Raw genomic sequence first — 109,878 nt, 5'->3', positions numbered from 1 at the left:
CTCTATCCATCGGCAGTACAAAAATTAAAGAAGTCAAAGTGTTCTCGAAAATTGTCTCGAAAAGAAAATAGCTTCATTTCCTTGCAAAAAGGAACATGCAATCTTTTGGTTAGCAAGGACGTATACTGTAAAGATTCAGGTCACTTGGTTTATTTTACAGCTGAGAGCCATATTGCAGCTTTAGCCTGTTCCAGGAAGCAGCAGCTAGAGAAAAACAAGAGGGAAGGGGCAATAGCAGCTAGGAGCCTGCTAACTCCACTATACATGCAACTTGATCCCAGGGCTCAGGTTAACCCTTTCATGCACACAAATGTGAATCAGTAGCTGTATATCACAACAAATTTGAGTAAGAATATCTGACTAGCAAATAGTCACATCCCCACCATGTAAACAAATCTATTCCCAGCTTGGACCAAAATTCTACTGTTGCTTTCTTAATACCCATTGATTCCTTATGTCCTCCATCGTCATATATTTGACTTATAGGGTAGCCTGTAACCTTTTTATCTATACACCCATTCACTTGAGGCCAGTGTAAAATTTATCTGACTTTTTTCTTGCATTTCTCTATCTCAGTATGCTCTGTACTTTGTATTTGTGCCTACTGTGTTTTGGGTACTGCAAGTCTCCTTTAATACAACTCCATTAATTACCATGAACTCTACTGTATAATGATTGTATGAACTTGACGTTCTGTGTGCTAACAGGTGTCAATAGGCTGCCTGTATGACCACCTGAAGGGTATCATCTTTAGCCTCTCTCAGTTCAGTCCACACATTGGTAAGTTTTTAAAAGACTTTGTCCCAGGAGTCTAACACAAATAATCAAGGTATGTAAAAAAACCATCCTGTTTCAAAGCAACTTACTATATAACATTTAAAATACTTGTGTGAGATATGACTAGCTCAGTGTGTCCACCCCCCACTGTGTTCCTCCTGCTTCTGGCATTCTTTCCTCCCTTTTATGATATCTGAAGTAGATGCTTTCTGTTGCATTTGAATACTTGACAATCTGAATCCTGTATTTGATATGATCTGGAGGTTACTTTTTGTTAAGAGCCCTATGTGTCCATATGATACAATCATGCCTTTTTGATTGTCACCTTTGGGTGTAGTGGGATTTGTGCTTATAACCCTGTACTGAACGCCTTGTGTTAAATCAGAGTTAGAGTGTTCTGCACATTGTAGTCTAGTCCTGAGCTTTCTATTAAATAAGCGCTTAGCTAGTTATGTGACCCAATCATTTTGTAATACCAAATCAAGCTCAGTTTTGAGTCTAAGGCTTTTTACAGCAAATTCTTTATAATTTTTATTTTGCTTTCTGCCACCCCGCTAGTCTAGTGGCAGGCAGTGAAATTTCTCATAGGTGATAAGTTAGGGCCAGAGGCACTAGCTTGCAAAGGCATGCGGGGGTCGATGTTATGTGTGTGACGCTGTGATGTCCTGATGTCGGGCATGTGAGCATCGCACCTCGATGCCTAAGCTGTGCAGAAGCTTCCTGGGCTTTGGGAAGGAGGCACCAGGGGAACATTTAGGGGACTAGCCAAGTCCCCTAGTCCAATGGCTGCTCACCACTGCACTAGTCTGAGGCTATTTGTGAGTATAATGTCTCCTTTAAATACTACGCCATCAGTTACCATGCGTTTAACTGTAGGATGAGTGTATGGACTTGACATTCTGTGGGCTGACCCACCTGTAGAGATGGCCCATATAACCATCTGAAGAGTATTCTTTTTCCCTATCTCAGTTCAGTCCATGCACTTGTAGAGACTGGCTGTTTTTAAAAAACCTAGAACAAGGACAATTTTCCATTCTACACAATAGACTATAGTAGTATGGTGTGCATTTTGCTCTCCAAAAGCTATCCAGGTATCACTAATGCTATAAAAAATATAAACACCTTACTCTTTCCCTTTATAGAAAATAGATTTCCAGATGCAATTTCTTCATCACTTTAAGATGTTCTATATTTTTCTAGCCACTCATGGAACATTTTCTTCTAAATCTCTCCCTCCTTTTCTCCTGAGACAGTGAAAATGTTTGTATACACTTGCAGAATGATGCTTTACCATTGGGTGGAAATTATTATTTTTATTCTATTCATGTTCCTGGGAGTTTGATCTCAAGAGCCCCAAACAAATTAGCAATTGTGTTTCTGGATGCTTGGACTCAGGAGTCCTACACAAAACAACCATGGTGGGTTTTTAAAGACTTTGCCCTATGGGACAAACACAAATAATCAAGGTATGTAAATAAACCATCCTGCTTCAAAACAACTTACTATATAATATTTAAAATACTTGTATGAGATATGATAGCTCAGTCCCCCCCCCCCACACACACTGTGTTCCTCCTACTTCTGCCATTCTTTCCTCCCTTTTATAATATCTGAAGTAGATGCTTTCTGTGGCATTTGAATACTTGGCAATCTGAGTCCTGTATTTGATATGATCTGGGAGTTGCTTTTTTGTTAAGAGACCAATGTGTCATATGATACCATCATGCACTTTGACGGTCACCTTTGGTTGTAATGGGATTTGTGCTTATAACCCTGTGACATCACACATTTTTTAAAAAATATTTTTTTATTGATTTTACACATTACAAAACAATACATACAAAACAAAACAATACATACATAACATTCCCCACCTTCTTCCAACCTCCCCTCTACAGGCCCTCTCCTGCCACGAGAGTGTCCCGTGCAAGTAGACAGTCGAAGGTGGTCCATTTTATAGTTGGATACTTAAATATAGGAGGATTAGCTGCCCATATTATGCCCATATAATGCAGACTCAAATTCACTTTTTGTTTGTTAATGTCCAGTGCAATGGCCATCACAACTGGGGTCCAGGATACCTTAACAGCTTGATTCCTAATATCCCTGTTTGATCAGTGAGGTCTTTGACTGAGTCACTGGTAGTGGCTCCACATGACTCAGACACACAGTAGAGACTGGCCATTTTTAAACTATCATTTGCCACATACCACCTCACAGTCAGTCTCACTGCTTATCTCCACTGTGCTAAAAGCTCTGGGCAATGCATGAACCACCACTAAATTTCAACCAGGTGTAAACGCTGAGGAAATACCATAGATTTCACCCGGGGGGAAATCCTAAAAAGATATAGTCTTTAGCCAATGCCTAAGCCAATACCGCTCACATTTGTAATCAATAAAGTTGTGGCCAAAATTTGCCCAATAACCTTAAACTTAAATTCTGTGTCCGTTTGAAGTTCTTTCTTCCAACGGGGGGTTGGTTTGAGGGTCTTGACACGCTACTGGATAGCATGACCAATTTTCTCAGTGTTTAAAAGATACAACTCTCCTTAGTAACAACACTGGATACATCTGTTTACTTACACTCATTGTGTCTTCCAACTTAATGGTTACTCTTCAAAGGCACGACACTTCATTTTACTCATGCTTGTTCATGTAAGACACAATATGTAGTTTCAGGCAGACACTCTTTACACTGAACTTTAAAACCCCAGTCAGCACTTTTCTTCAAACCTCTTTGCAGGATAGATTATTTCCATTTATAATGGGCATTTGTTTCACTGCCCTAGCAACTATCTTACAACTTCTCCTAAACTTTTTAATTCCCCTTCAAGGAATTAAATTGGTCATCCATGTTTAGCTAGTTCCTAATCCCAATCAGAAAAAGTCCTTCTCTCTCCAGGTTGCTGTCTAACTGACAAATAGTCCCTCTATCTAGCTGACATACAATCCCACTCTGTTTGACAGCAAAGTTCTGTATTTTTTGACTCACCAGTTCTTCCAGATTGGTTGGTGTTTTAATAAACTCTGACTGCTGCTGACTCAAGATCTGACCATTGCAATCACCTTTATCTATGCTGCTTCTAAGGGAATGGTGAATACCTCTGGTACCTGTTCTGTTCTTATTTCAGTAGTGATGTAAAAATCTGCATTGTCCAGTGAGGAGGTTTCTCTTTTTTGTATTTTCTCCTGAGCTTCCTTTAGATGGCAACATATTTTCTCAGTGGTGGCCTTCTCGGTGGTGGCGCCCACCCTGTGGAACGCCCTCCCATCAGATGTCAAAGAGAAAAACAGGTACCAGGTTTTTAGAAGACATCTGAAGGCAGCCCTGTTTAGGGAGACTTTTAATGTTTAATAGATTATTTTATTTCTTTTTTCTGTTGGAAGCCATCCAGAGTGCCTGGGGAAAACCAGCCAGATGGGCGGGGTATAAATAAATTATTATTATTATTATTATTATTATTATTATTATTATTATTATTGCAAAGAAGTTGCATCCCCCCATGCATTCTGAAACTTCCCTACCACAGGGAAGTGTTTGTGTTTCTGACTGCCTCAAAGATGCATGTACTTTTTGCTGAGATGTTAATTCAGATATGTGTGCATGTGACATTCTAGTAATTCTGTGAATTCCTACTCCCCCCCCCCCAAAAAAAAATATTTTCATCTAAGTGCTATCACTACCTTGAAAACCTGAATACTAGGTTAAAATTGCTGTTTACATGCTGCAGGGTGTCAGAGCTGAAAGGAAACATGACCTGTTGCTATCCATATTTTAGAAGATTAAGGGTTGCTGAGATGTGTTCAGCCTTTTGTGTGGTCAGGCAGAGACCCCCAAAACCCCAGGCAGCCGCCAAGCAGAATAACACCACCAGACAATGTTCTATGGGATCAAAATTGGCCACAACTTTATTAAGATTTAGGGGTAGGGAGATCTTGGCACAGACATTGGGCGTTTATCCTTCCCAACCCCCCAGCCGGGGATCTGGGTAATTTCTGGGTTATCCAGCATATATGGGGGTTGGGCTAGCTCTGGAGAACATATGTTCAAGCAGATAGCCCGCCCCCTGCCAATGCAAGGAAAGTCATTTCCAGCCCTTCAACAGCGGCCTTGTCGTAGCAGCTCCTGCGTGCATATTCACCTGCGGAAGAAAAAAGGGGGTTAACCTGTAATGTAAGCATTAACTTTTGGGATTGGAGGGTGGGAAAGCTCTGGAGCCGCCTAATGCTTCCCAGGTATGTCTCACTTCTGCTCTGGGCACCGGATAGTTACCTCCTCCAACCTGGCCAATCCCCCACACCTGGCAACACCTCCCCCGGCTGGATTGGACGGCTGGCTGTGTGCGCGGAGATGACAGGTATCCAGCCTGGGAAGGTGGAACCAGCATCCAAACTGCCAGGGACTGCCTGAGGCTCCCAGGGGGCTACATGCAACTGTGCAAAATGTGCACCCCTTTTATATGGGGCACGGTCACTGTAGGCCACTTTAAGAATCATGCAAGTGAACAATGGGGTATGAATGTCAACATACATACGTAAATGTATTATCAACATGCCATGGGATCTGACAAGCAAAAGTGTGAAAGATACAGCTGAGCTGAAGGAATGCAAGATGTCCATTTAAAACAATACAGATGTTCAGTTTGTATATCTGAATCTATGAGGAAGATTTCACTTGAAATGATGCTCTGTTCCAGGAAATCTCTTTAATTATAACTTTTGAGAACAAGCTTGGAAGATATATCCAGAGAAGATTGCCTCAAACCCAACAGCTTTGATAAAGCATTTTTTATCTCCTTATTTCTCATGCTGTAAATTATTGGATTGAACAATGGTGGGAGAATGGTATACATCACAGTTAATGCAAAGTCCAGGTCAGATGGAGTTTTAGAGGGAAGCCTAACGTAAGCAAAACATGCCGTGAAACAAAACACAGAGAAGACAACAAGGTGGGGTATGCAAGTGGAGAAGGCCTTTTTCCTTCCCTTTACAGAAGGGAGTTTCAGAACTGCAGTAAAAATGTGTACATAAGTGACAACAATGAAGACAAAACATCCAAACACAAATACTATGCTCAGCAACATTGCTACAATTTCTCCTAGGTAGAGATTAGAGCAGGCAAGTGTGAGTAACTGTGGGATCTCACAGAAAAACTGATTGACAATGTTTGAGCAGAAAGGGGTTGCAAAAGTTGCACTCGTGTGCATGACAGCATTGAAAATTCCAGCAACCCACACACCAGCAATCATTTGTTTGCAGGCTGCCCTGTTCATCACCATTTCATATTGTAAGGGATTGCAAATCGCAACATGGCGATCGTATGCCATGACTGTAAGAAGGGCAACATCAGATGATAAAAAGAAAACAAATGAAAGCACTTGAGCAATGCATCCAGCATAAGATATGTGTCTGATACTCATGAGAGAATTGGCCATGGATTTGGGGATGGTGACTGAAACAGCCCCTATGTCCTGTATGGCCAGGTTCATCAGAAAGAAGTACATGGGAGTGTGAAGGTGGAGGTCAAAAGCTACAGCAGAGATGATGAGAAGATTCCCAAATACAATTGCCAGGTACAATACCAGGAACAGAGAGAAGTGTAGAATCTGCAGTTCCCGTACAGCTGAAAACTCCAGGAGTAGAAATTCAGAGACAGAGGATTCATTGCCTATCTTTGCATTCATCATTAAAATGATTGCTGCTTCTAGAAGAAAACAGGAAGACAAGCATAGATTTAAGTCCTCTTCTGATAACAAATATTTGCTATCCAATACTGCTTTGGGTGTGGTTTTTGTGGGATGTAGATTTAAAAGATAGAAATGAAAAAAAAAGGTTTAATAATAAATCTTCATCTAAAGGAGAACTTAGCTTTCAACTCCATATAGATAATGCACCATTATCTTAAAATAAGTTACTCCTAAGTATTCTTTTTTTTCCCCTCCTGGGAATTATAGGAGTACAACTCTTCCCAAACAGTATAGAAATTTGCTCATGTATGCTACTACAGTGCCAAAAATGGCAAGAAGAAGTCTCAGTGAAAGAATGGATACAAAAACTTGTGGACTATGCAGAAATGGTGAAATTTACTGGAAAAATAAGAAATCAAGATAAACTTTTTATAAAAGAAGGGAAATGGTTTATTGAATATTTACAAACAAATTGTAAACTGATAAAGACATTGGCAGGATTACTATAATAAACTGCAGTTTCATAAGAGTATACAATTAAGGTAGATGAATAAAAGAATAAGTTAAGGTAATTAGGAATATGCAGGAAATGATAAAAATAAATTCAAGGAAATGCAGAAAGGTTAAGTTTTGAATTGAAATGTATATAACTGAAAATCATCAATTAAAAAATAAAAATAAACTACTGCTGTTTCAAAACTAGTAGATGCTGCTAACCACAATCACTTGGAGATGAATGTTGCCACTGCTGCAGTTCAGCCTCCATCCTTGGCATATTTTCTGTCTATGTGGACGTCTGCAGAAAAAATGTGGAGAGGGCAGATGCCTCTTGCTATCATCTCCATATTTACAACACACATTTGGATAGTTATTACTTCGATTTTGATACTGAATTTCAGTAATCCTTAAAAATAGGAGGATTAGGTGCCCATATTATATGCCCATATAATGCAGACTCAAATTCACTTTTTGTTTGTTAATGTCCAGTGCAATGGCCATCACAACTTGGGTCCAGGATACCTTAACAGCTTGATTCCTAATTTCCCTGTTTGATCAGTGAGGTCTTTGACTGAGTCACTGGTAGTGGCTCCACATGGCTCAGACACATAGCTCCTACTTCCCAGGAGGCAGGCATTCAGTATTCTGGGTCTGATGCTTTGCAACTCCTTCCTATCTGAGATCACAGAGGTTTCAACTGTTTTAATATTTGTTGTATGTTTCTAACCATAATGTACACTGTGCACAAATGTATGTACAAATTGAATGTACAAATATGTAACCTCTTGTAGAGAAGTTTACAGCTGCTTAGCTGCTTCCCAGATCTTTTTGCTGCCACACTGAGAAGACAAGACAAGTGACGCGCTAAAGCCCTCTCTTCCCTCATTAGGAGCTGCAGTGAAGGTTTGTTCTTGGTTGCAGCTCATGGTGGGTTAGGAGAGAGGCTAACCACTAGTCCTGGTTTGGATTATATGCTAAGTCAAAACCTGGTATAGCTTCTGAGGGCTGTACAAAGGAGCATGGAGTAGCAAAGCAATTGTAATCCTCTCTCCATGAGGTGCACATTTATGCAGTCACACTGAGCTAAAATTTGGCTTACCTTGTCATGGAAACCAGGTCTCTGGTTTTTCTATGTGCAGTCGATATTAGGTTTCTGGAGAAACCTAGAACAAGGACAATTTCCCATTCTACACAATAGACTATAGTATAGTAGTATTGTCTGCATTTTGCTCTCCAAAAGCTATCCAGGTATCACTAATGCTCTTCGTGACCCCATGGACCATAGCACGCCAGGCACTATAAAAATATATATAAACACCTTACTCTTTGTGTTTTAAGAGTTGCTTTTTGTTAAGAGACCTATGTGTCAGATGATACATTCATGCATTTTGATGGTCACCTTGGAAACCAAGGTGCTACTAGAATCTCTCTCTCTCTCTCTCTCTCTCTCTCTCTCTTTCTCTCTCTCTCTCTCTCCCATTAGGCAATAGCCACTGATAATAGTTCACACACTTGGCACATACTCACCTGTCTTCTGTTTTCTGTATTGTGCACCTAATGCTTTTGAACTGCTTCCTACTTAAGATCACACAGGTTTCAACTGTTCTTAGCTTTGTTATATGTTTTTAACCTTAATGCATACTGTGTACAATCCACATTGTTATTCATGTATAATGTAGAGGGTCACAGCTGCTTTGCTCTTCCCCAGATCTTTTTGCTGACACATTATGCTAAGCCAAGACAAGGTGCTTCAGCTCCCTCCTCACTCACTTGGAGCTGCAATGAAGGTTTGTTCTTGGTTGAGGTTCATGGTTGGTGAGGAGAGAGGCTAACCACTAGCCTTAGCTTGGATGACATGCTAAAAAAAAACTTGGTGAAGCTTGAGCTGACCGTAAAAAGGATCATGGAGGATCAAAGCTACAGTATTCTTCTCTCCATGAGGTTCAACATTTTTGCAGTCTTCCTAAGATAAAATTTGCTTTAGCATGTCATGGAAACCAGGTCATTGGGTATTCTATGTGAGTCTCAGTAAGTTCCAGGAGACCGCAACAAGCAGGTTTCCCCATTCTACACAATCCACTATAGAAGTACTGTCTGCGTTTAGTCCTCTGAAAACTACTCAGGTATCACTAAAGTTATAAAAATATAAATATCTTACACTTTTCATTAATAGAAAGTAGATTTCCAGATGCAATTTCTTCATCACTTCATTTTCATCTGTATATTAAGAAACCACCCCTTCCTTTTCTTCTGTAACAGAGTACATATCTGTCTACTCCTCCAAAATGAATATTTTAACATGGAGTGGAAAATTATAGTGTGTGTGTGTGTGTGTGTGTTTCTATGCACTCCTCAGAGTTTGGTCTCAAGAGCCCACAAATGTGTCTCTGGAAGCTTGGACTCAGGAGATAAAAGTAGTGTTTCTAAATACTTGGCCCCAGTGTCTAATACAAATAATTAAGATGTGTAGAAAACAAAACCAAACAAAGCCTTCCCATTTCTAAACAGCACACTATATAATGCTTAAAATAATAATAATGCTACATAAGTCTGTCTGGATCCTTCTGGTTTCAACTTGACTTTCTCAGACTTGTTTCATTAATCTATTCTTTATAAATAATGCTTTTATTTATTTTCATGATACAGAGAGTCACTGGTGGAGGAAAGGGGGTAGTGCACAGACCCCACACCATCGGGGGGGGGGACCATCGTGGCCGCACCCCTGTACACATGCCACACACACCCCGTGGCGCAGGGCACCAGGCCCCCAGGACGTGGCCACGCCCTCGTGGGTGGCATGCCACGCCTACGGGACGTGTGCCACACCCCCGTGGGCAGCATGCCACGCCCCCAGAATGTGCACCAGCCATGCCCCCAACTGCTCTCCACCCCCGGTTTTGGAGCGTGCACCTTCGCCACTGCAGAGAGTTCTGTGAGGTGTTCCCCGCTCCATTCCCCCCCTTCCTGTGTTTTGGTCAGTGCTCTAAATTTCACCAAAGTGTTTATCTTGTGAACTGCCATGATAGCTTGTGATGAAGGGTGGTATTTAAATCCAACAAATAGTAAAATAATAATAATAACTTTAAGGAAATACCCTAGTGTTCCACCTGAAAAAAAAGTTGGTCGGGCATCCTACCGTGTTTCTCATATTATAAGACATGTCTTATATTTATTTTTTCCTCAAAAAAACACACTATGGCTTATTTTCAAGGGATGTCTTATTTTTTTCCTCCTCCTCCTGCCACGGCCGGCATTGCTGCTGTGCCTATCACTATGTCTTATTTTCGGGGTATGGCTTATATTCCTTGAATGCTTAAAAATCCTGCTATGGCTTATTTTATGGGTATGTCTTAAAATATGAGAAACAGGGTAGAAGCCACCATTTGCAATGCAGGCAAGGTATTTGTGATTTGCTTCTGCTAATACTGGTCTCCCATATATAAATGTGTGGATTTTTTTGACATTCAAATACAAGGACCAGCAGCTATTTTTCTATTTGTGTATGGTTACTTTTGGGGTTGATGAGAGGCCTTGTAGCACATACCACTTGTCTCCAGAGTTTCCATATCTATGTGGGATTTAACGTGCATCAATATTGTCTTGGGTTGCCCTGGGCAAAATATAGTGACTGACAATCTAATGAATAAATAACCAAATTAACAGGTGTTTGTTTGTTTGTTTTTTAAAAAACCTATATCAAAGCAGTTCCCATGCCTTCTCTGGAGACAACTATACGCAGTTCATAATCAGAATATTGTGTTCAAAACTTTAGAATATGTTAGGATACATGAAACTCCAGTCATATTTTTTGAAAGGATGTGATTTTGTTTTGCTTTTTAAGATTCTGAGAAATTGTGTCAGTGGCCCCCATGTCACATTCGCTCACTAAAGATGGGAGTTGGGTAACATGACCAATTTCCTGGGTTTTTAAAAGATGCAATGCTCCCTAGTGTCAACACTGGAAACATCTCTTAAGTAGAAAAGTCAGGTGTTCTACTTATGTGAAGTATGCCCTGTGTCCAATTATCTCCTACCAAAGGTTCAAAGTAATGAGGAGGCACTTCTGGAACAAAGATAGAATTTTATATATTTACATTCAAAAAGGATTCCAGATTAATATTCACTCTCTTAAAACACAACACCTCATTTTAGAAACTTTACTTATGTGGGGCACAATAGTTCCAGGCAAGAACTCTTTACAAAGAACTTTTAAACCACAGTCAACGCTCTTGTTTAAAACTAGTTTAGGATAGACTATTTTCGCCTAAAATGGGTATTAGTGTCACTGCCTAGCAAGAATCTCACAGCCCCATCTAGGGTGTTTTCCTTAGCCTTATGGAGGCAAAATGGGTTGCCCTCCAAAGGTAATCCCTAAATCCAATCAGAACAGGTCCTTCTCCACTGAAGTTCCTAAACAAGGGCTCATCCACACTTTTGCTTTTCCCATAGCTAGAAACAAAGGGTGTGAATGGTTTTGTTTCCTCCTTTCCCTGCTCCATTCCCCAGGAAAACCCACTATTTAGCTTTAAATAAAAAGAAATGACAATCAACAAAAAAGCTGATTGCCTGATGAAAGCAGTGGCACAAGAGAAAGAGTTAGACATGCACTAAATGATGGACAGTCCCTCTCTAAATGTATGATTTGTGATCAGAGATGCAAAATTATTAATGGTACATCTAAGGTGGAGGAACACAAGATGTCTTTGTGACACATGGCAGATTTTGAGTCTGCATATCAAAATTTATCTAGAAGCTGTAACTGGTCATGGTATCTTCACAGTTCCTTATGCTTAGACCTATGAACACAAATGTAACCTTTTCAGGATAAGTCTGGAAAAGATATTCATAGAAGCGCGCTTCACACCCAAGAGTTTTGATACAGCATTTTTAATCTCCTTATTCCTCATGCTGTAAATTATTGGATTGAACATGGGTGGTACAATGGTATACATCACAGTTAATGCAAAGTCCAGGTCAGATGGAGTTTTAGAGGGAGGCCTAAGGTAAGCAAAGCATGCTGTGAAACAAAATACGGAGAAGACAACAAGGTGAGGGATGCAAGTGGAGAAGGCCTTTTTCCTTCCCTGAACAGAAGGGAGTTTCAGAACCGCAGTAAAGATGTGCACATAAGAGAAAACAATGAAGACAAAACATCCAGGCACAAGTATTATACCCACCACTATAGCTCCAATTTCTGCAAGGTATAAATTAGAGCAGGCAAGTGTAAGTAACTGTGGGATCTCACAGAAAAACTGATTGACAATGTTTGAGCAGAAAGGGGTTGAAAAAGTTGCAGTCGTGTGCATGACTGCATTGAGAAGGCCAGCAAACCACACACCAGAGACCATTTGTTTGCAGGCTGCCCTGTTCATCACCTTTTCATATTGTAAGGGATTGCAAATGGCAACATAGCGATCATATGCCATGACTGTAAGAAGGGCGGTATCAGATGATAGAAAGAAAACAAATAAGAGGACCTGAACAACACATCCAGCATAAGAAATGTGTCTGGTATTCATGAGAGAATTGGCCATGGATTTGGGGAGGGTGACTGAAACAGCCCCTATGTCCTGGATAGCCAAGTTCATCAAAAAGAAGTACAGGGGAGTGTGAAGGTGGTGGTCAAAAGCTACTGCATAGATGATGAGAAGATTCCCAAATACAATTGCCAGGTACAATACCAGGAAGAGAGAGAAGTGTAAAATCTGCAGTTCCCGTACAGCTGAAAACTCCAGGAGTAGAAATTCAGAGACAGAGGATTCATTGCCTATCTTTGCATTCATCACTAAAATGATTGCTGCTTCTAGAAGAAAACAGGAAGACAAGCATAGGTTTAAGCCCTCTTCTGATAACTTATATTTGGTATCCAATACTGCTTTGGATGTGGTTTTTGTGGGATGCAGATTTAAAAGAAAGTAGTGAACAAAATGGTGTAATAATAAATATTCATCTAAAGGAGATGTTAGCTTTCAACTCCAGATTGATAATGCACCATTTTCGTAAGATAAACTACTGCTATGTACAGGTAGGTAGTCGTGTTGGTCTGACTGCTAAGTAGTCCTTTTTCTTCTGAGAATTATAGGGGCAAAACTACCCAAACAGTATAGAAATTCATTCATGTATGCTACTACAGTGGCAAGAAAGTTATTTGCCCAGAAATGGAAAGAAGAAGAAGAATTGACGAAAGAAGAATGGATTAAAAAACCGATGGACTATGCAGAAGTTTCGAAACTTACTGGGTGGGGGGAGAGAGAAATCAAGGTAACAAACATTTTATTTTAAAAAATGGAAACGCTTTATTGAATATTTACAAATAAATTTTAAACCGGATTATTGTCATAAACTGTAGTTTCATAAGTATATAATTAAAGTAGATGAATGAAGTAGATCATTTTTGGGGGTGTTAATTTATATTACAGGTAGGTAGCCGTGTTGGTCTGGGTCGAAGTAAAATAAAAAAATTCCTTCAGTAGCACCTTAAAGACCAACTAAGTTTTTATTTTGGTATGAGCTTTCGTGTGCATGCACACTTCTTCAGATACAGTGAAACAGGAGTCCACAGGCACTTATGTAGAGAAGGGGTGGGGAGGGCGTGGGGATGGGGAGGGGAGGGGAGGGGGGATCACTCAGAATGGTGGTGGAAATGGGTGATTGACTGACTGATAGCTGTTGATGACCGAAAACGACTGCAAATGGTTTTGCATGAAAAAGCAAGGGTTAAGATGGCTGAAGATCGCTTATCATGTATAATGAGATAAGAATCCGATATCTCTGTTCAAACCAGGTCCCTCCATGGTTTTGAGCTTGGTGATAAGTTGTAATTCAGCAACTTCTCTTTCCAGTCTATTTCTTAAATTCTTTTGTCTTAACTATTTTTTTTCTCCCTCCCTCCCTCCCTCCCTCTCCCCCTCTCTCCCTCTCTCTCCCTCTCTCTCTCTCTCTCTTTTATTGCTGTATTGGTGTTTGCACATGTTTTCAAAATATATCATCCCATTTTATACAATATAACAAACCTTTGGCTATCACAGCCTAGGACTTCCATCAGCCTCAACTAATTGTTTTCTAACTTTCTTTCTGATGCTGCATTTTTTTTGAATAGTTATTGCTATAAAATCCAAATCCTAAAAAAATTTCCTTTTTGGCCTTTTTTGGAATAATTCATGTAATTCTCCTTACAAAACTCAGGAATCCCACACAAAACAACAATGGTCTTTTTTAAAGACTTTGTCCCAGGAGTCTAACACAAATAATCAAGGTATGTAAATAAACCATCCTGTTTCAAAACAACTTACTATATAACATTTAAAATACTTGTGTGAGATATGACAGATCAGTGTGTCCCCCCCCCCCCGTGTTCCTCCTGCTTCTGCCATTCTTTCCTCCCTTTTATGATATCTGAAGTAGATGCCTTCTGTTGTATTTTAATTCTTTACAATCTGAGGTCTATATTTGATATGATCTGGATGTTACTTTTTTTTAAGAGCCCTATGTGTCCATATGATACAATCATGCCTTTTTGATTGTCACCTTTGGTTCTAGTGGGATTTGTGCTTATTTGTGTAGTGGGAATTGTGCTTGTGTTAAATCAGAGTTAGGGTGTTCTGCACATTGTAGTCTAGTCCTCAGTTTTCTATTAAATAAACGCTTAGCTAGTTATATGACCCAAACATTTTGTAATACCAAATCAAGCTCAGTTTTGAGTCTAAGGCTTTTTACAGCAAATCCTTTATAATTTTTATTTTGCTTTCTGCCACCCCGCTAGTCTAGTGTCGGGCAGTGAAATTTCTTATAGGTGATAAGTTAGGGCCAGAGGCACTAGCTTGCAAAGGCATGTGGGGGTCAATGTTATGTGTGTGACGCTGTGACGTCCTGATGTTGGGCATGTGAGCATCGCACCTCCATCCCTAAGCTGGGCAGAAGCTTCCTGGGCTTTGGGAAGGAGGCATTTAGGGGGACTAGCCTAGTCCCCTTAGTCCAATGGCTGCTCACCACTGCACTAGTCTGAAGCTATTTGGGACTATAATGTCTCCTTTAAATACTACGCCATCAGTTACTGTCAGGGGGTTGTTGCGGCTACTCTAGAGTAACGACACTCCGCATGCTTGTCTTTCAGCAGTTTTTATTTAGTGCAGCCTATTTACAGTGAGCTAGGTATGTACAACATGTCTGCTTAGTCCGACGCAGAATCCGGCACTGGACCGCCCTTGGACCTCCTCCAGCATAAGAGTCTTGGGACGGCAAATCTCTTTCCCCTCCTTCTCCTGCGTATTTCCGGAATCGGAGGAAAAAAGGGTCTACACTCCATGTTTTCCTTCTCCCCCCCTTCCCCCCCTCTCTCTTACTCCCTCCTGTGTAGCAGGGGCTCTCCCATGCTGCCAGAGCCCAGGCCCTCTCTCCCCACTTCCTGACTGGAATCCTGAGCTTCCTCGCTGCTATCGCTGCTTGGGGAGGAGCTGCTTCTGATGAGGGGAGGAGGATCCCTATATTCTCTTCCCCTTACATCCACCATGAGTTTAACTGTAGGATGAGTGTATTGGCTTAACATTCTGTGGCCTGACCCACCTGTAGAGATGGCCCATATAACCATCTGAAAAGTATTCTTTTGCCCTATCTCAGTTCGGTCCATGGCTTCCCAGTTGGGAACCACTGGACTATAGTATAGTAGTATTGTCTGCATTTTGCTCTCCAAAAGCTATCCAGGTATCACTAATGCTATAAAAAATATAAACATCTTACTCTTTCCCTTTATAGAAAAGATGCAAATTCTTCATCACTTTTCTGTATTCTTCTAGCCACTCATGGAACATTTTCTTTCTAAATCTCTCCCTCCTTTTCTTCTGAGACAGTCAAAATGTTTCTATACACTTGCAGAATGATGCTTTTACCATTGGGTGGGAAATTATTACTATTATTCTATTTATGTTCCTGGGAGTTTGATCTCAAGAGCCCCAAACAAATTAGCAATTGTGTTCCTGGATGCTTGGACTCAGGAGTCCCACACAAAACAACCATGGTGGTTTTTTAAAGACTTTGCCCTATGGGTCTAACACAGATAATCAAGGCATGTAAATAAACCATCCTGTTTCAAAACAACTTACTATATAACATTTAAAATACTTGTATGAGATATGTCTAGCTCAGTATCCCCCCCACTGTGTTCCTCCTACTTCTGCTATTCTTTCCTCCCTTTTATAATATCTGAAGTAGATGCTTTCTGTTGCATTGGAATACTTGACAATCTGAGCCCTGTATTTGATATGATCTGGGAATTGCTTTTTTGTTAAGAGAACCTATGTGTCCATATGATACCATCATGCATTTTGACGGTCACCTTTGGTTGTAATGGGATTTGTGCTTATAACCCTGTGACATCATACATTTTTTGTCTCCATCTCTTTTGTATCTGAGACTGAACGCCTTGTGTTAAGTCACATTTCAGGTATTCTGCACATTGTAGTCTGGTCCTGAGTTTTCTATTGAACAAGAGCTCAGCAGGGGATTTTCCTTTTTCTAGTTACATGGTCCAGTCATTTTGTGATGCCAAATAAAGATCTGTTTGGAGTCAATGGCGTTTTTCAGCAAATCCTTTATAATTTTTAATTTGCTTTCATCGAACCTACTATTCCAGTGGCATGCGGTGAAATTTCTCATAGGGGAACAGCTAGGGCCAGAGGCACTAACTGCCAAAGGGCATTGGGAGGGGGTCAATATCATGTGTGTGATGTTGTGATGTCCTGATGTCAGGCATGTGAGCATTGCACCTGCATCCCTAAGCTGGGCAGAAGCTTAAGTCACTATGTGAAGGTGGTGGTAGGGCTCTGACAAGCTGCTGGAGCCCTCCTGTCTCCTTCCAAAATCCAGATGGGCTTTGGGAAGATGGCAGGATGGATGTTGGACCCATTGGAGCCTCGTACCTCCTTCCCTAAGCTGGGGAGAAGCTTCCTGGGCTTTGGGTAGGAGGCACCAGGGGAACATTTAGAGGACTAGCCTAGTCCCCTTAGTCCAATGACTGCACACCACTGCACTAAAGGTAAAGGGACCCCTGACCATTAGGTCCAGTCGTGACCGACTCTGGGGTTGCGCGCTCATCTCGCATTATTGGCCGAGGGAGCCGGCGTATAGCTTCCAGGTCATGTGGCCAGCATGACAAAGCCACTTCTGGCGAACCAGAGCAGCACATGGAAACACCGTTTACCTTCCCGCTGTAGCGGTTCCTATTTATCTACTTGCATTTTGACGTGCTTTCGAACTGCTAGGTTGGCAGGAGCTGGGACCAAGCAACAGGAGCTCACCCCGTCACAGGGATTCGAACCGCCGACCTTCTGATCAGCAAGCCCTAGGCTCAGTGGTTTAACCACAGCGCCACCTGGGTCCCTTAGTCCAATGACTGCACACCACTGCACTAGTCTGAAGCTATTGGGGTCTAGAATTTCTCCTTTAAATATTACCCCATCAGTTACCATGAGTTTAACTGTAGGATCAGTGCTGCCCAGGACTCTTCCTGCTGTGAGTGCCCACAGGCCCTGTCCCTGCCTCCTTCCACCTGGTCTAGGGCGGGGCCTGGAAGGCCTCATAAAGGACTGCTGCCGCTGCTCTGCTGCTGGTGCTGCCCAGGACTCTCTCCTGCTGTGAGTGCCCACAGGCCCTGTCCCTGCCTCCTTCCACCTGGTCTAGGGCGGGGCCTGGAAGGCCTCATAAAGGACTGCTGCCGCTGCTCTGCTGCTGGTGCTGCCCAGGACTCTTCCTGCTGTGAGTGCCCACAGGCCCTGTCCCTGCCTCCTTCCACCTGGTCTAGGGCGGGGCCTGGAAGGCCTCATAAAGGACTGCTGCCGCTGCTCTGCTGCTGGTGCTGCCCAGGACTCTTCCTGCTGTGAGTGCCCACAGGCCCTGTCCCTACCTCTCTCCACCTGGTTTAGGGCGGGGCCTGGAAGGCCTCATAAAGGACTGCTGCCACTGCTCTGCTGCTGGTGCTGCCCAGGGGAACTTGAAACAGCACAGAGTTCTTTTTAAAATGCTTTTAAAATTTTTTTTTATGTTTTTATCTTCTTTGGGGTGGTAGGTGGGAGGGATTTTTAGTTGGGTGTGGGAATCTGTTAAATTTTAGTGTATTGGTAATTTTTATTGTTTTTGGTTTTATTGTTTTATTGTGTTTGGGGTGGTAGGTGGGAGGGATTTTTAGTTGGGTGCGGGAATCTGTTAAATTTTAGTGTATTGGTAATTTTTATTGTTTTTGGTTTTATTGTTTTATTGTCTTTTTTGTCTTCTTCTTTTGTTGCGTTCTTTGCTGTTTTTTACAGAGGTTTTATTTTGTTTTTAAGGGGAGGGGTCAGGGCTGCCCGGGAGGGGGTCCCAGCAAGCAAAATGGCTGGGGCAGATTCCACGGGGGGGGGGGGGGTGCACTGGAACAACCGATCTCAGTGGTCACGGGTAGGAGGAGGAGTTACGCTAAGACCAGACCTTGTCATTACCGAGGAGGCAGACTTAGTCGTTGTCTGAGGACTATCCCTGCCTCCAGGTCTGGTCCTGACCGGACGGATATTGGAATAGGCAAGGGATACCCACATGACCTGAAGGTGCTGCTGTGCAATGCCAGGTCAATGATGAATAAGACCACCGCCATTCACGACCTGATTGTGGATGGTGGATTTGACCTGGCATGTGTGACAGAGACCTGGTTGGAGGAAGCCGATGGGCCCGTTCTTGGCGCTGCTTGCCCACCAGGTTTCTCTTATGCACAGCAACCCAGGCCATCTGGGCGGGGAGGGGGGGTTGCAGTGATTTTTAGGAAGTCATTAGTTTGCACCAGGCGTCCTATTGGGAAGACCCAGTTCTCTGAGTGCATGTTCTGGAAGTTGGGCAATAGAGGCAGTACAGGATTCCTTTTGGTGTACCGACCTCCCCGCTGCACCAAGGATTCCCTGCCCGAGCTGCTTCAGGTCGTGTCGGATGTGCTCCTGGAGACACCTAGCTTGGTTGTCTTAGGGGATTTTAACATCCATGCCGACACGACCTTACAAGGAGCCGCTCGGGACTTCGTGGAAAGCATGGCCACCATGGGGCTGTCCCTGAATAAGTCTGGCCCAACTCATAGCCGCGGACATGCCTTGGACTTGGTGTTTACCTCTATGGATGTTGGTGATCTGACATTAAGTAAAAGCGAAACAAAAGAAGTGCCATGGTCAGATCACTTTCTGGTGCAACTGGACTTCTCCGCAACCCTTCCCCTCTGCAGGGAGGTGGGACCGATTCGGATGGTCCGCCCCCACTACTTAATGGATCCAATTGGCTTCCAAAGAGTGGTAGGGGATGTTTTATCCCATGTTGATGGCCTTTCAGCTGATTCCCTGGTGGCCCGCTGGAATGCGGAGTTAACCAGCGCTATTGACTGTCTGGCTCCGAAGCGCCCTCTCAGATTGCATGGAGCCCGGACAGCCCCGTGGTTTTCCCCGGCGCTGAGGGCAATGAAACAGTCGTTGAGACGGCTAGAGCGCCGGTGGCGAAAAACTCATTTTGAATCAGACCGGACACGGGCTAGAGCTCAACTTCGAGCCTACCAAGTGGCAATGGCGACGGCGAAGAGGACCTTCTTCACCGTCTCCATCGCATCTGCAGAAAACAGCAGCAGGAGACTCTTCCAGGTGGTTTGCAATTTAGCGGAACCACCTGCTCCATCCGGGCCCAGTACGGGCCACATGATCTCCTGCAATGATTTTGGAAAGTTTTTTGCAGATAAAGTCGCTCAGATTCGGGAAGAGGTAGACTCCACCGTGGGAGCAGGGCCGGGGCGGGGGAGTGCTAGAGTCCTGTCTAGTCAAGTTTTGTGGGATCAATTTCAATTTGTTACCTCCGAGGATGTGGACAGGCTGCTTAGACGAATGAAACCAACCACCTGTCTCCTTGATCCTTGCCCATCCTGGCTTATAAAAGCTAGCCAGGAAGGGCTGGGCGATGGGCTTCGCGGGTTGGTAAATGCTTCTCTCCATGAGGGAGCCTTCCCAGACCCGCTGAAAGAGGCGGTTATTAAACCGCTTCTTAAAAAACCATCTTTAGATCCGGCCAATATGGCCAACTATCGCCCAGTCTCAAATCTTCCATTCTTGGGCAAGGTGATTGAGCGAGTGGTTGTTGAACAACTCCAGGCACGCCTGGAAGAAGCAGACCATTTGGATCCCTTCCAGTCAGGATTCAGGCCTCATCATGGGGCTGAAACGGCCCTGGTCGCACTGGTTGATGATCTCCGGTGGGCTAGAGACAAAGGTGAAAGCTGCTTCCTAGTCCTGCTGGATCTCTCAGCGGCTTTTGATACCATCGACCATAACATCCTTCTGGACCATCTAGAGGGCTTGGGAGCTGGGGGCACTGTTATACGGTGGTTCCGCTCCTTCCTCCTGGGCCGTGTTCAGAAAGTGGTGGTGGGGGATGAGTGATCAGACCCCTGGGCTCTCACTTGTGGGGTGCCTCAGGGTTCTGTCCTCTCCCCCATGCTTTTTAACATCTACATGCAGCCGCTGGGAGAGATCATCAGGGGGTTTGGGCTGGGTGTTCATCAGTATGCGGATGATACCCAGCTCTACCTCTCTTTCTAATCAGAACCAGTGAAGGCAGTGAAGGTCCTGTGTGAGTGCCTGGAGGCGGTTGGAGGATGGATGGCGGCTAACAGATTGAGATTGAATCCTGACAAGACAGAAGTACTGTTCGTGGGGAACAGGAGGCGGGCAGGTGTTGAGGATTCCCTGGTTCTGAATGGGGTAACTGTGCCCCTGAAAGACCAGGTGTGCAGCCTGGGAGTCATCTTGGACTCACAGCTGTCCATGGAGGCGCAGGTCAATTCTGTGTCCAGGGCAGCTGTCTATCAGCTCCATCTGGTATGCAGGCTGAGACACTACCTGCCTGCAGACTGTCTAGCCAGAGTGGTGCATGCTCTAGTTATCTCCCGCTTGGACTACTGCAATGCGCTCTATGTGGGGCTACCTTTGAAGGTGACCCGGAAACTGCAACTAATCCAGAATGCGGCAGCTTGACTGGTGACTGGGAGCGGCCGCCGAGACCACATAACACCGGTCTTGAAAGATCGACATTGGTTCCCAGTACGTTTCCGAGCACAATTCAAAGTGTTGGTGCTGACCTTTAAAGCCCTAAATGGCCTTGGTCCAGTATACCTGAAGGAGCGTCTCCACCTCCATCGTTCTGCCCGGACACTGAGGTCCAGCACCGAGGGCCTTCTGGCGGTTCCCTCGTTGCGAGAAGCCAAGTTGCAGGGAACTAGGCAGAGGGCCTTCTCAGTGGTGGTGCCTACCCTGTGGAACGCCCTCCCAACAGATGTCAAAAAGGAAAACAACTACCAGACTTTTAGAAGACATCTGAAGGCAGCCCTGTTCAGGGAGGCTTTTAATGTTTAATAGATTATTGTGTTTTATTCTTCTGTTGGAAGCCGCCCAGAGTGGCTGGGAAGACCCGGCCAGATGGGCGGGGTATAAATAATAATAAATTATTATTATTATTATTATTATTATTATTATTATTATTATTATTAGTTTATTTGTGTGAAACTTCAGTCTTATATTTTGTTTCTAAAAGGAAGGACTGGGTTGTTGTTTTTTTAAAAAAAAGATTCTGATACTTCGTATCAGTGATCACAGTGTCAGACTCTCTCACTAAAGATGAGAACTGGATAGCATGACGAATTTTCTCAGTGTTAAAAAGATACAACTCTCCCTGGGATCCTTCTGTTCTTATTTCAGTAGTGATGCAAAAATCTGCATTGTCTCTCCTGAGCTTCCTTTAGATGGTAACATATTTTTGCAAAGAGGTTACATTATTTCCCATGCATTGTGAAACATCCCTATCGCAGGACAGTGTTTGTGTTTCTGACTGCCTCCAAGATGCATGCACTTTTTGCTGAGATGTTAATTCTGATATGTGTGCATGTGACATTCTAGTAATTCTGTGAATTCCTACTCCCCCCAAAGTATTTTCATCTAAGTGCTATCACTACTTTGAAAACCTAAATACTAGGTTAAAATTACTGTTTACATTCTGCGGGGTATCAGAGCTGAAAGGAAACATGACCTGTTACTATCCATATTTTAGAAGATTAAGGGTTGCTGAGATGTGTTCAGCCTACTGTAGGCCACTTTAAGAATCATGCAAGTGAACAATGGGGTATAAATGTCAACATACATATGTAAATGTATTATCAACATGCCATGGGATGTGACAAGGAAAAGTGTGAAAGATAGAGTTGAGCTGAAGGAATGCAAGGTGACCATTTAAAACAATGCAAATGTTGAGTTTGCATATCTGAATCTATCAGGAAGATTTCACTTGAAATGATGCTCTGTTCCAAGAAATCTCTTTAATTATACCTTTTCTGAACAAGCTTGGAAGGTATATCCAGAGAAGATTGCCTCAAACGCAACAGCTTTGATAAAGCATTTTTTATCTCCTTATTCCTCATACTGTAGATTATTGGATTTGACATGGGTGGTACAAGACTATACATCACAGTTAGTGCAAAGTCCAAGTCAGACGGAGTTTTAGAGGGAGGCCGAAGGTAAGCAAACCATGCGGTGAAACAAAATAAGGAGAAGACAACAAGGTGAGGTATGCAAGTGGAGAAGGCCTTCTTCCTTCCCTGAACAGAAGGGATTTTCAGAACTGCAGTAAAGATATGAACATAAGTGACAACAATGTAGACAAAACACCCAGACGCAACTGTTACACTCACTACTAAAGCTCCAATTTCCATTAGGTATAGGTTTGAGCAAGCAAGTGGAAGTATCTTTGGGATCTGGCAACATAGCGATCATATGCCATGGCTGTAAGAAGGGAGATATCAGATGCCAAGAAGAAAACAAAGAAAAGAACTTGAGCAACGCATCCAGTGTAAGAAATGCTTCTGGTATTAATGAGAGAATTCACAATGGATTTGGGGATGGTGACGGAAACAGCCCCCAGGTCCTGGATGGCCAAGTTCATCAGAAAGAAGTACATGGGAGTGTGAAGGTGGTGGTCAAAAGCTACAGCAGAGATGATGAGAAGATTCCCAAATACAGTTGCAAGGTACAATAACAGGAACATAAAGAAGTGTAGAATCTGCTGTTCTCATATTGCTGAGAACTCCAGGAGCAGAAATTCAGAGACAGAGGATTCATTACTTATTCTCTCCTTCATTACTAAAAATTTTCCTGCCTCTGGAAGAAAACAGCAAGATATATATTGGTTTAAGTCCTCTTGTTATAGCAAATATTTACTACTTTGGAAGAGGTTTTGTTGAAGGTAAAAGAAATAAGTGAACAAAAAGGGAGAAACAATAAATCTTTATGAAATAAGAACTTAGCTTTCAACTCCATATAGATTATATATAACTATTTTAAAATAAGCTACCACTGTTTCAAAACTAGTGGGTTGTGCTGTTCACAAGCTCTTGAAGTCGAATGCTGCCACTGCTAGAGGAGGAACACGGGAGTCCCACTGCCATCATTAGCATACTTGCTTAGTATGTGGAAATATGCAGAGGGTAGATGCACCTTGAGAGAATCCCCATATTGACAAAACATATTTTGATATTGTAATTCAGTATAAAAACTGAAGGAACTCTTTAATATAGCGGGATAACTTGCTGCCTTTATGATGCAAATTCAAAATCAAGTTTCTTCTATTAAATTCCAATGTCCATAACAATTTGGGTCATGGATATGTTAAAAGCTTGATTCCTAATATCCCTATTCACTCAGTGAGTCTTTGGCAAGATTCAGGTAGGTAGCTGTGTTGGTCTGACTCAGTAAAAATATATAAAATAAATAAATAAATTGTCTAGTAGCACTTAAGAGACCAACTAAGTTCGTTCTTGGTATGAGCTTTTGTGTGCATGCACAATTCTTCATGTTGGTCTCCAAGGTGCTACTATATACTGTATATATAAAATTTGGCAAGAGTCACTGATAATAGTTCACACACTTGGCACATACTCACCTGTCTTCTGTTTTCTGTATTGTGCGCCTAATGCTTTTGAACTTCCTACTTAAGATCACACAGGTTTCAACTGTTCTTAGCTTTGTTATATGTTTTTAACCTTAATGCATACTGTGTACAATCCACATTGTTATTCATGTATAATGTAGAGGGTCACAGCTGCTTTGCTCTTCCCCAGATCTTTTTGCTGACACATTATGCTAAGCCAAGACAAGGTGCTTCAGCTCCCTCCTCACTCACTTGGAGCTGCAATGAAGGTTTGTTCTTGGTTGAAGTTCATGGTTGGTGAGGAGAGAGGCTAACCACTAGCCTTAGCTTGGATGACATGCTAAAAAAAAACTTGGTGAAACTTGAACTGACCGTAAAAAGGATCATGGAGGAGCAAAGCTACAGTACTCTTCTCTCCATGAGGTTCAACATTTTTGCAGTCTTCCTAAGATAAAATTTGCTTTAGCATGTCATGGAAACCAGGTCATTGGGTATTCTATGTGAGTCTCAATAAGTTCCAGGAGAGATCACAACAAGCAGGTTTCCCCATTCTACACAATCCACTATACAGTAGAAGTATTGTCTGCGTAAAGTCCTCTGAAAACAACTCAGGTATCACTAAAGTCATAAAAATATAAATATCTTACGCTTTTCATTAATAGAAAGTAGATTTCCAGATGCAATTTCTTCATCACTTCATTTTCATCTGTATTTTAAGAAACCACCCCTTCCTTTTCTTCTGTAACAGTGTACATATCTGTCTACTCCTCCAGAACGAATCTTTTAACATGGAGTGGAAAATTATAGTGTGTGTGTGTGTGTTTCTATGCACTCCTCAGAGTTTGGTCTCAAGAGCCCAACACAAATTAGCCATTGTGTCTCTGGAAGCTTGGACTCAGGAGATAAAAGTAGTGTTTCTAAATACTTGGCCCCAGTAGTCTAATACAAATAATTAAGATGTGTAGAAAACAAAACAAAACAAAGCCTTCCCATTTCTAAACAGCACACTATATAATGCTTAAAATAATAATAATGCTACATAAGTCTGTCTGGAACCTTCTGGTTTCAACTTGACTTTCTCAGACATGTTTCATTCATTCATTCTTTTTAAATAATGCTTTTATTTATTTTCATGATACAGAGAGTCACTGGCGGAGGAAAGGGGGGAGTGCACTGACCCCGCACCATCGGGGAGGGGGGACCATCGTGGCCGCACCCCTGTACACATGCCACGCACCCCCCGTTGCGCAGGGCACCAGGACGTGGCCACGCCCTCGTGGGTGGCATGCCACGGCTACTGGGCGTGTGCCACACCCCTGTGGGCAACATGGCACGCCCCCAGAATGTATCTCTTGTGTCTTTGGAAGCTTGGACTCAGGTGATAAAATTAGTGTTTCTAAATACTTGGCCCCAGTAGTCTAATAAATAAGGTGTGTAGAAAACCAAACCAAACCAAACGTTCCTGTTTCTAAGCAATGCACTATATAATGTTTAAAATAATAATAATGCTACATAAGTCTGTCTAGAACCTTCTGGTTTCAACTTGACTTTCTCAGACTTGTTTCATTCATTCATTGTTTTTAATAATGCTTTTATTTATTTTCATGATACAGAGAGTCACTGGTGGAGGAAGGGGGGGAGCACACTGACCCCGCACCATCGGGGAGGGTGTAACATTGCAGCCGCACCCCTGTACACAAACCACACACACCCCATCATGCAGGGCACCAGGCCCCCAGGACGTGACCACTCGCTCGCAGGTGGCATGCCACACCTACTGGGTGTGTGCCACACCCCTGTGGGCAGCCTGCCACCCCCCCCCCCAGAATGTGCACCAGCCATGCCCCCACCTGCTCTCCACCCCCAGTTTTGGAGTGTGCACCTTCCCCACTGCAGAGAGTTGTGTGAGGTGTTCCCCGCTCCATTTCCCCCCTTCCTATGTTTTGGTCAGTGCTCTAAATTTCACCCAGGTATTTATCTTTTTTTAAATGATTTTTTATTAAATTTTATAAAAGAAAAAATAATAACATCCATATATTTATACATCACTATAACATCATAATTCAAAAATAGAAAAATAAAAATAAAAACAACAACATAAGCATTCCATTTTTCCTCATTTTACTATGGGACTTCCCTGGGTCCCCCTTCTAGTGGTTCATTGCATATCATTCTTGGCAAATTCTATATCTTATTTTCCAAACCTAAATGCATCATCCTTTTCTTAATTTTACATCTTGCTATAACATTCTGGCCTATTTTCAATTATATCTCACTTATTTTCTTAATCTGGAACTTCACAATTACTTATAATTCTCCTCACACTTCAATTCTACAATATTTTTTTTGTAATAGATTCTAAATTTCTTCCATTCCTCTTCTACCTTCTCCTCCCCCCGGTCGCGTAGTCTTTCAGTCAGATCAGCAAGTTCCATATAGTCCAGCATCTTCATTTGCCATTCTTCCACTGTTGGTATCTTCTGTGTCTTCCAGTACTTTGCTATCAATATTCTAGCTGCAGTTGTGGCGTATAAATTTTTTTTTTTACATCTTTCATAGGCAATTCTTTTCCTACTATGTGCAATAGAAAGGATTCTGGTTTCTTAATAAAAGTGCTTTTCAACTTTTTTTTTCAATTCATTATAAATCTTTTCCCAGAAATCCTTAACTAATGGGCATGTCCACCACATATGATAGAATGTTCCTTCCACCTTTTTACATTTCCAACACTTATTGTCTTGAATATGGTAAATTTTAGCAAGTTTTACTGGTGTTAAATACCATCTATACATCATTTTCATCATATTTTCTCTTAAAACAGTACATGCAGTAAATTTCATATTCTTCTTCCATAACCTTTCCAAATCCTCCATCATAATATTGTGTCCCACATCCTTCGCCCAATCTATCCTAACTTTCTTTGTTTGTTCATCTTTCATGTGCCACTGCAGCAATAAATTATACATTCTGAAAAGATTATACAATTCATTTATCTGATAGTATTGGAGCCAGTCATTTAAATTGCTCTTTAACTGTTCATATGTCTTTAATTTAAACTGGTCTCCTTCTTCCATCAGAATATCCCTATATTTTGGCCACCTGGTCTCCATGTTTAACTTCTTTTGGGTCTTTGCCTCTAACGGTGAGATCCAAAGGGGTGTTTTCCTTTCTAATAAATCTTTATACTTATTCCAAACATTGAACAAAGATTTTCTAATTACATGATTTTTGAATCCTTTATGACTTTTGACCTTGTCATACCATAAATACGCATGCCATCCAAATACATTATCATACCCTTCCAAATCCAACACATGATTTTCTAACAAACACCATTATTTTAACCAACAAAAGGTAGCTGCTTCATAGTAAATCCTTTCACCCAGGTATTTATCTTGTGAACTGCCATGATAGCTTGTGATGAATGGTGGTATTTAAGATCAGATCAGATATCTTTATTGTCATTGTCCCCTTGCGGGAACAACGAAAATGCTACATCCACTCAGATGGATGTAGAGGCCTAACTCTGCGTCCAAACCAATGCTTTCCAAAGGAAAATTCCAGGCAGGGGGAAGCCAAATGTCTTTTTTTCCCCCTCCCCTTTTTCTGAGCCAAACAAGGACAAATTCTGCGCTTCAAATTCCACGCTCTTTTTCGGAAGGGAGGAAATCGAAAGTTTCCCAAATCTGAACGTCGACAAACAATGGGAACCAGAATCGCACGGATCCAGCGGACGCGACGTCACCTGTCGATGCAGATCAGCCAGCGCTCGCCGGACACGGGAAAAGGGCTTCGAAACAAGGGGATCGCGGCGGTGGCCGGTTTCCCGGCGACATTTTTAATGTCAATGTAAGTTGGGTGCTTTTCCGGGAATTCGGAGGAAATGCGGCGGTCGTCTCTTTGAAACTCCCCGATCCAAGGACACGTTGGCAAAAGGATTTGTCGTCAAAAGGAAAACCCAGCAGACGTTGGCCAAAGGACGAAAAGGGAAACCCATTAAAAGGAGGCTTAAAAACGCCGGGCGACATTGCCGAGGGGTAAGGTTGACGTCGTGGGTGTTTCGCACCCGGCGCTCCTGATCCGGATGCCCTCGGGGATTTCATGCCGATGGTTTCTCCGTAGGCGGGCATAATAGCAAAAGGGCTGCAGGAGCAGACATCCAGGCCGGAGACAGGGCGAGTCACTTGGGGGAAAGTCCGTCCATCGAGGGGAATGGGGAAGCGGGTTTGGACTGTGTGGCCATTTACCATTTTTTTTATTTACCATTAAATAGTAAAATAATAATAACAACTCTAAGGAAATACCATAGTGTTCCACCTGAAAAAAGTAGTTGGAAGGGTATCCTTGAAGCCACCATTTGCAATGCAGGCAAGGGTTTTTGATTTGCTTCTGCTAATACTGGTCTCCCATATATAAATGTGTGTATTTTTTTGACATTCAAATACAAGGGCCAGCAGCTATTTTTCTATTGGTGTATGTTGCTTTTGGGGTTGATGAGAGGCCTTGTAGCATATACCACTTGTCTCCAGAGTTTCCATATCTATGTGGGATTTAACGTGCATCAATATTGACTTGGGTTGCCCTGGGCAAAATATAGTGACTGACAATCTAATGAATAAATTAACAAATTAGCAGGTGTTTGTTTGTTTGTTTTTTAAAAAAAACTTATATCAAAGCAGTTCCCATGCCTTCTCTGGAGACAACTATATGCAGTTCATAATCAGAATATTGTGTTCAAATCTTTATAATATGTTAGGATACATTTCCTACAGAACATGAAGTTTCTTTCATTTATTCATAAAGATTCCATACATTTGAGTACTTCAATATATTTTTTTTTCTGAGGGCCAAAGAAATATAACAAGGAACATGTGCCACTGGTCTTTTTGGCTATATTATTTAGATTTTATATACATCGTTCACTTTGCCCATTCCTCAAAAAACGTAAGAGTACATCTGTTCAATGTGAAGTTCTTTTGTTTGGCATATTGTGTGTCATCTTTTAATGAATTCCAGAGCATGACAAGTTTTTTCTCCAAGCAATGGTTCTGTATTCCCATACACTATAACAAATGGGATGAATACTTATCAGTTGTATGAAGCTGACCCATAATCCCTGTGTGGAATTACTTCCCCTCTGTGAAACTCCAGTCATATTTTTCGAAAGGATGTGATTTTGTTTTGCTTTTTAAGATTTTGAGAAATTGTGTCAGTGACCCCTGTTTCACATTCCCTCACTAAAGATGGGAGTTGAGTAACATGACCAATTTCCTGGGTTTTTTAAAGATGCAACGTTCCCTAGTAACAACACTGGAAACAACACTGGAAACATCTGATAAGTAGAAAAGCCAGGTGTTCCAAAAGATATCTTTTGGAGTAACATTATCAGGAAATCAATTTACAGAATATGGATAACCTATAGGGGGATATTGTAGCTGAAGACACCACAGTGGATATCACCTAAAGAAGTAATATCAGTTAAAAAATTAAACATGAGAGCAATTGGCTGATATATAACGAATTAAAAGAGGAGGTAGACGGAATTTTAAAATTAAAGGATTATAATGAAATTAGAAGATATTGTAATGTGTGGTTACAGTATTTTCAAATTAATGAAAATTTAAAAAAACAAGATAATTGGGTTCGAAAAAGATATGTCCAAATTCGGGAAAATAATATTGGAAGGGGGAAATAAATTTATTTTAAAAAATTGTACAATTTGATTTTGGAGTGGGAAACCAAAGATGAATTGACAAAAGATGTAATGGTTAAATGGGCGAAGGATATGGGTAAACCAATTATGTATGAAAGTTGGGGAAAATAATGGCTAAGGGACATTAAAATGATTACAAGCTATGATTTGAAGGAAAACATCTACAAAATGCAATTTAGGTGGTATCTAACCCCGGTGCGACTGGCAAAGATTTATAAGGGAAATAACAATACTGCTAGAGGTGCAAGGAAGAGACCGGAACATTTATACACATTTGGTGGTGGTGTAAAAAAATAAGAAACTTTTGGGATGAGGTATACAAGGAGTTAAAAAAGATAGTAAAAATATCATTTAAGAAAGAACCAGAGATTTTTATCTTGAGCATGTTAAATGAAGAAATCAAGGCCAAAGACAGGTGTATGGTAATGTATAGTGCTATAGCCGCCAGAGTTCTAATCGCACAAAATTGGAAAAGTGATAAAATTCTGAATATAAAAGATTGGCAGATGAAATTAGTGGGATATAAGAATTTGTCTATCCAAAATGGGATTTCAAAAGGATTGGGTAGGGAGAAAGCGGGTAAAAACTGGGAATCCTTTGAATCATATATGAAAAGTAGGGTAGGATAAGTGAATCTTGTGGCAGAGATATGAAGGGCAAGGAAACTAGAGAAAAGGAAAAAATTGAATTAAGTATGCATCAGAAGAAAGAACTATGATCAACATATAGAAATGACTGGAAGTCAACAGGGGTTGGGGGAGGGAAATCAAGCTTTTCTTTTAACAGAACAAATGGTTAAGGTGGATAAGATCAGAACTTGGAAAGAATAGTGGGTTAAGCATGAATGACTATTTGAATGAAGATTTGATTTGTTTATTTTTATTTGTCTTCATTATGAGTTTTTTCCTTTGTCTGATGATTAGGATTTTTCATGATATTTTTGTTATAATTATTATTTGGATATATAATTAATATTGTTTTGTTTACGTTATTGTCCTTGGTAATCAGTTTTTTTCTTTTTTCTTTTTCTTCTTTTCTTTCAGTGTTATATAATTTATATTTAAAATGTTGTGTATATTTATAATTTCTTTTAGCTTGTTTTTAAATAAAAATTAAGAAAAGAAAAGAAAAGAAAAAAGCCAGGTGTTCTACTTATGTGAAGGATGCCCTGTGTCCAATTATCTCCCACCAAAGGTTCAAAGTAATGAGGAGGCACTTCTGGAACAAAGATAGAATTTTATATATTTACATTCAATTAGGATTCCAGGTTAATATTCACTCTCTTAAAACAAAACACTTCATTTTAGAAACTTTACTTATTTGGGGCACAATAGTTTCAGGCAAAAACTCTTCACAAAGAACTTTTAAACCACAGTCAACGCTCTTGTTTAAAACTAGTTTAGGATAGACTATTTTCGCCTAAAATGGGAATTTGTGTCACTACCTAGCAAGAATCTAGGGCGAAGTTCCTAAACAAAGGCTCATCCACACTTTTGCTTTTCCCATAGCTAGAAACCAAGGATGTTGATGTCCCCCCCCCCTCTTTTCCTTGCTCCTTTCCCCAGGAAAACCCACTCTTTAGCTTTAAATAAAAAGAAATGACAATCCACCGAAAAGCTGATTGCCTGATGAAAGCAGTGGCATGAGAGAAAGAGTTAGACATGCACTAAATGACAAACAGTCCCTCTCTAAATGTATGATTTGTGATCAGAGATGCAAAATTATTATTGGTACATCTAAGGTGGAGGAAAACAAGATGTCCTTGTGACACCTGGCAGATTTTGTGTCTGCATATCAAAATTTATCTAGAAGCTGTAACTGGTCATGATCTCTCTCCAGTTCCCTATGCTTAGACCTATGAAGAGAAATGGAACCTTTTCAGGGTAAGTCTGGAAAAGATATTCATAGAAGCGCGCTTCACACCCAAGAGTTTTGATACAGCATTTTTAATCTCCTTATTCCTCATGCTGTAAATTATTGGATTGAACATGGGTGGGACAATGGTATACATCACAGTTAATGCAAAGTCCAGGTCAGATGGAGTCTTAGAGGGAGGCCTAATGTAAGCAAAACATCCTGTGAAACAAAATATGGAGAAGACAACAAGGTGAGGTATGCAAGTGGAGAAGGCCTTTTTCCTTCCCTGAACAGAAGGGAGTTTCCCAACTGCAGTAAAGATGTGCACATAAGTGAAAACAATGAAGACAAAACATCCAGACACAATTGTTGTAGTCGCCACTATAGCTCCAATTTCTGTAAGGTATAAATTAGAACAGGCAAGTGTAAGTAACTGTGGGATCTCACAGAAAAACTGATTGACAATGTTTGAGCAGAAAGGGGTTGCAAAAGTTGCACTAGTGTGCATGACTGCATTGAGAAGGCCAGCAACCCACACACCAGAGACCATTTGTTTGCAGGCTGCCCTGTTCATCACCATTTCATAGTGTAAGGGATTGCAAATGGCAACATAGCGATCATATGCCATGATTGTAAGAAGGGCGACATCAGATGATAAAAAGAATAAGAATGAAAGAACTTGAGCAATGCATCCAGCATAAGATATGTCTCTGATATTCATGAGAGAATTGGTGATGGATTTGGGGATGGTGACTGAAACAGCCCCTAGGTCCTGGATGGCCAGGTTCATCAGAAAGAAGTACATGGGAGTGTGAAGGTGGTGGTCAAAAGCTACGGCAGAGATGATGAGAAGATTCCCAAATACAATTGCCAGGTACAATACCAGGAAGAGAGAGAAGTGTAGAATCTGCAGTTCCCGTACAGCTGAAAACTCCAGGAGTAGAAATTCAGAGACAGAGGATTCATTGCCTATCTTTGCATTCATCATTAAAATGATTGCTGCTTCTAGAAGAAAACAGGAAGATAAGCATAGGTTTAAGTCCTTTTCTGATTTGGTATCCAATCCTGCTTTGGATGTGGTGTTTGTGGGATGTAGATTTAAAAGAAAGTAGTAAACAAAATTGTTTAATAATAAATATTCATCTAAAGGAGAAGTTAGCTTTCAACTCCAGATCGATAATGCAAAATTATCATAAGATAAACTACTGCTAAGGACAGGTAGGTAGTCGTGTTGATCTGACTGCTAAGTCGTCCTTTTTCTTCTGAGAATTATAGGGGTAAAACTACCCAAACATTATAGACATTTATTCATGTATGCTACTACAGTGGCAGGAAGGTTATGTGCCCAGAAACGGAAAGAAGCAGAAGAATCGACGAAAGAATAATGGATACAAAAACCTACAACTATGCAGGAGTTGCAAAACTTACTGGGGGGTGGGGAAATCAAGGTAACAAACATTTTATTTTAAAAAAATAGAAATGCTTTATTGAATATTTACAAACAAAGTGTAAACAGAATTATTGTCATAAACTGTAGTTTCATAAGTATATAATTAAAGTAGATGAATGAAGTAGATCATTTTGGGGGGTGTTAATTTATATTGCAATGCCCATCACAACTTGGGTCCAGGAGACCTTAACATCTTGATTCCTAATATCCCTGTTTTATCAGTGAGGTCTTTGACTGAGTCACTGGTAATGGTTCCACATGGCTGAGACAAATAGCTCATACTCACCAGCAGACATGCATTCAGTATTCTGGGCCCAATGCTTTGCAACTCCTTCCTAGTTGGGATCACGGAGGTTTCAACGGTTTTCATCTTTGCTGTATGCTTTCAACCTTAATGTACACTGTGCATAGACTTATGAATGTACAAATGCATAGGCTCTTGGCTGGTGAGGACAGAGGCTAACCATTAGTCCTGGTTTGGATGATGTGCTCAGTCAAATCCTGGTATAGCTTAAGATGACAGTAAAAAGGTGCATGGAGGAGCAAGGCGACTGTAATCTTCTTTCCAGGAGGTTGAACATTTATGCACTCTCACTGAGTTAAGCTTTGGCTTAGCTTGTTATGGAAACCAGGTCCTTGGGTTTTCTATGTGCAGTGTAGGTTTCAGGAGAGACCACATAACGAGCAGGATTTCACATTCTACACAATACACAATAGTAGTATTGTTTGTATTTAACCCTCCAAAATACATTTCCAGATGCAATTTCTTCATCACTTCTTCATCACTTTAAGATGTTTTGTAAAAATAAAAGATGATGATGATGATGATAAATCAATCACCTGCATTGTCTTCTGTGAAAGTAAGGATGTTTCTACACTCTTGCAGAATGAAGATTTTACCATGGGGTGGAAATTTATTACTATTGTTTTAGTTATGTTCCTGGGAGTTTGGTCTCAAGAGCCTCAAACAAATCAGCAATTGTGTTCCTTTGTTGCCTGCACTCAGGAGTCCCAAGAAAAGCAGCAATGGGGTTTGTTAAGCCTTGGTCCCAGGAGTCCAACACAAATCCATCAAAGGATGTGAACTTCCACCTTTAAACAAATTGCTCATGAAAATATTTAAACTAGAATAAACCACCGACACTTAGATTTGTTTATGTTCCTGTTTCTTTAAAAAAAAACCATATTATTTAATACTATTAATAGCATAGCTGCCTAGACTCCCTTATCCCCCAGGAAACCCCCATTTTTCCAGCTGTTCCAAGCTGAAAAAACGGATTTTTTTGTTTTTTCCCGGTTTACTTACCGGCCGGGGGAGGCTCCTTCTGCGAATGTGTAGAGTCTCTGGACATGCGCATAGACGTTTTCTGGCACGGTGGCCATTTTGGAACTGGGTGGAGCATGCTCAGAAGCAACTTTTGATGCTGCTCTGCCCAGTTCACAAATGGCTGCAGCGTGGCGGCCATTTTGGAGCTGGGCAGAGCAGCATCAAAAGTCGCTTCTGAGCATGCTCCGCCCAGTTCCAAAATGGCGGCAGCGCTACTTCCTGTCTGCTACTTCCGGACCGATCCCTTATTTTTCTGGCAGGAACTTGGCAGGTATGATTAATAGTGATGCTGTTGATGCCATATAAATCTTTCTGGAACCTTCTTGTTTCAACTGGACCTTCTCAGACTTATTTCTGATAGTTGTGTGAGATATAACTAGCTCAGTGTTCCCCACTGTGTTCTCCCATTTAGAATATCTGGAGGTGATGCTGTTTATTGCATTGTTCATCTGAGGTCTGTATTTTATATGGTCTGAGAGCTAGTTCTTCATTAACAACATCCCTATGTGTCCCTGAGACACCTTCATTTATCCAACCCTCGCCTTTGGCTGCAGAGGAATCTACGTTCATAACCCTGTGCCACAATATCACTTTTGTCTCAGTAGCTGATGTATCTGGGACTGGACACCTTGTGTTAATTCAGAGTTAAGGTGTTAACACACATGGTATCCTGGTCCTGAGTTTTCTATGAAACAAGAGCTCATCAGGGGAGCTTCCCTGCTCTATGGATGTGGCCCTGTAACTTTGTAATGCCAAATAAGGATCTGTTTTGAGTCCCCCCAGCAAATACCTTATAATTTTCACTTCACTTTCTGCCAGCCCACTAGGGGGACTTTTTGAGACTAGAAGTAACATGAACAATTTTTTCTCAAGTACCTGGGATGTAAACTTACGGTCCATGCCAGGGGAAAAAGTAGCTCTCAAGTGTGACTATTTCAGGATACTTTTGATTGAGTTAGCACAGTGACCCCAAACTAAGGCCCGGGGGCCAGATGCGGCCCAATCACCTTCTAAATCAAGCCCGCAGACGGTCCAGGAATCAGCATGTTTTTACATGAGTAGAATGTGTCTTTTTATTTAAAATGCATATCAGGGTTATTTGTGGGGCCTGCCTCATGCTTTTACATGAGTAGAATGTGTCATTTTATTTAAAATGCATCTCTGGGTTATTTGTGGGGCCTGCCTCATGCTTTTACATGAGTAGAATGTGTCCTTTTATTTAAAATGCATCTCTGGGTTATTTGTGGGGCATAGGAATTTGTTTATATTTCTTTTCAAAATATAGTCCGCCCCCCCCCCCCACAAGGTCTGAAGGACAGTGGACTGGCCCCCTGCTGAAAAAGTTTGCTGACCCCTGAGTTAGCAGAATGGTTATTTCTCCAAGCACATTAAAACTTAGCTGGATTCCCTGTGAAAATACTTCAGCTAGAATAAATCATAGACACTTAGTTTTGCAAATATGTGAAGATACTTACTCACAGAGTTTCAAACCTTACAGCAACAAGTCTCTATCCATCGGCAGTACAAAAATTAAAGAAGTAAAAGTGTTCTCGAAAATTGACTCAAAAAGAAAATAGCTTCATTTCCTTGCAAAAAGGAAAATGCAATCTTTTGGTTAGCAAGGACGTATACTGTAAAGATTCAGGTCACTTGGTGTTTTTTTTTACAGCTGAGAGCCATATTGCAGCTTTAGCCTGTTCCGGGAAGCAGCAGCTAGAGAAAAACAAGAGGAAAGGGACAATAGCAGCTAGGAGCCTGCTAACTCCACTATACTTGTAACTTGATCTCAGGGCTCATGTTAACCCTTTCATGCACACAAGTGTGAATCAGTAGCTGTATATCAAAACAAATTTGAGTAAGAATATCTGACTAGCAAGTAGTCACATCCCCACCATGTAAACAAATCTATTCCCAGCTTGGACCAAAATTCTACTGTTGCTTTCTTAATACCCATTGATTCCTTATGTCCTCCAGCATCATATATTTGACTTACAGGGTAGCCTGTAACCTTTTTATCTATACCCCCATTCACTTGAGGCCAGTGTAAAATTTATCTGACTTTTTTTCTTGCATTTCTCTATCTCAGTTTGCTCTGTACTTTGTATTTGTACTGTGTTTTGGGTACTGCAAGTCTCCTTTAATACAACTCCATTAATTACCATGAACTCTACTGTATAATGATTGTATGAACTTGACATTCTGTGTGCTAACAGGTGTCAAGAGGTTGCCTGTATGACCACCTGAAGGGTATCAACTTTACCCTCTCTCAGTTCAGTCCATGCATTGGTAATTTTTTCTATAGTCAATTAACTAGACATATGCCATCTCACAGACAGTCTCTTGACTATTTCTCTCTCTCTCTCTCTCTCTCTCTCTCTCTCTCTCTCTCTCTCTCTCTCTCTCTCATTTTTATGGGTTTTGCACATGTTTCCGAAATATAACATCCCATTTTATACAATATAACAAACCTTTGGCTATCACAGCCTAGGACTTCTGTCAGCCTCGACTAATTGTTTTCTAACTTTCTTTCTGATGCTGCATTTTATTTGAATAGTTATTGCTATAAAATCCAAATCGTAAATAAATTCCTTTTTGGCCTTTTTTGGAATGATTAATGTAATTCTCCTTACAAAACTCAGGAATCCCACACAAAACAACAATGGTCTTTTTTAAAGACTTTGTCCCAGGTGTGTAACACAAATAATCAAGGTATGTAAATAAACCATTCTGTTTCAAAACAACTTACTATATAACATTTAAAATACTTGTGTGAGATATGACTAGCTCAGTGTGGTCCCCCCCCACTGTGTTCCTCCTGCTTCTGCCATTCTTTCCTCCCTTTTATGATATCTGAAGTAGATGCTTTCTGTTGTATTTTTATTCTTGACAATCTGAGGTCTGTATTTGATATGATCTGGGTGTGTCCATATGATTCAATCATGCCTTTTTAATTGTCACCTTTGGTTGTAGTGGGATTTGTGCTTATAACCCTGTGCTGTCACACATTTTTTCTACATCTCTTTTGTATCTGATACTGGACGACTTGTGTTAAATCAGAGTTAGGGTGTTCTGCACATTGTAGTCTAGTCCTGAGTTTTCTATTAAATAAGAGCTTAGCTAGTTATGTGACCGAATCGTTTTCTAATACCAAATGAAGCTCAGTTTTGAGTCTAAGGCTTTTTACAGCAAATTCTTTATGATTTTTATTTTGCTTTTTGCCACCCCACTAGTCTAGTGGCAGGCAGTGAAATTTCTCATAGGGGATCAGTTAGGGCCAGGGGCACTGGCTTGCAAAGGCATGTGGGGTTCAATGTTATGTGTGTGACGCTGTGACGTCCTGATGTCGGGCATGTGAGCATCGTGCCTTGATCCCTAAACTGGGCAGAAGCTTCCTGGGCTTTGGGAAGGAGGCACCAGGGGAACATTTAGGGGACTAGCCTAGTCCCCTTAGTCCAATGGCTGCTTACCACTGCACTAGTCTGAAGCTTTTTGGGACTACAATGTCTCCTTTAAATACTATGCCATCAGTTACCATGAGTTTAACTGTAGGATGAGTGTATGGGCTTAACATTCTGTGGGCTGACCCACCTGTAGAGATGGCCCTATCTCAGTTCAGTCCATGCACTTGTAGAGACTGGCCATTTTTAAACTATCATTTGACACAAACCACCTCACAGTCAGTCTCACTGCTTATCTCCACTGTACTAAAAGCTCTGGGCAATGCATGAACCACAACTAATTTTCACCAGGTGTAAACTCTAAGGAAATACCATAGATTTCACCTGGGGGAAAATCCTATAAAAATATAGTCTTTAGCCAATACCGCTCACATTTGTAATCAATAGAGTTGTGGCCAAAATTTGTCCAATAACCTTAAACTTAAATTCTGTGTCCGTTTGAAGTTCTTTATTCCAACGGGGGGTTGGTTTAAAGGGTCTTGACACGCGACTGGATAGCATGACCAATTTTCACAGTGTTTAAAAGATACAACTCTCCTTAGTAACAACACTGGATACATCTGTTTACTTACACTCATTGTGGGTTACAACTTAATGGATAGTCTTCAAAGGCACGACACTTCATTTTATTCATGCTTATTCATGTAAGACACAATATGTAGTTTCAGGCAGACACTCTTTACACTGAACTTTAAAACCCCAGTCAGCACTTTTCTTCAAACCTCTTTGCAGGATAGATTATTTCCATTTATAATGGGCATTTGTTTCACTAGCAACTATCTTACAACTTCTCCTAAACTTTATAATTCCCCTTCAAGGAATTAAATTGGTCATCCATGTTTAGCTAGTTCCTAATCCCAAACAGAAAAAGTCCTTCTCTCTCTAGCCATGGCTGCCAAGTTTTCCCTTTTCTCGCGAGGAAGCCTATTCAGCATAAGGGAATTCCCCTTTAAAAAAGGGAGAACTTGGCAGCTATGTATCTAGCTGACATACAATCCCACTCTGTTTGACAGCAAAGTTTTGTATGTTTACATGCTGCAGGGTATCAGAGCTGAAAGGAAACATGACCTGTTACTATCCATATTTTAGAAGATTAAGGGTTGCTGAGATGTGTTCAGCCACTTTAAGAATCATGCAAGTGAACAATAGGGTATAAACGTCAACATACATATGTAAATGTATTATCAACATGCCATGGGATGTGACAAGGAAAAGTGTGAAAGATAGAGTTCAGCTGAAGGAATGCAAGGTGACCATTTAAAACAATGCAGATGTTGAGTTTGCATATATGAATCTATCAGGAAGATTTCACTTGAAATGATGCTCTGTTCCAGGAAACCTCTTTAATTATACCTTTTCAGAACAATCTTGGAAGATATAACCAGAGAAGATTGCCTCAAACCCAGCAGCTTTGATAAAGCATTTTTAATCTCCTTATTTCTCATGCTATAAATTATTGGATTGAACAAGGGTGGTACAAGACTATACATCACAGTTAGTGCAAAGTCCAGGTCAGATGGAGTTTTAGAGGGAGGCCGAAGGTAAGCAAACCATGCTGTGAAACAAAATACGGAGAAGACAACAAGGTGAGGTATGCAAGTGGAGAAGGCCTTTTTCCTTCCCTGAACAGAAGGGATTTTCAGAACTGCAGTAAAGATATGAACATAAGTGACAACAATGAAGACAAAACACCAAGACACAACTGTTACACTCACTACTAAAGCTCCAATTTCCAATAGGTATAGGTTTGAGCAAGCAAGTGGAAGTATCTTTGGGATCTCACAGAAAAACTGATTGACAATGTTTGAGCAGAAAGGGGTTGCAAAAGTTGCACTCGTGTGCATGACTGCATTGAAAATTCCAGCAACCCACACACCAGCAACCATTTGTTTGCAGGCTGTCCTGTTCATCACCATTTCATATTGTAAGGGATTGCAGATGGCAACATAGCGATCATATGCCATGACTGTAAGAAGGGAAATATCAGATGCCAAGAAGAAAATAAGGAAAAGAACTTGAGCAACGCATCCAGTGTAAGAAATGCTTCTGGTATTCATGAGAGAATTCACGATGGATTTGGGGATGGTGACGGAAACTGCTCCCAGGTCCTGGATGGCCAAGTTCATCAGAAAGAAGTACATGGGAGTGTGAAGGTGGTGGTCAAAAGCTACGGCAGAGATGATGAGAAGATTCCCAAATACAGTTGAAAGGTACAATAACAGGAACATAAAGAAGTGTAGAATCTGCAGTTCTCGTATTGATGAGAACTCCAGGAGCAGAAATTCAGAGAAAGAGGATTCATTACTTATTCTCTCCTTCATTACTAAAAAAAAATCCTTCCTCTGGAAGGAAACAGGAAGATAAATATTGGTTTAAGTCCTCTTGTGATAGCAAATATTTACAGTACTACTTTGGAAGAGGTTTTGTTGGATGTTGAAGGTAAAAGAAATAAGTGAACAAAAAAGGAGAAACAATAAATCTTTATGTAAATAAGAACTTAGCTTTCAACTCCATATAGATTATATATCACTATTTTAAAATAAGCTACCACTGTTTCAAAACTAGTAGGTTGTGCTGTTCACAAGCTCTTGAAGTCGAATGCTGCCACTGCTAGAGGAGGAAAACGGGAGTCCCACTGCCATCATTAGCATACTTGCTTAGTATGTGGAAATATGCAGAGGGCAGATGCACCTTGGGAGAATCCCCATATTGACAAAACATATTTTGATATCGTAATTCAGTATCAAAACTGAAGGAACTCTTTAATATAGCGGGATAACTTGCTGCCTTTATCATGCAAATTCAAAATCAAGTTTCTTCTATTAAATTCCAATGTCCATAACAATTTGGGTCTTAGCTTTGTTATGTGTTTGTAACCTTAATGCATACGGTGTACAATTCACATTGTTATTCGTGTAAAATGTATAGGGTCACAGCTGCTTTGCTCTTCCCAAGATCTTTTTGCTGCCACATTATGCTAAGCCAAGACAATGTGTTTCAGCTCCCGCCTTGCTAACTTGGAGCTGCAATGAAGGTTTGTTCTTGGTTGAATCCATGGTTGGTGAGGAGAGAGGCTAACCACTAGTCTTGGCTTGCCTGACATGCTTAAAAAAAACAAAACATGGTGAAGCTTGAGCTGACCGCAAAAAGGATCATGGAGGAGCAAAGCTACATTACTCTTCTCTCCATGAGGTTCAACATTTCTGCAGTCTTCCTAAGATAAAATTTGGTTTATAATGTCATGCAAACCCGGTCATTGGGTATTCTATGTGAGTCTCAATAAGTTCCAGGAGAGACCGCAACAAGCAGATTTCCCCATTCTACACAATCCACTATACCGGTAGAAGTATTGTCTGCGTTTAGTCCTCTGAAAACTACTCAGGTATCACTAAAGTTATAAAAATATAAATATCTTACACTTTTCATTAATAGAAAGTAGATTTCCAGATGCAATTTCTTCATTACTTCATTTTCATCTGTATTTTAAGAAACCACCCCTTCCTTTTCTTCTGTAGCAGAGTACATATCTGTCTACTCCTCCAGAATGGAGCTTTTAACATGGAGTGGAAAATTATAGTGTGTGTGTGTGTGTGTGTGTGTGTGTGTGTTTCTATGCACTCCTCAGAGTTTGGTCTCAAGAGCCCAACACAAATTAGCCATTGTGTCTCTGGAAGCTTGGACTCCGGAGATAAAAGTAGTGTTTCTAAATACTTGGCCCCAGTAGTCTAATACAAATAATTAAGATGTGTAGAAAACAAAACAAAACAAAGCCTTCCCATTTCTAAACAGCACACTATATAATGCTTAAAATAATAATAATAATAATAATAATAATAATAATAATAATAATAATAATAATACATAAGTCTGTCTGGAACCTTCTGGTTTCAACTTGACTTTCTCAGACTTGTTTCATTCATTCATTCTTTTTAAATAATGCTTTTATTTATTTTCATGATACAGAGAGTCACTGGCGGAGGAAAGGGGGGAGTGCACTGACCCCGCACCATTGGGGAGGGGGGGACCATCGTGGCCGCACCCCTGTACACATGCCACGCACCCCCCGTTGCGCAGGGCAACCGGCCCCCAGGACGTGGCCACGCCCTCGTGGGTGGCATGCCATGGCTACTGGGCGTGTGCCACACCCCTGTGGGCAGCATGCCATGCCCCCAGAATGTGCACCAGCCATGCCCCCACCTGCTCTCCACCTCCGGTTTTGGAGCGTGCACCTTCGCCACTGCAGAGAGTTCTGTGAGGTGTTCCCCGCTCCATTCCCCCCCTTCCTGTGTTTTGGTCAGTGCTCTAAATTTCACCAAGGTGTTTATCTTGTGAACTGCCATGATAGCTTGTGATGAAGGGTGGTATTTAAATCCAACAAATAGTAAAATAATAATAATAACTTTAAGGAAATACCATAGTGTTCCACGTGAAAAAAAGTTGGAAGGGCATCCTAGAAGCCACCATTTGCAATGCAGGCAAGGGATTTGTGATTTGCTTCTGCTAATACTGGTCTCCCATATATAAATGTGTGGATTTTTTTGACATTCAAATACAAGGGCCAGCAGCTATTTTTCTATTTGTGTATGGTTACTTTTGGGGTTGATGAGAGGCCTTGTAGCATATACCACTTGTCTCCAGAGTTTCCATATCTATGTGGGATTTAACGTGCATCAATATTGTCTTGGGTTGCCCTGGGCAAAATATAGTGACTGACAATCTAATGAATAAATTAACAAATTAACAGGTGTTTGTTTGTTTGTTTTTCAAAAAAACCTATATCAAAGCAGTTCCCATGCCTTCTCTGGAGACAACTATATGCAGTTCATAATCAGAATATTGTGTTCAAATCTTTAGAATATGTTAGGATACATGAAACTCCAGTCATATTTTTGAAAGGATGTGATTTTGTTTTGCTTTTTAAGATTCTGAGAAATTGTGTCAGTGGCCCCTGTGTCACATTCCCTCACTAAAGATGGGAGTTGGGTAACATGACCAATTTCCTGGGTTTTTAAAAGATGCAATGCTCCCTAGTGTCAACACTGGAAACATCTCTTAAGTAGAAAAGTCAGGTGTTCTACTTATGTGAAGTATGCCCTGTGTTCAATTATCTCCCACCAAAGGTTCAAAGTAATGAGGAGACACTTCTGGAACAAAGATAGAATTTTATATATTTACATTCAATGAGGATTCCAGATTAATATTCACTCTCTTAAAACACAACACTTCATTTTAGAAACTTTACTTATGAGGGGCACAATAGTTTCAGGCAAGAACTTTTAAACCACAGTCAACACTCTTGTTTAAAACTAGTTTAGGATAGACTATTTTCACCTAAAATGGGTATTAGTGTCACTGCCTAGCAAGAATCTCACAGCCCCATCTAGGGTGTTTTCCTTAGCCTTATGGAGGCAAAATGGGTTGCCCTCCAAAGGTAATCCCTAAATCCAATCAGAACAGGTCCTTCTCAACTGAAGTTCCTAAACAAGGGCTCATCCACACTTTTGCTTTTCCCATAGCTAGAAACAAAGGGTGTGAATGGTTTTGTTTCCTCCTTTCCCTGCTCCATTCCCCAGGAAAACCCACTATTTAGCTTTAAATAAAAAGAAATGACAATCAACAAAAAAGCTGATTGCCTGATGAAAGCAGTGGCACAAGAGAAAGAGTTAGACATGCACTAAATGATGGACAGTCCCTCTCTAAATGTATGATTTGTGATCAGAGATGCAAAATTATTAATGGTACATCTAAGGTGGAGGAACACAAGATGTCTTTGTGACACATGGCAGATTTTGAGTCTGCATATCAAAATTTATCTAGAAGCTGTAACTGGTCATGGTATCTTCACAGTTCCTTATGCTTAGACCTACCAAGAGAAATGTAACCTTTTCATGATAATTCTGAAAAAGATATTCATAGAAGCGTGCTTCACACCCAAGAGTTTTGATACAGCATTTTTAATCTCCTTATTCCTCATGCTGTAAATTATTGGATTGAACATGGGTGGTACAATGGTATACATCACAGTTAATGCAAAGTCCAGGTCAGATGGAGTTTTTGAGGGAGGCCTAAGGTAAGCAAAGCATGATGTGAAACAAAATACGGAGAAGACAACAAGGTGAGGTATGCAAGTGGAGAAGGCCTTTTTCCTTCCCTGAACAGAAGGGAGTTTCAGAACCGCAGTAAAGATGTGCACATAAGTGAAAACAATGAAGACAAAACATCCAAGCACAAGTATTATACCCACCACTATAGCTCCAATTTCTGCAAGGTATAAATTAGAGCAGGCAAGTGTAAGTAACTGTGGGATCTCACAAATTGGGATCTCACAAATGTGGGAAGCAAATTGGGTAAACGGCGTTTCCATGTGCTGCTCTAGTTCGCCAGAAGCGGCTTTGTCATGCTGGCTACATGACCCGGAAGCTGTATGCCGGCTCCCTCGGCCAATAACATGAAATGAGCGCCACAACCCCAGAGTCAGTCACGACTGGACCTAATGGTGAGGGGTCCTTTTTACCTCTACCTTTCCCCTTCATGGATCAATGCCTTGTCGTGGCGAAGGGGCTTTAATAACTCAGAGAAGCTATGAGCTATGCCATGCAGGGCCACCCAAGATGGACAGGTCATAGTGGAGAGTTTTGACTAAACATGATCCACCTGGAGAAGGAACTGGCAAGCCACTCCAGTATCCCTGCCAAGAAAACTCCATGGACCTAAAGCTAATGCCTAAATCTAATCTGAACAGGTCTTTCTCACCCCAGGTGCCTAAACAAAGGCTCATCCACACTTTTGCTTCTTCCATAGCTAGAAACCAATGATGTGAGTGGTCTTCTTTCACTGCTCCATTTCCCAGGAAAACCCACTCTTTAGTTTCAAATACAAAGAAATGACAATCCACAGAAAAGCTGATTGCCTGATGAAAGCAGTGGGACTAGAGAAAGTGTAGGCATGCACTAAATGACAAACAGTCCCTCTCTAAATGTATGATTTACAAGCCGTATGATCAGACATGCAAAATTATTAATAGTACATTGAAGGTGAAGGAACAGAAGATGTCATTGTGACACCCGGCAGATTTTGAGTCTGCATATCAAAATTTATCTAGAAGCTGGAACTGGTTGCGATATCTCCGTAGATCGCTATACTTATACCTACAGAGAGAAATGGAACCTTTTCAGGAAAAGCCTAGAAAAGATATTCATAGAAGAGTGCTTCACACCCAAGAGCTTTGATACAGCACTTTTAATCTCCTTATTTCTCATGCTGTAAATTATTGGATTGAACATGGGTGGTACAATGGTATACATCACAGTTATTGCAAAGTCACCATCAGATGGAGTTTTTGAAGGAGGCCTTAGGTAAGCAAAACAACCTGTGAAACAAAATAGGGAGAAGACAACAAGGTGAGGTATGCAAGTGGAGAAGGCCTTTTTCCTTCCCTGAAGAGATGGAACGTTCAAAACCACAGTAAAGATGTGTACATAAGTGACAACGATGAAGACAAAACACCCAGAAACAAGTATTATACTCACCACTATAGCTCCAATTTCCGTTAGGTAGAAGTTTGAGCAAGCAAGTGTAAGTAACTGTGGGATCTCACAGAAAAACTGGTTGACAATGTTTGAGCAGAAAGGGGTGGCAAAAGTTGCACTCGTGTGCATGATTGCATACAGAAGGCCAGTGAACCACACGCCAGCAACCATTTGTTTGCAGGCTGCCCTGTTCATCACCATTTCATATTGTAAGGGATTGCAAATGGCAACATAGCGATCATATGCCATGACTGTAAGAAGGGCGACATCAGATGATAAAAAGAAAAAGAATGAAAGCACTTGAGCAACACATCCAGCATAAGATATGTGTCTGATATTCATGAGAGAATTGGCCATGGATTTGGGGATGGTGACTGAAACAGCCCCTATGTCCTGTATGGCCAGGTTCATCAGAAAGAAGTACATGGGTGTGTGAAGGTGGTGGTCAAAGGCTACAGCAGAGATGATGAGAAGATTCCCAAATACAATTGCCAGGTACAATACCAGGAACAGAGAGAAGTGTAGAATCTGCAGCTCCCGTACAGCTGAAAACTCCAGGAGTAGAAATTCAGAGACAGAGGATTCATTGACAATATTTGCATTCATCACTAGAAGAAAACAGGAAGATAAGCATATGTTTAAGTCCTCTTCTGATAACAAATATTTGTTATCCAATACTGCTTTGGATGTGATTTTTGTGGGATGCATATTTTTTAAAAAAGAAGTGAACAAAATAGTGTAATAATAAATCTTCATCTAAAGGAAAACTTAGCTTTCACCTCCACATAGATAACACACCATTATCTTAAAATAAGTTACTGCTAAGTAATATTTTATATTCTGGGAATGATTGGTGTAGAACTTTACCCAAACAATATAGAACTTTATTCATATATGCTACTCAAATTCACTTTTTGTTTGTTAATGTCCAGTGCAATGGCCATCACAACTTGGGTCCAGGATACCTTAACAGCTTGATTCCTAATACAGTATCCCCGTTTGATCAGTGAGGTCTTTGACTGAGTCACTGGTAGTGGCTCCACATGGCTCAGACACATAGCTCCTACTTCCCAGGAGGCATGCATTCAGTATTCTGGGTCCGATGCTTTGCAACTCCTTCCTAGCTGAGAGCACAGAGGTTTCCACTGTTTTAATTCTTGTTGTATGTTTCTAATCTTAATGTCCACTGTGCATATATGTATGTACCAACTGAATGTAGAAATGTATAAGCTCTTGTAAAGAAGCTTACAGCTGCTTTGCTGATTCCCAGATCTTTTTGCTGCCACACTATGATAAACCAAGCCAAGCCAAACCGAATGAAGTGCTGAAGCCCTCTCCTCACTCATTAGGAGCTGAAGTGAAGTTTTGTTCTTGGTTGCAGCTCAGGTTTGGGTATGAGAGAGGCTAACCATTAGTCCTGGCCTGGTTTGGATTATCAAAACCTGGTGCAGCTTCTGAGGGCTGTACAAAAAAGCATGGAGTAGCAAAGCAATTGTAATCCTCTGGAGATACCTAGAACAAGGATAATTTCCCATTCTACACAATAGACTATAATATAGTAGTATTGTCTGCATTTTGCTCTCCAAAAGCTATCCAGGTATCACTAATGCTATAAAAAAATATAAACACCTTACTCTTTTCCTTTATAGAAAATAGATTTCCAGATGCAATTTCTTCATCACTTTAAGATGTTCTGTATTCTTCTAACCACTCATGGAACATTTTCTTTCTAAATCTCTCCCTCCTTTTCTTCTGAGACAGTGAAAATGTTTGTATACACTTGCAGAACGATGCTTTTACCATTGGGTGGGAAATTATTATTATCATTCTATTTATGTTCCTGGGAGTTTGCTCTCAAGAGCCCCAAACAAATTAGCAATTGTGTTCCTGGAAGCTTGGACTCAGGAGTCCAACACAAAACAACCATGGTGGTTTTTTAAAGACTTTGCCCTATGGGTCTAACACAAATAATCAAGGTATGTAAATAAACCATCCTGTTTCAAAACAACTTACTATATAATATTTAAAATACTGGTGTGAGATATGACTAGCTCACTATCCCACCATCACTGTGTTCCTCCTACTTCTGCCATTCTTTCCTCCCTTTTATGATATCTGAAGTAGATCCTTTCTGTTGCATTGGAATACTTGACAAACTGAGTCCTGTATTTGATATGATCTGGAAGTTACTGTTTTGTTAAGAGAACCTATGTGTCCATATGATACCATCATGCATTTTGACGGTCACCTTTGGTTGTAATGGGATTTGTGCTTATAACTCTATGACATCATACATTTTTTGTCTCCATTTCTTTTGTATCTGAGACTGAATGCCTTGTGTTAAGTCACATTTCAGGTATTCTGCACATTGTAGTCTGGTCCTGAGTTTTCTATTGAAGAAGAGCTTAGCAGGGGATTTTCCTTTTTCTAGTTACATGGTCCAGTCATTTTGTGATGCCAAATAAACATTTGTTTGGAGTCAAAGGCATTTTTCAGCAAATCCTTTATAATTTTTAATTTGCTTTCATCGAGCCTACTATTCCAGTGGCATGCGGTGAAATTTCTCATAGGGGAAGAGCTAGGGCCAGAGGCACTAACTTCCAAAGGGCATTGGGAGGGGTCAATATCATGTGTGTGATGTTGTGATGTCCTGATGTCAGGCATGTGAGCATTGCACCTCCATCCCTCAGCTGGGCAGAAGCTTAGGTCACAATGTGAAGGTGGTAGTAGGGCTCTGCCAAGCTGCTGGAGCCCTCCTGTCTCCTTCCAAAAGCCAGATGGGCTTTGGGAAGATGGCAGGATAGATGTTGGACCCATTGGAGCCTCGTACCTCCTTCCCTAAGCTTGGCAGAAGCTTCCTGGGCTTTGGGAAGGAGGCACCAGGGGAACATTTAGAGGACTAGCCTAGTCCCCTTAGTCCAATGACCGCACACCACTGCACTAGTCTGAAGCTATTGGGGTCTAGAATTTCTCCTTTAAATATTACCCCGTCAGTTACCATGAGTCTTAACTGTAGGATCAGTGTATGGATTTGACATTCTGTGGGCTGACTCACCTGTAGAGATGGCCCATATAACCATCTGAAGAGTATTCTTTTGCCCTATCTCAGTTCAGTCCATGCACTTGTAGAGACTGGCCATTTTTAAACTATCATTTGCCACATACCACCTCACAGTCAGTCTCACTGCTTATCTCCACTGTGCTAAAAGCTCTGGGCAATGCATGAGCTACCACTAAATTTCAACCAGGTGGAAACTCTAACGAAATATGATAGATTTTACTTGGGCCGGGGGGGTGGGGGGGATATCTGGAGTATTCTTGAGGCCCTTGCTTGCAATGGTGACTAAGAGTTTGTGATCTGTTCTGCTACTATTGGTCTCACATATAGAAAATGTGAATTGTTTTATATTCAGCACCTCTTTTTCTATTTGTGACCTGATCATTTTCAAAAAAATTCTGTAGTCATTAATCACGTTCTGTGATAGTACTACCCCAAGTAAGGATTTAATATACAGCACGGGTGTCAAACACAAGGCCCGGGGGCCAAATTCGGCCCGCCAGACCTCGTCATGTGGCCCGCCGAGCGCCCCAGCCAGCAGGACCCAGCAGCGGGACCTTGCTGCTGAAGCGCCGCTGCCGACAAAGCGCCGACAAACAGCTGGGGCCAGGGGGGTAGAAAGGCGGCCGGAGCAGCGCTGCGTGGAGCGCCCCAAGCCACAGCAGGAGAAGGAGGAGGCAGCTTGCCGGGTCAGCGCCCGGCAGCGCTGTGCAGAGAGTCCCGAGCCTCTGGGACGCAGCAGTGCTCTGTAGCACTTTGAATCCTCCTCCTCCTGCCACGGCTCGGCGCCTGGAAATGGTTGCTGCTGCTGCTGCTGCTGCTGAAGCACAGACAGAGCACCCAGCAGCGCCGCATGGAGGAGGAGGAGGATTCAAAGTGCTACAGTGCACTGCTGCGTCCCAGAGGCTCGGGACTCTCCACACGGCGCTGCCGGGCACCGACCTGGCAAGCCGCTGCCTCCTCCTCCTCTTGCCTCACCTCCTCCTCCTCCTGAACGTGAGCTCAGCAGCGGCTCAGCCTCATGAACGTGCAACTCTGAGGCTTCATGCACTTCTCCTAAAACGGACACCCGCTGCCTCACGCTGCACGGGAAATGCTTTTTGCCCCTGGGTCCCTTCGCGCTCTTTTCTGGCGCTGAATCAAGGCAGCGACCCCCCCTTCCCTTTCTTTCTTCCTCTCTCTCGTTCTTATTCTTTCTTTCCCTCTCCTTCCTTCCTTCTTTATCTCTGTCTTCTCTCCCTCTTTCTTTTTCTTTCCTTCTTTATTCCTTCTTTCCTACTCTTCTTTCTCTCACCTCTTTCCTTCCTCTCTCCCTCCTGCTCCCTCTTTTCTTTCTTTCTTTCTTTCTTTCTTTCTTTCTTTCTTTCTTTCTTTCTTCTTTACTTCCTTCCTTTCTTCCTTCCGTCCTTCCCATCTTTCTTCCTCTCCCTCATTCTTATTCTTTCTTTCCCTCTACTTCCTTCCTTCTTTCTCCCTTTCCGTCTTCTCTCCCTCTTTCTTTTTCTTTCCTTCTTTATTCCCTTCCTTATTTCCTACTCTTCTTTCTCTCCCCTCTTTCCTTCCTTCCTCTCTCCCTCCCACTCCCTCTTTCCTTCCTTCCTTCCTTCCTTCCTTCCTTCCTTCCTTCCTTCCTTCCTTCCTCCCCTCCCCTCCCCTCCCCTCCCTCTCCCTCTCCTCAGAAACATAGGATGCTGCTTTATACTTCTGGCCCTTAAACCCTGGAACCAGGAGAGCAGCTCCAGTGAGTCAACCTAAGCCAGTCCCTTTGGTGAAGGGTGGTGGCTCACTGGCAGAACATCTGTCCTGCATGCAGAAGGACCCCAGCATCTCCAGGTACCAGTAGCTCTGCAAAGCTCCTGCATGAAACCCTAGCGAGCCTCCACCACCCAGTGCAGTTACCAAAAATCATTTTTCAATAAATTGTACAATAATTGTACATTTGAATATCTACTTGCCATTATTCTGACTATGTTTCTGCTTTCAGAGCTAGTTATTACTTACATTATTACAAAAAACAGTAATAATTGAATGCAGTGACAATAATTTATGATAATAAAGAGTGGACACATAGTCCTACAGATACAACCGGCCCTTTGAGGGTGACCAAACTGCTGATGCGGCCCCCGATGAATTTGAGTTTGACACCCCTGGTATAAGCATAGCGATCTACGGAGATATCGCAACCAGTTCTAGCTTCTAGATAAATTTTGATATGCAGACTCAAAATCTGCAGGGTGTCACAATGACATCTTGTGTTCCTTCACCTTAGATGTACTATTAATAATTTTGCATCTCTGATCACACGGCTTGTAAATCATACATTTAGAGAGGGACTGTTTGTCATTTAGTGCATGCCTACACTTTCTCTTGTCCCACTGCTTTCATCAGGCAATCAGCATTTCAGTGTATTGTCACTTCTTTCTATTTGAAGCTAAAGAGTGGGTGTTCCTGGGAAATGGAGCAGTGAAAGCAGAAGACCACTCACATTCTTGCTTTCTACCTGTGGAAGAAGCAAAAGTGTGGATGAGCCCATGTTTAGGAACCTGGGGTGAGAAGGACCTGTTCTGATTAGATTTAGGCATTAGCTTTAGGTAAAGGTACAAGGTAAAGGGACCTCTCACCATTAGGTCCAGTCGTGACCGACTCTGGGGTTGTGGCACTCATCGCACGTTATTGGCCAAGGGAGCCGGCGCACAGCTTCCAGGTCATGTGGCCAGCATGACAAAGCCGCTTCTGGCGAACCAGAGCAGCACATGGAAACACTGTTTACCTTCCTGCTGTAGCGGTACCTATTTATCTACTTGCACTTTGATGTGCTTTCAAACTGCTAGTTTGGCAGGAGCTGAGACTGAGCAACGGGGGCTCACCCCGTCGTGGGGATTTGAACAACTGACCTTCTGATCAGCAAGCTCTAGGCTCTGTAGTTTAACCCACATTGCCACCTGCTTTAGAGGGCAACCCAATCTGCTTAGCTGAAGCTAAGGGGAAAACTTTAGAAGGGGCTGTGAGATTCTTGCTAGGCAGTGACACAAATGTCCAATTTAGTTGGAAATAGTCTGTCCTGAGACTAGTTTTAAACAAGAGTGCTGACTGGGGCTTAAACGTTCTCTGTAAAGAGTTTTTGCCTGAAACTATTGTGACCCGCATAAGTAACTTTTCTAAAATGAACTGTTGTGCCTTAAGAGAGTGACTATTAAGTTTGAATCCTCAACGAATGTAAATATATAAAATTCTACCTTTCTTCCCGAAGTGCTTCCTCATTATTTTGAGCCTTTGGTGGGAGATAGCTGGACCCAGGGCATGCTTCTCATAAGCAGAACACCTGGTTGTTGTTGTTGTTTTTTTACTGACAAGGAGTTAAAACACATTTCCCCAGTGATTTTTACTAGGGAGTGTTGTATCATTTAGAAACCCAGGAAATTGGTCATGTCAACCACCTCCCATCCTAAGTGGTGAGTCTGACACAGTGGCCACTGACATAATTTCACAAAACCTTTTTTAAAAAACTACATCCTTTTGGAAAACATAAGACTGGAGTTTCACACAGGGGAAGTAATTCCATAAAGGGGAATGGAGGTCAACATCCCAGAACTGATAGAGTTCATCGTATTTGTGAAAGTGTATGTGAATATAGAACAGTTGCTTAGAGCAAAAACTTGCTATACTGTGGAATTCATTTAAAGATGACAGGCGATATGCCGAATAAAATACCTTCACATTGAACAGAGGTACCCTTATGTATTTTGAGGAATGGGCAAAGTGAACGATGTATATAAAATAATATAGCCAAAAAGACCAGTGGCACATGTTCCTTGCAATGCTTCTAGAAGTACTCAAATGTATGGAATCTTTATGAATCTTTATGAATAAATGAAAAGAACTTCATGCTCTGTAGACATGGTATGCTAACATAGTAAAAAGATTTGAACACAATAGTTAGTATGATTATGAACTGCCCATAGTTGCCTCAGAGAAGGCATAGGAACTGCTTTGATGTAGGGATATTTTTTTAAAAAAAAAACATATTGTTAAATTGTTAATTTATTTATTAGATTGTCAGTCACTATATTTTGCCAAGGGCAACCCAAGTCAGCATTGATACACATTAAATCCCACAAAAATATGGACAATCTGAAGACAGGTAGTATGTACTACAAGGCCTCTCACCGACCCCAAAAGCAACCATGCACAAATAGAAAAAGAGGTGCTGGCCCTTGTATTTGAATGTCAAAAAAGTCCACACATTTATATATGGGAGACCAATATTAGCAGAAGCAGATCACAAATCCCTTGTGTACATTGCAAATGCTGGCTTCAAGGATACCCTTCCAACTTTTTTTTCAGGTTGAACACTATGATATTTCCTTAAAGTTATTATTTTCATTTTACTATTTGTTGGATTTAAATACCACCCTTCATCACACGCTCTCATGGCCGTTCACATGATAAACACCTAGGTGAAATTTAGAGCATTGACCAAAACACAGCAGAAGGGAGGGAATGGAGCAGGGAACACTGAGCCAGTCATACCTCACACAACTCTCTGTACCATGAAAATAAATAAAAATAATATTTTAAATAGAAAGAAAGAAAAGAGTCTGAGAAAGTCCAGTTGAAACCAGAAGGTTCCAGACAGACTTATGTAGCAGTATTATTATTTCAAATATTATATAGTGTGCTGTTTAGAAACGGTAATTATATTATAGATATAATTTCTGAAGTAATGGTTCAGTAAGTGATTTCTGTTGCCAGGGTAACAAAGGGCACCTGGCACCCTTATCTCAGAACATCCAGACATGGGGTATTTAAACCTTAAGACAGGAGCCCAAGCACTGTGTAATTTTACCTTTTGTTCATATTACAGTCATACCTTGGTTTAAGTACGTTTCGGTTTGAGTACGTTCAGTTTAAGTACTCCGCGGACCCATCTGGAACGGATTAATCCACTTTCCATTACTTTCAATGGGAAAGTTTGCTTCAGGTTAAGTACAATTCAGGTTAAGTACGGACTTCCGTAACCAATTACTCTCATACTTCGGGTTAAGTATGCTTCAGATTGAGGACTCCGTGGTCCCATCTGGAACGGATTTATCCACTTTCCATTACTTTCAATGGGAAAGTTCACTTCAGGTTAAGTACACTTCAGGTTAAGTACAAACTTCCGGAACCAATTGTGTACTTAAACCAAGGTAACACTGTACACCTACAAGACGATATATCACAATTTTAAAGGATATATACTGTATATCAGGGGTGTCAAACTCAAATTCATCGGGGGCCGCATCAGCAGTTTGGTCACCCTCAAAGGGCCGGTTGTATCTGTAGGACTATGTGTCCACTCTTTATTATCATAAATTATTGTCACTGCATTCAATTATTACTGTTTTTTGTAATAATGTAAGTAATAACTAGCTCTGAAAGCAGAAACATAGTCAGAATAATGGCAAGTAGATATTCAAATGTACAATTATTGTACAATTTATTGAAAAATGATTTTTGGTAACTGCACTGGGTGGTGGAGGCTCGCTAGGGTTTCATGCAGGAGCTTTGCAGAGCTACTGGTACCTGGAGATGCTGGGGTCCTTCTGCATGCAGGACAGATGTTCTGCCAGTGAGCCACCACCCTTCACCAAAGGGACTGGCTTAGGTTGACTCACTGGAGCTGCTCTCCTGGTTCCAGGGTTTAAGGGCCAGAAGTATAAAGCAGCATCCTATGTTTCTGAGGAGAGGGAGAGGGAGGGGAGGGGAGGGGAGGAAGGAAGGAAGGAAGGAAGGAAGGAAGGAAAGAGGGAGTGGGAGGGAGAGAGGAAGGAAGGAAAGAGGGGAGAGAAAGAAGAGTAGGAAATAAGGAAGGGAATAAAGAAGGAAAGAAAAAGAAAGAGGGAGAGAAGACGGAAAGGGAGAAAGAAGGAAGGAAGTAGAGGGAAAGAAAGAATAAGAATGAGGGAGAGGAAGAAAGATGGGAAGGACGGAAGGAAGAAAGGAAGGAAGTAAAGAAGAAAGAAAGAAAGAAAGAAAGAAAGAAAGAAAGAAAGAAAGAAAGAAAGAAAAGAGGGAGCAGGAGGGAGAGAGGAAGGAAAGAGGTGAGAGAAAGAAGAGTAGGAAAGAAGGAATAAAGAAGGAAAGAAAAAGAAAGAGGGAGAGAAGACAGAGATAAAGAAGGAAGGAAGGAGAGGGAAAGAAAGAATAAGAACGAGAGAGAGGAAGAAAGAAAGGGAAGGGGGGGGGTCGCTGCCTTGATTCAGCGCCAGAAAAGAGCGCGAAGGGACCCAGGGGCAAAAAGCATTTCCCGTGCAGCGTGAGGCAGCGGGTGTCCGTTTTAGGAGAAGTGCATGAAGCCTCAGAGTTGCACGTTCATGAGGCTGAGCCGCTGCTGAGCTCACGTTCAGGAGGAGGAGGAGGTGAGGCAAGAGGAGGAGGAGGCAGCGGCTTGCCAGGTCGGTGCCCGGCAGCGCCGTGTGGAGAGTCCCGAGCCTCTGGGACGCAGCAGTGCACTGTAGCACTTTGAATCCTCCTCCTCCTCCATGCGGCGCTGCTGGGTGCTCTGTCTGTGCTTCAGCAGCAGCAGCAGCAGCAGCAACCATTTCCAGGCGCCGAGCCGTGGCAGGAGGAGGAGGATTCAAAGTGCTACAGAGCACTGCTGCGTCCCAGAGGCTCGGGACTCTCTGCACAGCGCTGCCGGGCGCTGACCCGGCAAGCTGCCTCCTCCTTCTCCTGCTGTGGCTTGGGGCGCTCCACGCAGCGCTGCTCCGGCCGCCTTTCTACCCCCCTGGCCCCAGCTGTTTGTCGGCGCTTTGTCGGCAGCGGCGCTTCAGCAGCAAGGTCCCGCTGCTGGGTCCTGCTGGCTGGGGCGCTCGGCGGGCCACATGACGAGGTCTGGCGGGCCGGATTTGGCCCCCGGGCCTTGTGTTTGACACCCGTGGCTTATACCTACAGAGAGAAATGGAACCTTTTCAGGAAAAGCCTGGAAAAGATATTCATAGAAGAGTGCTTCACACCCAAGAGCTTTGATACAGCACTTTTAATCTCCTTATTTCTCATGCTGTAAATTATTGGATTGAACATGGGTGGTACAATGGTATACATCACAGTTATTGCAAAGTCACCATCAGATGGAGTTTTTGAAGGAGGCCTTAGGTAAGCAAAACAACCTGTGAAACAAAATAGGGAGAAGACAACAAGGTGAGGTATGCAAGTGGAGAAGGCCTTTTTTCTTCCCTGAACAGATGGAACGTTCAAAACCACAGTAAAGATGTGTACATAAGTGACAACGATGAAGACAAAACACCCAGAAGCAAATATTATACTCACCAATATAGCACCGATTTCGGTTAGGTAGAAGTTTGAGCAAGCAAGTGTAAGTAACTGTGGGACCTCACAGAAAAACTGATTGACAATGTTTGAGCAGAAAGGGGTTGCAAGAGTTGCACTCGTGTGCATGACTGCATTGAAAATTCCAGCAACCCACACACCAGCAACCATTTGTTTGCAGGCTGCCCTGTTCATCACCATTTCATATTGTAAGGGATTGCAAATGGCAACATAGCGATCATATGCCATGACTGTAAGAAGGGCGACATCAGATGATAAAAAGAAAAAGAATGAAAGCACTTGAGCAACACATCCAGCATAAGATATGTGTCTGATATTCATGAGAGAATTGGCCATGGATTTGGGGATGGTGACTGAAACAGCCCCTAGGTCCTGTATGGCCAAGTTCATCAGAAAGAAGCACATGGGAGTGTGAAGGTGGTGGTCAAAAGCTATGGCAGAGATGATGAGAAGATTCCCAAATACAATTGCCAGGTACAATAACAGGAACAGAGAGAAGTGTAGAATCTGCAGTTCCCGTACAGCTGAAAACTCCAGGAGTAGAAATTCAGAGACAGAGGATTCATTGCCTATCTTTGCATCCATCATTAAAATGATTGCTGCTTCTAGAAGAAAACAGGAAGACAAGCATAGGTTTAAGTCCTCTTCTGATAACAAATATTTGTTATCCAATACTGCTTTGGATGTGAGTTTTGTGGGGTGCAGATTTTTTTAAAAAAGAAGTGAACAAAACGGTGTAATAATAAATCGTCATCTAAAGAAAACTAAGCTTTCACCTCCACATAGATAACACACCATTATCTTAAAATAAGTTACTGCTAAGAAATATTTTATATTCTGGGAATGATTGGAATAGAACTTTACCTAAACAATATAGAAATTTATTCATGTATGCTACTCAAATTCACATTTTGTTTGTTAATGTCCACTGCAATGGCTATCACAACTTGGGTCCAGGATACCTTAACAGCTTGATTCCTAATATCCCTGTTTGATCAGTGAGGTCTTTGACTGAGTCACTGGTAGTGGCTCCACATGGCTCAGACACATAGCTCCTACTTCCCAGGAGGCATGCATTCAGTATTCTGGGTCCGATGCTTTGCAACTCCTTCCTAGCTGAGATCACAGAGGTTTCAACTGTTTTAATCTTTGTTGTATGTTTCTAATCTTAATGTCCACTGTGCATATATGTATGTACCAACTGAATGTAGAAATGTATAAGCTCTTGTAGAGAAGCTTACAGCTGCTTTGCTGCTTCCCAGATCTTTTTGCTGCCACACTATGATAAACCAAGCCCAGCCAAGCCAAGCCAAGCCAAGCCAAATGAAGTGCTGAAGCTCTCTCCTCACTCACTAGGAGCTGAAGTGAACGTTTGTTCTTGGTTGCAGCTCACGTTTGGGTATGAGAGAGGCTAACCATTAGTCCTGGTTTGGATTATCAAAACCTGGTGCAGCTTCTGAGGGCTGTACAAAGGAGCATGGAGTAGCAAAGCAATTGTAATCCTCTCTCCATGAGGTTGCACATTTATGCAGTCTCACTGAGCTAAAATTTGGCTTACCTTGTCATGGAAACCAGGTCTCTGGTTTTTCTATGTGCAGTCGATATTAGGTTTCTGGAGAAACCTAGAACAAGGACAATTTCCCATTCTACACAATAGACTATAGTATAGTAGTATTGTCTGCATTTTGCTCTCCAAAAGCTATCCAGGTATCACTAATGCTATAAAAATATAAACACCTTACTCTTTTCCTTTTTAGAAAATAGATTTCCAGATGCAATTTCTTCATCACTTTAAGATGTTCTGTATTCTTCTAGCTACTCATGGAACATTTTCTTTCTAAATCTCTCCCTCCTTTTCTTCTGAGACAGTGAAAATGTTTGTATACACTTGCAGCACGATGCTTATACCATTGGGTGGAAAATTATTACTATTATTCTATTTATGTTCCTGGGAGTTTGATCTCAAGAGCCCCAAACAAATTAGCAATTGTGTTTCTGGATGCTTGGACTCAGGAGTCCCACACAAAACAACCATGGTGTTTTTTAAAAGACTTTGCCCTATGGGACTAACACAAATAATCAAGGTATGTAAATAAACCATCCCGTTTAAAAACAATTTACTATATAATATTTAAAATACTGGTGTGAGATAGGACTAGCTCACTATCCCGCCCCCACTGTGTTCCTCCTACTTCTGCCATTCTTTCCTCCCTTTTATGATGTCTGAAGTAGATGCTTTCTGTTGCATTTGAATACTTGACAATCTGAGTCCTGTACACAGTGTAAATACCCCGTGTCTGTATGTTCTGAGATAAGGGTGTCAGGTGCACTTTGTTACCATGGCAACACCAACGAGGTCAAGTGTATGACTTACTGAGCCATTACTTCAGGAATTATATCAATAATAATAATAATAATAATAATAATAATAATAATAATAATAATAATTTATACGCTGCCCATCTGGTTCGGCCTCCACAGACACTCTGGGCGGCTTCCAACAAAATATTAAAATACAATAGTGTGTCACGCTTGCTGTAGTCATTCATCATGTTCTGTGATAGTACTATCCCAGGTAAGGATTTAATATATATCTTAGTGCCATCAATTGCTTTTAAAATGTGATACATTGTTTTGTTGGTGTAATATAAACAATAGGTTAAATTACACAGTGCTTGGGCTCCTGTCTTAAGGTGTAAATACCCCATGTCTGGGTGTTCTGAGATAAGGGTACCAGGTGCACTTTGTTACCACGGCAACACCAACAAGGTTGAGTGTATGACTTACTGAGCCATTGGTTCAGGAAACATGTCTACACATAGACAAAGGGGTAATAATCTCTAGAGCTTTGCTTTCATTATGGTTTTGCTGTGCATATCCTGTTGCTGTCAGGGTCTGAATATGTGAGAAAAAGGGGAAAAGGTTGTAGGCTTTACAAAGCAATGTTAGCTAGCATGGTGATAGTGTTAGCAGATCACTGTACATATATATCTTTACTTCAAAGTCCAGAAGAACTGTAAATATAGTCGTGTTTAGGTTTCTCTTGTGTCTGGAGACAATAAACACTTTGGTACTTTGAACTGTGTATGAAATGGTTTTCCATTACCTGGGGACTCTGGAACTGACTGTGACAAGGCACCAGCATGTCTTGTGGTGCACCTTGGAGGCAGATTTAATACGAAATGGCAATCTGCAGAAGCAATGGTACCTTAAAGTCACATTTCATGTGCACAAACACGAGCTCTTTATGTCTAATGGTATTTTCCATTTAAATACATTGTTCACCTTGCCTGTTCGTTAAAAGTCTTTTGTTTGACTTATTGTATACCATCTTTCAATAAGTCCCATAGCATGAAAAGTTTTTACTCCTAGCAAAGGTTCTGTATTCCCATACTATCATAAATGGGATGGCCTCTATCGGATCGTGGAAGCTGACCCTCAATTCTCTGTATGGAATTACTTCTCCAGTGTGAAACTTCAGACTTCTTCTTTTCTTTTCTTTTCCGATTTCATTTAGGAAGACTTTTATTTTTATTTTTTATTTTTAAATTTTATTTATCAATATTAAACCAATGCAATTCATCAATGCTACAACAACTACATTTTCTCCCTTCCCCCCTTCCCAGACTTCCCTCTGCTCCCTTCTCTGATTTATTTTTACATATTGTTTCTGCATGTTTTAAAATTATACATCTCATTTCCCTAATTGTTTACATTGTTCTAATAAGAAATTGTGCATGTTTATTCAAATCCTGCCAATGAAGTTGTTTCTCCAAATAGTTTGTAAATAGTTCCCATTCTTCCTTGAATTCCAAATTGTCCTTTTCACATAATTTGTATGTTTGTATATTTTTTGACTTCTCTACATTCCCACCACATATGATAAAAAGTTCCATCTTTTTCTTTACATTTCAAACATATGTTTGATCCAGTTTTGTACATTTTTACCATTTTAACTGGTGCAATATACCATCTGTACATCATTTTCGTATAATATTCTTTCAGCAAGGAACAATCTGTGAATTTCAAATTTACTCTCCATAACTTTCCCCAATCTTCAAATTGTATAGTGTGTCCGAAATCTTGTGCCCATTTAATCATAACTGATTTGACCTCTTCATCTTTTGTTTCCCACTCTAACAAAATACTATAAGCCTTCTTCAACAGCTTCCCATCTTCTTCTATAACCTCTTTTTGGAATATGTAGCTTGTATAGCTAAGCCCTTTTTTGTTGGCTTCCTTATACATCTCATTTAATTGTCTGCAATGTAACCAACTCTGAACATAGCCTTATATTTCATCATATTCTTTCAATTTACATTTGCCTTCTTGATCTCTCAGTATCTCTTTATATATAGACCATTTTTTTCCCTTTATTGCCAAGTGGTTTGAGCAGTGAAGCTTCAATTGGTGATAACCACCAGGGTGGTTCCCCCCCCCCCTCTATTAAGTCCCTGTAGCTTTCCCAAATTTTCATCAATGATCTCCTAATTATATGATTATAAAATCCTTTAAGCACCTTCCCTTTCCCATACCAAAGGTATGGCCACCCATATCTATTATCATGACGTTCTAAATCTAAAGCTTCCTCCTTTTCCAGTTTTATCCAGTTCCTAATCCATACCAAACATGTGGCCTCCTAATACAATTTTAGGTCCGGGAGAGCAAAGCCTCTTTCTTTTATATATGTAAGTATTTTATGTTTAATCCTTGGCCTTTTGCCCTCCCAGACAAATTTGGAAATCTCTCTTTGCCATCTTTTGAGACCATAGTCCTTAATCATTATTGCAACCGTCTGGAAAAGAAAGAACATTTTTGGTAGCACATTCATTTTTATCACCACAATTCTTCCTAGTAGAGAAAGATTCATTTTGCTCAATATTTCCAAATTTCTTTTACCTCCAACCACACTTTTTCATATATATATATATAACTGTTAGCCATATTGCTAAATATTTAACTTTTTTGTTGATCTCAAACGATCATGGAGAACGGATCTCAGTGATCATGGGTAGGAGGAGGAGTTATGCTAAGACCAGACCATGTCATTACCGAGGAGGCAGGTACAGTCTTTGTTTGAGGACTATCCCTGCCTCCGGGTCTGGTCCTGACCGGATGGTTACTGGAATCAGCAAGGGATACCCACATGACCTGAAGGTGCTGCTGTGCAATGTCAGGTCAATGATCCACAAGACCACTGCCATCCACGACCTGATTGTGGATGGAGGCTTTGACCTGGCATGTGTGACAGAGACCTGGCTGGATGAAGCAGATGCGCCTGTCCTTGCCGCTGCTTGTCCACCAGGTTTCTCTTATGCACAGCAACCCAGGCCATCTGGGTGGGGAGGGGGGTTGCAGTGATTTTTAGGAAGTCATTAGTTTGTACCAGGCGTCCTATTGGTGAGACCAGGTTTTCTGAGTGCATGTTCTGGAAGTTGGGCAATAGGGGCAGCACAGGGTTCCTTTTGGTGTACCGACCTCCCCGCTGCACCAAGGATTCCCTGCCCGAGCTACTTCAGGTCATGTCGGATGTGCTCCTGGAGACACCTGGCCTGGTTGTCTTAGGGGATTTTAACATCCATGCAGACACGACCTTACAAGGAGCCGCTCGGGACTTCGTGGAAAGCATGGCCTCCATGGGGCTGTCCCTGAATAAGTCTGGCCCAACTCATAGCCGCGGACATGCCTTGGACCTGGTGTTTACCTCTATGGATGGTGGTGATCTGACACTAAGTAAAAGCGAAACTAACAAAGTGCCATGGTCAGATCACTACCTGGTGCAACTGGACTTCTCCGCGACCCTTCCCCTCTGCAGGGAGGTGGGACCTATTTGGATGGTCCACCCCCACCACTTAATGGATCCAAATGGTTTTCAGAGAGTGGTAGGGGATGTCTTATCCCATGTTGATGGCCTCTCAGCCGATTCCCTGGTGGCCCGCTGGAATGTGGCGTTAACCAGGGCTATTGACTCTTTGGCTCCGAAGCGCCCTCTCCGATTGCATGGAGCTGGGACAACCCTGTGGTTTTCCCCGGAGCTGAGGGCGATGAAACAGTCGTTGAGAATCCGACCGAACACAGGCTAGAGCTCAACTTCGAGCCTACCAAGTGGCAATGGCGACGTCAAAGAGGACCTTCTTCACCGTTTCTATTGCATCTGCAGAAAACAGCAGCAGGAGACTGTTCCAGGTGGTTCGCAATCTATCTGAACCACCTTCGTCATCAGGACCTGGTAGGGACCCCAATATCTCCTGTAATGCTTTTGCAAAGTTTTTTTGCAGATAAAGTCACTCAGATTCAGAGGGAGGCAGACTCCACCGTGGGAGCAGGGCCGGGGCGGGAGAGTGCTGGAGCCCTGTCTAGTCGTGTTTCATGGGATCAATTTCAATTTGTTACCTCCGAGGATGTGGACAGGCTGCTTAGACGAGTGAAACCAACCACCTGTCTCCTTGATCCTTGCCCATCCTGGCTTATAAAAGCTAGCCAGGAAGGGCTGGGCGATGGGCTTCGCGGGTTGGTAAATGCTTCTCTCCATGAGGGAGCCTTCCCAGACCCGCTGAAAGAGGCGGTTATTAAACCGCTTCTTAAAAAACCATCTTTAGATCCGGCCAATATGGCCAACTATCGCCCAGTCTCAAATCTTCCATTCTTGGGCAAGGTGATTGAGCGAGTGGTTGTTGAACAACTCCAGGCACGCCTGGAAGAAGCAGACCATTTGGATCCCTTCCAGTCAGGATTCAGGCCTCATCATGGGGCTGAAACGGCCCTGGTCGCACTGGTTGATGATCTCCGGTGGGCTAGAGACAAAGGTGAGAGCTGCTTCCTAGTCCTGCTGGATCTCTCAGCGGCTTTTGATACCATCGACCATAACATCCTTCTGGACCATCTAGAGGGCTTGGGAGCTGGGGGCACTGTTATACGGTGGTTCCGCTCCTTCCTCCTGGGCCGTGTTCAGAAAGTGGTGGTGGGGGATGAGTGATCAGACCCCTGGGCTCTCACTTGTGGGGTGCCTCAGGGTTCTGTCCTCTCCCCCATGCTTTTTAACATCTACATGCAGCCGCTGGGAGAGATCATCAGGGGGTTTGGGCTGGGTGTTCATCAGTATGCGGATGATACCCAGCTCTACCTCTCTTTCTAATCAGAACCAGTGAAGGCAGTGAAGGTCCTGTGTGAGTGCCTGGAGGCGGTTGGAGGATGGATGGCGGCTAACAGATTGAGATTGAATCCTGACAAGACAGAAGTACTGTTCGTGGGGAACAGGAGGCGGGCAGGTGTTGAGGATTCCCTGGTTCTGAATGGGGTAACTGTGCCCCTGAAAGACCAGGTGTGCAGCCTGGGAGTCATCTTGGACTCACAGCTGTCCATGGAGGCGCAGGTCAATTCTGTGTCCAGGGCAGCTGTCTATCAGCTCCATCTGGTACGCAGGCTGAGACACTACCTGCCTGCAGACTGTCTAGCCAGAGTGGTGTATGCTCTAGTTATCTCCCACTTGGACTACTGCAATGCACTCTATGTGGGGCTACCTTTGAAGGTGACCCGGAAACTGCAACTAATCCAGAATGCGGCAGCTTGACTGGTGACTGGGAGCGGCCGCCGAGACCACATAACACCGGTCTTGAAAGATCGACATTGGTTCCCAGTACGTTTCCGAGCACAATTCAAAGTGTTGGTGCTGACCTTTAAAGCCCTAAATGGCCTTGGTCCAGTATACCTGAAGGAGCGTCTCCACCTCCATCGTTCTGCCCGGACACTGAGGTCCAGCACCGAGGGCCTTCTGGCGGTTCCCTCGTTGCGAGAAGCCAAGTTGCAGGGAACTAGGCAGAGGGCCTTCTCAGTGGTGGTGCCTACCCTGTGGAACGCCCTCCCAACAGATGTCAAAAAGGAAAACAACTACCAGACTTTTAGAAGACATCTGAAGGCAGCCCTGTTCAGGGAGGCTTTTAATGTTTAATAGATTATTGTGTTTTATTCTTCTGTTGGAAGCCGCCCAGAGTGGCTGGGAAGACCCGGCCAGATGGGCGGGGTATAAATAATAATAATAAATTATTATTATTATTATTAGTTTATTTGTGTGAAACTTCAGTCTTATATTTTGTTTCTAAAAGGAAGGACTGGGTTGTTGTTTTTTTAAAAAAAAGATTCTGATACTTCGTATCAGTGATCACAGTGTCAGACTCTCTCACTAAAGATGAGAACTGGATAGCATGACCAATTTTCTCAGTGTTAAAAAGATACAACTCTCCCTGGGATCCTTCTGTTCTTATTTCAGTAGTGATGCAAAAATCTGCATTGTCTCTCCTGAGCTTCCTTTAGATGGTAACATATTTTTGCAAAGAGGTTACATTATTTCCCATGCATTGTGAAACATCCCTATCGCAGGACAGTGTTTGTGTTTCTGACTACCTCCAAGATGCATGTACTTTTTGCTGAGATGTTAATTCTGATATGTGTGCATGTGACATTCTAGTAATTCTGTGAATTCCTACTCCCCCCAAAGTATTTTCATCTAAGTGCTATCACTACTTTGAAAACCTAAATACTAGGTTAAAATTACTGTTTACATTCTGCGGGGTATCAGAGCTGAAAGGAAACATGACCTGTTACTATCCATATTTTAGAAGATTAAGGGTTGCTGAGATGTGTTCAGCCTACTGTAGGCCACTTTAAGAATCATGCAAGTGAACAATGGGGTATAAATGTCAACATACATATGTAAATGTATTATCAACATGTCATGGGATGTGACAAGGAAAAGTGTGAAAGATAGAGTTGAGCTGAAGGAATGCAAGGTGACCATTTAAAACAATGCAAATGTTGAGTTTGCATATCTGAATCTATCAGGAAGATTTCACTTGAAATGATGCTCTGTTCCAAGAAATCTCTTTAATTATACCTTTTCTGAACAAGCTTGGAAGGTATATCCAGAGAAGATTGCCTCAAACGCAACAGCTTTGATAAAGCATTTTTTATCTCCTTATTCCTCATACTGTAGATTATTGGATTTGACATGGGTGGTACAAGACTATACATCACAGTTAGTGCAAAGTCCAAGTCAGACGGAGTTTTAGAGGGAGGCCGAAGGTAAGCAAACCATGCGGTGAAACAAAATAAGGAGAAGACAACAAGGTGAGGTATGCAAGTGGAGAAGGCCTTCTTCCTTCCCTGAACAGAAGGGATTTTCAGAACTGCAGTAAAGATATGAACATAAGTGACAACAATGTAGACAAAACACCCAGACGCAACTGTTACACTCACTACTAAAGCTCCAATTTCCATTAGGTATAGGTTTGAGCAAGCAAGTGGAAGTATCTTTGGGATCTGGCAACATAGCGATCATATGCCATGGCTGTAAGAAGGGAGATATCAGATGCCAAGAAGAAAACAAAGAAAAGAACTTGAGCAACGCATCCAGTGTAAGAAATGCTTCTGGTATTAATGAGAGAATTCACGATGGATTTGGGGATGGTGACGGAAACAGCCCCCAGGTCCTGGATGGCCAAGTTCATCAGAAAGAAGTACATGGGAGTGTGAAGGTGGTGGTCAAAAGCTACAGCAGAGATGATGAGAAGATTCCCAAATACAGTTGCAAGGTACAATAACAGGAACATAAAGAAGTGTAGAATCTGCTGTTCTCATATTGCTGAGAACTCCAGGAGCAGAAATTCAGAGACAGAGGATTCATTACTTATTCTCTCCTTCATTACTAAAAATTTTCCTGCCTCTGGAAGAAAACAGCAAGATATATATTGGTTTAAGTCCTCTTGTTATAGCAAATATTTACTACTTTGGAAGAGGTTTTGTTGAAGGTAAAAGAAATAAGTGAACAAAAAGGGAGAAACAATAAATCTTTATGAAATAAGAACTTAGCTTTCAACTCCATATAGATTATATATAACTATTTTAAAATAAGCTACCACTGTTTCAAAACTAGTGGGTTGTGCTGTTCACAAGCTCTTGAAGTCGAATGCTGCCACTGCTAGAGGAGGAACACGGGAGTCCCACTGCCATCATTAGCATACTTGCTTAGTATGTGGAAATATGCAGAGGGTAGATGCACCTTGAGAGAATCCCCATATTGACAAAACATATTTTGATATTGTAATTCAGTATAAAAACTGAAGGAACTCTTTAATATAGCGGGATAACTTGCTGCCTTTATGATGCAAATTCAAAATCAAGTTTCTTCTATTAAATTCCAATGTCCATAACAATTTGGGTCATGGATATGTTAAAAGCTTGATTCCTAATATCCCTATTCACTCAGTGAGTCTTTGGCAAGATTCAGGTAGGTAGCTGTGTTGGTCTGACTCAGTAAAAATATATAAATAAATAAATAAATTGTCTAGTAGCACTTAAGAGACCAACTAAGTTCGTTCTTGGTATGAGCTTTTGTGTGCATGCACAATTCTTCATGTTGGTCTCCAAGGTGCTACTATATACTGTATATATAAAATTTGGCAAGAGTCACTGATAATAGTTCACACACTTGGCACATACTCACCTGTCTTCTGTTTTCTGTATTGTGCGCCTAATGCTTTTGAACTTCCTACTTAAGATCACACAGGTTTCAACTGTTCTTAGCTTTGTTATATGTTTTTAACCTTAATGCATACTGTGTACAATCCACATTGTTATTCATGTAAAATGTATAGGGTCACAGCTGCGTTGCTCTTCCCAAGATCTTTTTGCTGCCACATTATGCTAAGCCAAGACAAGGTGCTTCAGCTCCCCCCTTGCTCACTTGGAGCTGCAATGAAGGTTTGTTCTTGGTTGAAGTTCATGGTTGGTGAGGAGAGAGGCTAACCACTAGTCTTGGCTTGGATGACATGCTAAAAAAAACTTGGTGAAACTTGAACTGACCGTAAAAAGGATCATGGAGGAGCAAAGCTACAGTACTCTTCTCTCCATGAGGTTCAACATTTTTGCAGTCTTCCTAAGATAAAATTTGCTTTAGCATGTCATGGAAACCAGGTCATTGGGTATTCTATGTGAGTCTCAATAAGTTCCAGGAGAGATCACAACAAGCAGGTTTCCCCATTCTACACAATCCACTATACAGTAGAAGTATTGTCTGCGTAAAGTCCTCTGAAAACAACTCAGGTATCACTAAAGTCATAAAAATATAAATATCTTACGCTTTTCATTAATAGAAAGTAGATTTCCAGATGCAATTTCTTCATCACTTCATTTTCATCTGTATTTTAAGAAACCACCCCTTCCTTTTCTTCTGTAACAGTGTACATATCTGTCTACTCCTCCAGAACGAATCTTTTAACATGGAGTGGAAAATTATAGTGTGTGTGTGTGTGTCTGTGTGTGTGTGTGTGTTTCTATGCACTCCTCAGAGTTTGGTCCCAAGAGCCCAACACAAATTAGCCATTGTGTCTCTGGAAGCTTGGACTCAGGAGATAAAAGTAGTGTTTCTAAATACTTGGCCCCAGTAGTCTAATACAAATAATTAAGATGTGTAGAAAACAAAACAAAACAAAGCCTTCCCATTTCTAAACAGCACACTATATAATGCTTAAAATAATAATAATAATGCTACATAAGTCTGTCTGGAACCTTCTGGTTTCAACTTGACTTTCTCAGACATGTTTCATTCATTCATTCTTTTTAAATAATGCTTTTATTTATTTTCATGATACAGAGAGTCACTGGCGGAGGAAAGGGGGGAGTGCACTGACCCCGCACCATCGGGGAGGGGGGACCATCGTGGCCGCACCCCTGTACACATGCCACGCACCCCCCGTTGCGCAGGGCACCAGGACGTGGCCACGCCCTCGTGGGTGGCATGCCACGGCTACTGGGCGTGTGCCACACCCCTGTGGGCAGCACGGCACGCCCCCAGAATGTTTTGGAGCGTGCACCTTCGCCACTGCAGAGCGTTGTGTGAGGTGTTCCCCGCTCCATTTCCCCCCTTCCTGTGTTTTGGTCAGTGCTCTAAATTTCACCCAGGTGTTTATCTTGTGAACTGCCATGATAGCTTGTGATGAAGGGTGGCATTTAAATCCAACAAATAGTAAAACAATAATAATAACTTTAAGGAAATACCCTAGTGTTCCAGCTGAAAAAAAAGTTGGAAGGGCATCCTAGAAGCCACCATTTGCAATGCAGGCAAGGGATTTGTGATTTGCTTCTGCTAATACTGGTCTCCCATATATAAACGTGTGGATTTTTTTGACATTCAAATACAAGGGCCAGCAGCTATTTTTCTATTTGTGTATGGTTACTTTTGGGGTTGATGAGAGGCCTTGTAGCATATACCACTTGTCTCCAGAGTTTCCATATCTATGTGGGATTTAACGTGCATCAATATTGACTTGGGTTGCCCTGGGCAAAATATAGTGACTGACAATCTAATGAATAAATTAACAAATTAGCAGGTGTTTGTTTGATTGTTTTTTTAAAAACCTGCATCAAAGCAGTTCCCATGCCTTCTCTGGAGGCAACTATGTGCAGTTCATAATCAGAATATTGTGTTCAAATCTTTAGAATATGTTAGAATACATTTCCTACAGAACATGAAGTTCCTTTCATTTATTCATAAAGATTCCATACATTTGAGTACTTCAAGGTTTTTTCCGAGTTCCAAAGGAATGTAACAAGGAACATGTGTCACTTGTCTTTTTGGCTCCATTATTTAGATTTTATATACATCGTTCACTTTGCGCATTCCTCAAAAAACATAAGAGTAAATCTGTTCAATGTGAAGTTGTTTTGTTTGATATATTGTGTTAGGCCGTGTTGAATTTTTCATCTTCAAAAATCCTGATTTGAGGGGTATTAAAAAGATGTGGTATAATTAGGTAATTTGAAATATATTTTGGTTATTTGTAAATATTTAGGTCTTGCTTGGTAAATCTCTATGTGAAAAGTTCCTACTTTTTAAATTTTTTTAATTTTTTCTGTCATTTATAAACATATAGGTTATTCCCCAATTTTCATGAAAACAGATGTTGATAAGTGCCTAAAATTGATTAGAAGATACAGTGGTACCTCGCAAGATGAAATTAATTTGTTCTGCAAGTCGCTTCGTATAGCAAAAAGCTCATCTTGGAAAGCATGGTTTAAAATTTTCCCGGTTTACCCGGTCTACCCATTTAGTTAATGCATTCCTATTTGTCTTGCGAAGCGCGGTCATAGGAAACTTTGTCTTGCGAGTCGCCTCGCGCAACACAAAACGCTTTCATCTTGTGAGTTTTTCATTGCATGAGGCGTTCGTCTTGTGGGGTACCACTGTATTGTAGTTCTCTGATATATGTATTGTAGTTATCTGTACTATTAATATTAATATTATACAACAGTATGTGATATCTTTTTTGTTTTCTACCACCAGTCCACCCACTGAGGTCATTGGGGTTTCAAAGCCGAAATGCTCTGACAAGTAGATTTATCGTCTATCCAAGATAGACAGAATGGGGTGGCATGAGGACATCTAACCAGCCCTAGCAATTGTCTTCTGTGTTGCATTGGAGACTGGGGGCTGGGGTCTTGCTTGAATATGTTACAGAGCATCTCTGGTACCAGAACAATTGTGTGGTCATCAAAGGAGCTGGGATCCTCACCCACAAACATCATTTTATACACACACACACACACACACACACACACTATATTAAGCAGAGAATTGTGTCCCTTTGTTGCTCACTCCCACCCTTTACAAACAGAATTTTATTCCCATGAAGGAGAAAAGCATGTCTTCTTTGAAGAATAGCTATGATGATAAACATGATAATGAAGTCTATGCAGAGGACTGGATAAACTACTTGGAGGTGTTAAAAATACACTGTAAAGTAGAGCTACATACCAAAGTTCAGTCGAGTGACGGTCTTTCCTTATTGGATAAATTGGGGTGTGTGTGCAAAAACAGCATTCTGATAGTGTAGGATTCAGGCTGTTGGACAGGCACCCAATTTTAAGAGAAGGATTGCCACATTTTAAGAAATACAAGATTTTAGTTCCTTCAATAGTAGCATGGATAATAAGCACTATGGTAACCCTTCTATCACAGTAATGGAAGGATGGAAATACTATATATTCTCCTGCTTCAGAACCATTAAATGAACAGAAGTCTTGACCTGCATGGAATATGGTTTCTCCAAGTCTGACACCATCTTTGTGAGGATCAAGAGCAGGCCTTTAGATTCTACAGGAATCAAATTTTAACAGTGTACACTTATTTTGAAGAGCATGGTCCAGGGGGCTTCTGCCAGTGGCTCTCCTGCTCAGATGTGGGCCCTCAGCGGATACATGATCATGTGATACCAGCCCTTGAAGTTGTTAATTTATTATTCTTTTTTTTACTATAATAGGACATTATATGATAAAGTAATGATATGTTGTTACAGCTGGAAACAAAATTTCTTTATATTTTCACTTGTATAAAATGATTAAAAACTTTAACTTCACTTCAAAATGCGAGTTTTTGGCTTTTTTTAAAGTGTATTTCAAACAGATCTCAATTTACCAAGCTAAACATCAACCAATCATAAAAATAATTGCAGATTTGGATTCCTCATGTGCAATAACATATTTTTAGAACCCCTCATTGAGCAAATTCGGGGGGAAAAATCGTCCTTAAATGACACGCCCTAATATTGTGTGTCATCTTTTAATGAATTCCAGAGCATGACAAGTTTTTTCTCCAAGGAATGGTTCTGTATTCCCATACAATATAACAAATGGGATGAACACTTATCAGTTTTATGAAGCTGACCCCTAATCCCTGTGTGGAATTACTTCCCCTCTGTGAAACTCCAGTCATATTTTTCAAAAGGATGTGATTTTGTTTTCCTTTTTAAGATTTTGAGAAATTGTGTTAGTGGCCGCTGTGTCACATTCCCTCATTAAAGATGGGAGTTGGGTAACATGACCAATTTCCTGGGTTTTTAAAAGATGCAACGCTCCCTAGTAACAACACTGGAAACATCTGTTAAGTAGAAAAGCCAGGTGTTCTACTTATGTGAAGGATGCCCTGTGTCCAATTATCTTCCACAAAAGGTTCAAAGTAATGAGGAGACACTTCTGGAACAAAGATAGAATTTTATATATTTACATTCAATGAGGATTCCAGATAAATATTGACTCTCTTAAAGCACAACACTTCATTTTATAAACTTTACTTATTTGGGGACAATAGATTCAGGCAAAAACTCTGTACAAAGAACTTTTAAACCACAGTCAAAACTCTTGTTTAAAACTAGTTCAGGATAGACTATCTTCGCCTAAAATGGATATTTGTGTCACTGCGTAGCAAGAATCTCACAGCCCCATCTAGGGTGTTTTCCTTAGCCTTAAGAAGGCAAAATGGGTTGCCCTCTAAAGCTAATCCCTAAATCCAATCAGAACAGGTCCTTCTCAACTGAAGTTCCTAAACAAGGGCTCATCCACATTTTTGCCTTTCCCATAGCTAGAAACCAAGGATGTGAATGTTTTTTTTTCCTCCTTTCCCTGCTCCTTTCCCCAGGAAAACCCACTCTTTAGCTTTAAATAAAAAGAAATGACAATCAACAAAAAAAGCTGATTGCCTGATGAAAGGCAGTGGCACGAGAGAAAGAGTTAGATATGCACTAAATGACAAACAGTCCCTCTCTAAATGTATGATTTGTGATCAGAGATGCAGAATTATTATTGGTACATCTAAGGGGGAGGAACACAAGATGTCTTTGTGACACCTGGCAGATTTTGAGTCTGCATATCAAAATTTATCTAGAAGCTGTAACAGGTCATGATATCTCCACAGTTCCCTATGCTTAGACCTATGAACACAAATGTAACCTTTTCAGGATAAGTCTGGAAAAGATATTCATAGAAGCGCGCTTCACACCCAAGAGTTTTGATACAGCATTTTTAATCTCCTTATTCCTCATGCTGTAAATTATTGGATTGAACATGGGTGGGACAATGGTATACATCACAGTTAATGCAAAGTCCAAGTCAGATGGAGTTTTAGAGGGAGGCCTAAGGTAAGCAAAGCATGATGTGAAACAAAATACGGAGAAGACAACAAGGTGAGGTATGCAAGTGGAGAAGGCCTTTTTCCTTCCCTGTACAGAAGGGAGTTTCAGAACAGCAGTAAAGATGTGCACATAAGTGACAACAATGTAGACAAAACATCCAGACACAATTGTTATACTCGCCACTATAGCTCCAATTTCTGTAAGGTATAAATTAGAGCAGGCAAGTGTAAGTAACTGTGGGATCTCACAGAAAAACTGATTGACAATGTTTGAGCAGAAAGGGGTTGCAAAAGTTGTACTAGTGTGCAAGACTGCATTGAGAAGGCCAGCTACCCACACACCAGAGACCATTTGTTTGCAGGCTGCCCTGTTCATCACCATTTCATATTGTAAGGGATTGCAAATGGCAACATAGCGATCATATGCCATGACTGTAAGAAGGGTGATATCAGATGATAGAAAGAAAACAAATAAGAGGACCTGAGCAACACATTCAGCATAAGAAATGTGTCTGGTATTCATGAGAGAATTGGCCATGGATTTGGGGATGGTGACTGAAACAGCCCCTATGTCCTGGATAGCCAAGTTCATCAAAAAGAAGTACATGGGAGTATGAAGGTGGCGGTCAAAGGCTATTGCATAGATGATGAGAAGATTCCCAAATACAATTGCCAGGTACAATACCAGGAAGAGAGAGAAGTGTAGAATCTGCAGTTCCCGTACAGCTGAAAACTCCAGGAGTAGAAATTCAGAGACAGAGGATTGATTGCCTATCTTTGCATTCATCACTAAAATGATTGCTGCTTCTAGAATAAAACAGGAAGATAAGCATAGGTTTAAGCCCTCTTCTGATAACTTATATTTGGTATCCAATACTGCTTTGGATGTGGTTTTTGTGGGATGCAGATTTAAAAGAAAGTAGTGAACAAAATGGTGTAATAATAAATATTCATCTAAAGGAGATGTTAGCTTTCAACTCCAGATTGATAATGCACCATTTTCGTAAGATAAACTACTGCTAAGTACAAGTAGGTAGTCGTATTGGTCTGACTGCTGAGTAGTCCTTTTTCTTCTGAGAATTATAGGGGTAGAACTACCCAAACAGTATAGAAATTTATTCATGTATGCTACTACAGTGGCAAGAAAGTTATTTGAATATTTATAAACAAATTGTAAACAGGATTACTGTCATAAACTGTAGTTTCATAAGTATATAATTAAATTAGATGAGTGAAGTAGATCTTTTTTGGGGGGTGTTAATTTATATTGCAATGCCCATCACAACTTAGGTCCAGGAGACCTTAACAGCTTGATTCCTAATATCCCTGTTTTATCATTGAGGTCTTTGACTGAGTCACTGGTAGTGGTTCCGCACTCCTCAGACAAATAGCTCATACTCACTAGCAGACATACATTCAGTACTCTAGGCCCAATGCTTTGTAACGCCTTCCTAGTTGGGATCACGGAGGTTTCAACGGTTTTAATCTTTGCTATATGCTTTCAACCTTAATGTACACTGTGCACAGACTACAGTCTTATGAATGTACAAATGCATAGGCTCTTGGCTGGTGAGGACAGAGGCTAACCATTAGTCCTGGTTTGGATGATGTGCTCAGTCAAATCCTGGTATAGTTTAAGATGACAGTAAAAAGGTGCATAGAGGAACAAAGCTACTGTAATCTTCTTTCCAGGAGGTTGAATTTTTGTCCCGTCTCACTGAGTTAAGCTTTGGCTTAGCTTGTCATGGAAAACAGGTCCTTGGGTTTTCCATGTGCAGTGTAGGTTTCAGGAGAGATCACATAACAAGCAGGATTTCACATTCTACACAATACATAATAGTAGTATTGTTTGTATTTAACCCTCCAAAAACTACACAGGTATCACTAAAGTTATACAAAATATAAACATCTTACTCTTTTCCTTTAAATACATTTCCAGATGCAATTTCTTTCTCACTTTAAGATGTTCTGTATTCTTCTAGTCACTCCTGGACCTTTTGTAAAAATAAAATATAATGATGATGATGATGATGATGATAAATCAATCACCTGCATTGTCTTCTGTGAAAGTTAACATGCTTCTCTACTCTTGCAGAATGAAGATTTTCCATGAGGTGGAAATTTATTACTATTGTTACAGTTATGTTCCTGGGAGTTTGGTCTCAAGAGCCTCAAACAAATCAGCAATTGTGTTCCTTTGTTCCTTGGACTCAGGAGTCCCACAAAAAGCAGCAGCGGTGTTTGTTAAGCCTTGGTCCCAGGAGTCCAACACAAATCCATCAAAGTATGTAAACTTCCACCTTTAAACAAATATTGCCCGTGAAAATATTTAAGCTAGAATAAACCACTGACACCTAGATCTCTTTATATTCCTGTTTCTTAAAAAAAAAATCATTTAATACTATTAATAGTGGTGATGTTAATGCCATATAAGTATTTCTGGAACCTTCTTCTTTCAACTGGACATTCTCAGACTAATTTCTGATAGTTGTGTGAGGTATAACTAGCTCAGTGTTCCCCATGCAGTTTCCCCTTACCCACTGCGTTCTCCCATTTAGGATATCTGGAGGTGATGCTGTTTTTTTCTTAGTTCATCTGAGGTCTGTATTTTATATGGTCTGAGAGCTAGTTCTTCATTAACAACATCCCTATGTGTCCCTGAGACACCTTCATTTATCCAACCCTCGCCTTTGGCTGCGGAGGAATATATGTTCATAACCCTGTGCCATAATATCACTTTTGTCTCAGTAGCTGATGTATCTGGGAGTGGACACCTTGTGTTAAATCAGAGTTAAGGTGTTAACACACATGGTATCCTGGTCCTGAGTTTTCTATGAAACAAGAGCTCATCAGGGGAGCTTCACTGCTCTATGGATGTGGCCCTTTAACTTTGTAATGCCAAATAAGGATCTGTTTTGAGTCCCGCCAGCAAATATTTATAATTTTCACTTCACTTTCTGCCAACCCACTAGCGGGACTTTTTGAGACTAGAAGTAACATGAAAAGAATTTTCTCAAGTACCTGTGATGCAAATCTACGGCCCATGCCTGGAAAAAAAAATAGCTCTCAAGTGTGACTATTTCAGGATACTTTTGATTGAGTTAGCACAGTGGATGCAAACTAAGGCCCGGGGGGGCGAATGCGGCCCAATCGCCTTCTAAATCAGGCCCGCGGATGGTCCGGGAATCAGCATGTTTTTACATGAGTAGAATGTGTCTTTTTATTTAAAATGCATCTCTGGGTTATTTGTGGGGCCTGGCTCGTGCTTTTACATGAGTAGAATGTCTCCTTTTATTTAAAATGCATCTCTGGGTTATTTGTGGGGCATAGGAATTCGTTCAGATTTCTTTTCAAAATATAGTACGGCCCCCCACAAGGTCTAAAGGACAGTGGACCGGCCCCCTGCTGAAAAAGTTTGCTGACCCCTGAGTTAGCAGAATGGTTATTTCTCCAAGCACATTAAAACTTAGCTGGATTCCCTGTGAAAATACTTCAGCTAGAATAAATCATAGACACTTAGCTTGGCAAATATGTGAAGATATTTACTCACAGAGTTTCAAACCTTACAGCAAGCAAGTCTCTATCCATCGGCAGTACAAAAATTAAAGAAGTAAAAGTGTTGTCGAAAATTGACTCGAAAAGAAAATAGCTTAATTTCCTTGCAAAAAGGAACATGCAGTCTTTTGGTTAGGAAAGACCTATACTTTTAAGATTCAGGCCACTTGGTTTCTTTTACAGCTGAGAGCCATATTGCAGCTTTAGCCTGTTCCAGGAAGCAGCAGCTAGAGAAAAACAAGAGGGAAGGGGCAATAGCAGCTAGGAGCCTGCTATCTCCACTATACTTGCAACTTGATCTTAGGGCTAAGGTTAACGCTTTCATGCACAGAAGTGTGAATCAGTAGCTGTATATAAAAACAAATTTGAGTAAGAATATCTGACTAGCAATTAGTCACATCCCCACCATGTAAACAAATCTATTCCCAGCTTGGACCAAAATTCTACCATTGCTTTCTTAATACCCATTGATTCTTTATGTCCTCCAGCATCATATATTTGACTTATAGGGTAGCCTGTAATCTTTTTATCTATACCCACATTCACTTGAGGCCAGTGTAAAATTTATCTGACTTTTTTTCTTGCATTTCTCTATCTCAGTATGCTCTGTACTTTGTATTTGTGCCTACTGTGTTTTGGGTACTGCAAGTCTCCTTTAATACAACTCCATTAATTACCATGAACTCTACTGTATAATGATTGTATGAACTTGACATTCTGTGTGCTAACAGGTGTCAAGAGGTTGCCTGTATGACCACCTGAAGGGTATCATCTTTACCCTCTCTCAGTTCAGTCCATACATTGGTAAGTTTTTCAATAGTCTATTAACTAGACATATGCCATCTCACAGACAGTCTGTTAACTATTTCTCTCTCTCTCTTTATTGGTTTTTGCACATGTTTTCGAGATATAACATCCCATTTTATACAATATAACAAACCTTTGGCTATCACAGCCTAGCACTTCCGTCAGCCTCGACTAATTGTTTTCTAACTTTCTTTCTGATTCTGCATTTTATTTGAATAGTTATTGCTATAAAATCCAAATCCTAAATAAATTCCTTTTTGGCCTTTTTTGGAATAATTCATGTAATTCTCCTTACAAAACTCAGGAATCCCACACAAAACAACAATGGTCTTTTTTTAATACTTTGTCCAAGGAGTCTAACACAAATAATCAAGGTATGTAAATAAGCCATCCTGTTTCAAAACAACTTACTATATAACATTTAAAATACTTCTGTGAGATATGACTAGCTCAGTGTGTCCCCCCCCCCCACTGTGTTCCTCTTGCTTCTTCCATTCTTTCCTCCCTTTTATGATATCTGAAGTAGATGCTTTCTGTTGTATTTTAATTCTTGACAATCTGAGGTCTGTATTTGATATGATGTGGGCGTTACTTTTTTTTAAGAGCCCTATGTGTCCATATGATACAATCATGCCTTTTTGATTGTCACCTTTGGGTGTAGTGGGATTTGTGCTTATAACCCTGTGCTGTCACACATTTTTTCCTCCAGCTCTTTTGTATCTGATACTGAATGCCTTGTGTTAAATCTGAGTTAGGGTGTTGTGCACATTGTAGTCTAGTCCTGAGCTTTCTATTAAATAAGCGCTTAGCTTGTTAAGTGACCCAATCATTTTGTAATACCAAATCAAGCTCAGGTTTGAGTCTAAGGCATTTTACAGCAAATTCTTTATAATTTTTATTTTGCTTTCTGCCACCCCGCCAGTCCAGTGGCAGGCAGTGAAATTTCTCATAGGGGATCAGTTAGGGCCAGAGGCACTAGCTTGCAAAGGCATGTGGGGGTCGATTTTATGTGTGTGACGCTGTGACGTCCTGATGTCACGCCTCGATGCCTAAGCTGGGCAGAAGCTTCCTGGGCTTTGGGAAGGAGGCACCAGGGGAACATTTAGGGGACTAGCCTAGTCCCCATGACTGCTCACCACTGCACTAGTCTGAAGCTATTTGGGACTCTAATGTCTCTAATACTACGCCATTAGTTACCATGCATTTAACTGTAGGGTGAGTGTATGGACTTGACATTCTGTGGGCTGACCCACCTGTAGAGATGGCCCATATAACCATCTGAAGAGTATTCTTTTGCCCTATCTCAGTTCAGGCCATGCACTTGTAGAGACTGGCCATTTCTAAAAAACCTAGAACAAGGACAATTTCCCATTCTACACAATAGACTATAGTAGTATTGTCTACATTTTGCTCTCCAAAAGCTATCCAGATATCACTAATGCTATAAAAAATATAAACATCTTATTCTTTCCCTTTATAGAAAAGATGCAAATTCATCATCACTTTAAGATGTTCTGTATTCTTCTAGCCACTCATGGAACATTTTCTTTCTAAATCTCTCCCTGCTTTTCTTCTGAGACAGTCAAAATGTTTGTATACACTTGCAGAATGATGCTTTTACCATTGGGTGGGAAATTATTACTATTATTCTATTTATGTTCCTGGGAGTTTGATCTCAAGAGCCCCAAACAAATTAGCAATTGTGTTCCTGGATGCTTGGACTCAGGAGTCACACACAAAACAACCATGGTGGTTTTTTAAAGACTTTGCCCTATGGGTCTAACACAGATAATCAAGGCATGTAAATAAACCATCCTGTTTCAAAACAACTTACTATATAACATTTAAAATACTTGTATGAGATATGTCTAGCTCAGTATCCCCCCCACTGTGTTCCTCCTACTTCTGCTATTCTTTCCTCCCTTTTATAATATCTGAAGTAGATGCTTTCTGTTGCATTGGAATACTTGACAATCTGAGTCCTGTATTTGATATGATCTGGAAGTTACTTTTTTGTTAAGAGAGCCTATGTGTCCACATGATACCATCATGCATTTGACGGTCACCTTTGGTTGTAGTGGGATTGTGCTTATAAACCTGTGCCATCACACATTTTTTGTCTCCATCTCTTTTCTATCTGAGACTGAACGCCTTGTGTTAAGTCACAGTTCAGGTATTCTGCACACTGTAGTCTGGTCCTGAGTTTTCTGTTTAACAAGAGCTCAGCAGAGATGTTCGTTTTTCTAGTCATTTTGTAATGCCAAATAAAGATCTGTTTTGAGTCAGAGGCTTTTTTCAGCAAATGCTTTATAATTTTTATTTTGCCTTCATCGAGCCTGCCAGTCTAGTGGCATGTGGTGAAATTTTTCATAGGGGAGCCATTAGGGCCAGAGGCACTAACTCGCAAAGGGCATTGGGGGGGGGGGCGTTATGTCATGTGTGTGGATGGGCTTTGGGAAGATGACAGGATGGATCTTGGACCCATTGGAGCCTTGTACCTCCTTCCCTAAGCTGGGCAGAAACTTCCTGGGCTTTGGCAAGTAGACACCAGAGGAACATTTAGGGGACTAGCCTAGTCCCCTTAGTCCGATGACTGCACAGCATTACACTATTCTGAAGCTATTGGGGTCAGATGGGTGTATGGACTTGACATTCTGTGCGCTGACTCGCCTGTAGAGATGGCCCATATAACCATCTGAAGAGCATTATTTTGTCCTATCTCAGTTCAGTCCATGCACTTGTAGAGACTGGCCATTTTTAAACTATCATTTGCCACATACCACCTCACAGTCAGTCTCACTGCATATCTCCACTGTGCTAAAAGCTCTGGGCAATGCATGAACCACCACTAAATTTCAACCAGGTGTAAACTCTCAGAAATACCTTAGATTTCACCCGGGGGGAAATCCTCAAAAGATATAATCTTTAGCCAATGCCTAAGCCAATACCGCTCACATTTGTAATCAATAAAGTTGTGGCCAAAATTTGACCAATAACCTTAAACTTAAATTCTGTGTCCGTTTGAAGTTCTTTATTCCAATGGGGGGTTGGTTTGATGGTCTTGACACGCGACTGGATAGCATGACCATTTTTCTCAGTATTTAAAAGATACAACTCTCCTTAGTACGTAACAACACTGGATACATCTGTTTACTAACACTCATTGTGGGTTACAACTTAACGGTTACTCTTCTAAGGCTCGACACTTCATTTTATTCATGCTTATTCATGTAAGACACAATATGTAGTTTCAGGCAGACACTCTTTACACCAGTGATGGGCAACCTTTTGAGCTTGGTGTATCAAAATTTGCCAAAAAACCGAGCATAACTCGGGTGGTGTGTCACGTCGAGAAAAAAACCATAATTTCGTGATATTTATAGTTTAAATAACAAAAATGTATAATTGTAATAGATAACTGTATCAAAACCTAATTATTTAACCAAACCAAACCAAAAAACCCTTATTTATCACAAAGTGCCCAGAGTTGTTGAGCTTTTTGGGAGGAGCTGCTGACCAAAGTTTTGGAGGTTTTTTGGGGGGTGCAAAAGTTGCTTTGCTTTTTTTGAGGGGGTGCCCCAAAGCTGCTGCGCTTTGGGGGCAGAGAACAGAAATAAATAATGAATAATACCTTCGCTGGAACTGACATGCAGCACCGACATAGTCTGCCAAAGCACCAAAAAAACCAGCACAGAACGGCTTAAAAAATGAACGCTGTTACACCCAAACATAGTCTGTCAAAGCGCCAGAAAAAACAGCACAGAAAGGGTTAAAAAACCAATCTCTGGCTACCAGCAACAACAACAACCACCACAACAAAAGGACCCGGGTTTTAACAGCGGAGACAAGTTGTAGGAGGAGCGGGAGAACAAATGGGGGTGGAACAACAACAGCGTGAATGGGCAGATGGGGCGCGTGCCAGCAGTGAGGGCTCTGCGTGTCACGTCTGACACGCGTGTCATAGGTTCGCCATCACTGCTTTACACTGAACTTTAAAACCCCAGTCAGCACATTTCTTCAAACCTCTTTGCAGGATAGATTATTTCCATTTATAATGGGCATTTGTTTCACTATCCTAGCAACTATCTTACAACTTCTCCTAAACTTTTTAATTCCCCTTCAAGGAATTAAATTGGTCATCCATGTTTAGCTAGTTCCTAATCCCAATCAGAAAAAGTCCTTCTCTCTCCAGGTTGCTGTCTAAATGACAAACAGTCCCTCTATCTAGCTGACATACAATCCCACTCTGTTTGACAGCAAAGTTCTGTATTTTTTGACTCACCAGTTCTTCCAGATTGGTTGGTGTTTTAATAAACTCTGACTGCTGCTGACTCAAGATCTGACCATTGCAATCACCTTTATCTATGCTGCTTCTAAGGGAATGGTGAATACCTCTGGTACCTATTCTGTTCTTATTTCAGTAGTGATGTAAAAATCTGCATTGTCCAGTGAGGAGGTTTCTCTTTTTTGTATTTTCTCCTGAGCTTCCGTTAGATGGCAACATATTTTCTCAGTGGTGGCCTTCTCGGTGGTGGCGCCCACCCTGTGGAACGCCCTCCCATCAGATGTCAAAGAGACACTACCTTGAAAACCTGAATACTAGGTTAAAAGTGCTGTTTACATGCTGCGGGGTGTCAGGGCTGAAAGGAAACATGACCTGTTACCATCCATATTGTAGAAGATTAAGGGTTGCTGAGATGTGTTCAGCCTATTGCGTGGTCAGGCAGAGACCCCCAAAACCCCAGGCAGCCCCCAGGCAGAATAACACCACCAGACAATGTTCTATGGGATTAAAATTGGCCACAACTTTATTAAGATTTAGGTGTAGGGAGACCTTGGCACAGACATTGGGCGTTTATCCTTCCCAGCCCCCCAGCCGGGGATCTGGGTAATTTCTGGGTTATCCAGGATATATGGGGGTTGGGCTAGCTCTGGAGAACATATGTTCAAGCAGATAGCCCGCCCCCCCTTTTCGCTGCTGCTGGAGGGGGAGGCCACTGACAGCCCCTGGGCGAATGGTCAATGCCTCCCTCCTAGACCCCTTTAACAGGAATTCTGGTATCACCACCGCAATGGGGGTGGGGGGGCTACCTCCCCCACACACCCCAAATTTTGGTAAATGTCTAAAGGATTCTGCCCAAGGCCTGCAACCACCAAAGTTGTGACAAATTGCTACGGGAAAGGCAAAACCTGCCAATGCAAGGAAAGTCATTTCCAGCCCTTCAACAGCGGCCTTGTCGTAGCAGCTTCAGCGTGCATGTTTGCCTGCGGAAGAAAAAAGGGGGTTATCCTGTAATGTAAGCATTAACTTTTGGGAGTGGAGGGTGGGAAAGCTCTGGAGTCGTTGAATGCTTCCCATGTATGTCTCGCCTTCTGCTGTGGGCACTGGATGGTTACCTCCTCCTACCTTGCCAATCCCCCCCCCCCGGCAACACCTCCCCCGGCTGGATTGGACGGCTGGCTGTGTGGGCAGAGACCACAGGTATCCAGCCTGGGAAGGTGGTGCCAGCCTCCGAACTGCTGGGGGCTGCCTGAGGCTCCCAGGGTGCTAAGTGCGACCGTGCAAAATGTGCACCCCTTTTATATGGGGCACGGTCACTGTAGGCCACTTTAAGAATCATGCAAGTGAACAATGGGGTATAAATGTCAACATACATACGTAAATGTGTTATCAACATGCCATGGGATCTGACAAGCAAAAGTGTGAAAGATACAGCTGAGCTAAAGGAATGCAAGATGACCATTTTAAACAATGCAGATGTTGAGTTTGCATATCTGAATCTATCAGGAAGATTTCACTTGAAATGATGCTTTGTTCCAGGAAATCTCTTTAATTATACCTTTTCAGAGAAGATTGCCTCAAACCCAACAGCTTTGATAAAGCATTTTTTATCTCCTTATTTCTCATGCTGTAAATTATTGGATTGAACAAGGGTGGGACAATGGTATACATCACAGTTAATGCAAAGTCCAGGTCAGATGGAGTTTTAGAGGGAAGCCTAAGGTACGCAAAAGATGGTGTGAAACAAAACACAGAGAAGACAACAAGGTGGGGTATGCAAGTGGAGAAGGCCTTTTTCCTTCCCTGTACAGAAGGGAGTTTCAGAACTGCAGTAAAAATGTGCACATAAGTGACAACAATGAAGACAAAACATCCAAACGCAAATGCTATGCTCAGCAACAAGACTCCAATTTCTACTAGGTAGAGATTAGAGCAGGCAAGTGTAAGTAACTGTGGGATCTCACAGAAAAACTGATTGACAATGTTTGAACAGAAAGGGGTTGCAAAAGTTGCACTAGTGTGCATGACAGCATTGAGAAGGCCAGCAACCCACACACCACCAACCATTTGTTTGCAGGCTGCCCTGTTCATCACCATTTCATATTGTAAGGGATTGCAAATTGCAACATGGCGATCGTATGCCATGACTGTAAGAAGGGCGACATCAGATGATAAAAAGAAAAATAACGAAAGCACTTGAGCAACACATCCAGCATAAGATATGTGTCTGATATTCATGAGAGAATTGGCCATAGATTTGGGGATGGTGACTGAAACAGCCCCTATGTCCTGTATGGCCAGGTTCATCAGAAAGAAGTACATGGGAGTGTGAAGGTGGTGGTCAAAAGCTACAGCAGAGATGATGAGAAGATTCCCAAATACAGTTGCCAGGTACAATAACAGGAACAGAGAGAAGTATAGAATCTGCAGTTCCCGTACAGCTGAAAACTCCAGGAGTAGAAATTCAGAGACAGAGGATTCATTGCCTATCTTTGCATTCATCATTAAAATGATTGCTGCTTCTAGAAGAAAACAGGAAGACAAGCATAGGTTTAAGTCCTCTTCTGATAACAAATATTTGTTATCCAATACTGATTTGGGTGTGGTTTTTGTGGGATGTAGATTTAAAATAAAGAAGTGAAAAAAACGGTGTAATAATAAATCTTCATCTAAAGAAGAACTTAGCTTTCAACTCCATATAGATAATGCACCATTATCTTAAAATAAGTTACTGCTAAGTATTCCTTTTTTCCCCTCCTGGGAATTATAGGAGTACAACTCTTCCCAAACAGTATAGAAATTTGTTCATGTATGCTACTACAGTGGCAAGAATATTATTTGCCCAAAAATGGCAAGAGGAAGTCTCGTGAAAGAATGGATACAAAAACTTGTGGACTATGCAGAAATGGTGAAATTTACTGGAAAAATAAGAAATCAAGATGAACTTTTTATAAAAGAATGGAAATGGTTTATTGAATATTTACAAACAAATTGTAAACAGATAAAGACATTGGCAGGATTACTATAATAAACTGCAGTTTCATAAGAGTATACAATTAAGGTAGATGAATAAAAGAATAAGTTAAGGTAATATAGAATATGCAGGAAATGATAAAAATAAATTCAAGGAACTACAGAAAGATTCGAGTTTTGAATTGAAATGTATATAACTGAAAATCATGAATTAAAAAATAAAAATAAACTACTGCTGTTTCAAAAATAGTAGATGCTGCTAACCAGAATTACTTGGAGATGAATGTTGCCACTGCTGAAGTTCAGCCTCCATCCTTGGCATATTTTCTATCTATGTGGACGTCTGCAGAAAAAAATGTGGAGAGGGCAGATGCCTCTTGCTATCATCTCCATATTTACAACACACATTTTGATAGTTATTACTTCGATTTTGATTACTTCGATTTTGCTACTGCTGCAGTTCAGCCTCCATCCTTGGCATATTTTCTGTCAAAACCTGTTGTAGCTTCTGAGGGCTGTACAAAGGAGCATGGAGTAGCAAAGCAATTATAATCCTCTCTCCATGAGGTTGCACATTTATGCAGTCCCACTGAGCAAAATTTGGCTTTGCTTGTCATGGAAACCAGGTCTCTGGTTTTTCTATGTGCAGTCGATATTAGGTTTCTGGAGAAACCTAGAACAAGGACAATTTCCCATTCTACACAATAGACTATAGCAGGGGTTCCCAACAAAATTTTCTTGAGGACCCCTCATCGAGCCGCTATTGTGACAAGGACCCCCATTAATTCCTAATCCTAAAATTAAAAAGTGAGAGCCAAATTAAGAGTGTTTTTATAAGAGTCCAGGGAGGAGGGAGGGGAATGGAGAAGACAGGGTACCTGCGCAGTAGCGCACAAATGAAGCCGACGCGCGCAAAGCATCTTGGGGAGGTGAGCGTTAGTAGAATCAGTAGTGTTTGTAAAGTGCCACTTAACGGCATACAGCAAAACTACTGCCTCTATCTAATTCTAGTTTTGCGCTAGACTCTGCTCATGCAGGAAGCGGCCAAAACAAAAAATCTGTTATCATACGAAATATATTTAATATATTTTTTATTCTAATAGCATCTTGCGGACCCCTCTGGCATAGCTCGCGGACCTCTGGGGGTCCCCAGACCACCTGTTGGGAACCACTGGACTATAGTATAGTAGTATTGTCTGCATTTTGCTCTCCAAAAGCTATCCAGGTATCACTAATGCTATAAAAAATATAAACACCTTACTCTTTTCCTTTATAGAGAATAGATTTCCAGATGCAATTTCTTCATCACTTTAAGATGTTCTGTATTCTTCTAGCCACTCATGGAACATTTTATTTTTAAATCTCTCCCTGCTTTTCTTCTGAGACAGTCAAAATGTTTGTATACACTTGCAGAATGATGCTTTTACCATTGGGTGGAAATTATTATTATTATTCCATTTATGTTCCTGGGAGTTTGATCTCAAGAGCCCCAAACAAATTAGCAATTGTGTTTCTGGATGCTTGGACCCAGGAGTCCCACACAAAACAACCATGGTGGTTTTTTAAAGACTTTGCCCTATGGGTCTAACACAAATAATCAAGGCATGTAAATATACCATCCTGTTTCAAAACAACTTACTATATAATATTTAAAATACTTGTATGAGATATGACTAGCTCAGTATCCCTCCCCCACTGTGTTCCTCCTACTTCTGCCATTCTTTCCTCCCTTTTATAATATCTGAAGTAGATGCTTTCTGTTGCATTTGAATACTTGGCAATCTGAGTCCTGTATTTGATATGATCTTGAAGTTACTTTTTTGTTAAAAGACCTTTGTGTCAGATGATACCATCATGCATTTTGACGGTCACCTTTGGTTGTAATGGGATTTGTGCTTATAACCCTGTGGCATAATACATTTTTTGTCTCCATTTCTTTTGTATCTGAGACTGAACTAGTATTAAGTCACAGTTCAGGTATTCTGCACATTGTAGTTTGGTCCTGAGTTTTCTATTGAACAAGAGCTCAGCAGGGGATTTTCCTTTTTCTAGTCACATGGTCCAGTCATTTTGTGATGCCAAATAAATATCTTTTTGGAGTCAAAGGCATTTTTCAGCAAATCCTTTATAATTTTTATTTTGCTTTCATTGAGCCTACTATTCCAGTGGCATGCGGTGAAATTTCTCATAGGGGAACAGCTAGGGCCAGAGGCACTAACTTCCAAAGGGCATTGGGGGGGGGGTCAATATCATGTGTGTGATGTTGTGATTTCCTGATGTCAGGCATGTGAGCATTGCACCTCCATCCCTCAGCTGGGCAGAAGCTTAGGTCACAATGTGGAGGTGGTGGTAGGGCTCTGACATGCTGCTGGAGCCCTCCTGTCTCCTTCCAAAAGCCAGATGGGCTTTGGGAAAATGGCAGGATGGATGTTGGACCCATTGGAGCCTCGTACCTCCTTCCCTAAGCTGGGCAGAAGCTTCCTGGGCTTTGGAAAGGAGGCACCAGGGGAACATTTAGAGGACTAGCCTAGTCCCCTTAGTCCAATGACCGCACACCACTGCACTAGTCTGAAGCTATTGGGGTCTAGAATTTCTCCTTTAAATATTACCCCGTCAGTTACCATGAGTTTAACTGTAGGATGAGTGTATGGACTTGACATTCTGTGGGCTGACCCGCCTGTAGAGATGGCCCATATAACCATCTGAAGAGCATTATTTTGCCCTATCTCAGTTCAGTCCATGCACTTGTAGAGACTGACAATTTTTAAACTGTCATTTGACCATAGCTGCCACGTTTTCCCTTTTCTCGCGAGGAAGCCTATTCAGCATAAGGGAAAATCCCTTTAAAAAAGGGATAACTTGGCAGCTATGCATTTGACACATACCACCTCACAGTTAGTGTCACTGCTTATCTCCACATAGATTTTACTTGGGGGCGGTGGGGGGATATCTGGAGTATTCTTTTTAAAATAATAATAATAATAACACAAAAAGACAAAACATTAAAAAAGAACATTTCTGCCCACCGTCTCCCCCCTCCCCCCACAAGTCCCCTTCTGCCACAAGTGGATCCTGCGGGTGTTGAGAGTCGAAGGTAGTCCATTTTAAGGCTGGTTTTGTCCCCACCCCCCTCTCCCCAGCTCCTGAACCCCCCCCCCCGCCACCAGGAGGCCCCGAGAAATAAGGAGAGATTGGGATAGGGAACCCCCCAATCATTTATATCTTTCAGCATAATAGACAGACAAACAAACAAATAAAAAAATATCAAATTCTTAATTTGTTAGACATTATATTTGTGACTTCCTCAGATCCCTTCTTCCTGATTTTCATGATTCTTAAATATAATTATGGCGGGTTTCTTATTCTTATTTCCTATTCTAATTCTTAAAACTCCTGCCACAAGGGGCACCCATGAGGTACGACACTCCAAGGGAGGTCTAATTTGTAATTGGGTTTCCTTCCACCCCTCCCTCCCCCCAAAGCCCCCCCTGCCACCAGAGGTTTCAGGTCGATAGGGAGGGAGATATGTGGCTATCCACCCAACTACCTGTCTAAACATAACTTTGCTACTCCACAAATCTAAAATTTCTTTCCCCCAGCCCTTCCTCTACCCCCCACAAGAAATATCAATTATTACATATTATTAAGATCTCTAACCAAACATCTTAACATTATTCTCTTAAACACCCTCTTCTTCCCACCGGAGTCTTTCCCCCGTTGGTACAGCATATCCTTCATCCAGCCAAGATTTCAGAACCGTTTTTCAGCCAGACTAAATTACCAATTTACCACTTTTTTCAGCCCACACCAAGTCTTTCCCAAATCAAACTTCCAGTCTCTGTGTTCCCCTCCCTCTGCTTTTCCCACCCCTCAATCTCACTTCTCTCTTTTCCATTTTCCTCAGTCTCCCCATTTTCAAATATCATTATCCATTGGGGGGGGGGTGATGCTTCTCCTCAAGGATTGCTTTCTCACTTAAATTCCAAAAGCTGCTAGTGTTGGTACTCTTATATTCATCTTCTTCTTTTTCCACCTTTTGTTGAGCATCATCCTCTTCTTGATTTTTGAGAGCCCTTTCCTTTTCAAAAATGTTGTCTTGGTCCTGATCATAATCCACTGTATTCGTCAACGGTGAACTAAGTTGTTCCTGTCCCTTTAAGAGATCTCTCATTTCTCCCAGAATTTCCAAGTAGTTTAAAACAGTCTGCCGGAAGGCTGCTGAGTAGGTTGTTGACATTCTTTCTTAACCACAAGCAGAATGGAGATTAGAAGACAGTAGACACTGGAAATTTCCTTCCTTGAGAACGGTTACCTCCATCTTGGCTAACCTTTTTTCAAACTCTTTAACATCTTCCAATATCAAATAGCGTCCTTAACGAAAATTTCTCCTTTCCCTTTTTGACAGCTGTCAAATTTATTTCTTAATAGCCTTGCTGCTCCTCGTAGGGTGCCGGCTCCAAGGTCAAGAAGGGGTTAAAAAGGCTTTCTTTCTTTGGAGTTTTTGAAACTGTCCTTCTCCCTTTCGGCTTTGGGATATTTTCGCCCCTCTAAAGTCCACAGTAGGAAGAGATCGACTTCCATTTTTTAAAACTCTTCCTAAAATTCCGATTAAATTCTGATAAATCCAATTAGAGATTTCACTTACTTTGTCCAAATCTTTTGTTTCTTTAGAAGAATCTGCCGCTTGCTGGTAGAAGACTCGGGGCTTCGCTACTCGGAGGTGACGGTGGTGCCCAAAATGGCTCCCGCGACTCCACTCCGCTGGCTCACGGCCGGTTCTACTGAACCTCCCGGGCAGCGAAGGAATCGCCAAGTTTCGGAGCTCAGCTGGGCTGCTAAGCCCCCAGGGACGCTCTTCCCGGGGTTCTTTTGGGGAATCCGTGCGCCCCGCGGATTTCCCCCCCTCCGCGATGCCAGAGACCTCGGAGCTCGAGGTCTCTGCGTCTTCTTTCCAGCGTGGCAGACCGGAAGTCTGGATATCTGTAGTATTCTTGAGGGCCTTGCTTGCAATGGTGACTAAGAGTTTGTGATCTGTTCTGCTAATATTGGTCTCACATATAGAAAAGTGTCAATTGTTTTATATTCAGCACCTCTTTTTCTATTTGTGACCTGATAATTTTCTAAAAATTTCTGTAGTCATTAATCACATTCTGTGATAGTACTACCCCAAGTAAGGATTTCATATACAGTATATATTGTTAGGGTGCCAGCAAGTAGGCACACTGAAGAGCAGCAGACAGGGTCGGATAAGCCAAGGTCAACAGTCTGGTCAGAGCCAGTTGAAGTCAGTTGGTTACGTCAACAGGAACCAAGGACAAGATGAGCGAGGCAACTAGGCACTTCAGTACGACGTTGCAAACACTGAGGAGTGGCCAGCCGACCTCTCTCTTAAGTAGCAGGTTCCCTCCCCCGCTTTTATGAGCTGCAGCTGTTTCTAATTGCAGCTGGCGTTTTTCAGCTCTGCGTTCCTTTGCAGAGAAGGGAGGGGGGAGGGGCTATCTGATAACCTGCTTCACTGGGGCCTGGTTCTGGATCGACTTGTTGCTGCAGTTCTGATCTTCCCTCCTCCCTGTCAGATTGCTCTTCTTCCGATGAGTGCCTCCACCAGTCTTCCCCAAGTGTGAATTCCTCAGATTCCTCTGTGGGGGCTTGCCTCTGTGGGGCTTGTCAGGGGGAGCTAGTCACCACTCCTCCTCGTCTGTCTCAACCCTGACATATATCTTAGTGTTTTCCTTTAAAAATGTGATATATAGTCTTGTGGGTATACAGTGGTACCTTGGTTTAAGTACACAATTGGTTCCGGAAGTCTGTACTTAACCTGAAGCGTACTTAACCTGAAGCAAACTTTACCATTGAAAGTAATGGAAAGTGGATTAATCCATTCCAGACGGTCCGTGGAGTACTTATACTAAAGCGTATTTAACCTGAAGCGAACTTTCCCGTTGAAAGTAATGGAAAGTGGATTAATCCGTTCCAGACGGGTCCGCGGACTACTCAACCTGAAGCGTACTTACCGGTAATCTGAAGTATGAGTGTAATTGGTTCCAGAAGTCCGTACTAAACCTGAAGTGTACTTAACCTGAAGCAAACTTTCCCATTGAAAGTAATGGAAAGTGGATTAATCCGTTCCAGATGGGTCCGCGGAGTACTTAAACTGAACGTACTCAAACCAAAGCGTACTTAAACCAAGGTATGACTGTAATATGAACAATAGGGAAAATTGCACAGTGCTTGGGCTCCTGTCTTAAGGTGTAAATACCCCATGTCTAGATGTTCTGAGATAAGGGTGCCAGGTGCACTTTGTTACCATGGCAACAGCAAATGAGGTTAAGTGTATAATATAATATAATTACCGTTTCTAAACAGCACACTATATAATATTTAAAATAATAATACTGTGTTGCTACATAAGTCTGTCTGGAACCTTCTGGTTTCAACTGGACTTTCTCAGACTCATTTCTTTCTTTCTTTCTTTTTAAAACATTGTTTTTATTTATTTTCATGGTACAGAGAGTTGTGTGAGTTATGACTGGCTAAGTGTTCTCTGCTCCATTCCCTACCTTCTGCTGTGTTTTGGTCAATGCTCTAAATTTCACCCAGGTGTTTATTTTGTGAACTGCCATGAGAGCTTGTGATGAAGGGTGGTATTTAAATCCAACAAATAGTAAAATAATAACAATAACTTTAAGGAAATACCATAGTGTTCCACAAGAAAGAAAAAAAGATGGAAGGGTATCCTTGAAGCCACCATTTGCAATGTAGACAAGGGATTTGTGATCTGCTTCTGTTAATATTGGTCTCCCATATATAAATGTGTGGACTTTTTTGACATTCAAATAGAAGGGCCAGCACCTCTTTTTTCTATTTGTGCATGGTTGCTTTTGGGGTCGGTGGGAGGCCTTGTAGCACATACTACCTGCCTCCAGAGTGTCCATGCTTTTGTGGGATTTAATGTGTATCAATGCTGACTTGGGTTGCCCTTGGCAAAATATAGTGACTGACAATCTAATAAATAAATTAACAATTTAACAATCAAAGCAGTTCCTATGCCTTCTCTGAGGCAACTATGGGCATTTCATAATCAGACTAACTATTGTGTTCAAATCTTTACACTATGTTAGCATACCATGTCTACAGAGCATGAAGTTCTTTTCATTTATTCATAAAGATTCATAAAGATTACATACATTTGAGTACTTCTAGAAACATTGCAAGGAACATGTGCCACTGGTCTTTTTGGCTATATTATTTAGATTTTATATACATCGTTCACTTTGCCCATTCCTCAAAATACATAAGGGTACCTCTGTTCAATGTGAAGGTCTTTTGTTTGGCATATTATGCGTCATCTTTAAATGAATTCCACAGTATAGCAAGTTTTTGCTCTAAGCAACGGTTCTATATTCACATACACTTTCACAAATAGGATGAACTCTATCAGTTCTGGGAAGCTGACCTCCATTCCCCTTTGTGGAATTACTTACCCTTTGTGAAATTCCAGTCTTATATTTTCCCAAAGGATGTGGTTTTTAAAAAAGATTTTGTGAAATTATGTCATGGCCACTGTGTCAGACTCACCACTAAGGTTGGGACAAATTTCCTGGGTATCTAAAAGATACAATACTCCCCAGTAAAAAATCACTGGGGACATGTGTTTTAACTCTTTGTCAGTAAAAAAAACAAAAAACAGCCAGGTGTTCTGCTTATAAGAAGGATGCCCTGGGTCCACCTATCTCCCACCAAAGGCTCAAAGTAATGAGGAGGCACTTCTGCTACAAAGATAGACTTTTATATATTTACATTCATTGAGGATTCAAACTTAAGAGTCACTCTCTTAAGGCACAACACTTCATTTTAGAAAGGTTACTTATGTGGGTTGCAATAGTTTCAGGCAAAAACTCTTTAGAGAGAACTTTTAAGCCTCAGTTAGCATTCTTGTTTAAAACTAGTCTCAGGACAGACTATTTCCAACTAAATTGGATATTTGTGTCACTGCCTAGCAAGAATCTCACAGCCCCTTCTAAAGTTTCTCCCTTAGCTTCAGCTAAGCAGATTGGGTTGCCCTGCAAAACAGGTGGCACTGTGGGTTAAACCTCAGAGCCTAGAGCTTGCTGATCAGAAGGTCGGTTGTTCAAATCCCCGAGACGGGGTGAGCCCCTGTTGCTCAGTCTCAGCTCCTGCCAACCTAGCAGTTCGAAAGCACATCAAAGTGCAAATAGATTAATAGGTTAAATAGGCAAATAGATTAATAGCTAGGGATCATGGGAGTTGTAGGCCAAAACATATGGAGGGCCGCAGTTTGGGGATGCCTGGCCTAGAGCTTGCTGATCAGAAGGTCAGTTGTTCAAATCCCCACAACGGGGTGAGCCCTCGTTGCTCAGTCTCAGCTCCTGCCAACCTAGCAGTTCGAAAGCACATCAAACTGCAAGTAGATTAATAGGTACCTCTACAGCAAGAAGGTAAACGGCGTTTCCATGTGCTGCTCTGGTTCGTCAGAAGTGGCTTTGTCATGCTGGCCACATGACCTGGAAGCTGTAAGCCGGCTCCCTTGGCCAATAACGTGTGATGAGTGCCACAAGCCCAGAGTCGGTCACAACTGGACCTAATGGTGAGGGGTCCCTTTATTTAGTACCTTTACCTAAAGTTATTGCCTAAATCTAATCTGAACAAGTCTTTCTCACCCCAGGTTCCTAAACAAGGGCTCATCCACACTTTTGCTTCTTCTATAGCTAGAAACTAATGATGTGAGTGGTCTGCTTTCACTGCTCCATTTCCCAGGAAAACCCACTCTTTAGCTTCAAATAGAAAGAAATGACAATCCACAGAAAAGCTGATTGCCTGATGAAAGCAGTGGGACAAGAGAAAGGGTAGGCATGCACTAAATGACAAACAGTCCCTCTCTAAATGTATGATTTACAAGCCGTGTGATCAGAGATGCAAAATTATTAATAGTACATCTAAGGTGAAGGAACACAAGATGTCATTGTGACACCCGGCAGATTTTGAGTCTGCATATCAAAATTTATCTAGAAGCTGGAACTGGTTGCAATATCTCTGTAGATCGCTATGCTTATACCTACAGAGAGAAATGGAACCTTTTCAGGAAAAGCCTGGAAAAGATATTCATAGAAGAGTGCTTCACACCCAAGAGCTTTGATACAGCACTTTTAATCTCTTTATTTCTCATGCTGTAAATTATTGGATTGAACATGGGTGGTACAATGGTATACATCAAAGTTATTGCAAAGTCACCATCAGATGGAGTTTTTGAAGGAGGCCTAAGGTAAGCAAAACATCCTGTGAAACAAAATAGGGAGAAGACAACAAGGTGAGGTATGCAAGTGGAGAAGGCCTTTTTCCTTCCCTGAAGAGATGGAACGTTCAAAACCACAGTAAAGATGTGTACATAAGTGACAACAATGAAGACAAAACACCCAGAAACAAGTATTATACTCACCACTATAGCTCCAATTTCCGTTAGGTAGAAGTTTGAGCAAGCAAGTGTAAGTAACTGTGGGATCTCACAGAAAAACTGATTGACATTGTTTGAGCAGAAAGGGGTTGCAAAAGTTGCACTAGTGTGCATGACTGCATTGAAAATTCCAGCAACCCACACACCAACAACCATTTGTTTGCAGGCTGCCTTGTTCATCACCATTTCATATTGTAAGGGATTGCAAATGGCAACATAGCGATCATACGCCATGACTGTAAGAAGGGCGACATCAGATGATGCAAAGAAAAAGAATGAAAGCACTTGAGCAATGCATCCAGCATAAGATATGTGTCTGATATTCATGAGAGAATTGGCCATGGATTTGGGGATGGTGACTGAAACAGCCCCTAGGTCCTGTATGGCCAAGTTCATCAGAAAGAAGTACATGGGAGTGTGAAGGTGGTGGTCAAAGGCTACAGCAGAGATGATGAGAAGATTCCCAAATACAATTGCCAGGTACAATACCAGGAACGGGGAGAAGTGTAGAATCTGCAGTTCCCGTACAGCTGAAAACTCTAGGAGTAGAAATTCAGAGACAGAGGATTCATTGACAATATTTGCATTCATCACTAGAAGAAAACAGGAAGACAAGCATATATTTAATTCCTCTTCTGATAACAAATATTTGTTATCCAATACTGCTTTGGATGTGATTTTTGTGGGATGCAGATTTTTAAAAAAGAAGTGAACAAAATAGTGTAATAATAAATCTTCATCTAAAGGAAAACTTTAGGTCCAGGATACCTTAACAGCTTGAAGCCTCAGTCTTCTCCAAAAAAGAAAACAATGCCCGACCTGAAGAATATGGAGCAGATGATTCAGCAGGGGAAACACAGCCCAGAACAAGTAAGGAGGTAGTACAAGAATAGTTTAGATGTATTCAAGTCTCCAGGGCCAGATGAACTACATCCAAGAGTATTAAAAGAACTGGCAGAGGTGATTTCAGTACCACTGGCAATAATCTTTGATAATTCCTGGAGAACAGGCGAAGTTCCAGCAGACTGGAGGAGGGCAAATGTTGTCCCTATTTTCAAAAAGGGGAAAAAAGAGGACCCAAACAATTACCGCCCAGTAAGCCTGACATCAATACCAGGAAAGATTCTAGAGCAGATCATCAAGCAAACAGTCTGTGAGCACCTAGAAAGAAACTCTGTGATCACTAAAAGTCAGCATGGGTTTCTGAAAAATAAGTCATGTCAGACTAATCTGATCTCATTTTTTGACAAAATTACAAGCCTGTTAGATGAAGGGAACGCTGTGGATGTAGCCTATCTTGATTTCAGCAAGGCCTTTGACAAGGTGCCCCATGATATTCTTGTAAAGAAGATGGTAAAATGCGGGCTAGACAATGCTACCATTCAGTGGATTTGTAACTGGCTGACTGACCGAACCCAAAGGGTGCTCATCAATGGCTCCTCCTCATCCTGGAGAGTAGTGACTAGTGGGGTGCCACAGGGTTCTGTCTTGGGCCCAGTCTTATTCAACATCTTTATCAATGACTTGGATGATGGGCTTGAGGGCATCCTGAGCAAGTTTGCAGATGACACCAAATTGGGAGCGGTGGCTAATACCCCAGAGGACAGGATCACACTTCAAAATGACCTTAACAGATTAGACCAGTGTTTCCCAACTGGTGGTCCGCGGACCCCCAGGGGTCCGCGAGCTATGCGAGAGGGGTCCGCAAGACTGGGACTTCCGACAAGGCAAGATGGCGGCGTGGAGCTCCTAAACTCGGCGAACGTGCTAGCGCCGCCAAATCAGCCCCCAAACAAGCAGAAAGCCACGCAAACCGCAGCCGCTGCTGCGTGGGAGCCGAACCTTTCCCCCGCGACCGCGCCGGCACCTCCTCACCGCCCGCCCCGTCTCCGCCCTCCTGCCAGGCCATCACCGCCCAGCGCAGCCAGTCGTAGTTCTGCTCCAGCTTGCGCAGGACGCTGGAGGCCAGCTCGGCTGGCCCGGGGGGCACCGCCGCGGGCAGCTCGGCCAGCGCCCGCCCGACATTGTCCTGCGCTTGCTCGAGGAAGTAGCGGGCGCAGGCGGCCAGCGCCTCCTTCATGTGCCGGTGCACGGCGCCCACGCGCTCTTCCCAGACGGCCAGCAGCAGCGCCGGGTCGCGCTGGGTGAGGCCCGCCTGGCACAGCAGGCACAGCAGCCCTGCGCCCAGCAGCGCGTTCAGCTTCTGGCACACGCCCGCCATCTCAGGCCTCCGTGGCCGGTGCTCCTCGACGGCACGCGCCAGCAAGGGCCGTTGCGCCGCCACCCTGCAGCCCTGCACGCGCCGCCACGCAGCCAGCAGGCGCCGCTCCAGCTTCTCGCGCGCGCACGCGGCCACGAAGAGCTCGGTCTCGCGCACCGCCGATGCCGTGCCAGCCGCGCGCACCGCCAGAGCCAGCTGCTGGAAGGCGGCCGACACGCAGTCCTCGCCCGCGCCCAGCTCGTCCGCGCCGTCCAGCGACAACCCCGGCCCGGCAGCCAGGTCACGCTCCAGCAGCGCCAGCTTGCGGCGGACGAAGGCGGACTCCTCCGCCGTCGCCGAGCCCCGCAGCTGCGACGCCGCGCCCAGCGCCAGGGAGCGCAGCAACTGCAGGAAGCCCGTGGGCTCCAGGCATTGCGAAAAGAGCGCCATCCGCAGGCCGACGCGGGGATGGGAGCCTGCAAAGAGAGGGCGGAGAGAGAGAGAGAGACGGGGGTTAGGGAGGCACAGAGAGAGAGGCGGGCAAGAAGGGGAGCCCCCGAATGGATTTAAGATACTATCTTAAACAGCCAAAATTGAAGATCCCAGCTGCTGGATCGGGCCCATGGCCCATGTCGTCAGCAGCCTATCACTGAAAGGGCTCTGAGGTCATCTAGCCCAACCCCCTGCCTGCAATGCATCTGTGTCAGAATGGAATTAATAGGATTAGGAATTAATAGGATTAGGAATTAATGGGGGTCCTTGTCACAATAGCGGCTCGATGAGGGGTCCTTGAGAAAATTTTGTTGGGAACCCCTGGATTAGACAACTGGGCCAAAGCAAACAAGATGAATTTTAACAAGGAGAAATGTAAAGTACTACACTTGGGCAAAAAAAAAATGAAAAGCACAAATACAGGATGGGAGACACCTGGCTTGAGACCAGTACATGTGAAAAGGATCTAGGAGTCTTCGTAGACCACAGACTTGACATGAGTCAGCAGTGTGATGCAGCAGCTAAAAAAGGCAATGCAATTCTGGGCTGCATCAATAGGAGTATAGCATCTAGATCTAGGGAAGTAATAGTACCACTGTATTCTGCTCTGGTCAGACCTCACCTGGAGTACTGTGTCCAGTTCTGGGCACCACAGTTCAAGAATGATACTGACAAGCTGGAACGTGTCCAGAAGAGGGCAACCAAAATGGTAAAAGGCCTGGAAACGATGCCTTATGAGGAACGGCTTAGGGAGCTGGGTATGTTTAGCCTGGAGAAGAGAAGGTTAAGGGGTGATATGATAGCCATGTTCAAATATATGAAAGGATGTCATATGGAGGAAGGAGAAGGATTGTTTTCTGTTGCTCCAGAGAAGCGGACACGGAGCAATGGATTAAAACTTCAAGAAAGAAGATTCCACCTAAACATTAGGAAGAACTTCCTGACAGTAAGAGCTGTTCGGCAGTGGAATTTGCTACCAAGGAGTGTGGTGGAGTCTCCTTCTTTGTTGTTGTTGTTTAGTCGTTTAGTCGTGTCCGACTCTTCGTGACCCCATGGACCAGAGCACGCCAGGCACTCCTGTCTTGCACTGCCTCCCGCAATTTGGTCAAACTCATGTTCGTAGCTTCGAGAACACTGTCCAACCATCTTGTCCTCTGTCGTCCCCTTCTCCTAGTGCCCTCAATCTTTCCCAACATCAGGGTCTTTTCCAAGGATTCTTCTCTTCTCATGAGGTGGCCAAAGTATTGGAGCCTCAGCTTCACGATCTGTCCTTCCAGGGAGCACTCAGGGCTGATTTCCTTAAGAATGGATAGGTTTGATCTTCTTGCAGTCCATGGGACTCTCAAGAGTCTCCTCCAGCACCATAATTCAAAAGCATCAATTCTTCGGCGATCAGCCTTCTTTATGGTCCAGCTCTCACTTCCATACATCACTACTGGGAAAACCATAGCTTTAACTATACGGACCTTTGTCGGCAAGGTGATGTCTCTGCTTTTTAAGATGCTGTCTAGGTTTGTCATTGCTTTTCTCCCAAGAAGCAGGCGTCTTTTAATTTCGTGACTGCTGTCACCATCTGCAGTGATCAAGGAGCCCAAGAAAGTAAAATCTCTCACTGCCTCCATTTCTTCCCCTTCTATTTGCCAGGAGGTGATGGGACCAGTGGCCATGATCTTGGTTTTCTTGATGTTGAGCTTCAGACCATATTTTGCGCTCTCCTCTTTCACCCTCATTAAAAGGTTCTTTAATTCCTCCTCGCTTTCTGCCATCAAGGTTGTGTCATCTGCATATCTGAGGTTGTTGATATTTCTTCCGGCAATCTTAATTCCGGCTTGGGATTCATCTAGTCCAGCCTTTCGCATGATGAATTCTGCATATAAGTTAAATAAGCAGGGAGACAATATACAACCTTGTCGTACTCCTTTCCCAATTTTGAACCACTCAGTTGTTCCATATCCAGTTCTAACTGTAGCTTCTTGTCCCACATAGAGATTTCTCAGGAGACAGATGAGGTGATCAGGCACTCCCATTTCTTTAAGAACTTGCCATAGTATGCTGTGGTCGACACAGTCAAAGGCTTTTGCATAGTCAATGAAGCAGAAGTAGACGTTTTTCTGGAACTCTCTAGCTTTCTCCATAATCCAGCGCATGTTTGCTATTTGGTCTCTGGTTCCTCTGCCCTTTCGAAATCCAGCTTGCACTTCTGGGAGTTCTCGGTCCACATACTGCCTAAGCCTGCCTTGTAGAATTTTAAGCATAACCTTGCTAGCGTGTGAAATGAGCGCAATTGTGCGGTAGTTGGAGCATTCTTTGGCACTGCCCTTCTTTGGAATTGGGATGTAGACTAATCTTCTCCAATCCTCTGGCCATTGCTGAGTTTTCCAAACTTGCTGGCATATTGGGTGTAGCACCTTAACAGCATCATCTTTTAAAATTTTAAATAGTTCAGCTGGAATATCATCACTTCCACTGGCCTTGTTATTAGCAGTGCTTTCTAAGGCCCATTTGACTTCACTCTCCTTCTTTGGAGGTCTTTAAGCAGAGGCTTGACAGCCATATGTCAAGAATGCTTTGATGGTGTTTCCTGCTTGGCAGGGGGTTGGACTGGATGGCCCTCGTGGTGTCTTCCAACTCTATGATTCTATGATTCTATGATTCTATAATATCCCTGTTTGATTAGTGAGGTCTTTGACTGATTCACTGGTAGTGGCTCCACATGGCTCAGACACATAGCTCATACTTCCTAGGAGGCATGCATTCAGTATTCTGGGTCCAATGCTTTGAAACTCCTTCCTAGCTGAGATCACAGAGGTTTCAACTGTTTTAATCTTTGTCGTATGTTTCTAACCTTAATGTACACAGTGCACAAAGATATGTACAAATTGAATGTACAAATATGTAAGCTCTTGTAGAGACGTTTACAGCTGCTTTGCTGCTTCCCAGATCTTTTTGCTGCCACACTATGATAAGACAAGACAAGTGACGTGCTAAAGCCCTCTCTTCACTCACTAGGAGCTGCAGTGAAGGTTTGTTCTTGGTTGCAGCTCATCGTGGGTTAGGAGAGAGGCTAACCACTAGTCCTGGTTTGGATTATATGTTATGTCAAAACCTGGTGAAGCTTGTGAGGGCTGTACAAAGGAGCATGGAGTAGCAAAGGAATTGTAATCCTCTCTCCATGAGGTTGCACATTTATGCAGTCTCACTGAGCTAAAATTTGGCTTAGCTTGTCATGGAAACCAGGTCACTGGTTTTTCTATGTGCAGTCGATATTAGGTTTCTGGAGAAACCTAGAACAAGGACAATTTCCCATTCTACACAATAGACTATAGTATAGTAGTATTGTCTGCATTTTGCTCTCCAAAAGCTATCCAGGTATCACTAATGCTATAAAAATATATAAACACCTTACTCTTTTCCTTTATAGAAAATAGATTTCCAGATGCATTTTCTTTATCACTTTAAGATGTTCTGTATTCTTCTAGCAACTCATGGAACATTTTCTTTCTCTCCCTCCTTTTCTTCTGAGACAGTGAAAATGTTTGTATACACTTGCAGAATGATGCTTTTACCATTAGGTGGAAATTATTATTATTATTCCATTTATATTCCTGGGAGTTTGCTCTCAAGAGCCCCAAACAAATTAGTAATTGTGTTCCTGGATGCTTGTACTCAGGAGTCACACAAAAAAACAACCATGGTGGTTTTTTAAAGACTTTGCCCTATGGGTCTAACACAAATAATCAAGGTATGTAAATAAACCATCCTGTTTCAAAACAATTTGCTATATAATATTTAAAATACTGGTGTGAGATATGACTAGCTCACTATCCTGCCCCCACTGTGTTCCTCCTACTTCTGCAATTCCCCCCCCCCCTTTTATGATATCTGAAGTAGATGCTTTCTGTTGCATTTGAATACTTGACAATCTGAGTCCTGTATTTGATATGATCTGGAAGTTACTTTTTTGTTAAGAGAACCTATGTGTCCACATGATACCATCATGCATTTTGACGGTCACTTTTGGTTGTAGTGGGATTTGTGCTTATAACCCTGTTCCATCACACATTTTTTTCTCCATCTTTTTTGGATCTGAGACTGAAAGCCTTGTGTTAAGTCATAGTTCAGGTATTCTGCACATTGTAGTCTGGTCCTGAGTTTTCTATTTAACAAGAGCTCTGCAGAGATGTTCGTTTTTCTAGTCATTTTGTAATGCCAAATAAAGATCTGTTTTGAGTCAAAGGCTTTTTTCAGCAGATGCTTTATAATTTTTATTTTGCCTTCATCGAGCCTGCTAGTCTCCTACTAGCCTCATACCTACTTCCCTAAGCTGGGCAGAAGCTTCCTAAGCTTTGGAAAGGAGGCACCAGAGGAACATTTAGGGGACCAACCTAGTCCCCTTAGTCCAATGACTGTACAGCATTACACTATTCTGAAGCTATTGGGGTCGGGTGGGTGTATGGACTTGACATTCTGTGCACTGTCTCGCCTGTAGAGATGGTCCATATGAAGAGCATTATTTTGCCCTATCTCAGTTCAGTCCATGCACTTATAGAGACTGGCCATTTTTAAACTATCATCTGACACATACCACCTCACAGTCAGTCTCACTGCTTATCTCCACTGTGCTAAAAGCTCTGGGCAATGCATGAACCACCAGTAAATTTCCACCAGGTGTAAACTCTAAGGAAATACCATAGATTTCACCTGGGGGAAAATCCTATAAAGATATAGTCTTTAGACAATGCTTAAGCCAATACCGCTCACATTTGTAATCAATAAAGTTTTGTCCAAAATTTGCCCAATAACCTTAAACTTAAATTCTGTGTCCGTTTGAAGTTCTTTATTCCAACGGGGGGTTGGTTTAAAGGGTCTTGACACGCGACTGGATAGCATGACCAATTTTCTCAGTGTTTAAAAGATACAATTCTCCTTAGTAACAGCACTGGATACATCTGTTTACTTACACTCATTGTGGGTTACAACTTAACGGTTACTCTTCAAAGGCACGGCACTTCATTTTACTCATGCTTATTCATGTAAGACACAATATGTAGTTTCAGGCAGACACTCTTTACACTGAACTTTAAAACCCCAGTCAGCATTTTTCTTCAAACTACTTTGCAGGATAGATTATTTCCACTTATAATGGGCATTTGATTCACTGCCCTAGCAACTATCTTACAACTTCTCCTAAACTATTTAATTCCCCTTCAAGGAATAAAATTGGTCATCCATGTTTAGCTAGTTCCTAATCCCAATCAGAAAAGGTCCTTCTCTCTTCAGGTTGCTGTCTAAATGACAAACAGTCCCTCTATCTAGCTGACATACAATCCCACTCTGTTTGACAGCAAAGTTCTGTATTTTTTGACTCACCAGTTCTTCCAGATTGGTTGGTGTTTTAATAAACTCTGACTGCTGCTGACTCAAGATCTGACCATTGCAATCACCTTTATCTATGCTGCTATTCCATCACACTTCCATTTGTTTCTAAGGGAATGGTGAATACCTCTGGTACCTATTCTGTTCTTATTTCAGTAGTGATGTAAAAATCTGCATTGTCCAGTGAGGAGGTTTCTCTTTTTTGTATTTTCTCCTGAGCTTCCTTTAGATGGCAACATATTTTCTCGGTGGTGGCTTTCTCGGTGGTGGCGCCCGCCCTGTGGAACACCCTCCCATCAGATGTCAAAGAGAAAAAGAAGCTACTAGATTTTTAGAAGATATCTGAAGGCAGCCCTGTTTAGGGAGGCTTTTAATGTTTAATAGATTATTTTATTTTTCTGTTGGAAGCCATCCAGAGTGGCTGGGGAAACCCAGCCAGAGGGGCGGGGTATAAATAATAAATTGTTGTTGTTGTTGTTGTTGTTGCAAAGAAGTTGCATCCCCCCATGCATTCTGAAACTTCCCTATCACAGGGCAGTGTATGTGTTACTGACTGCCTCCAAGATACATGTACTTTTTGCTTAGATGTTAATTCAGATATGTGTGCATGTGACATTCTAGTAATTGTGTGAATTCCTACTCCCCCCAAAATATTTTCATTTAAGTGCTATCACTACCTTGAAAACCTGAATACTAGGTTAAAATTGCTGTTTACATGCTGCGGGGTGTCAGAGCTGAAAGGAAACATGAAATGTTACTATTCATATTTTAGAAGAATAAGGGTTGCTGAGATGTGTTCAGTGAACAATGGGGTATAAACGTCAACATACATATGTAAATGTATTATCAACATGCCATGGGATGTGACAAGGAAAAGTGTGAAAGATACAGCTGAGCTGAAGGAATGCAAGGTGACCATGTAAAACAATGCAGATGTTGAGTTTGCATATCTGATTCTATCAGGAAGATTTCACTTGAAATGATGCTCTGTTCCAGGAAATCTCTTTAATTATACCTTTTCAGAACAAGCTTGGAAGATATATCCAGAGAAGAATGCCTCAAACCGAACAGCTTTGATAAAGCACTTTTAATCTCTTTATTTCTCATGCTATAGATTATTGGATTGAACATGGGTGGTACAAGACTATATATCACAGTTAATGCAAAGTCCAGGTCTGATGGAGATTTAGAGGGAACCCTAAAGTAAGCAAAAGATGCTGTGAAACAAAACACAGAGAAGACAACAAGGTGGGGTATGCAAGTGGAGAAAGCCTTTTTCCTTCCCTGTACAGAAGGGAGTTTCAGAACTGCAGTAAAAATGTGCACATAAGTGACAACAATGAAGACAAAACATCCAAACACAAATGTAATGCTCACCAACAAGACTCCAATTTCTGTAAGGTATAAATTAGAGCAGGCAAGTGTAATTAACTGTGGGATCTCACAGAAAAACTGATTGACAATGTTTGAGCAGAAAGGGGTTGCAAAAGTTGCACTAGTGTGCATGACTGCATTGAGAAGGCCAGCAACCCACACACCAGCAACCATTTGTTTGCAGGCTGCCTTGTTCATCACCATTTCATATTGTAAGGGATTGCAAATGGCAACATAGCGATCGTACGCCATGACTGTAAGAAGGGCGACATCAGATGATGCAAAGAAAAATAATGAAAGCACTTGAGCAACACATCCAGCATAAGATATGTGTCTGATATTCATGAGAGAATTGGCCATGGATTTGGGGATGGTGACTGAAACAGCCCCTATGTCCTGTATGGCCAGGTTCACCAGAAAGAAGTACATGGGAGTGTGAAGGTGGTGGTCAAAAGCTACAGCAGAGATGATGAGAAGATTCCCAAATACAGTTGCCAGGTACAATAACAGGAACAGAAAGAAGTGTAGAATCTGCAGTTCCCGTACAGCTGAAAACTCCAGGAGTAGAAATTCAGAGACAGAGGATTCATTGCCTATCTTTGCATTCATCATTAAAATGATTGCTGCTTCTAGAAGAAAACAGGAAGACAAGCATAGGTTTAAGTCCTCTTCTGATAACAAATACTTGTTATCCAATACTGATTTGGGTGTGGTTTTTGTGGGATGTAGATTTAAAAGAAAGACGTGAAAAAAACGGTGTAATAATAAATCTTCATCTAAAGGAGAATTTAGCTTTAAACTCCATATAGATAATGCACCCTTATCTTAAAATAAGTTACTGCTAAGTATTCTCCCCCCCCCCCCCTGGAAATTATAGGAGTACAACTCTTCCCGAACAGTATAGAAATTTGTTCATGTATGCTACTACAGTGGCAAGAATATTATTTTCCCAAAAATGGCAAGAAGAAGTCTCAGTGAAAAAATGGATACAAAAACTTGTGGACTATGCAGAAATGGTGAAATTTACTGGAAAAATAAGAAATCAAGATGAACTTTTTATAAAAGAATGGAAATGGTTTATTGAATATTTACAAACAAATTGTAAACAGATAAAGACATTGGCAGGATTACTATAATAAACTGCAGTTTCATAAGAGTATACAATTAAGGTAGATGAATAAAAGAATAAGTTAAGGTAATTTAGAATATGCAGGAAATGATAAAAATAAATCCAAGGAACTGCAGAAAGAGTCAAGTTTTGAATTGAAATGTATATAACTGAAAATCATGAATTAAAAAATAAAAATAAACTACTGCTGTTTCAAAACTAGTAGATGCTGCTAACCACAATCACTTGGAGATGAATGTTGCCACTGCTGCAGTTCAGCCTCCATCCTTGGCATATTTTCTGTCTATGTGGACGTCTGCAGAAAAAATGTGCAGAGGGCAGATGCCTCTTGCTATCATCTCCATATTTACAACACACATTTGGATAGTTATTACTTCGATTTTGATACTGAATTACAGTAATCCTTAAATATAGGAGGATTAGGTGCCCATATTATATGCCCATATAATGCAGACTCAAATTCACTTTATGTTTGTTAATGTCCAGTGCAATGGCCATCACAACTTGGGTCCAGGATACCTTAACAGCTTGATTCCTTATATCCCTGTTTGATCAGTGAGGTCTTTGACTGAGTCACTGGTAGTGGCTCCACATGGCTCAGACACATAGCTCATACTTCCTAGGAGTGCCATGCATTCAGTATTCTGGGTCCGATGCTTTGCAACTCCTTCCTAGCTGAGATCACAGAGGTTTCAACTGTTTTAATCTTTGTTGTATGTTTCTAACCTTAATGTACACTGTGCACAAATGTATGTACAAATTGAATGTACAAATATGTAAGCTCTTGTAGAGAAGTTTCCAGCTGCTTAGCTGCTTCCCAGAACTTTTTGCTGCCACAATGATAAGACAAGTGACGTGCTAAAGCCCTCTCTTCACTCACTAGGAGCTGCAATGAAGGTTTGTTCTTGGTTGCAGCTCAAGGTGGGTTAGGAGAGAGGCTAACCACTAGTCCTGGTTTGGATTATATGCTATGTCAAAACCTGGTGTAGCTTGTGAGGGCTGTACAAAGGAGCATGGAGTAGCAAAGCAATTGTAATCCTCTCTCCATGAGGTTGCACATTTATGCAGTCTCACTGAGCTAAAATTTAGCTTAGCGTGTCATGGAAACCAGGTCACTGGTTTTTCTATGTGCAGTCGATATTAGGTTTCTGGAGAAACCTAGAACAAGGACAATTTCCCATTCTACACAATAGACTATAGTATAGTAGTATTGTCTGCATTTTGCTCTCCAAAAGCTATCCAGGTATCACTAATGCTATAAAAAAAATATAAACACCTTACTCTTTTCCTTTATAGAAAATAGATTTCCAGATGCATTTTCTTTATCACTTTAAGATGTTCTGTATTCTTCTAGCAACTCATGGAACATTTTCTTTCTCTCCCTCCTTTTCTTCTGAGACAGTGAAAATGTTTGTATACACTTGCAGAATGATGCTTTTACCATTAGGTGGAAATTATTATTATTATTCCATTTATATTCCTGGGAGTTTGCTCTCAAGAGCCCCAAACAAATTAGTAATTGTGTTCCTGGATGCTTGTACTCAGGAGTCACACACAAAACAACCATGGTGGTTTTTTAAAGACTTTGCCCTATGGGTCTAACACAAATAATCAAGGTATGTAAATAAACCATCCCATTTCAAAACAATTTACTATATAATATTTAAAATACTGGTGTGAGATATGACTAGCTCACTATCCCACCCCCACTGTGTTCCTCCTGCTTCTGCTATTCTTTCCTCCCTTTTATGATTTCTGAAGTAGATGTTTTCTGTTGCATTTGAATACTTTACAATCTGAGTCCTGTATTTGATATGATCTGGAAGTTGCTTTTTTGTTAAGAGACCTATGTGTCAGATGATACCATCATGCATTTTGACAGTCACCTTTGGTCGTAATGGGATTTGTGCTTATAACCCTGTGGCATAATACATTTTTGTCTCCATCTCTTTTGGATCTGAGACTGAACGCCTTGTGTTAAGTCACAGTTCAGGTATTCTGCACATTGTAGTCTGGTCCTGAGTTTTCTATTTAACAAGAGCTCAGCAGAGATGTTTATTTCTCTAGTCATTTTGTAATGCCAAATAAAGATCTGTTTTGAGTCAAAGGCTTTTTCAGCAGATGCTTTATAATTTTTATTTTCCTTATTCGAGCCTTCTAGTCTAGTGTTATGTGGTGAAATCTCTCATAGGGGAACCATTAGGGCCAGAGGCAGGGCCGGCTCAAGGTAGAGTCCTGGTGGTGCGGGGTGCCAGGACGCCGGACCGGTAGGCGGGGCGATGCGCGGCAAAGCCGTGCGAAAGCCATGCTGCACCCTGCGAGGGTGGGGGCGCCGGAGCTATCTCCGCCCCTCAGTGCCAAGGCGCCTGACCTGCTCGAGACTGCCCTGGCCAGAGGCACTAACTTGCAAAGGGCATGGGGGGGTTATGTCATGTGTGTGGTGTTCTGATTTCCTGATGTCAGGCATGTGAGCATCGCACCTCCTTCCCTAAGCTGGGCAGAAGCTTCCTGGGCTTTGGGAAGGAGGCACCAGGGGAACATTTAGAGCACTAGCCTAGTCCCCTTAGTCCAATGACTGCACACCACTGCACTAGTCTGAAGCTATTGCGCTGACTTGCCTGTAGAGATGGCCCGTATAACCATCTGAAGAGCATTATTTCCCCCCTATCTCACTTCAGTCCATGCACTTGTAGAAACTGGCCATTTTTAATGGTCATGCTCTTTATGTCTAATGATATTTTCCATTTAAATACATTGTTCACCTTGCCTGTTCGTTACAAGTCTTTTGTTTGACTTATTGTGTGCCATCTTTCAATAAGTCCCAGAGCATGAAATGTTTTTACTCCTAGCAAAGGTTCTGTATTCCTATACTATCATAAATGGGATGGCCTGTATCGGATCTTGGAAGCTGACCCTCAATTCTCTGTATGGAATTACTTCTCCAGTGTGAAACTTCAGATTTCTTCTTTTCTTTTCTTTTCAGTTTTCATTTAGGAAGACTTTTATTTTTATTTTTTAATTTTATTTATCAATATTAAACCAATGCAATTTATCAATGCTACAACAGCTACATTTTTCCCTTCCCCTCCCCCCTTCCCAGACTTCCCTCAGCTCCCTTCTCTGATTTATTTTTACATATTGTTTCTACATGTTTTAAAATTATACATCTCATTTCCCTAATTGTTCTAATAAGAAATTGTACATGTTTATTCAAATCCTGCCAATGAAGTTTCTCTGTTGTTTCTTCAAATAGTTTGTAAATACAGTGGAACCTTGGTTTATGAACACCTCGGTTAACAAATTTTCGGTTTACTAACGCCACGGACCCATCTGGAACGGATTAATTCACTTTCCATTACTTTCAATGGGAAAGTTCGCTTCAGTTTATGAACGCTTCAGTTTATGAACAGACATCCAGAACCAATTGTGTTCATAAACCGAGGTACCACTGTAGTTCCCATTGTTCCTTGAATTCCCAATTGTCCTTTTCACATAATTTGTATGTTAATTTTGCAAGTTCTGCATAGTTCTTAAATTTCTCTTGCCACTGTTCTTTCGTTGATATTTCTGCCTTCTTCCACCCTTGTGCTAGCAGTACTCTTGCCGCAGTGGTAGCATACATAAATAAGTTCTTCATTTTCTTCGATATATCTTGCCCTAAAATTCCTAATAAAAATGCTTCTGGTTTTTTAAACAAAAGTCTTTATAACCTTTTTTTCAATTCATTATGAATCATTTCCCAATATTTTTTGACTTCTCTACATTCCCACCACATATAAAAAGTTCCTTCTTTTTCTTTACATTTCCAACATATGTTTGACCCAGTTTTGTACATTTTTACCATTTTAACTGGTGCAATATACCATCTGTACATCATTTTCATATAATATTCTTTCAGCAAGGAACAATCTGTAAATTTCAAATTTACTCTCCATAACTTTCCCCAATCTTCAAATTGTATATTGTGTCCGAAATCTTGTGCCCATTTAATCATAACTGATTTGACCTCTTCATCTTTTGTTTCCCACCCTAACAAAATACTATAAGCCTTCTTCAACAGCTTCCCATCTTCTTCTATAACCTCTTTTTGGAATCTGGAGCTTGTATAGCTAAGCCCTTTTTTGTTGTCTTCCTTATACATCTCATTTAATTGTCTGCAATGTAACCAACTCTGAACATAGCCTTATATTTCATCATATTCTTTCAATTTCCATTTGCCTTCTTGATCTCTCAGTATCTCTTTATATATAGACCATTTTCCCCTTTTTGCCAAGTGGTTGAGCAGTGAAGCTTGAATTGGTGATAACCACCAGGGTGTTTTTTTGCTCTATTAAGTCCCTGTAGCTTTCCCAAATTTTCATCAATGATCTCCTAATTATATGATTATAAAATCCTTTATGCACCTTCCCTTTCCCATACCAAAGGTATGGCCACCCATATCTATTATCATGACCTTCTAAATCTAAAGCTTCCTCCTTTTCCAGTTTTATCCAGTTCCTAATCAATACCAAACATGTGGCCTCGTAATGCAATTTTAGGTCTGGGAGAGCAAAGCCTCCTCTTTCTTTTATATCTGTAAGTATTTTATGTTTAATCCTTGGCCTTTTGCCCTCCCAGACAAATTTGGAAATCTATCTTTGCCATCTTTTGTTTTTTTATTTATTCATAATTTTTATTAATTTTACAGGTTACAAACACGGTACTTACATAAACAGATTTTCCACCTTCTTTCCACCCCCCTTCCTTGGGCCCTCTCCTGCCACAGGAGAATCCCATGCAGGCGAACAGTTGAAGGTGGTCCATTTTATGGTTGGGTTTAAGTCCCCCTCCCCCTCCCCCACCCCAAAGCCCCCTCCTGCCACCAGAAAGCTCTAGGGGGTCAGGTCAGAAAGCAGGAAGACAACCACCCAACCTTCCATTCTCATACCAAAAAGGAAAAATCTATACTAAAAAAGAAGAAGAAAAAGAATGCAGAAGAAGAAATAGAAAAAAACGACAAAAAAGAAAATATAAAGAAAAGAAAAATAAAAACAAAAATAATCTTTTTCAAATCAACATTAATAAACCATGTTTTGTGGGCTTCCCCTACCTCCCCCCTTCCCCGGTTTTCATCCCTTTATTATCCTCTTTAACAGTTTCCTTATCTATAAAATAATTACTTTTATTCCTCATAAAACTTTTAAACTTAACTATTATCATTTTCACCAAATCTCTTAATCCTTATAATTCCAAATCCAATTTTTCTTCCCTTGCCTAATTTCCCCCCTCAATAAACTTCCTTAGCTTAAACTTTTTCCATAATCAAATCTCATTTACACTCTAGCAATTCCCAATATAACCTTTCTTCCCCAATCTCCGGCTACCTCCCTCCAATCCAGCAAGTTCCGTGGTCAGCAGTCCAGTTTTAATCCTGATAATCCATCCTATTGATCACCCACCCATTCTCCCTTCATCTCACCCCCTTTTTCCAATGGTTTGCCCTCCAGGCATCCATAAGGCCCCCCTGAGTTTCTCCCCTTCTTGGGTTGTTCTTGTCTTTCTCCTTGTCGGTAATCTGAAATTCCACTTGTTCCTGTCACTCCCTCCTCGAAAGAGGAGTATTCTGCTTATCCTTTTGTGGGAAAAAAATCATCTTTTCCTTCATGGTGAGCTTCATTTTGTGTTGTATTATCACAGTCATCATTATTATCTTTACACTCCAAATCACAGTCTCCTTCATTGTCAAAGTCTTCCAAATCGCTGTCGCTGTCATTGTCACTGTCTTCCCCTTCAATTTCAGTACCTTCATCATCTGAAAAGTCATATTTAGCAATCACCATCTGGAATTGCTGCTTTAACTCTTGCTGTTGAGTCTCATCTCGGCATAGTCCTATTCTTACTTCCCACAGGGTTGTCAAAACACTTCGCTGGAACTCAGGCGAATACCTTTTTGTTGACATAGTTCAGTCTTGTCAAGGTCACTACTTATCATGTGGGGTGGAAAATGGTCGCTGCTTATTTTCCCAGCCTCATTTTAACAAACTGGCTGCATTTTCCAGCTCATAGTATATAAAGATCCAAGCCAATATATCAAAAGCATGTACACAAAAATTCTAAAAAGTCTAAATAAGAAAGTTCATTTATAAATCCTAGTCAGCTCGCTGGGCTGTCTGGGCTGCCGGATCCCGGGGAAACAAAAGGTTTTCCTAATTCTTTTTCGTCTTTCTGCAGGGGATCAATAACCACTGTCCTTCTCCCCTTTTACCCTGCATCCAGGGGAGAACTTTTTTGCGTCTTTGAGGATACCTTTTAAACCAAAATCTTCAATTCCCGGCTTCGGGTATTTATTTACTGTTTCTTGGATTACCGATGGGAGGGGGTGGCTTCCGTTTTGTTTCCCTCTCTCCCAAGTCCAAATTAATTTCAAATCCAATTTTTAGAAGCTTACTTACAGTCTTAATTTTCAATTCTTTCTTTTGGAAGAATCCAGCACTCTCCGCCTCCGGCTCGGAGCTCCTCTCCGCTAGAGCAACGATGGTGCTCAAAATGGCCCCCGCGACTTCGACCCTTCTCGCTCCGGCGCTCTTACTAGGGCAACCGGAGAGTTGGGAAGTCCGGATTGGGGCTCCAC

General features: G+C 41.6%; 10 protein-coding genes across 10 annotated transcripts; all 10 read right to left on the bottom strand.

The window, feature by feature from the left end:
• Window positions 1-5,485: 5,485 nt before the first annotated feature.
• LOC132592928 (olfactory receptor 14A16-like) lies at window positions 5,486-8,774 on the bottom strand. The gene is made up of 2 exons (XM_060281171.1): window positions 8,735-8,774; window positions 5,486-6,555 (listed from the first exon to the last, which is right to left on the bottom strand). Exons 1-2 carry the CDS (start codon window positions 8,772-8,774, stop codon window positions 5,486-5,488), a joined length of 1,110 nt encoding a protein of 369 aa, XP_060137154.1.
• A 2,986-nt stretch (window positions 8,775-11,760) lies between these two features.
• LOC132592927 (olfactory receptor 14A16-like) lies at window positions 11,761-24,218 on the bottom strand. Its single transcript, XM_060281170.1, has 2 exons — window positions 24,179-24,218; window positions 11,761-12,839 (listed from the first exon to the last, which is right to left on the bottom strand). Exons 1-2 carry the CDS (start codon window positions 24,216-24,218, stop codon window positions 11,761-11,763), a joined length of 1,119 nt encoding a protein of 372 aa, XP_060137153.1.
• A 7,276-nt stretch (window positions 24,219-31,494) lies between these two features.
• Window positions 31,495-33,316, bottom strand: LOC118078022 (olfactory receptor 14A16-like). The gene is made up of 2 exons (XM_060281169.1): window positions 33,229-33,316; window positions 31,495-32,561 (listed from the first exon to the last, which is right to left on the bottom strand). Exons 1-2 carry the CDS (start codon window positions 33,314-33,316, stop codon window positions 31,495-31,497), a joined length of 1,155 nt encoding a protein of 384 aa, XP_060137152.1.
• Window positions 33,317-39,074: 5,758 nt separating this feature from the next.
• On the bottom strand, window positions 39,075-40,787 carry LOC118078465 (olfactory receptor 14A16-like). Its single transcript, XM_035102343.2, has 2 exons — window positions 40,749-40,787; window positions 39,075-40,073 (listed from the first exon to the last, which is right to left on the bottom strand). The coding sequence occupies exons 1-2, from the start codon at window positions 40,785-40,787 to the stop codon at window positions 39,075-39,077; spliced, it is 1,038 nt and encodes a 345-aa protein (XP_034958234.2).
• Window positions 40,788-44,879: 4,092 nt separating this feature from the next.
• Window positions 44,880-45,866, bottom strand: LOC118078021 (olfactory receptor 14A16-like). Its single transcript, XM_035101738.2, has one exon. The coding sequence runs from the start codon at window positions 45,864-45,866 to the stop codon at window positions 44,880-44,882; it is 987 nt and encodes a 328-aa protein (XP_034957629.2).
• A 9,382-nt stretch (window positions 45,867-55,248) lies between these two features.
• LOC132592926 (olfactory receptor 14A16-like) lies at window positions 55,249-59,898 on the bottom strand. Its single transcript, XM_060281167.1, has 2 exons — window positions 59,799-59,898; window positions 55,249-56,297 (listed from the first exon to the last, which is right to left on the bottom strand). Exons 1-2 carry the CDS (start codon window positions 59,896-59,898, stop codon window positions 55,249-55,251), a joined length of 1,149 nt encoding a protein of 382 aa, XP_060137150.1.
• An 11,510-nt stretch (window positions 59,899-71,408) lies between these two features.
• On the bottom strand, window positions 71,409-73,685 carry LOC132592925 (olfactory receptor 14A16-like). Its single transcript, XM_060281166.1, has 2 exons — window positions 73,658-73,685; window positions 71,409-72,487 (listed from the first exon to the last, which is right to left on the bottom strand). Exons 1-2 carry the CDS (start codon window positions 73,683-73,685, stop codon window positions 71,409-71,411), a joined length of 1,107 nt encoding a protein of 368 aa, XP_060137149.1.
• A 63-nt stretch (window positions 73,686-73,748) lies between these two features.
• Window positions 73,749-87,396, bottom strand: LOC118079424 (olfactory receptor 14A16-like). The gene is made up of 3 exons (XM_060281165.1): window positions 87,231-87,396; window positions 81,811-82,816; window positions 73,749-73,908 (listed from the first exon to the last, which is right to left on the bottom strand). Exons 1-3 carry the CDS (start codon window positions 87,394-87,396, stop codon window positions 73,749-73,751), a joined length of 1,332 nt encoding a protein of 443 aa, XP_060137148.1.
• A 4,905-nt stretch (window positions 87,397-92,301) lies between these two features.
• Window positions 92,302-93,288, bottom strand: LOC118078439 (olfactory receptor 14A16-like). Its single transcript, XM_060281164.1, has one exon. The coding sequence runs from the start codon at window positions 93,286-93,288 to the stop codon at window positions 92,302-92,304; it is 987 nt and encodes a 328-aa protein (XP_060137147.1).
• Window positions 93,289-101,770: 8,482 nt separating this feature from the next.
• Window positions 101,771-109,087, bottom strand: LOC118077855 (olfactory receptor 14A16-like). Its single transcript, XM_060281163.1, has 2 exons — window positions 108,964-109,087; window positions 101,771-102,837 (listed from the first exon to the last, which is right to left on the bottom strand). Exons 1-2 carry the CDS (start codon window positions 109,085-109,087, stop codon window positions 101,771-101,773), a joined length of 1,191 nt encoding a protein of 396 aa, XP_060137146.1.
• Between the last annotated feature and the right edge of the window lie 791 nt (window positions 109,088-109,878).

This window comes from Zootoca vivipara, chromosome 13 (genome assembly GCF_963506605.1).
Source record: "Zootoca vivipara chromosome 13, rZooViv1.1, whole genome shotgun sequence".
In the NCBI taxonomy this organism is placed as follows: Eukaryota; Metazoa; Chordata; class Lepidosauria; order Squamata; family Lacertidae; genus Zootoca; species Zootoca vivipara.
This window is presented reverse-complemented; position numbering and strand designations above follow the sequence as displayed.

What these genes read in the sequence shown, in the direction of transcription:
- LOC132592928 (XM_060281171.1), bottom strand. Translation starts at nt 8,774, where the DNA reads ATGAACCTCAACCAAGAACAAACCTTCATTGCAGCTCCAA. An exon ending in AACCTTCATTGCAGCTCCAA is followed by an intron (nt 6,556 to 8,734) that starts GTGAGTGAGGAG and finishes CCACACCCAAAG; the next exon opens with CAGTATTGGATAGCAAATAT.
- LOC132592927 (XM_060281170.1), bottom strand. Translation starts at nt 24,218, where the DNA reads ATGAACTTCAACCAAGAACAAACCTTCATTGCAGCTCCAA. An exon ending in AACCTTCATTGCAGCTCCAA is followed by an intron (nt 12,840 to 24,178) that starts GTGAGTGAGGAG and finishes CCACATCCAAAG; the next exon opens with CAGTATTGGATACCAAATAT.
- LOC118078022 (XM_060281169.1), bottom strand. Translation starts at nt 33,316, where the DNA reads ATGAAAACCGTTGAAACCTCCGTGATCCCAACTAGGAAGGAGTTGCAA. An exon ending in GAATGCATGTCTGCTGGTGA is followed by an intron (nt 32,562 to 33,228) that starts GTATGAGCTATT and finishes CATCCAAAGCAG; the next exon opens with GATTGGATACCAAATCAGAA.
- LOC118078465 (XM_035102343.2), bottom strand. Translation starts at nt 40,787, where the DNA reads ATGGATTCAACCAAGAACAAACCTTCATTGCAGCTCCAA. An exon ending in AACCTTCATTGCAGCTCCAA is followed by an intron (nt 40,074 to 40,748) that starts GTTAGCAAGGCG and finishes GTTTCCTTCCAG; the next exon opens with AGGAAGGATTTTTTTTTAGT.
- LOC118078021 (XM_035101738.2), bottom strand. Translation starts at nt 45,866, where the DNA reads ATGAATGCAAATATTGTCAATGAATCCTCTGTCTCTGAATTTCTACTC.
- LOC132592926 (XM_060281167.1), bottom strand. Translation starts at nt 59,898, where the DNA reads ATGTATAAGGAAGCCAACAAAAAAGGGCTTAGCTATACAAGCTACATA. An exon ending in GCTGTTGAAGAAGGCTTATA is followed by an intron (nt 56,298 to 59,798) that starts GTATTTTGTTAG and finishes ATTTGTTATCAG; the next exon opens with AAGAGGACTTAAACCTATGC.
- LOC132592925 (XM_060281166.1), bottom strand. Translation starts at nt 73,685, where the DNA reads ATGTTAACTTTCACAGAAGACAATGCAG. An exon ending in TTTCACAGAAGACAATGCAG is followed by an intron (nt 72,488 to 73,657) that starts GTGATTGATTTA and finishes CCACATCCAAAG; the next exon opens with CAGTATTGGATACCAAATAT.
- LOC118079424 (XM_060281165.1), bottom strand. Translation starts at nt 87,396, where the DNA reads ATGAGAGATCTCTTAAAGGGACAGGAACAACTTAGTTCACCGTTGACG. An exon ending in AGAAGAAGATGAATATAAGA is followed by an intron (nt 82,817 to 87,230) that starts GTACCAACACTA and finishes ATTTGTTATCAG; the next exon opens with AAGAGGACTTAAACCTATGC. An exon ending in AGGCAATCTTCTCTGAAAAG is followed by an intron (nt 73,909 to 81,810) that starts GTATAATTAAAG and finishes ATTTGTTTAAAG; the next exon opens with GTGGAAGTTTACATACTTTG.
- LOC118078439 (XM_060281164.1), bottom strand. Translation starts at nt 93,288, where the DNA reads ATGAATGCAAATATTGTCAATGAATCCTCTGTCTCTGAATTTCTACTC.
- LOC118077855 (XM_060281163.1), bottom strand. Translation starts at nt 109,087, where the DNA reads ATGGTGATTGCTAAATATGACTTTTCAGATGATGAAGGTACTGAAATT. An exon ending in AGGAGACTGTGATTTGGAGT is followed by an intron (nt 102,838 to 108,963) that starts GTAAAGATAATA and finishes CACCCAAATCAG; the next exon opens with TATTGGATAACAAGTATTTG.